The sequence below is a fragment of the Triticum urartu genome, chromosome 5A, assembly GCF_056163025.1.
Source record: "Triticum urartu cultivar PI428250 chromosome 5A, HENAU_Tu73, whole genome shotgun sequence".
Taxonomy (NCBI): Eukaryota; Viridiplantae; Streptophyta; class Magnoliopsida; order Poales; family Poaceae; genus Triticum; species Triticum urartu.
In genome coordinates, this window is record NC_141877.1 from 451,960,152 (window position 1) to 452,104,330 (window position 144,179).

At 44.7% G+C, this 144,179-nt stretch overlaps 2 protein-coding genes, 2 long non-coding RNA genes and 4 pseudogenes across 11 annotated transcripts; 3 read left to right on the top strand and 5 right to left on the bottom strand.

Annotated features, from left to right (window-relative positions):
- Window positions 1-2,175: 2,175 nt before the first annotated feature.
- Window positions 2,176-7,137, bottom strand: LOC147971867 (wall-associated receptor kinase 2-like). The gene is made up of 4 exons (XM_087526390.1): window positions 6,568-7,137; window positions 4,328-4,781; window positions 4,053-4,208; window positions 2,176-3,547 (listed from the first exon to the last, which is right to left on the bottom strand). The coding sequence occupies exons 1-4, from the start codon at window positions 7,081-7,083 to the stop codon at window positions 2,370-2,372; spliced, it is 2,304 nt and encodes a 767-aa protein (XP_087382516.1). The 5' UTR covers window positions 7,084-7,137; the 3' UTR covers window positions 2,176-2,369.
- Window positions 7,138-12,184: 5,047 nt separating this feature from the next.
- On the bottom strand, window positions 12,185-15,983 carry LOC125556200 (putative wall-associated receptor kinase-like 16; annotated as a pseudogene).
- A 6,876-nt stretch (window positions 15,984-22,859) lies between these two features.
- Window positions 22,860-27,492, bottom strand: LOC125556201 (wall-associated receptor kinase 2-like; annotated as a pseudogene). The gene is made up of 4 exons (XR_015604871.1): window positions 26,968-27,492; window positions 25,289-25,736; window positions 25,019-25,165; window positions 22,860-24,243 (listed from the first exon to the last, which is right to left on the bottom strand). The product of XR_015604871.1 is annotated as a wall-associated receptor kinase 2-like (transcript).
- Window positions 27,493-34,655: 7,163 nt separating this feature from the next.
- On the top strand, window positions 34,656-35,580 carry LOC147971868 (indole-3-acetic acid-amido synthetase GH3.8 pseudogene; annotated as a pseudogene).
- On the top strand, window positions 35,315-36,117 carry LOC125507110 (indole-3-acetic acid-amido synthetase GH3.8 pseudogene; annotated as a pseudogene).
- Window positions 36,118-39,530: 3,413 nt separating this feature from the next.
- On the bottom strand, window positions 39,531-43,974 carry LOC125509633 (uncharacterized). Of its 4 annotated transcripts, none has more exons than XR_015604875.1 (5): window positions 43,771-43,974; window positions 43,398-43,682; window positions 42,727-42,828; window positions 41,552-42,361; window positions 39,531-41,439 (listed from the first exon to the last, which is right to left on the bottom strand). It is a non-coding gene; the product is annotated as an uncharacterized LOC125509633 (long non-coding RNA). The 4 variants fall into 4 exon arrangements; XR_015604874.1 differs by having other exon boundaries at window positions 39,531-41,448; XR_015604873.1 differs by having other exon boundaries at window positions 39,531-42,361.
- Window positions 43,975-44,264: 290 nt separating this feature from the next.
- On the top strand, window positions 44,265-50,573 carry LOC125509632 (uncharacterized). Of its 4 annotated transcripts, none has more exons than XR_007284161.2 (4): window positions 44,278-44,492; window positions 44,593-44,648; window positions 49,918-49,992; window positions 50,070-50,573. It is a non-coding gene; the product is annotated as an uncharacterized LOC125509632 (long non-coding RNA). The 4 variants fall into 4 exon arrangements; XR_007284159.2 differs by having other exon boundaries at window positions 50,073-50,573; XR_007284162.2 differs by having other exon boundaries at window positions 50,121-50,573.
- Window positions 45,246-49,570, bottom strand: LOC125509631 (wall-associated receptor kinase 2). The gene is made up of 4 exons (XM_048674648.2): window positions 49,142-49,570; window positions 47,518-47,959; window positions 47,246-47,407; window positions 45,246-46,423 (listed from the first exon to the last, which is right to left on the bottom strand). Exons 1-4 carry the CDS (start codon window positions 49,568-49,570, stop codon window positions 45,246-45,248), a joined length of 2,211 nt encoding a protein of 736 aa, XP_048530605.1.
- Window positions 50,574-144,179: the final 93,606 nt, after the last annotated feature.

Consider the following 144,179-nt stretch of genomic DNA (forward strand, 5'->3'; position numbering starts at 1 on the left):
ATATTGTCTGCCCATTCGGCGTCTTCCCTTCGGAGTAATGTGAGTCGTCTTCCTCACTCTCCTCACCTCTGCTCCGTTCATCACGTGCCGGTTCCGCCGTCGACAACACTGCTAATCGGTGTGATTCGAGCTCGATTCAATGCCGTCTAGTGTTGTTGCTTGCTTAGGGTTCTTGTAGAGCTGTAGAGCTAGGGTCTTGCACGCATATTGGGCGGGCTCATTAGCTTAGGTCGCTTGCTCGCTTCACTAGCTTCAGCTCGCTCGCTTGGTGTCGTACTGATTCGCCCGATTTTTCTTTCATTTTTTAATTTTTTGTTTTCTTTCCTTTACTTTCCGTTTCTTTTATTTCTTTAGTGGTTTTCTTCGGTTTTTTGTTTTTTTTGTTTTTACTGGTTTCTTGGTTTCTTCCATGGTTTTTACTGATTTTCTTCTTTTATTTTTTTATTTCGTTCCTTTTTGGTTTTCACTGGTCTTTTATTTGTTGTCTTTCTTTCTTTGTTTTTCCTCATTGTTCTGTTTCTTTTCTTGATTTTCTTTTTTCTTTGTTCCTTCTCATGTTCATTCTTTTGCATTGTTATCTTTTGAATTTTATTTCCTTTTTGGTTTTAATTGGTTTTCTTCTCTTTCCTGTGCTTTTTGTCAATTTTCATCTGTTTCTTTTTTGTTCAACACATGTTTCTTTTCTGTACAGATTCAGAATTTTCGCTATACAATAGGCACATTTTTCATATACACTTTTAACAGTTTCTCAATGCATGGTTACATTTTCTTTCTATCTTTCAGGGTTTTCCTCGATTTCCTTTTCGTGCACATTGCGTTTTTTCTTCGGGTTTTGTTTCTTTCATGATTTTTCAATGGTTTCTTTTGTTTTCTTTGTTTCTTTTTGCGGTATTCATTTTTCTCCATTCTTTTGCACTTTTTTTTCTGTTTTGTTTTTCATGTTCCTTTTTTATTTGGTTTCCTTTGTTTCGTTTTTGGCTTTTTTGTTTCTTCTGGTTTTTATTCTACATTTTTCATATATATCAAGAGCATTTCTCTAATACTCCATCCGTCCCAAAATAAACGTCTCAATTTTGTACTAGCTCTAGTACAAATTTGTACTAAGCTCAAGACACTTATTTTGGGACGGAGGGAGTACATGTTTAACATTTTTCCAAATAAGTTTAACATTTCTTGAATACATGGTCAATTTTTTTTCTATATACACTTTTAGCATTTTCAAATGGCTGATTAACATTTTTCAAATATAAGATTGACATTTTTTAATACATGGTCAATTTTTTTCTATAGACATTATCATTTTCAATTGCTTGAGTAAAAGATTTCAAATAAAAGATTAATATTTTTCTGATACATGGTCAACATTTTTTCTATACACATTTAACATTTTTGCATTGGTTTTCTTTGGGTTATATTTTATTTTTGGTTTTATTTGTTTTTCTCTTTTGTTTTTTACTGGTTCTCTTCGTATTCATGTGTTTTTTTGTCAATTTTCATCGGTTTCTTTTTTTGTTCAACACATGTTTTTCCCGTACACATTAAACATTTTTTGATACATCAGGAACATTTTCTATATAGAAATTTAACATTTTCCCTATTCATGGTTAAAATATTTGAAAACATATTTTTTTTACGTCTATTCTTTTATTATATATGTTCTGATGTCTATTTTCTTCCCATACACCTTGTACATTTTTTGTATTCATATGAAACATTATTTTTATACATGTTCAAAATTTTAAAAATGGCAACATATCCTATGCATCCGGCGTACTTCATGTATCCATGCATCCGTCCATCCTCAGCGCTCATACCTGATTAACATTTTTAAATGTGTGTTTTGATGTTTACAATTTCTATATACATCAAGTACATTTTTTACATGTTTGACATTTTTTAAAAACAATGATTAATTTTTTTAAAATACATGCTTCGATGTCTGCTTTGTGCCATACACATTTGTACATTTTTCATATACAACTGAAACATTTACCTTGTATACGTTTTACATTTTCCATATATATGCTTAACTTTTTTCAAAACACATGTTTTTGAACAGTGTTGCTTTTTTTCGCGAAAGACTGGTAATATAATACAAAGATTTAGACGACGTATCAAGCATTTACCACACTAAATCAAATTTGAAAAGCGAACTATGCAAAATTGACGAAATAATAACTCACATATATCTGCATTTTTTCAGAAGATACATAACCATATAAACACCCAAACTTGTAAATGTATAATTGGCAAAATGAACAGTGACATAAAGGTACCTATAAACAATTGACTGTTTATTCTATTTTTGAGGCTACTGATTTCTTGCTTTCGAATACAAAATAAACAAAGCAAAGCGATGGTGTGATTACTTAACGACCTGACTGCAGACTATTAACAGCTTCCTTCTCGATGCTGAAATATTCAGTACTTGTTATTGTCGAGCTGACCATTGACGAGGGCTCCCCAAGTAGGCATTCCATCTCTTCAGGGTTCCGATGCACCCATGGATATTGCATCACCTTCCTCAAACTATCAAGCTTCTCCGCAACTTCTTTCATCGATGGCCTATTGTCACCACACATCTCTAAGCAACGCATCGCTAGCTCTGCGATCTCTTCAAGAATCTCTGTGTTATCCCCATCCTTGATCTCAACATCCAAGATCTGGTCGAGCTTATTCTCCTTCATGGCATACATAAACATCATCGATAGGCTCTTCTCGTGGGCAGGGACATCCGGATTGAAATTAAATGGCAATTTGGCCGTGAGTAGCTCCAACAAAACAACCCCAAAGCTGTACACGTCGCTCTTGTCCGTTAGCAGGTTGGTTTGCATGTACTCCGGGTCGAGGTACCCACATGTTCCATGTACCAGTGTGATGAATTGAGACTTATCAATTGGTGCCAAGATGGAGGCACCAAAGTCAGAAACTTTAGCTTGGTAGTCCATGTCAAGAAGAATGTTGGAGGACTTGACATCACCGTGAAGGATCGGTGTCGAAGTTGATGAGTGAAGGTAGGCGAGAGCGTCGGCGGACTCGTGGGCGATCCCCAAGCGAGTAGCCAAGGAGATACGCATGCCATGGTCACCGTGTATGAGCTGGAAGAGGGTGCCGTTTGGGACAAACTCGTATACCAGCATAGGGACTTCCACTTCGAGGCAACACCCGAGGAGCTTCACAATGTTTCTATGGTTGACCTGGGACAAGATTAGCATCTCTTTACCGAATTCTTTCTTTTGTTGCTCATCGATAGTCTTGCATCTTTTCACTGCTACTTCCACATTGCCCTTAAGAAACCCTTTGTACACGGTCCCATAGCCCCCTTGACCTAGTACTTGTTGTTCGGCGAACGTGTTTGTGGCTTGCTGCAATTCTTCTTTCGAGAATATTTTGAATGTAATACCTTGCTTTGACCTCATCTCATCAAATAATATCAGACCACCGTGTTGACGGAAGTATTTGTTTTTCATGTTTTGTAGTTTTCTCTCTTGGATCAAACAGACACATGATACAACAACCACAAAAACGACAAGTCCTACACTTGCACCTGCATCAGGTATTTGTTCATAACAAATTAGTTTCCATATGAGTAATGACCACTTAAAAGTGTTGGGTTGAAGAAAAAGGAAAAAAGAACAACTATGCCTACCAATGACACATGTACTATATATCCTTTTGATTTTTGAACATAGACACAATCTCCAATGCAAAAGTTATTTTTTTGGGATCATTCAATGCAATATTTGATCATCAGTTTCTACAAAAATATATTCTATTAAAAATTCATACCCTTATAAACGTATATTTGATAATGCATCTAGCATGAAGTTTATGTTATCAATGTTTGTAGAAAGTGATGGTCAAACTTTTCAAGGTTTGATGTGCTGGTAAAAGAATGACCACATTTGCTACCAGGAGTAGAAATTTGGCCAAATAGGAATTGCTTAAATCCAGAAAATATATACTCATATATACCGGACTATCATGTTAGTACAAACTTCATATTGTTTTCATGCGCGTCCAATCAACTGTCTACATGAGATGTAACTTACCTACAACAGGCATTGCCGGAAAAAGGAAATGCTTTTGCACACAACCGTCATTCATCATATAATCTCCTGGGTGGCATGAACAACTGTAATGCCCTAACGTGTTCTCGCAGATTCCAGAGCCACAGAGAGTAGCATTTTCAAGGCATTTGTCAATATCTGAAAGAGAAAATTTGTTTTTAGTTCAAGTTGCCAAGGTGTGCGTACAGGTGACTCATGAATTAACAAGATACACGATAGTTCATGTCAAATGTACAAGGCAGCAAAAGGAAAGTCACCTTGGCATCCGTTGGTGATGTATGGGTTGCCTTTGTACCCATCGGAGCAATTGCAACGGTAACCTGGCGCGTTGGTGGTGGAGTTCACGCACACACTGTTGCTGCTAACACAGGCGTAGGAACTGTTCTTCTTAGCTTGCTCGCAACTCAACGATTCTATTTGCCAGTTCAGGACAATAGGAACTCCAGCCTTGTATGTATCACTGAATACTGTGGAGTTGAGATAGCTGGTTTTGAAACTGAAAGCCGCCTTTGCTATGAGTGCCACGTAGCTGCAAGGACTGCCGTCTTTCGATGTTTCTGAGGTGTTATAGTCTTCGTTGAAATAGCCATAATAATTCAGTACGTCTTTGGGGACATCTGCTTGACAGCAGCCGTAACCATTGCATGTGTCATTCTTCAGGGTCGTGTCAGTGTCATAGTACTTACACCAGGACGCGCAGCCTGTTACATACTGCACGAATAAAGTGTATATGAGATGTCTTGAACAAAACTCACAGTACAGGCCATTTTTTGATAAAAGGAATCCTGGTTTTTAATACTATATGTGCTGCATGTCAATTCACAATATTTGAAGCGAAATGTCTCTTCAAAATCAAAATAATCAAGATAATCTTTCCTAAAACTAAAAGTGGAAACGAAAAAAAATTCCTCTATGCTATAGGTAGCTTCAGAGATTGCCAACAAGTTATGTGGAAATTTAAAATACCACATATATAGCATTATGTATTTCCAGTTGACCACCCAAAATATATAGCATTATATATAGCGTTGGATGGCTTCTGCTGTCCGGGCAGCACAGTCCGGACACATGCGGGAGGTTTGCGGGTCAGCATTGAAGATTTCCTTAAGAGATAGTATATGAAATAATATATAGTGTGGGCTCCTATATGTAGTTTCTTTAGTGTATCTCGTAATCTTTATCTTTACCTAATAATAAGGCGGCTATTGTTTCCCGCTCGTGGGGTTTTGCAAAAAAGTTCCTGTATTTTTGGCCAATTAATCTGCACTCCAGATATAAGTTATCAGTACACTAAAAAAACACTCGTTCGCAGGACCGGACGGACGCAACGCCCGGTCTCCGCCTACCCCAATCCAGTTCAGTCATCGCCCCCAACCCACCATGAGGAGGAGGACGCCGAACTCAGACGGCGACGCTGGTCCGGGCCTTCAGGTCGTCGTGGGGATCAGACCGTCCTCCGGCGACATGGGCTTCCTCTTCCTCAACACCTCCATCGCTTGATAGAAAATGGACGGGGTGACCTCTGCTGGCCAGCCTCCAGATCACCGGCGACTGCGAGGTGGTCGACGCACGCCCACTCCCGACGGCCCTCCTCTACATGTCATTGTTCTTTTGAGGTCAGATTTTTTTTCCGTTGCAACGCATGGGTATTTTTTGTTAATTATTAACTATACGACGAGGCCACTCAAGGCCGATCGTGAGACCCTTCTCCGCACGCGACACCTGGCGATTATTACAAATCCTAAAGCAGCAGCCATCTCGTTCTCCATCTCCCTGTTCTCAAATCACGAATATTATCCACTTCGGTCTCTCCTCACCGCCAGTGTGCTTGTCCCCGCGGGCCACCGCGATGCTCCTGGACGCCGCCACTTGTGGCACCGCCGGCGGCTCACTAGGCAGGCTGTACGCACCCCTTGGCTGAAGCCAAGCTTCTCGTGACGGTGTGTTTCCCTCTATATTGTTAGTGCTTCCACGGCCGATCTGCCGGGGCGCCGAGGAAGGGGCTCCTGTGCTTCCGGGACAGAGCGATCAAGGAGTTGCAGTGGCGGCGGCGGCTACGACGATGGGCGAGCGTGGGCGCCGGCGAATGAAAAAGGGATTCTGTAGTCAGGAATAGAAACAGGGTTCACGAACCACGTCGTTTCTCCAGGTTTCAGGCGCTGGAGAGGTCTCACGCTGGCGAGCGTACGACCAGGGTCGTATAAGAACTTTTTCCGTGTATATACAAGCGGCCAAGCGGGTGAGGTAGTAAACTAGTGAGTATCTAATAAAACATCGCGTAAAAAGTTCAGCGGTTTGGTATGTTAGCATACAACGCAATTATCATCATCGGTTATGAAACAAGGGATATGTACTTTGGCTAAAAAACAAGGGATATGTACTTGAACAAAAATAGTTGTTCCGGGCAGGTTTTACTCCCCGGAAGTTAATTGAAACTAAAGCTCGAAGCATTTTCACCTTTATCAAATAAGTATAACAAAGAAGCCGAAGTGCTTACAGAAGAGCTCCGCGTATAACCGAGAGTATCGCACCCGATGACGATGATTGCGTTGTCCACTTCTGATATCCAGAAAGGTGTTAAGTTGAAGACCACCTCTCCATTTTGCTCGGTAATATTGCCAGTGGATGGGTCATAGCACTGAGACGAGATCGTCGTGGCGTTCATCCAGGCCTTGCCGTCAGGCAAAGAGATATTAGTCACCTCGATCATATCACCCGACAATGGAGCACTTACAAAAGGCTTCTCGACGCCACCGGCGATGGTCGTCATGCAGTTGATATTAAAGCCGCTGATATCTAAGCCAGTGTCGCTGGTATCGACACCGGGGTTGAACTTGAACGCGCACTCCTCGCCGATGCCGAACGGGAACGGAATGTCGACGTCGCCGCACTTCGTCCGGCAGCCGGGACGCTGGCCCGCCGGTACATCTGCCGTGGCCATCACCCAAATCGCCGAAAGGCAGATAAGAGCATGGCAAGAAAGAAGAACACGAGAATACCCCAGCTTTATCATTGCGGTGAACGGGTAGGCGTGGGTGTGTGCTGCTGAGCTCCGACCTGACGATAGTGCCACTGTGCGCTATAAATAGATGCTAGCTAATAGTTCTCGTGAATGGCCAACTGGAGGTTGACTACTACTTGACTTGTAGTTATTAGATTTAAATAATAGGGCACTCTCTCCATCCGGGTTTATTACTCTCATATTTTGAGCCAAAATTTGTATATTTATACGTAATACTACATCTGTCCTAATTTACTAGCCTCCTCGTATTTTAGATTATATTTGATCATGATTTTAACTAATTACAAAAATAATATCATTTGAAATTACATTTGAATACAAATCTAACAATTAATTTTTTATGACATGCATTAATACTTTGCAAACGCGTAGTCGCCAGTGGCCGGATGCATCAAATCCGGCGGCGGCGGCAGCTGCAGATATCTCGATTTGCGCCGTGGATGGGGCGAGAGAGGCTCAAATCCAGGGGTTAAGAACCGTGGCGGAGCCTAGGGAACGTCCGCCATGGCGGGCAGTGGCAGGCGTGGGGTGGGCGGGGTGAGGGCGCCAACATAGATGTGGCGTGGGAGTGGGATGAGGGAGGCCGCGGAGGGGAGGAAACTTTTTCTCCAAGCCCGAGCGATGAAGGATTATAAGAAGGTGGAGCACGACTAAGGATAATTTATTCTCCACTAACATCGGTTGGGGATCGGCTATGCATTGATTAGAGCAGTAAAAGTGAATTTTTACTTATTTAACTGATTATAGAAGATCAGTTAGAGTTGTCCTTATGAATATCTTAGTAATTCAGCCGCAGCTTCAAAAAAAAAAAACTTCAAAAAATAGTAACTCAGCTGTCCGTCGCGATCCTGAAGTCGTGAAGACCTGATGCGTGATGCGTTGCTTCGGTCATTACTTCTAAGATAAGATCCCTTGTCGCTTTTCTCCATGGAGAAGATTATTTCTGAGAAATTTCCAACCTACGAGAACAACCCGATGAAAGGGACCGCCCCGACATGCACGTCCAATCCAGTGAACTGGGGCGACCTTGACTCAACGCGTCCGTCCATGGTCGCAACGAAAATACATTTTTTTGTTAGAAAAATACAGAGAATATCTAACGACACTACGTGCGGCGGTGCTTCCGGCTCGCATGAGACATCATCCCAGGTCTCTGCGAGTACTGAACACAGGAGTGCTGTGTGGACAGGACGTGTTACGGAGAACCCACGGCAGTGCGAATCGGTCCATCCCGCCGGTTTTCTCCCGGCGAGCTGCAATCACGGCGGACCAGACGAGTAGAAACCTCGTTCTCAGTCGTAGTAGTACAGCGAGAGCTTCTCAGAAGACGTACGTACTGCCTGTCTCACAGCGACACTCCCTTCATGAGTGGCTCCGCGCATCTTGGAACAGAGTAGCTGATTCAGAGAGCACCAGGATTCCAGATGTCTCTGGACTGGCTAGGGATATCATCAGGCCAACACATCAAACGTTTGAACCTGACGCTAGGCCGTGTCGACTTTTCGACACGGTGCGGCCGTACTACTGCATCGCCCCGGCCATCTCGGGCGTCGCTGAGTGAGAGACCGAGAGTGATCGAGTACCTAATTTTTCTAGAGGATTGGGCCCTTGCCATCCTTCCCGCAGAAGTATCGATGGAAGACGCAGTAGGGATTGAGTCGGATCTGCTTGTCCCCGAAGCTGTCCTCCTTCTCCTTCAGTGGCAATCCGGCCATGTCACGGACCGCCCGATTATGCTCTCGGATTAGGGCGCGTGTGTTCCTCCACTACCGTTTCTTCACAATGTGGGCGCAAATCGCTTCCTCCTCTGCGGCCGCCCACGCCGCCGCATCAGCCGCCTCCACCGCCGCCATTTCCACCGTGATACGGGCCTCGGCGGCCCTTATCTTCTCCTTCCCACGGCGGGCCACCCGTTCTCGGTGGGACTCAGTCTGCCCGGCCGGTGATGTGGACGGAGAGATTTTCCGGCTGCCGGGACCGCGATGATCCAGCCCAAGAGGACTCGAGTGCCCATTGAGCCAACGCCATGGAGTCGCGCCGGACAGATCCGTCCGTCGGCCGACCACTGTCCTCCCAGGAGCGGCGGAGTGCAATGTGGACCGCCATTGCCTCCTCCAACCTGCATGGGATGACACCTCAGTCGACGTTTCCGAACTGGTCGAGTCAGATCCGATGCCCGCCATGCCGAAGACGGTTTGAAATCGCTGGAGGTCAGCTCGGGTGGCGGAGGGAGGGGAGGGGAGACGGTTGTGAAGTGGCTAGGGTTTGGTCCGGCGAGCGGATAAGAACGAATATACGTGGGATCGGATGGGCCAGCGTGGGCCGGGTTCGACGTGACGGACATGCCCAGGCGCCCTCGTATCTGCCCCATATTTGGGCTGGATATGAGAGGTGCCGGTTAGCCCGGGCGTTTAAGGCTCGTTTGAGGAGTTTGTCTGAATCAAAAAATCATGATCGGGTGGCCCGCCCGGGCGTATAAGGCGGGTTTGAGACGCCTGCTTTGATAATTTAGTCCTAAGCAAAACACAATGCGACAGGTGGCGGCCAAGTGGCGAGACCGATCGTCGCATGCACTTTTGCGCAAGCTCCCCTACCATTTTCCCTATTCGACCCATAGGAGAACTCAACTATATTAAATTTGTCTCCTCGCACACATTCCACTTCGTTGCCATCCACGTTCTGTCCCGTCGGGGCCGACAGGAGCTCAGCGGTGATCGCCTACTGATGACATCAACCACCACGACATCGTCGCCGGAGTTAATCGGTGGTGTGAAGGCGCCTCCTCCGCTCATCTCGTCTGCCCATTCGGCATCTTCCCTTCGGAGTACTCTGAGTCGTCTTCCTCACTCTTCTCACCTATGCTCCGTTCGTCACGTGCCGGTTCCGCCGTCGACAACGCCGCTAATCGGTGTGATTCGAGCTTGATTCAATGCCGTCTAGTGTTGTTGCTTGCTTAGGGTTCTTGCAAAGCTGTAGAGGTAGGGTCTTGCACGTATATTGGGCGGGCTCATTAGCTTAGGTCGCTTGCTCGCTTCACTAGCTTCAGCTTGCTCGCTCGGTGTCGTACTGGTTTGCCTGATTTTTCTTTCATTTTTCAAAAAAGAATATATTTCTTTTTCTTTCCGCTTCTTCTATTTCTTTAGTGGTTTCTTTGGTTTTTTGTTTTTTTGTTTTTGCTGGTTTTGTTGGTTTCTTTCATGGTTTTTACTGATTTTCTCCTTTTATTTTTTTATTTCGTTCCTTTTTGGTTTTCACTGGTCTTTTATTTGTTGTCTTTCTTTCTTTGTTTTTCCTCATTGTTCTATTTGTTTTCTTGATTTTCTTTTTTCTTTGTTCCTTCTCATATTCATTCTTTCGCATTGTTATCTTTTGAATTTTATTTCCTTTTTGGTTTTAATTGGTTTTCTTCTCTTTCCTGTGCTTTTTGTCAATTTTCATCTGTTTCTTTTTTGTTCAACACATGTTTCTTTTCTGTACAGATTCAGAATTTTTGCTATATAATAGGCACATTTTTCATATACACTTTTAACAGCTTCTCACTGCATGGTTACATTTTCTTTGTTTCTTTCAGGGTTTTCCTCGATTTCCTTTTCGTACACATTCCCTTTTTTCTTCGGGTTTTGTTTCTTTCATGATTTTTCAATGGTTTCTTTTGCTTTCTTTGTTTCTTTTTGCGGTATTCATTTTTCTCCATTCTTTTGCACTTATTTTTTCTGTTTTGTTTTTCATGTTCCTTTTTTATTTGGTTTCCTTTGTTTCGTTTTTGGCTCTTTTGTTTATTTTGGTTTTTATTCTACATTTTTCATATATATCAAGAGGATTTCTCTAATACTCCCTCCGTCTCAAAATAAGTGTCTCAATTTTGTACTAGCTCTAGTACAAATTTGTACTAAGCTCAAGACACTTATTTTGGTATGGAGGGAGTACATGTTTAATATTTTTCCAAATAAGTTTAACATTTCTTGAATACATGGTCAATTTTTTTCTATATACACTTTTAACATTTTTCAAATGGTTGATTAACATTTTTCAAATATAAGATTGACATTTTTTAATATATGGTCAATTTTTTCTATAGACATTATCATTTTCAAATGCTTGAGTAAAAGATTTCAAATAAAAGATTAATATTTTTCTGATATATGGTCAACATTTTTTCTATACACATTTAACATTTTTGCATTGGTTTTCTTTGGGTTATATTTTATTTTTGGTTTTATTTGTTTTTCTCTTTTGGTTTTTACTGGTTTTCTTCGTATTCATGTGCTTTTTGTCAATTTTCATCGGTTTCTTTTTTTGTTCAATGCATGTTTTTTCGGTACACATTAAACATTTTTTGATACATCAGGAACATTTTCTATATAGAAATTTAACATTTTCCCTATTCATGGTTAAAATATTTGAAAACTTATATTTTTTTACGTCTATTCTTTTATTATATACGTTCTGATGTCTACTTTCTTCTCATACACCTTGTACATTTTTTGTATTCATATGAAACATTATTTTTATACATGTTCAACATTTTTAAAATACCTGATTAACATTTTTTAAATGTGTGTTTTGATGTTTACAATTTCTATATACATCAAGTACATTTTTATACATGTTTGACATTTTTTTTTAAACAATGATTAATTTTTTTAAATACATGCTTCGATGTCTGCTTTGTGCCATACACATTTGTACATTTTTCATATACAACTGAAACATTTACCTTGTATATGTTTTACATTTTCCATATATATGCTTAACTTTTTTCAAAACACATGTTTTTGAACAGTGTTGCTTTTTTTCGCGAAAGACTGGTAATATAATACAAAGATTTAGACAACGTATCAAGCATTTACCACACTAAATCAAATTTGAAAAGCGAACTGTGCAAAATTGATGAAATAATAACTCACATATATATGCATTTTTCCAGAAGATACATAACCATATAAACACCGAAATTTGTATATGTATAATTGGCAAAATGAACAGTAACATAAAGGTACCTATAACAATTGACTGTTTATTCTATTTTTGATGCTACTGATTTCTTGCTTTCGAATACAAAATAAACAAAGCAAAGCGATGGCGTGATTACTTAACGACCTGACTACAGACTATTAACAGCTCCCTTCTCGATGCTGAAATATTCAGCACTGGTTATTGTCGAGCTGACCACCGATGAGGGCTCCGCAAGTAGGCATTCCATCTCTTGAGGGTTCCGCTGCACCCATGGATGTTGCATCACCTTCTTCAGACTATCAAGCTTTTCAGCAACTTCCTTCATCGATGGCCTATTGTCACCACACATCTCTAAGCAACGCATCGCTAGCTCCGCAATCTCTTCAAGAATCTCTGTGTTATCCCCGTCCTTGAGCTCAACATCCAAGATTTTCTCGAGCTTATTCTCCTTCATGGCATACATAAACATCATCGCTAGGCTCTTTTCATGGACAAGGACATCCGGATTGAAATTAAAAGGTAACTTGCCCGTGAGTAGCTCCAAAAGAACAACCCCAAAGCTGTATACGTCACTCTTGTCTGTCAGCAGGTTGGTTTGCATGTACTCCGGGTCGAGGTACCCGCAAGTACCATGTACAAGTGTGATGAATTGTGACTTATCAATCGGTGCCAGGATGGAGGCACCAAAGTCAGCTACTTTGGCTTTGTTGTCCCTATCAAGAAGAATATTGGAGGACTTGACATCACCATGGAGGATCGGTGTCGAAGCCGATGAGTGAAGATAGGAGAGCGCATCGGCCGACTCGTGGGCGATCCCCAAGCGAGTAGCCAAGGAGATACGTAGGGCATGGTTACCGTGTATGAGCTGGAAGAGGGTGCCATTTGGGATGAACTCATATACTAGCATGGGGACTTCCACTTCGAGGCAACACCCAAGGAGCTTCACAATGTTTCTATGGTTGACTTCAGATAAGATTAGCATCTCTTTACCAAATTCTTTCTTTTGTTGCTCGTCGGCGGTCTTGCATCTCTTCACCGCTACTTCCACGTTGCCCTCAAGAATCCCCTTGTACACAGTCCCATAGCCCCCTTGACCAGTACTTGTTGCTCACTAAACCTGTTCGTGGCTTCCTGTAGTTCTTCTTCCGTGAAAATTTTGAATGAAATACCTTGCTTTGACCTCATCTCATCAAATAATATCAGACCACCGTGCTGCCGAAAGTAGTCTCGTTTCATCTTCTGTAGCTTTCTTCTCTCTTGGATCATGCATGCAGATGCTAAAGCAGTCACTAAGGCGACTAGAGTTATATTTATAATACATCTGTTCAATACCAGGGCCGTACCACCAAAATTAGGGCCCCGGTGCGAAATTAAAATTTAGGCCCCATTTTTAAGCCACTTAAAATAGGACATGAATATCCAGCGAATATCAGATTTTAGGCATGTCAAATCGAACATTTTTCATGACAAATTTTGTTCATCTAGGATGACAAGTTTAGTTCGTGAGAAAAAAATTGGCAGGAAATTTCTGTGGTTGCAAACTAAATTATGGCAAGTTTAGGCGGATGCAAACCATGAAGCGGCAAAGCATGGGGCTCCCAACTGCTCTGTGCCACAATCATGGACCAAGCAATGAAACAGAACTCCAATGGTTCAGATTTTATGAAGAGGCTGATTTAATTGAAAATGAGTAGAAAGACACGTAAGAATGCCTCGGTCAGTGGTTTGGTTCCATGGTTGGCTACTATTTTTCTTGTTGGTAAATCACTTAACGAATGCCTAACCAAACTGTGGTGGTGATGCTAGTACACTACGTGAAAAAAGGGGGCCCCAGAATTTTGGGGGCCCTGTGCAGGTGCTCCGGTTGCTCCCGTGGAGATACGGGCCTGTTCAATACTAATGTAATTTTGTTGAGCAGTGACAACTTAAAGTACTCTGTCGAGGAGAAAGAAAAATACTGGTTGATGAGTTTGGTAGGCCAAGATAAAGTTTGCCGAACACGGGTCGTTGTTACTTGTTCAACAACATAATAATAGTGGACTGGACTATAATAATAGTATAAAGTCTGTAAGTTTCCTACAGATGTCCGATTAATCATTCATAAGTAGTATGTATGTTATATATAGTGCTCACAAAGAGAATAACTCACCTACAACAGGCATCACTAGAAAACGGGATTGACAATTGCCATTAGTCTTCGGTTCAAAAAATTGCCATTAGTCCAATTTTTTCCACGTCGACATGAGCAGGTGTAATGCCCTGCCGTGTTCTCACACATTCCAGAGCCGCAGATAGTAGCATTTTGAAGGCACTCGTCAATATCTGCAACAAAACATTTTTTTCCGGATCAACTTCCAAGGTGTGCATACACATGTGACTCATGAATCAAGGTACACGAGCGTTCATGTCAAATGTACAAGACATCAAAAGGGAAAGAACCTTGGCATCCGTTCTGGATATAAGGGTTGCCTTCGTATCCATCGGAGCACCTGCAGCGGTAACCTGGCTTGTCGCCGGTGGTGTTTACACACGCGCTGTGGTCGCTGACGCATGCATAGGAGCTCATGTTCTTCTGAGCTTCGTCGCAACTCAGCGGTCCTGCCCGCCAGTTCAGCACGAGTGGAACTGTCCCATTGTATGCATCATAAAACACCGTGGATTCGACATAGCTAGTGCGGAAGTTGAAAGCCTCCTTTTCCATCAATACCATGTAGCTGCAACGGCTGTAATGCCATATTTCCGTGGTGTTGTAGCTTTGGTCGAAATTACCATTATAAAACCGTACGCCTGTCGGGACATCAAATTGGCAGCAGCCGGCGCCGGAGCATGTGCCATCCATCAAGGTGTCGTCGCACGTTGACTTGCAACCTATTAAATACTGCACCCAAAAAGTGTAGTAGTACATGAGAATATGTGACGTCTTGAACCAAACTATGTATGTTGGTAGAATCTAGGGGCATTTTCAAAAGCAACCCGCAAATTTTCTCTTGCATCCATTCGCGAATAGGAAGGTCCGGTCCGCTGACACAGATGCGGGAGGCCGCCATCCAACCGTAGCCGCATATATTCTCACAACAACTCGAACCAACCGGACGAAATTCATTCAAATAAGTCCAGATTTCATATAAACATGATGAATTTCACGTAAACCAGACGAAAACGTTTACAATTTGGATATATTTTAATTAAAAAGGTAAAACTATGTGTACGTACGGTCGCGTGGAGCTCCACCACAACACATATACACTACGCTAGTAGACGGCCGGCCGCGACTTGTCTTCCCATGTCCGTCAGCCTGCTCACCGGACTGCCAGGATCCCTGGAGGTATATGTTTCAGCGCAAAGAGCGCCTTGCTTCCCTATCGCTCATCAGAGTGGAAGGGGGCGTCTCCGCTTCCCTGGAGCCCAGGCGGTGGGTCGAAGATGGTCTGCGCTGAAGAACCGGGCAAGACACCTGCTGTGTACGCAGGCTTCACCTTGGCGGTGGCTTTCCTGGGACCAACCGGCGATGGCTTCCCGTGTTCTACTCCCCCTCGATGTTGGCGGCGGACGCGGACGCGCCGGCGGCCGACTCATCGATCTCCCCGCAGCCGGCTTCTTTCTCTGCCTGCATTTGCACAGGTACGCGTGCATCGATAGCGGACGACGTGGTCGAAGGAACTGGAGGCGCGGTACGACATGGCGTCGTCAACGACAGCGACGATGGCCATGCCGCTGTGCTCCCCGTCGTGCCGACCTGGAGCAACCCGCCAGTCCTCCGTGAGCTGGCTTGGAGCGACGAGTTGTTGAACCACGCGCCGGCTTGGGGCGGTGACATGCTTCGTCGGGCTAGGTGAGGGGGGTGGAGTAGCAGCGAGCTGCCTCGCTCGTATCCGGCGGGCCACCCACCCGGCTTTTATACCGGAGAATTGGTCTTCCTGCTCGTCGGATACCATCGAAAGGGTGGAGAAAGTGGTGGAATGAGGAGATGGGGAGCGGCGGACTTGGTGGTGCGATTCTTGCCCGGCGTTTGGCCTCATTTAAATAGAGGGCGGACGAAAGGAGCTTGCCCAGTGTTGCATTTAATGTCGGCCCGCTCGTGAACGAACGTGTGGCTTGAGTAGGTTCCTCGGCTTCCACACGGGTTTAATAGAGGCGTTTGAATGCGGCGAGGAGGCGTGTTCAGCCGGGTGTGCAGCAGGCGGCGCCCTTGGTTGGCACACCGCTTCAATGGCGGAGGCAGCGAGAGGCTGCGTCCGCCCTGAGACACCTTCATTGTGGAGCTGCGCGCTCTACAACGGCATGAAAGCGGGCAACTGGTGCCGGGCGGGAAGCGAGCGCGGAAGGGGGGGGTTGGTGTGCCAGGACGGTCAGAAGCGGGCTCGCGATCTGTCCGGACCCCCGCAGAGCACCCCCCACCCCCACCCCCACCCCCCACCCCCCCATTTGTCTCTGGCTTGCGAAAGAAATCGCGTCCGGACCAAGCCGCGGACCGATACAGGTCCGTGTTGGATGGCTTCTGTTGTCCTGACAATGTGGTTCGGACGTATGCGGGAGGTTTACAGGTCTGCGTTGGAGATGCCCTAATGACGTTATTTTCATCTTACAAGTCAAATAAGCTTTTGTATTTTTGTAGCCAACCTGTGACTTATGATTGGATGGTTAGAACTCAACAACTCTCATAAACCTCAAATAACTACCATTTTATGAGAAGTCGAGGCAAAAAAAGCTCTCCAACACCTCTCGTAAATCTTTTGTTTACAGGATCTTGGAAAAGCACCCCCCCTTCCCGCAATTGTACAAAAGATAGCCCTTTCAATATAATTTGGTGCGTAAAAAACTTCCTAAAAGTCCATGATGCACACTTGCACCGCCCCCACTAGGTGGATGAGACGCTCATGTTAAGATTAACAAGTCATCAAAGACGTCTCGTAGTTGACGGAAACGTCTCCTTCAACTGAACGCGCATCGCCAAAAATTCTGAAATAAATCTAGAAATAAATGCGAGCATCAGAACTTAAACCCCGATGGACTGAGGATACTACTATCCACCTAATCATCGAACCACACGAAAAGATTATTCCAACTTAGAGCACAAACCGACGAAGAGATTGGCTCAACTTGCACGTCCAAGTTGACAGCTCGACACGGTTGTGCGTAGCTGCAACGATAATAAGTGTTCTTTTCCTTTTCAAAATATAGGGAAAAAATATTTACGTCTTATTTTACGTGTGGTGCTTACGGCCCGCCTCACTGCATCCAAAGTCTCTACGAGTAACAGGCGCAGTCCGAGGACAAAACGTGTTACGGACTGTGAATTGGTCCACATGCTAGGGCTTTCTTTTTCTGGCGAGCCGCGATCACGGCGGACCAACGAGTGGAACCTCGTTCGTTCGTGCAGCGAGAGCTTCTCAGAAAACGTACTGCCTCCTGGGCCCCGGCCATCTTGGAGCAGAGCGACTGTTTCGAAGAACGCGAAAATCCCACATGTCTCTAGCTGGAATATCAAGGCAACACATCAAAGAGTAATTGTTTGATCGTGATGCTGGGCCGTAGCAACGTTTTGACACCGGCGCCTAGATACCGAAGATGTGATGGATGAGATGGAGCTTGAACAGCGAAAGTGCCTTTCTACACCTGGGAGTACTTTTTTTTTGAAATAAGGCAAAAGATTTGCCATTTTCATTGATTAAGAAGAAGAAATAGAGGTTTTGGCCCAAGGCTGAATTACAAAGCATTACTCTCGCGGCATTACATTACTCAAAAATTTTGCCCCTGCCAGGCACCACATGGAAGCCTCCTCTTTGATTTTAGCAACAATAACCCCCACCGGCACCGCGGTGTTGCGGAAGACACGAGCATTTCTCTCCTTCCAGATTTCCCACGAGATAAGCATCATTAAAGAGATGAGCGCCCTCCAAGATTGCGAGATGCTACAGGCATTGAGTTGCCACCAATCCTTGACGGAACCTACAGCCACCCAATCTGCAGGCTGCACATCAACAAGGCCAAGCCAAGTCTTAATCATCCCCCAAACTCTGACGGTGTAGCGGCATTGGAATAGGAGGTGTGCAGCCGACTCTTGAACTTGCTTACATAGGGGGCAAAGGTGGCAGTTTGGCCATCCCCGGCGATGTAGCCTATCCGCCGTCCAAATCCTGTTATTGATAACGAGCCAGGCGAAGAACTTGCATTTGGGGAGAGCCCAGTTTTTCCACACCATCAAAGGCATTGCTGTGTCGACCAAACCAAGGAACTGAGCTTTGTAGGCCGTCGCCGCCGAATAAAGTACATCCTTAGTGAGCTTCCAGGTAATAGAATCTGGCACATCCGGACGGAGATGAACATGTGAAATCATTCCCCAAAGGTTGACGAACTCAGTAAGATGACTGACGTTGGTGATTTCAGCGGTATTCACCTTGGAGACCCAAAAGTTGTCCTGCAAAGCCTTGTGGACCGAACAGCCCCTTTTCTTCGATATTTCGAAAATATGTGGTGCAATGTCTTTGGGCCTGATCCCATCTAGCCATGCAGATTCCTAGAAAGAGGCACGAAGGCCATCCCCAACGAACACCTTGGTGGCCGCCGCGAAGATATCTTTATCATTTTCATCACATGGGTTTCCCAGATGAACCCAAGGCTTAACCGGATCCACCCACTCTGCCCAAAGCCAGCGGATTCTAAGGGCTGTAGCAAATTTGTCCAGATTCAAAATACTTAGGCCACCATGAGCCTTGGACTTGCACACCTGCTCCCAATTGATCTTGCAATTGCCACCAGTGACGTTATCACATCCAGCCCATAGGAAAGCTCGTCGAAGGGAATCAATCTTTTTCATGACCTGAACTGGAAGATTTAGTGCCGTCATGTAATAAATGGCAATGGCCGTGATGACCGACTTGACCAGTACTGCTCTGCCCGGAGCAGCCATTAGTTTGCCAAGCCAAGGGGTGAGCTGGGTAGCGATCTTATCTTCGAGCGGCTGGAAGTGGATGCGCTTCAGACCTTTAACCGATAGAGGCAAACCAAGGTATTTCATGGGGAATGATGAGCGGCTGGCCGGAAAGGAATGCAGGATATCATCAAGGTCTAAGTTTCCACACCGAATCGGAGCAACCAAACTTTTAGAGCAGTTCGTGGTCAAACCGGTGACCTCTCCAAACCGCGCAAGGGAGTCCGTGAAAAAATCAACGTTAGCTTTAATGGGCGCAAGGAACACGGCAGCATCATCCGCATAAAGCGAGGCACGGATCATCATGGCATTACCGCCAAGCGGGTGTAGGTTGCCTTGCTCAGTGGCCTTTCGAAGTATATGGTGAAGAGGGTCGATGGCGAGCACGAAGAGAAGAGGGGACATTGGATCTCCCTGTCTTAGCCCCTGGCCAAGCGGGATGGGGCAGCCAGGAACACCGTTGAGCAGAACTCGTGACGACGCGGAGGACAGAAGGGCTGAGACCCAACCCCAAAAACGCGGAGGGAATCCCAGGTGGCTTAGCAGCTCAAGGAGGTAGTCTCATCTAACTGAGTCGAAGGCCTTTTTAATGTCAAGCTTGAATAGCAGAGCGGGCGTTCTGTTGCGGTGGAAACGCCTTGCCAGATTGCGCACATACATGAAATTGTCATGAATGCATCTCCTTTTGATGAAGGCACTTTGGGCTTGAGAGACAAGATTATTCATGTGGGGGGCTAATCGGTTGGACATGACTTTAGCTATAATCTTCGCAATGGCATGTATAAGGCTAATGGGGCGAAAGTCTAAAATATCCTCAGCACCATCTTTCTTTGGGATGAGGGCGACATCCGCAGAGTTTAGCCAGTGGAAGTGGGAGGCATGAAGATCAGAGAAGTGTCTAATGGCCATCATAATGTCCCCCTTTATTGTGCTCCAACATGACTTGAAAAAGGCGCCAGTGAAACCATCAGGACCCGGGGCCTTGTCCGCAGGCATGGCAAAGATAGCCTCCTTCACCTCCTCTTCAGAGACATCCACGCCACCAACTGGAAGCTGGACTCCCACTCCGACGTGATCCAAGCCAACTACCATGTCCATCTCTGCATCGAGAGCATCCCTCTGAACTCCTGGTCTGATTCCGTCGCGGCTCAAGTGCTGGGGCTAAACACCTTCGTCCATTACTTCGACGTCGCCACGCTTCGACAGGAAGACGCCTCCTGCCTCAGGCTGTGGGCGTGGTCGGCTGATCCCTCGGCCATCCCCAAGGTGCAGAATGTTACCATCGCCCCGAGGGTTGCCACTGGAGTTGGAGGTGCTCCGTCCTCGGCCATTGGACACAGAGGCTCTCGCCTGGTACTCACATATTTATTGAGGACTAGGTTCGGTGCGTAACCAAGATTAAAAATCCTAGTACTCATACTTAAAAAGACCGTATGCATCCCTAATTCATGCAGAGGCCGGGATGTGAAATTCTTCCCTTTTAAAGGGCAATGAAGACATCAATTACCATCTTCAGCCCACCCCCGCATCGCCCTCCTCTGGCGACACGGGGGGCGACTCATGTACATCGCCAGGGGCTTTCTTCCTTTGATCCTCGACGTCTCGCCGCCGCCGGCAAAGCCCGGGCATATCCAATGATGGCGGCGGCGGGGCGGTTTCCCTGGGCAACCTCCGCTTTCGTTCTCTCGGCCTCGATGGCATGTGGCCGCGGCTCTGCAGCGCACTCCCGATCTGTATGGGTCGGCTGCGGGGTGGAGCGGAGGTCTTCGGCGGGCGTCTGGCAAGGGTCGACGATGACGAGGATGCTCAGGAGCTTGGCGGGGATGGAGCGTTCTTGACGGCCGGGGCTGGTGGTCCAGATCTTGGCGCCGCCGGCCTTCAGATTGCCTTCGTGGCCATCCTCGTCTCGGTGGTGCAGCACTTGCCCCTTGCGGCGGGTGTGGCGGTGGTGGATGGTGCCTCCGGCGGTCTTCCGGTGGTGGTGTCGATCCGGGTGAGGTCTGCACCATCTCGTGGCGGCAATCTCGTGTGGCTTGGATGGGCTTGTGCGGATCGATGCCTCTAGGACGTGGTTGTAGGCTGGCGCGATGGTGCCTGGCGGCGCCGGCTGCTAGGTACTGTGGTGGTGCTGGCCCGACCTAGCGGCGACAGGATGGATCGGGGTGGCGTGGGGCCTGTTGTCGTGATGATTAATGTGGCGGTCCTCGTACTCTTCTCGCATCTGGGCAATGGACTGCGTGATCGCTCCTCCTCGATCTGGCCATCGACGTGTTCCGGGACGGCCGCCGGAATCTTGCTCATGATATTTGGATCGGTTAGATTCCGGTCGTGCACGCCCATATCAGCCTACGAGGTCCTAAGGGTGTGGCACGAAGCTCTATTGATTGATGACACCTTGGGACATGTCGGCTTCGCGATTTCCACGGTGAAGACAGCGGTGAAGAAGGTCATGGTGGCCGAGACCGGAGGATCAGTTAGACGGGCGGAGCCTTGGAGGCAATGGAGTCAGCCAGGTGTCAGATAACTCTCAGGAGAAGCAATGATAAGTGGAGGCGGCAACACTGGCGGATGTCATTTTTGGTGGTACTCCTCGAGTGTCGGGTCGTGACTTTCAGGGTGAAAACCTAAGATCTGACCTTCATTGGTTGTGCCTGCCGATTGCCTTGCTGAAGGAATTGTTTTGAGAGCGCGGACTTTCTTCAGGGTGAAAACCTAAGATCTTCGATCGGGCAATGATGGCATTTGTGCACTATTCCCTTCTTGAAGGCGTTGTTTTTAGAGACCTTTTATGTTTTTCAGGTGTTGTATTAGGTGGTGGTAAATGTGCTGCTGTTGAGAGGAGTCTATTGCTGTGGCAGGATCTTTCTTTTTTTTCCTTTCTTTTTATCTTCTCCTTTGGCTGTGTGCACCTTGGATGTCTTTGTGATATATTGTAGGTGCAGAGGCTGAGTGTAATTGGTATATGCGCGATATTAATATATTCTCCTTTTCGAGGAACAAATGTTTCTAGTGTGAACTGTAGAATAAAAAAAATAAAAAAGTCTGAATTTTTTTGTGACATGCTTTCACAAATGTTTGTCGTGCATGCAAAATTTCATCATGAAATCATATTGGTGGGAGTCATGCAAAAAAAAATCAGAGCTCTAAAATGCTTTTGTAAGTAATATTTTCAAAGCATCGATTTTGTTTTTTTACCACGCCTTCCATTAATGTGATTTTGCGATGAAATTTTGCATGCACAACAAACATTTAAGAAAGTATGTCACAATTTTTTTTCAGATTTTTTTGAATTTGTGTTTTTTTATTTGCATGCTCCTGGGTGTAGAAACTCCACGCCACTTGAACAATCCCTTGGTGATGTAGAACAAACTATGGCTAGAACATCGAAGCAAACACACCGGTGGGCAGGCCATATAAGAAAATCAAAACAAAAAAAACTAAAGGAGGTTCACGATGTACAAACATGTACCGAACTACTAGTACAGATCTTGCGTTGGCTTACACTAAGATACATTTATAGAAGAGGTTCAGAGCACTGTCTCGAATTCGGGTTTATTTTGAAAGTCAGCAAAGTTGGCTTCAGAAATTCCGATTTGGACCATATATGCGCCCCAGATTTTGTACTGTCATCTTACTGGTCATGCATGCATACGACAAGCAGTAGATGAGATCAAGGATTGACATCACCAAACAATGATGGAAACTCCTATCCTTCCAAAGAAAGAATTTTCAGGCTGTGACCAAATATTTCCAGCAGTAAGATCCTGCCTATTTCAGTATAGCAGATGTGCACTATTCAACACGAACACGGTTATCACTGAGAATCTTAATTTATGCCATCTCGAGCTCAATAACTTTACTAGATCATTTGTGTTCTAGTGGATTTTTTTTAGCAACCGGGATGAGCTCTGCCTTCTCATAGAGAAGAAGAGAATTGACCAAAACGATGTACTTGCAACACATTACAAAGTTCATGGTATACACCGTTGTACAACTCAGTTATTGAACCAAAGAAACTACGGAAACAAAATTCAGATGGTAGCAACAGCTCATGCTCCCTGGCTTTGGGTTACTTGAAGTTATTAGATGTCACCGAGGAAAGCTGCTAGAAGATAGTAAAGCTAGTTGTTCAACACTGTTGTGCTTACTGCAATTGATGCCCTCGTCTTGACTAATCTGAAATGAGGCATAATTTTGCTCGTCATTAACCTCGTGTCTTGTGTTATTCTCCGTCCCTAACAACCTTCCAAGTGTCATCTCCACTTGTCTCATGGTCGGCCTCCTCTCGCCATTCAAGCTCAAACATGTCGCTGATAATGCTGCAACCGCTTCAACATCTTGTGCTCCCTCCAAGAGGACTTGCGGGTCTAATATTTCAAACAGTTTATCCTTACCGACGAGTAGGTTGAACTCTGCAATCAAACTTACACGGTCTGATGACCTGAAAGAATTTGGCCTCTTTCTTGTGAGCAACTCCACAAGTATCACACCAAAGCTATAAACATCACTTTTATCGGTTAGTCGGCTTGTTTGATAGTATTCTGGGTCCAAGTAGCCAAATGTTCCCTGAATAGCTGTTGTAACTCCTGCTTGATCAATGGGAATACCTCGAGATGCTCCAAAGTCTGACACTTTTGCTGTTAAGTGATCATCGAGCAATATGTTATCAGACTTGACATCTCTATGGATTATTGACGTCGAGGCCGAAGAATGTAAATAGGCCAGTGAACTTGCAGTCTCAAAAGCGATCCTCAATCGATCTCTCCATGACAAAGACTGGGGTCCTTCAACATGGAGATGGCTAGAGAGTGTCCCATTTGAGATGAACTCATAAATCAATAATGGGACTTCTGTCTCGAGGCAGCATCCAAACATTCTCACGACATTTCGGTGGTTAATTTGCGAAAGGATGGCAAGCTCATTTATGAAATCTTAGATCTCTCTTTGAATTGTATTTTTTGATTTTTTTATGGCAACAACATGTTGAGTTGATAAAATACCCTTGTATACCGTACCATGTCCTCCGCTGCCTAGCTTGCGTGCCTCATCAAACTTGTTTGTGGCCTTCTCAAGTTCTTCCAAGCTGAAGATCATCCTTTCAGCAATATCTTTATCAACCAATTGCTCAAGTAGCAACCCTCTGTTCTGCTCGAAGAATTTTTCTCGCAGTTTCTTGGCTCTGAGTATTTGGAGCTTATGTTTTACAAAGAACACACCAAACACCAGAGATAAGAGAATGATGCCACAGCCAACTCCTAGGCCCACTGTGAAAGTAAGAATAGAGGCAAAATGTCAATTTGAGTGGAAATATTGTAGTCTTATAGCTGCACGAGCTAAACGAACTAAATGCTTAAGCCATGTCAGAATAATCCATCACATGATAGCCAGCTGAGCCATGCTGATATCAAGATCATGAATTCGAAATTAGAGCAGAAAAGTTTGCCGGATAAACATGGACAAGTCGAATACAACATCAGTGCAAGTGTGAAACAGAGACCAATCGGAAATAGGACATGAACTGAAATTCTTAAATCCATGGAGAGGTTCTTCACTGATACTATCAAGCTATTCAGATAAAGCATTCCGCTTGGATGCATGGAGTTCTAGAAAGCATCCAATCAAACATCCCTATTTGCACAACAAATTAATATATTAATACCCAAGAGAGAGGGAGAAACTACTTGTTGACTTGTATTTTCAGTTTCTCACAGTGCAGCCTGAAATTTCGCCAAATACAACTATTTTTTGCCTTAAATATAAAACAGGTACTCCCTTCATTTTCAATTATAAGATGTTTTGGATGTTTCAATATAGATTATATACAGACTGAAATAGGACATGAACTGAAATACTTAAATCCATGGAAGTTCTTCCCTGATACTACCAAGCTATTCATATAAGGCATTCGGCTTGGATGCATTACGTTGAATATAAAGCAGGTCTATCAAATTGCAGTTCAGTTTCATAGTACGGTACAGAAATTTTAGACTGCTGCCCGTGTGTGGCATCAGTGTAGTTCTCGTTGAAGAGAATACTCACCTACAAGCACTGGGGTCTGAGACGTTGGCACGCAAACGCCATTCGTCATATAATATCCTCGGCCGCATGAGCAGGTGTAATGCCCTGCCCTGTTCTCGCAGATTCCAGAGCCGCAGAGAGTAGCATCTTTAAGGCACTCATTAATATCTGGAACAAAACAATTGTTTTCAGTTCAAGTTGCCAAACTGGTGTGCATACAGGTGACCCATGAATTAACTAAGATACACGAGTGTTCATATCAAATGTACAAGGCAGCAAAAGGGAAGAAACCTTGACATCCATCCGTGATGTAAGGGTTGCCCTCGTATCCATCAGAGCACTTGCAGCGATAACCTGGCTCGTCGGTGGTGGAAGTTACGTTTACACACCCACTGTGGTTGCTGACGCATGCGTAGGAGCTCATGTTCTTCTGAGCTACGTCGCAAGTCCACGGTCTTGCTCGCCAGTTCAGGACAAGTGGAACTGTCCCATTGTATATATCATAAAACACCGTGGATTTGACATAGCTAGTGCGGAAGTTGAAAGCCGCCTCTTCCATCAATACCATGTAGCTGCAGCGGCTGTAACGCCATATTTCCGTGGTGTTGTAGTTTTGGTCGAAATTGCCACTATAAAACCGTACGCCTGTCGGGACATCAACTTGGCAGCAGCCGGCGCCGGAGCATGTGCCATTCATCAAGGTGACGTTCTTGCAGGTTGACGAGCAACCTATTACATACTACACCCAAGAAATGTAGTACATGAGAATATGAGATGCCTTGAACCAAACTTACACTGCGTGTACTTGAATCTTGTTTTACTTCTAGTGTTCTTTGTACTATATATATTGATTGATGAATAGATCGTAAGTTTACTTGCAATTTTTTTTCCTGTTTTTGTTTAAAGGTCACCTAAGGCAAATTGCTGACGTGAACATTTCATTTCACCAGACGGCAAAATGGCAGTTTACGGGGGATCAGACCCAAGGAACAGAGATAACAGGGGGCGAAAGCCCAGCACAACACACAAAGCAAGATGAAAACCCGAAAGAGGAAGGGGAGGTTAGCGAGAAGTGAACCTAATTCAGAAAAATGAATCCTTTTTCATTGGGAAACATGTCCCTATCATACGTGAGATACAAGCAAATCGTCAGACCACTCGTGCACCATATATACGTGCTTCATCACACAATCACACGCTGTGTTCACTGGCGGAGCTCCTCGCCCTACCTTGAATTTGAGTAAAAAGAATTGTACAGGTAGTCAGGTACGCATACGCTGTCCTTGGCTGGTTTATGCGTGGAGTCACGGACGCTAGAAAAAAATGAGAAGAACGAAAAACTGGAGGGGCTGGTCGCTCGTGCAGGTTCGATACAGCTTATTTGGGCCCATGAGCTCCTGTTGCTGGGCATCGTTCGACAAAGCGATCGGTACGCACGCACCAGTACACCACGCTCTCTCTCTCTTTCTCAAATAAAAATACTCTTTTTCTCAACAAATAAAAAAACGCGCCCTCTCTAAAAAAAAGTACATCACTCCAAGGGCTATAAATTTCTACATTTTCCTGTTGTGAATTTATGATGTAAATTTGCAGATAATAGCTTCACAATCTTTGATTTATTTAAATATGCCTGCGTTTCCATTGTATTTGAATTAATTTTAAATCACGTAAAATGATGTGTACTATTATTGCATAAAGGCTATTTTGATATTGCATCAAATCATTTATTAGGCTTTAGAGTTCGCCCCACCTTAATTAATTTTTTGTCCTCCGCGCACTGCTCTGTTGTGTTAACTATTAAGATATCATTTGTTTGGTTGTCTGTAATAATGGACAAGTACTGGGGAAAACTGAAAACAGCCGTTTTTACTCCCTGGAAGTTATATTAGAACTATGGAAAATAAAAAACTGGTTTCCAAAACATTTTCACTAGATCAATTTCAGTATAAAAAAGAAGGCGAAGTACTTACAGAAGAACCCATCATATAAGCGAGAGTATTACACCCGATGACAAAGATCTTGTTGTTCACTTCCGATATCCAGAAAGGAGAATTAGTGAAGTTCGCCCATCCGTTGCGGTAGTTCATAGTGTCAGTGACTGGGTCATAGCACTGCCATGAGATCGTCCTGGTGTTCATCCAGGCCTTGCCCTCTGGCACGGAGATCTTGGTCACCTCGATATTCCATTTTAAGGGCTTCATGGTGCCGTTGATGCTCGTGCAGCTGAGTGCAAAGCCGCTGTGAAAAGCGCACTGCTCGCCGATGCCGAACGGGAACGGGATGTCGATGTCCCCGCACTTGGCCGGGCAGCCGGGACGCTGGCCGGACGGTACATCGGCCATGGCCAGCGCCCAAATCGCAGAAAGGCAGAGAAGAACATGGCAAGAAAGAAGAAACCCAGAACACCCCAGCTCCATCTTTGCCGAATGGGTAGGAGTGGATGCGTGCTCCCGAGTTCCTAGCTACGCCGGGGTGTTCAAATATGTCACCCCAGTCCTCTCGCAGTCACGGACTGTGGCACGCTAATTATTTGAAAGGACACGAAGACTTGGACTTGACCAGTCCTTGGAAAACCTTTCAACTCGATTGATTGCCATTCATTTTTAAAACTTATCTTTGTCGCAATCTCGTCCGTCCAGATCCTATTGGGATGCGAGCCTTTCCTGTATTCACGCTTGCTGTCGCCCTGTAGTCTGTAGAGCCTTTCCTGCCCGTGTATTGCGCAGCAGTTGGTTGAGAATCTAGCCAGTATCCAATGCCTACATCAGTGTTCCTTGGCACACATCGTGTCCTCTCACACGTTCTGAGAAAAGTAACTTGGACACTCGTATGGCCAGCGCTACTGTCATGAAAAGACATGTTCAATTAGCTGGCTAACAGACGGAACTGGTTGCATTAGCCACTGATGTGTTTCGACTAAATGTTCCACACGTCGAAGATGTACACGTGTTGCATGTCCATTTATTATAACCACATTGTTAACCCCGAAATGTGCCCAATGTGAGCGTTCTGTTTGGACGTTTTTTCTAATTTGGCGTCTAGTATAACATGAATTAAGATGGGGTTACTAAGGCTGGTCACAATAGGGAGGAATTTAGGAGTAATATCACACACTCCAATACAACTTTGCTTATGTGGCACATATTTAATGAAGAGAGAGGTGCTTGTGGTAACTAGTTAAGTTACCGGAACATCACACACTCCAAAAAACAATGAGTCTATAACCTAATAAATACATTGTTGCATGACACTATATAGATATTCCTACCCACTATGGAGGTAGCAACATAGTCTAGGGAAGTGTGTAAGTTACTAGCTTATGTTCTTGCCCGTTGTGACCAGCCTAATCTGCGTGCTACTAAATCATTAATACTAATGGACAGTATTACCTTTATTGCGTCGGCACAGCACCGTTGTCATGGCGTGTGAACAGTGCCATTGAAAGAATCTGGACCCATCGTGATTATTGAAAGATGCATTGTGTTGTCTTGTCAACTGTCCTCTTTTCTCATCCCATCCAAGACCTGCCCTCCCAATTACCATACCATACCTCAGCCTCAGCCTGTGCATTCAGTTTTTTCGGTTTGATTCGGTTCGGTTTATATGGTTTTGGTTTATACGGTTTTTATACTTGAGTTTATACGATTTTATACATAGATACGGTTCGGTTTCGGTAATAACCATTTGCTTTCGGTTTGGTTTCGGTAATAACCAAAATAACCAAAGTTGACGCGAATTTTTAATCAACATATGGTTTGGCCACATGGAAAAACAAATTTAGTACTTGTCCAATACAACTACAACCTGGTTACCTACTTGAAGAAATTTTGAAACATGAAGAATTTATGTTCCAGTACAACAATCTAGTAGAAGACTACGAGTACAACTACAAGCACTAAGTTAGTACATGTACAGTGAAACCACACGAAATAATTCTGGAAGAAAAACTTGTCCAGTACAAGCACAAGCAGAACTAAACATGCCCAGTACAAGCACACATGAAATTTTGGAATACATCAAAATACAAACTTCAGTACAAAGTGCAAATTCTGGAACAACCAAAGTTCAGCGTAGTACAGTACATGTGCAACACACACACACACACAAACAAAAGGTGCAGATCGAGATAAAATGGCATTTGTTTCATCACTTTAGGGCTTCAGGCAGCAATTTTCCACTCCAGCTCCACGCATGAAGATCAATTAATCGATATTGTCACATTATCAATTAAATGAATGGCACCCACTTCTACAAAAACAACATAAATATTGCATGATCAATTAAATAGCATTGATGTTGCATGATCATTGAAGTAATTGAAATACACATTCATTTAAATACCTTCCTCCAGCCTGGTCAACTCAGCAAGATCAGCTTCAACATTGATACACTTAGAGCGCAACCAATCTTGTGTGCATATCAACGATTGCAGTGTCGCTGGTGTTAAAGAGCTTCTGAAGTCATCGAGAATACGACCACTAGTGCTGAAAGCTGATTCAGAAGCAACTGTAGAGATGGGGATTGCTAGTATATCATGAGCCATTTTTGAAAGGACGGGAAAGCGAGGAGCATTGCACTTCCACCATTCAAGAAGGTCAAATTCAGCAGTCAACTCTTCTGTGTCCTCAGCTAGGTACTTGTCTAATTCAGTTCTGGTATTTGTGCTAGTGTTGCCCTCTCCGCAAACTCTCATTCTTTTCTGGTTGTATCGTGACCTCACTAGAGAACTTTCAGAAGCATTTGAACTAGGACGAGCTTGTGATGCTAATTCCCTAGGAGTACTGGTTCCATATAATTCTCTGTATTCTCCAAAAAGAGAGACAAATTCATTGTGGGAAGATGTCAAGATTCTATTACCTATTATACTGCCATAGGTGTCTTCAATCGTGTCCTTAAAGAAATGAGATTCCTTGGTCCTTGCATAAAGAATTAAGACACGACAAGACAAGTTAGCAGGGCATTAAGAACAACAGCTATATATATGACAAATGAAAAACCAATCAACCATATACCTTGGATCAAGGATGGCAGCAATGAATATATACTTGTTAATCTTTTCAGGATCACCCCAGTACTTCTCATACTTGGTTTTCATCTTGGTAGCCATGCATTTAAATATTTCATCATCACCACAGATCACATGGTCACTCCATTCACTCAACATAAAATGTACATCAGCAATATCTTCCAAGAAGGTGTTGGTTGTAACGTACTTAGTGCCAGAAACCTTATTAGTGAGGAGATAGAAGTGTTGCAGGAATTGTTTGAACTCACGAACATACACCCAATCACTTTGAGTTGGAGGACCCCGCTGATCAGGAGTATCAGGCTTAGGTTCTGGACCAGTTTTTTCTAACTCAGTCTTGTAGTTGGGATCCTGAAGTGCATATTGCTCAAATGCCCTCTCAAATTTCTCAGCAGTCTCTAGCATTATAAATGTGGAGTTCCATCTAGTAACCACATCAACATTAATCAAACCTTTACTCGCTACCTTGCTAAGTTGCACACACTTTTTAAATAAATCCAATCTAGTTGGGGAGGCTCTCACAAACTTGATAGCACTTCGAATTCTATTTATTGGATGGCACATTATCTTTAGCCCATCTTGGACCACTAGATTAACAATATGTGCCACACACCTCATGTGAAGATACTGACTTCTTGCATGTGTACAACCCCTATTAGTCAAAGACCTCTTCATGTAGGCTAAGCAAGTGTCATTAGAACTTGCATTATCAATAGTAATAGTGCACACCCACTCAATGCCCCACTCAATAAGTAATTTTTCTAATGATTTCCCAATGTCATCCCCTTTGTGTCCATCTACCAAGACAAAGTTAATAATTTTTTTCTAAGATTCCACCCAGAATCAATGAAATGTGCAGTAAGGACCATGTAGCTTTGTTGTCTTTTTGATGTCCATGTATCAGTGGTGAGGCAAACAGTTTGACGTGATTCAATGAAATATTTTCTAAGCATAGCTTTCTCAGATTCATAAAGAGCAATGATATCTCTATACATAGTTGTCCTAGATGGTACAGTGAACCTTGGGCAAGCTTTAGACATGAACAACCTAAAACCTTATTTCTCTGTGAATATGAATGGAAGCTCATCTATCACTATCATGCGAGCAAATGCTTCACTAACTTCTTTCTCAATGTATTGCCAAGGAACCACCGAATTACCATCTTCGCTAACTTGGTAGGTAAGCTCGGACTGAGTGCTACATATGTGGGCATGATTCTTTTTGCAAATCTTCAAATGGTTGACTAAAGAAGCAGTACCTGCCGATGCGGATTTGCAACCCAGTACAACATCACAGTAGTTGCAATTAGCATGATCAGGATAATCTTTCTGAATTGTGAAGTGCATCCATGCCTTTGACCTCTTGCGACTCCCCCCCCTCGCCCCCCCCACCCCACACTGCCAGGGGTAACATCAGGATCTATTGAGAGAGGTTGATCAGCAGCAGAACCAGCACCAAGGTTAACTCTAACACTCTCGGACACCTGAAAAAATAAGTCAGGTAATTTTCATTCAGTATCAGTGACCATCAGCAGAACTAATACTAAAAGAGTTGCTGGAAAACTAAATAGGAAACACCCATGTTCAGTAACAAACTAGTGAAACCATGCATCCATCCATGTTCAGTAACTAAATAGGAACTAACACCACACATCCATGTTTAGTAAAAAAACACGCATCCATATTCTGATCCGGGAGATGAGATGCATGTTATTAAGTGTTCTGCTGCTGTATACAGTCTACTGAACAAGGGAAAAACATCCATCCATATTCAGTAACAAACCACGCATGAGATCTGGGAGATGCTTACCATCCGGTCGCGGCGGCTCGCGTCTTCCTCGGGCTCCAACGACGGATGTGACGGAGAGCTTCACCGCTGCAGCGGTTGTGGCGCGGAGCTTCTCCGATGTGGCAGATCTTGTCCTCCTCGGGCTCCCACGGCGGCTGCAGCGCAGAGCTTCCCCCGTGCGGCGGTGCCGGTAGGACGAAGCTTCACCTGCGGCAGGGAGGAGCGGGGCCCGATGGATGCGCGCGCCAGAAGCCCAGAAGAACCTGCGGTCGGGACGAGCTACGAGCTAGGGCGCCGCCGCCATGCTCTGCTCTGTGCCTGACCGCGTGCGTGAGGGACTGCTGGACTGGTCTAGGGTTGAACGGGAATCGGGAATGAAAGGCCAGTTGGGCTGGGCCTGAGGCTGATTGAGGGGGTGTCGGGGGGAACTGGGAACGTGGTGTGTCACCGCTCTGTAGGCTTTTTCGGTTTTCTTTGGTTTAACCGAATTATTTCGGTTTTAAACCGAAAAAACCATATTGAATATGGTTTGCTATTTTGCAAACTGAAACCATAACCAGAACCTGAAAAAACCGTAATTTCAGTTCGGCTTGGTTTTTTCGGTTCGGTTTTTGGTTTTCGGTTCGGTTTTGCACAGGGTGAACCATACCACACCAACCATCGAACCAACTCGTCTTCTTCCTCTCCTCATTTTCTGCCCTCCACCGGAGCTGCTGCAGGGATCTCCATTGCTTCCATCTCCTCCGGCTTCCCGCCATCCATGCGACCACCAGGCCGGGGCAGCAGATCAATCTCCACAAAAGGGTATTCCTACTAGCTCTTTGGGGCAAAACAATGTTTAACCAAGCATAATCTTAGCTCTGCTTGCAAATAAAAATAGATTGTATTCCACCCACCAGCTCTGTGCTTGCAAACACACTCCCAAGTCCAACCATGAACTACCAGGCCCTAAATGTATTATGGAGGCCCAAATTACTAATGAACCGGACTAACCGAGACCGAAACCGAGTACTTCGGTGCTACGTTCGGTTTGCATATGTTAAAAACCGAACTAAGGGGGTGTTTGGTTCCAGAGATTTTTTTGTGTTAGGACTAGAAAAAGTCCTTAGCAAACCAAACAGGCTGGGACTTTTTTAAGACCTTTTGCTAAAAGTCCTCAGAAGCACCTTCTTGTGAGTCTTTTTTAAAAAGTCCTAGGAACTAGAAAAAGTCTTAGGACTAGAGAACCAAACACCATCTAAGTTCGATGAATTCGGGTTTATCCCTCAGGTACCCGAGCAGACCGAAAACCGAGTAAAAGGTCAGGACCTGTGCGCCAGTTGCTAGCTACTCAAGTGCTTTAGGCTGGCCACAGTGGGGGTAACATAACCGGTAACATGCACTTGGGACTAGCAAACATGCTTATGTGGCACATAATTAAAGAAGAGAGAGAGGGTTAGAGTAACATAGGTAGATACCATATCATGTTAAATGCTATGCTACTTTGTGTCATGCATGGCAATAAATGTGATCATCTATGATACTCCCTCCTTCCATCTATATAGGGCCTAATGCGTTTTTTGAGGCTAACTTTGACCAAATGTTAGAGCAATAATATATGACATGCAACTTATACAAAGCACATCATCAAATTCGTATGTGAAAGGAGCTTTCAATGATATAATTTTCACATTATGCATGTCATGTAGTATTAATTTTATCAATAGTCAAAGGTGGTCTTGAAAAACGCATTAGGCCCTATATAGATGGAAGGAGAGAGTACTGGTTTATGTTACTATGCATAATGGAGGTAGTATCATACACTAGTATCATATGCATGATACTAGTATATGTTACTCCCCACTATGACCAGCCTTATATGTGAACATGGACTCTATTTTCAGTACCCACTATCTGCCAAGTGCACGAGCCCCACAGCCGCATCGGGAAGAGGCGAACCTTAACTAGTAAGCTGCCGCCGCTATATAAAAAGAGAAATAATGTGGAGAAGTTCTAGTACTCCCTCCGGTCCTTTTTAGTCTGCATATAATTTTTGTCCAAAGTTAAAGTATCTCTACTTTGACCTAACTTATAGAAAAAAGTATCAATATTCACAATGCCAAATCAGTATTGTTAGATTCATTAAGAAATATAGTTTCATAGTATATATATTTGGTATTGTGGACATTGATATTCTTTTATATAAATTGGTCAAACTTTATAAAATTTGACTTGACACAAATCTAATACGCGAAGTAAAAATAGCCAGAGGGAGTACTAGTACATCCGCTTAAATTTCTTGTTACTACATGGAGTACTTTATCTAGTGAGCCGCCATCGCTAATTGCACAGAGTAATAAAGTTAGGCTAGTCATAGTGGGAGTAACTTAGCTAGTAACATAGCGCACTCCAATTCTTTTACTTATGTGGCAAGTATTTAATGTGAGGTGGTAACATAATATGTTACGGTAACATAGCGCTTCTCAAGACAAGATGAGTCTACAAGCTAATAAATAAAGCCATCTATGACACTACTATCATATTATTTTGCATTATGAAGGTAGTAACTTAGACTAGTGTCATATGCACGAGGGAAGACCTTATCTGCAAATGTGGAGAGGAGTGCGGGTAAATTGTCATAGTTTCCTTCCTATCCGTTAGATAGATCGGACGGCCTATATTGCAGGATGGCACGCACACCATCATCACCAACTATGCTTTTTATAAGGAGTTTAAAGCATCACGAGTCCTATAACTTGTGCCGAATGTGATGGTTTAGTCTTAGAACTTGCATTTTGACCCTACCTAGTCCTTAAACTTGCATCAAATGTGCAAATTTGGTCCTGACCAATCACAGAGCGACAAATGGACGCCTGGGTCCCGGCCCGGTCAGCGCTCGGCATTTTGCAAAGAGGCCCCTACCTTTGGTTCGAATCTACCCGTAGGACATGCCAAAGTTCGCCACGAGGTGCTCCGCGTCGGCGCCGTGTTCGCCTCCGGCCTCCTGCGCGCGATCCGTTTCCTCTAGCTCAACTGGAAGGAGCTCGCCGCCGACATCGAGGCCGGCGCGCTCAGCCCACGCGTCACCGACGCGTGCGTGCGCGAGGCGGTCGCGGGCATCCTCCGGCCGGACCCCGAGCTCGCCCAGTTCGTCCGGGACGAGTGCTGCAACGACGACTGGGCCGGCATCGTCAGGCGCATTTGGCCCAACACGAAGTATCTCGACGTCATCGTCACCGGCGCCATGGCGCAGTACATCGGGACCCTCAAGTACTACAGCGGCGACCTGCCCCTGGCGTGCACGATGTACGCGTCGTCGGAGTGCTACTTCGGGCTCAACCTCCGCCCGCTCTGCGACCCTTCGGAGGTGTCCTACACCATCATGCCCAACATGGGGTACTTCGAGTTCCTCCCCGTGGACGAGGCGACCGGCGCGGCGTCGTGCGTGGACGCGGGCAACCTGGTGGACCTTGCCTGCGTGGAGGCCGGGCGGTAGTACGAGCTGGTGATCACCACCTACGCCGGGCTGAACCGGTACCGCGTCGGCGACGTCCTCCGCGTGACGGGGTTCCACAACGCAGCGCCGCAGTTCCAGTTCGTCCGCCGCAAGAACGTGCTGCTCTCCATCGAGTCCGGCAAGACCGACGAGGCGGAGCTGCAGCGCGCCGTGGAGCGCGCGTCGGCGCTGCTCCGCCCGCACGGCGCGTCCGTGGCGGAGACGCGGAGTACACCAGCCAGGCGTGCACCAAGAGCATCCCCGGCCACTACGTGGTCTACTGGGAGCTGCTGAGCACGGGCGCCGGCGCGACGGCGGTGGACAAGGCCACGCTGGACGCCTGCTGCCTGGAGATGGAGGAGGCGCTGAACACGGTGTACAGGCAGAGCAGGGTGGTGGACGGCTCCATCGGGCCGCTCGAGATCCGGGTCGTCCGGGCCAGCACGTTCGAGGAGCTCATGGACTACGCCGTCTCCCGGGGCGCCAGCATCAACCAGTACAAGGCGCCCCGGTGCGTGACGTTCCCGCCGATCATCGAGCTGCTGGACTCGCGCGTGGTGTCCAGCCACTTCAGCCCCGCGCTGCCGCACTGGACCCCGGCCCGGCGCTCCGTCTAGAGCGCGACGGCGGTCGTCCCACGAAGCACGACGACGGCTCCACCTGAATCGATTCACCCGTTGAAAGTTTTGGCTGTTGCAACGTTGCGGAGGCCGGTCTGCAGGCAGCTCGGTATCACGCCCTCGGTATTTGATTAGCCACCACCGAACACGCTGCCGTATTTCACCGTATTCCTCAGCAGGCCCCAAGTGGATGGACAACACGGTACATGGGCGGAGCAGCATTTATACCTCCAACATGGGCAACTGTGTGTGGGGCGTCTGGGGTACTAGTGATTTGATGGGTTTACAGGTCCCACTAAGAATTATGGAGGAGGTTACATGTAGAACCATCGGCAATGAATATGTGTTATTAGCACCCGAAGTGCCGCACAACATTTTCTAGAGAAATTTCAAGATGGTCCAAAGCAATATAGACAGTTGAATTTTAATTATCTAATGGCTGGTATAACTAGCACTCTCTCCATATCTAAGTCAAACTTTATAAATTTTCAACAAGTTTGTGGAAAAAGTATTAACATATACATCACCGAATCAATACAATGGATTCATAATTGAATATATTTTCACATCATATAGATTTGTCCTTGTAAATGTTCATATGTTTTCTACAAACTTGATCAAACTTCATAAAGTTTGATTACAGTAAAATCTAATATGCACAATAAAAAAATTTGAGGGAGTACCTCTTAGCAGGTAACATGAAGTAATAGATCATTAATCATGGCGTAGTATGGACATTGTTGCGGTATAATTATGGAAATAAATTATTATAATTTATTCCTTTCCTTTTATTGTTTTGCTGGACGTACCTTATCATCATGTATAACAAAGGAAGTAAATGTTTGTCATGTTCTATCATATATGTCTATGGATGTTTTATTTTGTCGTTTGGGACCTAAACAATAGGAAATGCATAGATTTGTTTTTGCAAAACACCAAAAATGGATACTAGTTGACAAAATCATAGCAAAAAGCAGTAAAAATACCATCCTAATTTTCCTGTAAACAAAGCAACCATGTGTAGTAGTGTTCTTGCACATTTTTTTGTTAGATAAGAAATTGTATAACGGAGAATGCTTTGTTTATTTCTCACACAAGAAACAATCATACAGGTTCCTAGCATTACATGTGTACATCTATTTTCTTTACCAGCTCTCTCAGAATGATACGAATACACATACTGAAGATTATTAGGATGGAATCTAGATGAATTATAATAATGCTTTTTGTACTGTGTGTATTATTTTTTATGATCACATGGATATGTATTATATTTTACAACACGAGAATTATTTGTCTTCTTATGGTAGATACAACATATATGTACGAGGCTCGCATCTAAACTTTTATTATATTAAAAGGAGATGTGGGAAATACTTAAGAAATTCTTTTTAAAAAATTAATTGCCATACTATAATTTTTTGTGTTGGTCAAACATTTCCTTGATGAATGGAGGGTTCAAATCAAATATTTCTCTTGCCTCTTAAGGGGTAAGAGGGGCCCATCTTAAGAAAGCTCCTTAAAAAAAGAGGCAGTTAATTGTTTGCTATAAATCAGTAGCTAATTACACACTAATTTGAGTATTAGTTTATATATATAAAAAGAGATGCGTTGACTGTACATGTACAGAAAATTGCCGCATATAAAAATGATACTTTTTAAGCTACTTTTTCGTTGGGCCAGTTGAACAATTATTGCACTGCAACTCTGCACACGCGGCAGGCTTATCTTGTGCCATTTTGAAAACGCGGACATGCACCATCTATTTAACCTGTGCAACTCCCATACGTTTGTACTATTCACGCAGAAGTATATTGGCTAGTATACCTTGGAAATGTCTGACAGGATGGAATCATGAAGTCCAATCCCACGAAGGGGATATCGAGCTACCTGACGCTCGGCCTCTGCAACGCCGCTCTCAGTGAGTGCCCCCTTTGATGCTAGGAATGAGGTTGGAATATGGTTAATGGTTGATGTAACAGTCCGATTACTGCCGAAGTATGATTAATGATTGATGGTTAATGGTTGATGTGCTTGTCTGTCTGTATCTATCTATCGGGAGTTGTATGATTGTTAATTAGTTCACGAAACATGCCTCCAAAACCGTACGAGTTAGTGGTAGTACTGTACTTGCAAGATATATTTCCCCCAATTATTGTTCGCTAGCCGACACCTGCATAGACTAGAGGCCGATGCCGATTGTTCTTTCTTTCTTCATTATCCTGCCTTTGGCCTTTCCATTTTGCCACTGAGAATCCGTTGCTGCTGCTCGTTCGAAAGTGTTACATGGCTCATCGCCGCGGCTCCGCCTCACATGGAAAGTGTTGCAACAGGAGCAGAATTAACCGCGTCACATGGCTCATCGCCGCAATAATTGAGGCGTCCGCGGCTTTTCGCCGTCGATGGACTTGTACTGCTTCAAGGACGGCGGTAATCTGATTGTCGATGATAGCTGTCTAGTCGGAGTTACGTATATGCGTTGTTCGATGTTGACACTTGATTAGACAAGATAGGCTTGATGATCAGGCCATGACAAGCGTTGCCCATTGCTAAATCATGCATGCTGGACCCAAGCACGATCCTGCTGTCTGCGAGGTCGGTCGTCAGGCCGTTCTTTTGTTTGAATGGTCTTCGGGGGTACTGTTGCTAGTAGGAGCGGACCAGCATGCTTTTTTGACTGCACGGTTAGGCCAACTCCACCGTACGACCCCAAACGGATCGTTCACTTTGTCCGTATTTCGTCCGTTTAAGGTGGCAATAGGTAGCAAAACAGACATGAATGTCCGTTTGTTGTTGGAGACGCCCAGCGCAGCGACCGAACCCAAATTATCCGCGTGCCCTTCACCTCCTCGCCCGCTCGCCACCGCGCGCCCGCACCCTGCAGCAGCCAGCTCGCGCTGCTCACCGCGCCAGCCCGCGTGCCCTTCAACTCCTCGCCCGCTCGCCACCGCGCGCCCGCACCCTGCAGCAGCCAGCTCGCGCTGCTCACCGCGCCAGCCCGCTGCAGCACCTGACGCCGCTCGTCCCAGCCTGCCGTCGCTGCGTGCGCCTCCTGCTGCCGCCGCCCCGGTCGCGCCCTGCCCCGCCCCGCGCGCCCGTCGTCGCGCCCCCGCCGCGCCCCGCCACCCCTGAAGCCGCCGCACCCCGGTCGCGCCCAGCCGCGCCCGCGCGGCGCCCGGCCTCGCCACGCCCCGCCCGTGTCGCGCCCCACTTAGCCACGCCGCGCGCGCCCGCTGCCGCGTCTGCCCCGCCCACGCGGCGCCCGGCCTCGCCACGCCCCGCCTCGCCACACCGCGCCAGCCGCCGGCCGCGCCCCGCCACCCCTGCCGCCGCGCCCCGCCCGCGCCGCGCCCCGCCACGCCTCGCCCCGCCCCACCCGCGCCCGCCTCGCACTGCCCGCCCTTGCCTCGCGCCGCGCTCGCCCTCGGGCAGCGGCAGCAGCCGCCCTCGTGTCGTGCTCGCGCGCAGCCGCCGCGCCGCGCCCCGCACGCTCGCCTCGCCCCGCACGCCCCTGCGCGCGCCGGCCTCGCCCCGCTCGCCGCCGTCGCCGCTTGCGCGCCCGCTCGCCGAGCCCGCCCGCCTCGCTTGCTCGCCGGCGCATGCAACAGTGGGTGGGTGGGTGGGTTGGTGGTCCCTTTTTATTTGTATGACATGCGGGCCACACTGCACATGTAAGCGAACCGAGGCGGACGAGGAGTGGCCAGAAAGCGTCCGTCTGTGTCCGCTTTGGCCTTAAAACGAGACCAACTTTGATCCAGAGATGAGGCGAAACGGACACGAAACGGACAAAAAGATAAAATGAGTTCTGCCGCTGGGTCGTCTGGTATATCCGTTTTACCTCAAACGGACACACCCAGACAAAATGGGGTCGTGCGGTGGAGTTGGCCTTAGTGCTGTTGCGTCTCCTCTGCTCGTTTTCCTCTTCTATCGAGTCCAAACTGAGACGATTTCTACTTACATTGATCCCTCCCTTTGTCTTTTTTTCTCGCCAAAAGTTTTGTGTAAAAGGGGGTGACCGCCCTGGTACGTTTGTTTTTCTGCTTCAAATGTTGGATACTACGTGCGCTGTGACCTATACTTTTTGCAAAGTGATGGTGAGGAATCCTTGCTTGGAATGGAACCGTGTCCTGCGGGTAGATTCAAACCAAAGGCAGGGGCCTTTTTGCAAAATGCCACGTGCTGACCGGTCGGCACCAGGCGTCCACTTGTCACTTTGTGATTGGTCAGGACCAAATTTGCACATTTGATGCAAGTTCAAGGACTGGATAGGGTCAAAATGCAAGTTCTTGAACCAAACCATCACATTTGATGCAAGTTGTAGGACTCCCAGTGCTTTTAACTCATGGAATATCAAGGCAACACATCAAAATCGTTTGACTGTGATGCTGGGCAACGTTTTCACGCAGGTGCCTAGATACTGCTAGCTTTGCAGTGGTTCCACCTCCACGCGTCCAGGATCCCTCCTAGTGAATGAGCTGAGTTGCTAAGCGCGTGTCTGGTTGTCATGTCAAATATTACCAGCATTGCATATTTGTCTCAGTTCAGCCTGGCTGAGTAAAAACAGGTTAAAAATCAATATCTGCATGTTGTTTGGTCGTTCATATTGCATCAGTGGTGATTTTAGGGCTAGCTGTTTGGTTGCACACATATGTGCTTCAGAAGTCGGCAGATGCACATCATACCTGTTTGGCTGCGTGCACGTTGGTGTTCTGCTCATCCCTTTTAAATTCGGTGACCTTACCATCACATTTGTAGCACAACAACAAGCATAGCATAAGAACAAACTACCTAATTAACAACACAACAACAGATAAACAACCACTGATAACCATGCATACTAATAGTAGGGTTTAAGGTTTAAGACAACAGGGGCATCCCATGCCCCCTACTTCACATCACGTGTTGATCCTGGCAAAATATAAACAAGTTTGCAGCACTAGTTCACATCATCAACACAAACTACTAACATGTTTATACTTAAGACTTCTAGAGCGCGAGAGAAATGTTGCCAATGCAGTTGTGCCTGTTGCAGCGCACCCCTGCACATGATCGAGTTGTCGTGGTTGTAGATCTGCACCTTGAGGCCAAGCCCGGAGATTCACAAGACGAGGAGGTCGCCGGGGACGATCCTGTGGCGGCGGCAGAAGTACTGCCAGCCTCGGTTAAGGACCATCTGACCCAAGAAGTTCTGGACCTGAACCCAGAACTCGCACCACTTGTTGGCCGACAGTGTAACGACGCGCGGGGCCTTGATCACCAGCCGCTACTTCATCACCTCCGTGAACTTGGGCGGGATGATGAGCATGGTGAGATCCTCCATGTCCTTGATCTGAACGTAGAAACGCAACGGCTCTCATGCCCCCTCTTCGTGGCCGGTGCTCAGAGACCGTCCCCGTGAAGGTGGTTGGCTCATGGCAGCGATCCTGCCAGGCAGGTTCACCCTTTTGAGCAAGCAATTTGTTAGGATCAGGTCCTCGGCGCCCTCGGTGCCAGCCACGGCATGCGCTCCTCCACCGGCTACGTCCCACTCCATCTTCATGATCTTGTCACGTAAGATGACTTGTGTTAGTAACAAAGCATTGGCAACACTCGAATGGGGGTTAAAAAAAACCCTCCACCCACTGGGGTTCTGAACAGCGGTGCACCTGATGTCTCCTCGAGCGGCGCAACCGAACCCAGGACCACCAGGTCCGGATACAGCGGCATAGCCGAAGCAGCCGACACCTCATCAGCCCGATGATGGGGCCTGGTGCAAAAGGGCGACGGAGCGCGGATGGCTGCCATCAGGTCAATGCCTGAATTCACGAGGCCGGCCACCCACCGGTCTTGGATATTGTTGTTTCCGGCGATGATGGGGTCAGCGGGCGGCGCGGCGGCGGGCGAGCCATCGGAGGAGAGTAAGGAGCGGTGAGGAGAGTGAGAGAGTGGTGTGAATGGAGGAGTGGACGGTGACACGAGAGAGGGAAGGGAGTTATGAGACATCCGGTCCGTCTCCCGCGCTCTCCGAAGCGTGCAGCGAAGAGGCACGCGTGGCTCTAGCGAGTCTGGCTCGCAAATAAAACTACCGATTCGCAGCCGTGTCACCTTCCTCACATGCAGTTACCGATGGCAGCCGCTCATCCAGGAGGAGTGCGGGGCCGCCGGCATTGCCTTCCTCGCTTGCGGTGGCCAGTGGCGGCGAGGAGAGGCGCAACGGTAGGTGGCAGATTATTCGTGCGCTACACCCTCCTTGCCCAAATATGTTTCTACACAATTCTTTTCCCTCCCTTTAGTAACTTCAGAAACAAGTACCGGATGCAACATCTATTGCCAACTTTTGGAATTGTTTCCTCTAGTCAGCTCTATCTCCGTGCTTTTTTTTTAGAACCTATCTCTGTGCTATTGCTATTGCTATTGCTATTGGATGCCTAATCTTCCCATTTCTTGATCAACCATTTAGCATAGTTTGTCACCATCTGCATTTAAGATCAACCTTTAACTATATATAAGCAGTAGATTTTTTAAGGAAGGGGTACAAGGCTTTGGATTTGGAACTGAATCTCACACTGCTTTTACTAGTTCCTATATCTGCAGTATGAAGTAGACACTATAAGGTGGGCATACAAACTAAATTTTCCCTTAGCAAGAACAACTACAGCCAACCACATTAAAAGACAAATACATTTTACTCTTAAGAGCTAATTTCTCTTATTTCGTTCTGAGTCAACAGAAAGTAATTCAAAAATTATGAAAACATTCATGATTTTCAGCATATGCATATTGGAAGATTTAAATTTTAAAAAATATACACAACTTTAATAGGCAGACACGTGATGAAAACCTGCAAGTCTTTTCTCTTGGTAGTTGATGTGAATTCCCCCCTTCCTAACATCTTTCACCTATGCTTTGATCCTTGGGACCCCGCTTTTACTAAGTTCTGCAACTGAGCTCATCATCAAGAGCGAGCTCATCATCAAGAGCATGCAAATAAGAAATGTATGGAATTACTATGGAAACAAGTGAAAGATGCAGATGCATATCCATGCTAAATTTGAGTAAACTAATGTATGGAACTTCATGACTGCTCGGAGATTGATTAATAGAGAATGTAAAGTTTAAACAGTTGGCAGACAACACATTTGATAGCATGACTGGTAAGAGAATGTCCAATCCTAAAGTGTAAAATTAGAAGAAGGTACATCAGCTCTGTGGCATCTACGACTTTACAAAATGGCATCATGGTTTGAACATATTACATATGGACGCAAATAATCATGGCATGATGGCAAAAAAGAAAAAATGGCCATTCAGATCTCAACCACAAAAATCCTTTTGTAACCCTTCACTATCTTCTAACCTCTACGACCTAAAGGGTAGAAAAACTGAATCAACACAAATATATGACTCTATAATCTGTAGTTTACTGCGTACATATATTTTTCCGTGAGTTTGCGGGCATAAATAAATGAATTTATTTTCATTACTGTATTGGAGACATGCAAGAAAGCTTACATTCTTTTCCAAGCCCTTGTTCCAGACTTTGAGCTCCTGGGTTTGCGTGTTCAAGCATTTCATCTCCTTGGGCTTGAGACTTTGAGAGTCAGTTTAACTCCCAACTTCAATTTTCCAGTAGTGTAGTTGTTTCACCTTGTCATCCAGCTGAAACCTCAGGCTCTCGATTTCCCCTGAAATCGCGCAAGAATCGTCCTCAGAGACCATCGAAAACTTTCATTATCACTAGCTTTCTTCTTCCCACTCGCAGCTGATTCTGGCCAAAAAAGCTCTGCATTCCGACAGCTGCAGAGAATCATTTGTGCATTCAGCAAGTAAAATGTAACAAAAATGAAACATGCATGAGATATGACGCAAATATTTTCAACTATACTTGCTCATAAGGGCGTTGTGCACTTCTAGTTTTATCAACCAACTAGCATGGCAAGATGATGGTGAGTGGTCTGATGTTCATTCTTGAACAAAATTCTGCTATTGGCCGCCGGAGACGTTCCGATGCGCGATCCCCCACACGCCTCCTCCTCCCACGGTGGCCGCCGGCGCCCTCACTACCGTCGGTGGCGGGATGGGATTAGACGGGAGGCGGAGAAAGGCGCCTCATCTCCGTGGAAGGTCACGGCGGCGAGGATGCTGCGGTCCGGAGAGGGATTTGGGGGAGAGAAGCTGCAGATCGGCGGGGGAGTGCAGAAGAGGAATGGCTCGACCGACAGACTCCAGTGCCCATCTGTCGCCCACATACACAGTCGCGTGGTTGGGCCCACGGGATGCAAGCCCAGGCCCTCTCAAAAACCGGCCCAGATTGTGGATAGCGCCGATCGGAAAGCGGATAATGAAGTGTACGTCTTCGCTTCCCGTGTGTGCCCGTCTCTTATCTCCAACAGTCCTAAAAAAAAAGTCTCTTATCTCCAACGGTCCGAAGCGGAACACGACGGCCGCCACGATCCTCGCCGCCACGGCCGGGGAGAATCGAGGATGTGCGGGCCGCAGGCGAGCGGCGCCACGGCTTCGTGAGTGGTGGGGGCGGATGGACACGGACGAGCACCTCTACCTGCTGGGCTCCTGACGCTCCCCGTCTCCCGCTTCGACGCCGACAAGGTCGATGCGCTCAAGCGCCTTCTCGCCCTCTTCCCATAGGTTCGGTTCCTCCCGTCCTCTGACGTCATGGAAATTTGAAACGATTTGCGTGCGTGCGCAGGTAGGCAAGAACGTGTGGCGGCGATCTCATTCCACCTCTTCACGCAGATCACGCAGGTTGGGTTCGGCTCGCGCCTCCTCCCCTCGTCCCATCTCAGGGCTTGGATCTCGACGGGATTTCGAATTTTCGATTGGTATAATATTGCATTGATAACAATATTTGACCTATCTTGATAAAAACTCGGTACTCGTAATGCAAAAATATTTAGTTCCTTTACATTGAATTTAAAAGGTAAGTCAAACATTTACCATCCGTCTCCATGATAATATACGATGATATTACGATCGACAGTTTATGAGAAACAGATAATAAAGATAGACAGACTGATTGATTATATTACAATAAGATCACTCGCACTGCATAATATATATCACAGTGCATGATACTACTTTAGTTACTGTATTCACACTGCATAGCATCATATTATCATTTCATTTATCCATTTGTAGAATCCAATTCCAAACATAAAGTTGTGGATATGATCTATTTCTTATAAATTTTTCTCGTTTAATGTGTTATACTGTTCCACAATATGATGCTACAATCTTCTCTCACATTCTTAATTGCAATGCCGCATCATCGTTTTCCTTAGGTGGCACTGCATTGATACCCTTTATGATACTTGCACCAGGACAGGTCTAAGGTACGATTACTCATCGGCCAGATCCCAGACTCGTCACTGCTTCCTTCTCGATGCTAAAATATTCAGCACTAACAACCGTCGAGTTGACCATTGCCGATCGCTGCCCAAGTAAACTTTCATTCTCTTCAGGGTCTTGCTGCAGTTGCACCCAGGGATGTTGCATCACCTTCCTCAACCTATCAAGCTTCTCCGCAACTTCCTTCATTGATGGCCTATTCGTACCACACATCTCCAAGCATTGCTTCGCTAGCTCCGCGATCTCTTCAAGAACCTCCATGTTGTCTTGCTTGATCCCATCATCCAAGATCTCCTGAAGCTTATTCTCCTTCACTGCAGACATAAACATCATTGATAGGCTCTTCTCTTGGTCAGAGGCATCAAGACTAAAGGGCTTCTTCCCCGTGAGCAGCTCCAGAAGAACGACACCAAAGCTGTACACGTCACTCTTGTCTGTCAACTGGCATGTTTGCATGTACTCCGGGTCAAGGTACCCGCACGTCCCTTGTACAAGTGTGACAAATTGTGACTCATCGGTTGGTGCCAGGATAGAGGCACCGAAGTCGGAGACTTTAGCCTTGTAGTCGCCATCAAGGAGGATATTGGAGGACTTGACATCACCATGAAGGATTGGTGTCGAAGTGGATGAGTGAAGGTAGGAGAGCGCGTCCGCGGACTCATGAGCGATCCCCAAGCGAGTGGCTAAGGGGATACGTCGGCCATGGTTGCCGTGGATGAGATGGAAAAGAGTGCCGTTTGGGACGAACTCATAAACCAACATGGGGACTTCCACTTCGAGGCAGCATCCCAGAAGTTTCACAATGTTTTTGTGGTTGATTTGGGATAGGATTAGCATCTCCTTACCGAACTCCTTCTTGTGTTGCTCGTTGATGGTCATGCATCTCTTGACCGCCACCTCCACGTTGCGGTTGAAAAGTCCCTTATACACAGTCCCATGCCCCCCATGACCTAAGACTTGTTGTTCACTGAACTTGTTCGTGGCTTGTTGCAGTTCTTCCTCTGAGAAGATTTTGAATGTAAGGCCTTGCTTCGACTTCATCTCTTCAAATAGTATGAGGCCACCATGCTGCCGGAAGTAGTTCTGTTTCATGTTCTGTAGCTTCCGTCTCTCTTGGATGAAGCATGCAAAGGCAATAACAATCACAATGATGACGAGCCCAACACTTGCACCTGCATGATTATCAATCCAAATATAGTTATGAGTACCTTTTCAAACTAAATTTCGGCGACTAGTGTCTTGTTTTGTTCTTTTGAAATCAAACACAGTGGCCCACTGAAATCTAGTACTGTTGTTGGAGTTATGTTTTATGCCATGGTCCAAACTCCAAACTAAGAATTTCTTGGTCGTTCAAACTATTTATTTGATTCACTTTCCCTTTAAAACTATCATTGGATCAGTTTCTCCTTCAAACGATAGTGGCTAGTTCATTTCACTACTGAGACCAGTTTTGGACGACATCGGTCTTGACAACCTGGATGGTTGTTCTGCCAGTGTGACATCCATGTCATCCAAATACTGCACACACAAAATGACATGTGGCAGCAGCAGACACCGCTTTTCGTTGCCTGATGCACAATCACCTATCAATACCTGACCACTCCGGGGTCAACCTCATTTTTGAAAAAAAAAATCAGTACCTGACCACTGATGGCGGGGCGCAAGCTCAGTGAGCTAGACAACCACTGCCACCACCATGGTCTTCGATGAAGAACAAGCGTCGGAGGCAGTCGTAACCAATATCCGATCTTCCTAGAACTTGGATAATGCCTTGCGGGCAAAACCATTGTCAAAGTCATGAAATCCAACATCCAAGAAAGGTAGGGGGTAAAGACATAAATATAAGTAGTATAGCTTTGGAGGGGAATATTGAACATATTTGAGAAAAAAACTGCCAAATCAATAGTCATTTTGGGTGGGTGGTTGGGGGGGTTGAGCTTTCCCTTTTTAGTAGTGATGATGTCTATGCTCACTCAGCAAAGAGAAGAACACACCTATGACTGGCACCGCAGGAAAATGGGGAGACTTTGGAATTGGTACGCAGACACCATTTGCCATATAGTTCCCAGGGTGGCATGAGCAACTGTATTTCCCCTGCGTATTCTTGCAGATCCCTGGGCCGCAAGGATTAGATTTTTCACGGCACTCGTCAATATCTGGGAAAGAAATGTTTTTAGTTCAAGTAGTTATACAATGTGTATACTCATGATCTACATGAGATGGTGAAAAATGTAAGTGAGGTAGAAGGCAGGAAAACGGGAGGTACCTTGGCATCCAGCCGTGATGTAAGGGTTGCCTTTGTACCCATTGGAGCACTTGCAATGGTAACCTGGATCGTTGGTGGTGGAATCAACACACGCACTATGGCTGCTGAGGCACGCATAGGTACTCATGTTCTTTTTAGCTGCCTTGCAAGTCCACGGTCTTATTACCCAGTTCGCGACAAGAGGGACTCCCCCCTTGTATGTCTCATAGAACACTTTGGATTTGACATAGCTGGTGTTGAAACTGAAAGCTGCCTTATCCATCAGTGCCATGTAATTGCAAGGATTGGCTTGCCATATTTGAGTAGTGTTGTAGTTTTCGTTGAAATAGCCACGATAATACTGTATGCCCTTTGGGACATCGGCTTGACAACAGCCAGCGCCAGAGCATTTGCCATTCTCGAGGGTGACATTCGTGCATGTGGAATAGCAACCTATTACGTACTGCACACAAAACAAACCAAACAAAACTTATATGAGATGTCCTTTTTCTCTGTGTGTGTGTGTTGGGGGGGAGGGGGTTTATATGGGATGTCTTTAACCAGAGTAACGATTTAAATGAGGAAATTACATGATTTTTATTTTAAGGAGATATTATTTTATAACCTATTATTTGTAGAAAAGTCTTGCAGATCTGTTCACACTGGTTAATGGTAAGAGTTTTTTTCTACGACAAATCAACTTCCTCTATGCACCCTACCAACAAAAAAAGACTTTCTCTATGCTATTTGGAAACTTAAGATAGCACCTAGAACTCACACATTTCTGTGTCAGATCCTCAAAATAATTATATGGAACCTAGCGGATTTATTCAATGCAATGCTCACAGCGCATGAATCGTAACAATATCTTCTCTACTGTGTTGTGGCCAAACTTCAACTTGTATGGGAGGAATCAGCACCAATTCTGAAGGTTAGAAAGTTGGTTATTTCTGAATCTTTGCAAAGTTTTTGGGAAGGTGCCATTAATACTGTAACTTGTAACTAATGCAACGATGTGAGGATTATGGAATAGCAGGAACGAAATTGTGTGAACAAAAAAGTGTGGGTTAATATGGAACAGTTTGTCCCCTCGAAAGAATAGTGATAATAATAATAATATGGAACAGTTTGGGACATGATCATGGCCTACATAGGGAACTGGAAGGTCCCTTGCAAAGAGGCATATAGATAGACTTGCTGGAAAAAGTTGGGGCTCTGTTTGTAAGGAGGGTGAGAGAATTTAACCTCTAGCACTACCAGGGGCTGGGGGGTAGAAGTGCAAGCTGAAAATTAAAGGTATCTTTCAAGCCGAATCCAGCAGAGCTTTGATGTCATAGAAAGCTCAGAAGAATGCACTGGTGGGAAGAGGTAGGAAGAATGCATACATGCTCACAAGATTAACTATTAACTATCAGACGACAACGCGTGACTGGTTCATCATTTTGTTATGTAGCATGTCCTTTGCCTGGTTCTCTGTAATTAATAACGAGATGTGTACTGAACTGAAAAACAGATGTAGGTTTCATCTTCATAATGAAAATGGAGGCGAAGAGGTTTTACTGGCCGAAAATTTATAGAAGGAACGGTTTTTCTTCCCAAATACTTTCACATGGATCAGTATAATAAAAATGCTGAAATTACTCACAGTAGAGCTCCTCATATAAGCGACAGCATTGCACCCGATGACGATAATTTTGTTATCCACTTCTGATATCGAGAAGGGCGAGTTGGTGAAGCTCAACCATGAATCAGAGTAATTCGTCGTGCGAGTGGCCGGGAAATAGCACTGCCAGGACATCCTCGTCGTCATCCAGACCTTGCTGCTGGGTATGGAGATCTTGGTCACCTCGATGTTCCATTTAAAGGGCTTCATGGTGCCGTTGATGCTCGTGCAGTTGAGGTTAAAGCCGTTGTGCAACGCGCAGTGCTTGCCGATGCCAAACGGGAACGGGATTGCGACGTCGCCGCACTTGGCCGGGCAGCCGGGACGCTGGCCTGCCGGTACATCGGCCGTGGCCAGCGCCCATATCGCCGAAAGGCAGATAAAAAGAAGCCGAGAACAACCCGGCTTCATCCTTGCGTGAACTAGTGGGTGTGTGGCTGTTTGCCCCTGAGCTCCTTGCTGTACCATGGCGCTACCGTGGGCTATAAATAGATGAATGAACAAAGCAACAGTAGTTCTTTCTCGTTATTGGCTGCCTGATTGACTACCACCTCTTATTTCCTTTTCCTTTTTCTTTTTCTTTTTGCGTGGAGACTAGAGAGCAACTATACCAGTTGACTATGGTTAAGTGATGAAGTGACACAGGCAAAGCGTAATAGCTGCATTATCACCCCTGCCTAATATGGCCATCTTACTTCCTGGCATATTTGAGACATCAATCCATGTCTGAGTCTGATTTGGCCTTCCTCATCCGGTAGGGCCTTCAGCAAGCAGCTTCCATGACCGCTTGTGTGGTTGAAGATGGAAACGAGCCTGAACCGGAACCTGATTAGGTATGTAATCTGTTGTTATTGCCATTTTCCTGTATGTTTGTAACCTCCGTTCTTTTCTCCTCTGGATTCGGCAACAGCAGTGACGTGTTGTGTGGTCACCCTCTTGGGGACGTTGTCGGGGAGCTCAGGTTCCTTCCGGTTACGGCACGGCGACGTCTTCGGGAGGCTTGGATCATTGTTTGAAGCATCTTCGTGTGTGGCAGTCTCATCGCCAGTATTTTGGGATCTTTCTGCTCGCTGACATGGTCGACGCTCCACGTCATGGAGCAAGAGGGCGGAGAGCCTCTTCGGTAACAGTTTGGCGTGGGCAGTGCGGCGAAGTCCGGTGGTTCCTCTACGAGACGCGAGTTCATTCTTGGTTGGCTTCCGTGGTGCTTTTTTTTTTGTGTGTGGTTCAGCCCCTCCAGTGCTCATCCTCCCGGATGGTGGCGTCCAATAGTGCATCTCTTGCTCATTGTTTTCCGTTGCTTTCTTTGTTTATCGGTTTTTATTTTGATCGGCTTTGTAAGAGGTTTTTTCAACACATTGTATCATTCAGCCATGTGGCTTTATATATAAAGCAGGACGAAACCATATTTCAAGGGTTGCATGACGAGATATATTCTTTTTACAATGACAATATAGGTTTCGTTGACATGCTAGATTGTTGATGAATATGTTTGCTAATCTACTAATTAGCCACACTTCCAAGTATATTGTTATTATGCAATTTGGACAGCTTGGCGCCCGTGGATTTCTCCAAGCACACAAAATAGTGTTCAGCGAAATGCTTGTGAGACTGTGAAGAATAGCTTTTTGTTTTTGGTCGTTTTCACTATGCCGTCGTACCCACGGTAGTGTTGAAGTCTGTCTTTGTATCTTTCAGCAACTCTGCTACATTTAAATTTTAAGGCCACCTTGTAAATGAGCATAATAATAATAATAAAAAAAAAGCTTTTTAAAGGGAAAATGATCATCGAAAGTACTAATATCCAGTTTGTTCTCCAACGAAAACAGTTTTGATCACTAGTGGCGCAAACAAAACGATTCACTTCCTGTTAAAAAGACATTTCTCGGTCAGTTCAAATAGTTGACGACCCCAGACCTTCTAACACGTTTAGTACACTCATTGTTTGGAGGGACAAGAAGACTTGGGACTTGGCTGTCTTCGTGGGACCCTTGGAATTCCGATGATAGTACATTTTTTTTGAACTGGGCATTACCCCTTTCCATTAATCGAATAACGGAAATATAGCAGTCATTAGGACACTAGAACAGGAGACGGGAAAGGGAAAAGCGAGTTCAAAGCATCGCCGGGAAACCCACCACAGGAACTCGCCTACGAGATACCTGCTGTGGGGCGAAAACCCGACGACACCTACAGTTCTCAACAACCAACGCACACTGGCAGAATACTATGCAAAATACACGACCCATCAGGGCCATATCCTCGCGCAGGAGTAAAGCACAAAAGCAGCCCTGTCCTCCTGGACCAGGGGAGAAAAGCAGGGAGTTGGAGACGCGATTCATCAAGTTGTCGCCGAATCTTCTGTCGCAGCGGCGCAGATCATCATCATATTGCTTGTACTGCTCCTCAGCATCTGCGACCCACGCTCCATCGCCTCACGGTCTGCCCCCTTCAAAAGACCTGCCCAGTAGGTGATGAAGACACAAGCAGAGAACACAATCTCAAAAGGAGTTTTAGGAAGCTTAAACTCAAAGGTTGCTCTGTTTCGATAGTTCCACACTGCCCAGCAGATGGCAGCAAGGCCGAAGGTATAGAATTTAGCACCATCAGGGAGATATATATAGCACCAAGTGTAATATTGCCAAATGTTATTGGGGCATAATTTAGTGCCCAGGACTGCTCCCACCGATCGCCAGATCACCCTGGCAACTGGGCAAAGGAAGAAGAGATGTTGCACCGTCTCACGGGCAGCACAAAACGAACACTTCTCATTACCAGGCCAATTTCGACGTTTCATAACATCCCTCGTCAGGACCGCGTCCTGAAACAGCTGCCACATAAAAATTTTGATCTTAAGGGGGATTTTGGCTTTCCAAATCCACTGGTAATCACACCATGCCAGGTTGCTTTCAAGCAACTTGTACATGGTTTTAGTAGTAAAGCGGTGTTTAGGTCCAGGAGCCCAGCCAACCTGGTCTGGTTTAGTTGAAGAGATAGCATTCAGCACAGTTGTGCGCATCTCATTCCACATGTTTTCGAGCGGGGGGTTTAGCCTCCTGCGAAACATATCACCAGCCTCCACTCCTCCCAGCTCGCCAACCGTAATCTTAGGCATTTTACAAATGCTAAACAGCTGTGGATACTGAACACACATAGGGGGCATTCCATTCAAAGAGTCCTCCCAGACTTGGGCTATATTCCCCGAGTTGATCTGGACTATTCTCCCCCGCATATAGTAATCTTTCACTTTCGTAATATCTTTCCAGATGGGAGAATCATTGAACTTGCTTTTCACCGTAGCAACCGTATCCCTTTTCAGGTATTTGGCCTTAACGATATCCTGCCAAAGTCCATTTTGAGTATCCAGTTTCCACCACCATTTCACTAGGAGGCTGATATTCTGTTTACGTAAATCCTTCACACCCAAACCACCCTTGTCCTTGGAGCGACACACTCTGCTCCAACGAACCAGGTGGTATCTTTTTCGTCCCTCCCAACTTTGCTAGAAAAACCGACGTCTCCTCTTGTCAAGTTTTTCAATGAGGGTTTTAGGGAGAAGGAACATAGCCATATAGTAAAAGACTATACTAGACAAGGAGGAATTTAGCAGTGTAAGCCTGCCACCTGATGAAGCAGCATTGCCTATCCAGGCTTCACAACATTTGTCAAATTTCTCATCAACAAAGATCCACTCAAGGCATCTAAGGGACGAGAAACTAACTGGCACTCCTAAGTAACGCACAGGAAAGTGACCAATTTGGCAATTAAAAAGATCCGCATAGTAAGAAAGGATACTATTGTCACCCCCCACACAGGATTTCACTTTTGAGATAGTTAATTTTCAGACCTGACATGAGTTCAAACATATAAAGGAGCAGTTTGAGATTTATTGCAGCAGAGGTGTCATGTTCAAAACATAACACTGTGTCATCTGCATATTGCAAAACGGCAACACCCCCATCAATAAGGTCTGGGGCTAAGCCAGTGATCATTTTCTCTTTTTGAGCATTGAAAATCATCTTCGAGAGACACTCAACCGCTAAGTTAAACAGGAAGGGCGAGTGGGGATCGCCCTGGCGAACCACTTTTCGGCTCACAAAGTAAGGCCCAGTCTCATTATTCAATTTGATGCTCACCGTGCCATTATTCAGAATATTTTTAATCCAACCGCACCATTTATCGTTAAATCCCCTCATCCTATGACATTCCAAAAGGAAATCCCAATTGATTTTGTCATAAGCTTTTTCGAAATCAAGCTTTAAAACCACTCCAATATTCTTTTTGCTGTGCGTATGATGCAACACCTCATGCAAGGACAAGGTCCCATCCATGATGTTTCTGTTTTTAATGAAGGCATTTTGGTGTCTGTTGATCAGCTTATCTGCATAGATAGCTACCCGATTATCTAATACCTTTGTAATTAGTTTATAGGGGCAACGAAGAAGGCAGATGGGGCGGAATTGCTGGATTTTCTTAGCCCCTGTCATTTTGGGAATCAGTGTAATCACACCATAATTCAGCCAGGCAACGTCCAAAGTTCCGTTATGGAAGGCCTCAAAAATGCGCATGATATCTATCTTAACAAAATCCCAGCAAGCTTTATAGAACTCAGCTGGTATGTTATCACGCCCAGGATCTCTATTGCTCTCCATACCAAATAAAGCTGTCTTGACCTCTTCCTCAGAAAAGGGGCGGATCAGATTTTATTATCTTGATCATTCAATTTTTCATGCTCACCCCAGGTATCAGGAGAGAGGTGGAAAAGATTGCCTGGGGCGTCCCCAAACAACTCCTTATAGTATGAGGTAGCATGGTCAAGTAAATCTTTTGTGCCCTCGATCACATTATCCCCATCAATGAATGACTGGATAGTGTTCTTACGTTTTCTACCATTCGCAATGCGATGATAGTACGCAGTGTTTTGGTCCCCTTTCAAAAGCCATCTCTCTCTAGATTGTTGGAGTCTAAACAACTCCTCATTAGTTAGGATGCTATTGAGCTCAGCCAAGAGCGAAGCTCTTCGGCAGCAATTTTTTGCATTAATAATTCCATCTTCCTCTAACTTTTCGATCTCTTCAAGCTCTATGGGAATCTCTTTCTTCCTTTTTCTCTCGTGACCAAAAACATGGGATCCCCATCCTTTAAAATATTTTTTGAACCGTTTCAACTTGATATTAAGGATGTCAATGGGGTCATTCGATTCAACAGGCTGCTCCCAAATTTCTCTGGCCTTAGGCAGAAACAATTCATTGCTCAGCCAAATAAGATCAAAGCGAAACTCTTTTTTCCTAGGGGGTTCTGGTTTACCATCTTTCAAGGAGAGAAGAAGGGGATTGTGATCAGAAATGTCTCTGACTAGTTTTCGAACCGATACCAAGGGGAATAAATCTTCCCAGGAATAGCTCATAAGAACCCTGTCTAGCTTCTCAAGGGTAGGGTGAGCCTGGTGGTTTGACCAGGTGTATTTGCCCCCAGATAAGTGGATCTCTCTAAGGCTAAATGCATTAATCACCGAGTTGAACTTATCAATATAGGAACTATATCTCATGTTTTTATTCTTGTCATCACCTCCCCTCAAGATATTGAAATCACCACCTATTATATACGGGATATCAATATGAGAATAGAAGGAAGCCATCTCAACCAGGAAATCCTCCTTCAATTCATCTCGGGCCGCTCCATAAACAACCACAAGCGCCCAAATCATATCTCTCTCTACATCGTGCATAGTGGCTTGTAAGATAAACTTACCCACTTTCCAGGAAACAACCTCATATTTTTCCTTTTTAACACCGCAAAGGATACCTCCGGATTTGCCTATCGAGGGAACCCAGCACCAATCAAACAGGTCACAGGGGTCAATCTTTCTAAAGTAACTTTTATGGAAATTCTTTTTAATCGTTTCTTGCAACGCCAGGAAGTCAAGGGAGTAGTCCTTAATAAGATCTGAGAGGCAGGTGGACATTCCCTTTTTCCTTGCCCCCCTACAATTCCAAAATATCCCACTCATTTAACAACCATAGTATTTTTTCCCCTGGTAACCTTGTTAGGAAGCTGGACAAGGTTACCCACTTTGGCCAATGGCATATCCCTATTTTTCTGACTTCTAGTGACCGGTCTATTAACATTCACCACCGGTCTCCTGCATTTTTTCTTCCTGGATCTCACCAAGGTAAAATCGTTTGTATCAGAGTCAGGATTCCTCTCATCCCCCATTCCATACATAAAGGAGTTTTGTCCCCTTTGGCATTAACTAAGAAAAGACTGTTGCTCTTGTTATCCTCTTGGACATTTTCATTATTAGTGTTCAAAGCATTAACTCTAGATTTCTCCAGTTCACGAAGGATATCTATATTCGCAAAATCTGTGTCAGGAATATCAACGCCCATTTTGACAGCCCGTAAAATTAGTTCTGGATCAGAAAGAACTTCAAAGGTATTACTAGTGTTATTATTACCTTCCAAATTGCGCTTCTTGGCCACCGCTGCTGCCTTTTCATCAATTCGCATCAGGTTAGTCTGGGCGTTGCGCAAACTGAAGCGTAGATTCTCTTCCGTAACAAGGGGTGGGGTGGGGATCACCTCATTCTCGTTGCCCATCGACGATCAGGGGACTGTACAATGTATTTGCTCGGCCCCTCCCCCTCAAGGACTCCACACTCCTGCAGGGGTTTCATGAGGGCACCGCATTTAACCATGTCAGCATAAGATTTATTCATACTACATAAAGCTGCACAACTTTCAGGAGACTCTATCGATTTTACCAGGGGGGAAGTGCTTACATTTTCACAAAAAGCCTGTTTGCCAAAGGGTAGATCACTTTTTCCTTTCTTTCTTTCTGCCTCGTCGTGTTCCATGGCCAGAGTGTCAATCAGGAGAGTGTTATCAAGCGACTCGTCCGAGCCCTCGTCTTCAGGAGAGTCTTGCTGTTTTCCCTGGCCTTTACACTGAGAACCAATGACTGTACCAGCAGCATTGGAGGAAGATCCCACCTCATTTTTCCCATTGGAAGCTTGCATTTTCATCTTCTTAAACATATGATTTCCAGACTCAGGAGGAACTGTCACAGTTGCTTTCCCACGATCTGGGTCCCTGACCAACACCTGATCCAACTCATAATAAAAATCGAAGAAGTGGTCACCCAGCACTGCCTCGGCGACATGTGGGATCTCATCCACATTCCTGCATCCAATTTTCACACGCACATATTCAGGATGATGAATCGTAGCCCCATCAATTTCCAAGGGAACACCAACCAGAGAGGAGACATATGCCAAGTTTCTTTCATTCCTTTTCTCCAAGGGGACATTACTGACTTTAATACAGGCTTTCTCCATAACCCCTTTGGCTCCAAGAGCCGAGGTCCAAGGATCAATTTTCACCACAGTACCCGTGGATTTCAAGGTCATTCTACCAGTATAGAAAGCTTTGGAAACATCCCGACGATTAGGAAATCTAACAATAAAAACTCCAGGTCCAATAGATCTAGCAGTACATCTCCAACCAGTAGCAATGTATTGAGACAGATCAAATTCCATATCCTTAGTAGAAGTGTGCCCCTCAACAATAGTGATCACCACACTAGTTTCACGCTCTTTCATCTGCCTAGCAGTACACGAATCATGAATGTAATAAAACCCTTGCCCCTTGGCAGAAAAGGCACACATCGGCGCAATGCAGTCCCAAGGAAGAAATTCAGCACAAACAGAAGCAAGGTGACCTAATTTACTGCATCTCTCACAATATGCTTGCGGGCATCTGGCAGGGATATGCTCAGGAGATTTGCAAATTAGACAAGCATTAGGGTTCATGGGTGGGTTCACTTGGGTGTTTTGGTTGCCCAGCACGCGGCGCTGCGGCATCTCCCCCAACTGCTTGTCGGTGTTGTCCCCTCCTCCAGATCCAGACGTGGCCTTGGGCTTCTCCACCCAAACCCCACCGGATCTGGGCTCTTGGCGACCAGCCGCAGCCGCTTCCCATCGATCAGCAGCACCCGAAGAGTGAACAGTGTTGGAGGAGGCATGGTCGGCCTCGCCGTACTATGCCGAGAGATGTTTTGCATGTGCACGACGTACACGCTCCGTTCCATGCTCACTTGTCATTGTCGAGTATTTTGGTTGTTCATAGATACTTAGCCACTCGATGTTTCCAGAGCAAGCCAAGCATTTAACCTCAAGTTGAGCTCTGGCACATATGCTCCCAAGAATGAAACTGTCAAAAATCATGAAAAACACCAAACTTCCATATTGGATTTTTGTTTCTCCCACTGAGTTTGGTGCAAACACATGTATTCTTGTGTCATGTGAAAAAGAACAAATAAACTGTGCAGAAAATGCAAGCTGAGCGTAGCTAGATGGTTAGGTTTCATGTGCTGGAACCGGCCCACTAGGCTTCAAGTCATACATTTGGCATTGATGCTTCACTTTTTTGAATTTATTTTAGACTTTCCCGCAATGTTTGTTCAATGAGAGGAGACGTTCCCACCGACTACAAAGGCGCCTCAAATTCGCTTTGAAATGTATGCGGACACAATTGGATGGCCTGTGATATGAGAGTCATATCACTATTCATGGAAGTGTATGGATGCATCGGCAGACAAATACCGTGTCCATTTTAGGGGTTTGCGTTGGAGATGCTCTTACTTTGCTTTAATTTTGTTTGTTTGTTTTGAGGTTGCTTACCACATACATCATGTGGTGCCCTTAGAGCATCTACAGTCGGACTTGACAAATCCGGCCCCTCAAACGCCTGCAGACGCGACCGAGCGTGTCGCGTACAGTGACCGGTCACGACTCAAATTAGCTCCACTACATTCGAATCTCTCATATTTGAACCTCTAGATCCATACAAAGCATGCAAAATAAATTCTACGTACTACATACTACATACTATCCTACCTAATCTTCGTCGTCAGAGATGTCCACGACGTCGGTGCCGGGCGCCAGGTGGACGGGCGCGTAGGAGGGCTCCTGCTCCTGCTCCTCCTCCTCCTACTCGACCTCATCCATGTAGGCGAACATATTCTCCTCCTCCGCGGTGTGTTGCACGTCCATCTCCTGCCGGCGACGGCGTCTCGCCTCCGCATCCGACTCCGAGTAGTGGAATCGAGGATGGCCTGCTGCTCCGCCTGCAGATCCGCATCCCCGACGTCCCCCACATCCTCCCCTGGCTCATTCTCCTCCTCCTCCTCCCAATCCACTGCATTCAGAGGTAGCCCATTGGCTATCCGGGCTTCGCGCATTGCCCGGATCTGCTCAAGGAGCTGCAGCTAGCGCTCTGACATTAGAAATGGGTGGCCCCTTATCCGACGACGTGGGGGCATTGAAGGAAATATGCCCTAGAGGCAATAATAAAGTTGTTTTTTATATTTCCTTATTCATAATAAATGTTTATTATTCATGCTAGAATTGTATTGATCGAAAACCTAAATACATGTGTGAATGCATAGACAAATACTGTGTCCGTAGTGAGCCTCTACTTGACTAGCTCATTGATCAAAGATGGTTAAGGTTTCCTAACCATGGACATGAGTTGTCATTTGATAACAGGATCACATCATTAGGAGAATGATGTGATGGACAAGACCCATCCGTTAGCTTAGCGTATTGATCGTTCAGTTTTATTGTTATTGCTTTCTTCATGTCAAATACATATTCCTTCGACTATGAGGTTATGCAACTCCCGGATACCGAAGGAATACCTTGTGTGCTATCAAATGTCACAATGTAACTAGGTGATTATAAAGATTCTCTACAGGTATCTCCGAAGGTGTTTGTTGGGTTGGCATAGATCGAGATAAGAATTTGTCACTCCAAGTATTGGAGAGGTATCTCTGGGTCCTCTCGGTAATACACATCATAAGAAGCCTTGCCAGCAAAGTGACTAATGAGTTATTTGCGGGATGATGTATTACAGAACGAGTAAAGAGACTTGCCGGTAATGAGATTGAACTAGGTATGAAGATAGCGACGATCGAATCTCGGGCAAGTAACATACCGATAGACAAAGGGAATTATGTATGTTATCATAACGGTTCGACCGATAAAGATCTTTGTAGAATATGTAGGAGCCAATATGAGCATCCAGGTTCCACTATTGGTTATTGACCGGAGAGGTGTCTCGGTCATGTCTACATAGTTCTCGAATCTGTAGGGTCCACACGATTAACGTTCGATGACGATTTTGTATTATATGAGTTATGTGATTTGGTGACCGAATGTTGTTCGGAGTCCCGGATGAGATTACAGACATGACGAGGAGTCCCGAAATGGTCGAGAGGTAAAGATTGATATATAGGACGACAGTATTCATACACCGGAAGTGTTCCGGAGGGTACCGGGTACATATCGGGTCACCGGAAGGAGTTCCGGGCACCCCCGGCAAAAAGATATGGGCCTAATGGGCCAAGAGGGGAAACGCAGCAGCCAGCAGGGGCTGATGCGCCCCCCATATGGGCCGAACCAAAGGAGGAAGTATAGATGGGAAGAGAGAAGGAAGGGAAGGGATTCGGCCTCCCCCTTCCTTCCCTCCTCCCTCCTCCTTCCTCGCCCCTCCGGAAAATATGGTAAGGTGGGGGGCGGCAAATTGGACTAGGCCCCCAAGTAGGATTCCTCCTACTTGGGGTGCCTCAAGGCTGTTCCCCTCCCCCTCCCACCTATATATACATGGGGAGGGGGCGCCTAGAACACACAACAACATCTGTTAGTCGTGTGCGGCGCCCCCTCCACATATTACACCCTCGGTCATATTCTCGCGGTGCTTAGGTGAAGCCCTCACTACTAGGAAAAGGCCTATTAATGGCGCACCAGTTTTGCCTACTAATGGCACATCACTGGTGTGCCATTAGTATCATGCCACTAGTATTTATTACTAATGGCGCACCACTGGTGCGCCATTAGTATACCAGTGCGCCATTAGTATATAACACCATGCGCCATTAGTATGCCTCCCAGGGGCCATATTTAACCATGTGCTTTGGCACACTAATGGCGCACTCTGTAGTGATGCGCCATTAGTATGAATATTAGGTTTTCTTTTACTTTTCTGATTTTTGCACAGGTTACAAAATATATTGTTTGACAGAATATAGACAGTAGCACACATCAACAACAGATTCATCGAATACAATAGAAGATTAGTCTCCGAATACAATTCATCATATTAGTCTCCGAATTCAAAAGACCGAACAAAGATAAAACATTACAAGTCTCGAGACCGCGAGTATCGAGTTTGTCTTCACATTACAAGTCAATATCGATCATCTAAACTACCATCACATAGAAGAGAGTTGCGGTCATCACGATGAGCATCATCGCGATGAAACTGGTCTTCATCTGGTTCCTCCAACGCTCCCTCCTCTCTCCCGCTAGATAGCGGGCGTATCTAGATTCCGCCTCCGCCCTAGTGGTGTACCCTTTGTAACTGTTACCGCTGAAACGGTGAACCTGTCTCCGACACTCCTCCCAGTCGTCGTAGACTCCGGGAACCTTACCCTTGTACACGACATACGACGACATCTCTATGCACAAGCCAAACAACAGACAATACATACATAAGCAATATATAAGTATGCAACAAAAGGATCGGAAGAGAAAAGCAAGACATTAATAGCACGATTCATGGTCCTACTAATAAATAGCATCGATTACATCTAAGTTGAACGACTGTCCAAACCAAAGAGACATACAATTCATTAAAGTTTAATTACAACATGAGCCAATCAATGTTTCAGAACTACACATCACTACTTTCGACTCGACTCATGGACATGAGCATGGATGAAGCCGCCGTCTGTCGTGATGGTCATGAAATCGCGGGCGTTGTCAGCCTGCATTTGTAGCATTCCATCTATCTCAATGTTGGACGGTTGATATCTGAGGAAGAACGGCCCCGAGGTATGAAGGACATCTTGATGGATGATGTCCGCAAACTCCGACTGGATGCGAAAGAATTCTTGTCTGATGTCCGCGTCCTGGATTGCCGACAAGCTCGCGGCCCAATATTTGAGATTATTTGGTAGCAGAAGGTGATGATGGTCCCTTACGATCGCCCGCATGTGATGGAGGGCGTAGTAGGCATCCTTTTGACCGCCAGGCGGCTGCTTGACGCAGCAGAACGTCGTATTGTGGGTGAACACGTGCTTGCCGTACTTACGAACTGCCCTGGTGAAGGTGCCTCCAGATTTGGCGTAGCCGGGGAGAACATCATCAAGAACTTTCTTGATATTTGTGTAGTCTATCTTGGAGTTACGGTTCGGGTCAAAATACGTGGCCATGGAATATTTCGGGCTTAAGAGGATGAGTGTGCAATGTGTGTCACTGCACAAAACACGGAATGTTAGAAAAAGAAGAACGATCGAAATCTAAGAAATCATATGTTACGGGGCGGTTAAGGGATGACTTACTCGGGAAAGTAAGCCACAAGGAAGTTATCCTTATCTGGGTTTGCCAGAATGACGTCTTCGAGGTGTGAACTCGCGACTTGGCGGTCCCCAGCGCTTCTCAAGAGCTTGGCACGCATGTAGAAGGGGTCGACGATCACGATGTCTGGGGTCTTGTCTCTAATGATCCGCATCTCCATACTCAGCGAAAACAGCCGAACGAAGGTGTAGTGCAGCGGGTGAAGGTTAAACATAGCAAAGATGTCATCAAACCGCAGGACGATCGTACCCCTGATGTCGCCATCCACAAAGCCCTTGCCCTCTGGCACCTTGGCCACGAAAACCGGGTATGCCACATCATTCTCTCTGAGACGCCGCTTCTCCAAAGAAAGAACACTGTTGTGCAGACTCCGCATAGCACCGGTTGCAGCATTGAGCATATTTGTTGGTAGCATCGCCCTACCCGCCACATGCACCCTCCTCAAGATATCCTTAGGTGAAGGTGGCCCGTCCTGAGCACGGATCGTACTCGGTGCCGGCTGGCTCGCACTGCCGCCCTTTTTAGTCTGCCGTTTCCGGCCCTTCTTCTTGATCTGCTGTAATGGGACCGAGTTCTGCTCACAGACCGCCTTCTTGAGCGTGTTGGGGCTGATAATATTTGGCACCTCCGCTATCTGAGGCTCAGTGAAGGCGGCAGCTGGAGGCGTCTCCTGAGAACTGAACGCCAGACGGCGCCTATTGCAATTGGGTTTCTCCGCCGTACCAGCTAGATCGCGGTCGTCTTGTTTGGGTTCTTGAGAAGGAGGCCCGCAGAACTCGTCACCGTACCCATGTTCGGCAAAGTACTTATCGACGTTGGTAAATGTACCATCGTCGTTGTCGTCATCGTCCGGATCCTGTGCCATATGCATGTCCGGATCCTGTGCCATAGGAATGTCCGGCATGTCCGGTAGTGTTGCGGCGTTCTTGCCATGGCTTGGCGCCGACACGACTGGCGGTCTTGTCTGTGGGGTGGTGTCCCCCGCCCCCAAACGAATTTGGCTCTTCGGCCAAAGCAGGGGCCAGCTTACGCAGGCGCTGAGGGTCATCTCATCTTCTTCATCGGCCCCAGCGGGTCGAATCGGAGGTAACAGCTTGTCGCAGCCTGGCAGCACCCGAACCACTTCAACCCTATACATTGTGGGTGGCATCGGATTACCGTGGAACACGGGGTTGCCCGGTTGAACGATTCTGCCCTTGGCGACATCGACCAACTCGCCGCCCACGAAGTGCAGGAGAGTGCAAGGAACATCGGTGGCGCCCTGCGAAAACATGTAGGGCGTCAGGGATGCCCAGTCAAAGGCAAGGAGATGAAGTCCTCGGCCGAGAGGCTTAGTTACCGTGATGCCGTCGAGCTCGGCTAATGTCGAGGCACTGCCAACGGCGGGCGTGCAACTGACGGAGGGGCCGCTTGCTGGCGAGGTGTCGGCCAGCGTACACCCGGGTGCATTAAGCTCCAATGCCGGTGTCGGAGACACCAATACCGCCACCGCCGGAGACACCAATGGCGCCGCCGCCGTAGACACCAATACCCCCGCCGCCGGAGACACCAATGGCGCTGCCTACGCGTTGTGCGAGTTGCTGGCCGTGAAGCTGGGAATCGGGGGCGGCCCCTGTTGGCCACCCGCAATCCACGTCGTTATCCCATGAATCAAGGTAGGCATAATGCCGGTGAGCGTCGATCCCAGTTGTTGTTGCACTTGCTCTTGGACCATCTCCGGAATCCGCGCCACTTGCGCCTTGAGTGCTTCAACCTCGCGTGACTGGCTTTCCGAGCTGGTCTTTTTCTCCTTTCGCCCACCACCGATATAGTATGACGACCATTTTGTGTACAAGCCTTTGCCGGCCACACGACCAGCTGACGTTGGCTTACTGAGCGGATCCTTGTTTTTCATTACATTCAACGCCCTATTCAAAGGGGTGTCGAAAGGGGAGCTCTGAGACGACCCTGCGCTACTGCTTTCTTTGTCCTGCGGAAGGAACGTGAACCATTTAGAAATATTGGGGATTAATTAGAATGCAACCATATGGAGCTAATTACGCGGGGGTGTATTCCTTACCAGAACAAGCTCAAGCGCCTTGGTCTTCGGATCCGTGGTAAGCTCCTTTGTTACCGGGTCCTCCTTGTACCGGGCCCTGAGAAAGTTCCTGGTCTGCTTGTCACGGTATTTCTCGAAGCGGGCGGTATGCCTTGCTCGACACGCTCCGCGTCCTCCTTGTCCCATATAGGCTCCGCCACTCTGTAACCGCCGGGACCGAGTTGGTGGACCCCTAAGTTCAACTGCCGCATATCTTTCCCCCACTGACTTGATTCAGAGGTTGCGGGGCTCTTACACTTGATCTTGAACTCCTTGTAGTCATCTTCGCTAATCAAAGGATATTTTGCCTTGATCTTCTCATAACAATCACCTTTGTCAATCATTGCCTTCACCGTGCTTTTCCAAGTAGACAGGGCCATGCTCATCCTCGTGAGGGCGGCACCGTTCACTTTATTCCCCGAGAGGCGTGTGTTTGTGAACTCATCGGGGAACTTGTATCGTTCGTGCAGCTTCGTGAAGAGGAGGCTACGCAAATTCTCTCGGTCCTTATGCCTTAGGTTCTCGGTGTTGATCGAGGCGGTGCTCCGGAGAATGCACCCGAGCTGAACCGAGTACCCCTTGACTACGTGTTTGGGTGCCGTCGGATGCCCGTCGGAGTTCACTTCAGTAAATTCCTCCCTGACGGTGCCGAGCACGTTCGGGCGCCGGTCCTTCCATTGCCTCTTCGGTTGGCTGCCATCTGTGCGTGCGCCGCCATCATCAGTGGTGGCATCCGCGGAGCCATCATCAGTGGTGTCATCCCCGACGCCACTAGGGGTTGTGTAGTCAGGATCGGTGTCTTCCGCGGCGTCCTCATAGCGGTGAGGTTCTTCCTCCAACTCCTGGGACAGCTCCCAGAATTTCTTGCCGCCTGAACCGCCGACCTCATCGTTGTGGGCCATGTTTCGCTCTAAATAGGAAAAAAGTTTGGTCAAAAAGTTGGTTATTGTCAAGGAACAAGATCATGGTCTCATCATTTAGGGTTTGTCGACACCGAGGCATCCTAAAAGCTAAGCTTTTATCATTTAGGGTTTGTCGACGCCGAGGCACCCTAAAAGCCTAAGCGTACATCATTTAGGTTCTCATCGACACCGAGGCACCCTATAGAAGCCAAGTTAAGTTTTCATCATTTAGGGTTTATCGATGCCGAGGCACCCTAGGTTGGGCCTAATCACTTGGCACTAACCACTTGGCTCTATTGCCACCTATGTTGGGTTTATCATCTAGGGTTTATCGATGCTAAGGACAATTCTAAGTTGGGCCTAATCACTTGGCTCTATTGCCACCTATGGTTTAATGCAGCAAGAATGGCGGGGCAGTTGATCCTACTTAACTAAGTACTAAGATACCCCGGCCCATCCATTAGTCGCAAGTACCCCATATGTCCTATTTTTAGCAAAGTCATGCTAAAATTCACGGAAAATTTCGGCATGACCTTTGCTGAAAATAGGACATATGGAGTACCCGAATTTGCCGGAGTGGAAGTTAATCGACATTCCGGCAAACTCAAGGGCCTCTCGGGGTACTTGCAAATTCATTACCCCACCCCCACCCAGTTGCAACCCCACAACACCCCACAATATCATCACGACACGATGGTCGGAGACAAAACCCCCCAATATCATCAAAATACTCCAATTATGAAGTAAAATTCCTGAAGTGTTCTAGGAGTAGAACCTGAAGTGTAGTCAGTGGCTTCACCTATGTGCATAAAAATCATAAAAATTCAAAATCATTTGAAACCTGATCACTAGTCATAAAAATTCAAAATCATTCAAAATCAAAATCTACTAATTAGTTCTTGTGCTCATCCAGTAGCGACATCTTTCATACATGATCAGTAGTCATGTACCAAATTTTTATTTAAACTGAATTTGCAAATCAACAAGAGCTCTACTAGTTTCAGACTAGATTTACACTAAATACACTAGAGTATTTGACCAGTAGTCATGTGAACTCTTTGAATTTGTAAACACTTCCAGACTTGAGCATTGAGAGTTCACAATTGCAAAAAATGTCCCTTGTTCCTGAACTTGTATTGTACTCCATTCATTCAAGCAGAAAGAAACAATTATTGTTGATACTCATGTGCTTCTTTCCAAATAATTTTATTTATTCAGAGTTTGAGAAATTTTGAACAAAAAAAGAACACAAGATACAGACTGAATTTGATGTTCAAAAATAACTGATAGTAGCATGCTATGGTACAGATAAAGTTGGGTCATAGTAACACACAGTAACATTTCTGGAATCCAAATTGAAACAATAAATCACATGTAGCTAGCAACTGAAAATCAAATTGGCACTTTCTCCAAACTCATACATGTCTTCTATTTTTGTAGCATCAGTGCTCACCTCGACGGATTAACTGGATTTTCTACAAACACCAAGTACTAGGGCACACAAAAGTTCTGAAATTTGTGTGCCTAACTGAATTAACTGAATTTTCAGTAACCGAATAAACTGAATTTTCAAAACTGACAAATATTAATAGGTTGACTATAGCAAATCCAATTTGCATGCTTCACTACATATAATTTACAATAATCCGAGGGGACAAATACATCACTGGAAAAGTCAATTCAGGTTTATCTGAATTGGCAGCTACAGTGATGCCATTAAAGCTAGCTAGAGGGAAAAGCCATTTAAAAAAAATCCTCTCATCTCATATGAGGAGTGTTAATCGTAAGACTAATAGTTTGTTGTGCAGTACAGCTACAATGATGCCCTGTCCATTTTGTCCCTCCCCGACTAGATACTAGAGTAGCACTGTTGATGCCCTGTTCTTGCTGAACTTTATGACAGTATATACAACAACTTATCCTCTTAAGCCAAAACAACTTTCTAAAAGCCAGATGCAACTTGTTGAGCTAATTTTGAGCAGAACTCCTTGAGGAACTAGCAGCAAAAGGTACTGAACTAGCAGCAAGCTTGTGTTATTTCTTACTAAGGTACTGAACTAGCAGCAAAAGGTACTGAACTAGCAGCAAGCTTGTGTTATTTCTTACTAAGGTACTGAACTGATCAGAACTTCAGAACAGTGAGCTTTACATACTAATTTCAGAGGGATTTGAACCTAATTTGACCTAAATTCGAGAGGGATTTGACCTTATTTTGCATCTACACTAGCCCCTAATCCATGGCTAGAGCTAGTAGTAGGAACACATGGTAGAGTAATTAGGTAGCCTTGAGGAACCCAAATCCATGGCTGCTAGATCGAATGAAACAAGGAGGGGAGAGGGGACGGAGGGGAGTTGGGGGCACCTTCACCTTGGGTGGATGAACGATGGCGCCGTGGATTTAGAGGTCTAGGTGGAAGAAGCCCTTGATTGCGGCGACTGTGGTGGCTGGGTGCGCCCCTCCTGCTCCTCCTCCTCGAGCAGGACAAGGTCGGCGGCTACACGGTGAGGAGAAGGCCCTCCTCTCCTCTCCGGGCATCGTCCTGGTCGCTTGCCGGCGCGGTCTACCTGTAGAGACGAGACAAGAAGGGGTCAGGGGTTTGGAGTGGAGGGGGGCTTACGGGCGGAGGAGGACGGGCGGAGGAGGAGGGTGGCTTACGGGCGGAGGAGGACGGGCGGCGGCGCAGTAGGGGCGGCGGAGGGAGGCGATGCTGGGCTCCTGTGCCGGCTGCGGGGCAGCAGAGGCTTCGGATGGCTGGGTGCGCCGCGGCGTCGGGCTAGCAGTCGTGGCGGCAGGTGGGGGAGCCGAAGCGGGTGTGGAGCGGGCGCGGGGGTCGTTGGAGCGGGCCGGGGGTCGTCGGAGCGGGCGTGGCGGGGGAGGGAAGCGGGATCTGGCGAGGGAGAGGGAAGGGGGGATCGGGCGAAGGGGTATCCAGCTAGACACTATAGCAATGGCGCACCACCCTCTGGTGCGCCATTAGTAGTTTTTTTTTTTCTGATAGCAATGGCGCACCCTCCACTGGTGCGCCATTAGTAACTTTTGTTCTGACAGCAATGGCGCACCCTCCTCTGGTGTGCCATTAGTAACATTTTTTTTCATTATTTCTTGTTGCATCTAATAATTTGTTTTTTATCAAATTTGTTATTTTCATGAGGACTAGAACAGAAAATATCATCAAATATCATCAATTTTTTTTGAAAATATCATCAAATTTGTTTTTTATTTTTAATTGAAAATATCATCAAATAATTTTTATACTAATGGCGCACTGTGGCATAGTGCGCCATTGCTAGTTTAAACTAGTAATGGCGCACTATTCAACGGTGCGCCATTAGTAGTTTTGCAAAAAAGTAAAAAAATACAGTAGTGGTGCACTCTACGGCTGGTGCGCCATTAGTAGTTCTAACTACTAATGGCGCGCCATTAGTATGTTTGAAAAAATGAAAAAAACATTTTGTTACTAGTGGCGCACCATGTGACAGGTGCGCCATTAGTGTCTTCCACACTAATGGCGCACCAGCACATGGTGCGCCACTACTATATAGTAGTGGCGCACCACATGACAGGTGCGCCATTAGTGTCCATTCCATCTATAGCCCTTTTCCTAGTAGTGCCTGCACAGATCACTTCACCATCACCGTCACCACGTCATCGTGCTGTCAGAACTCATCTACTTCCTCGACACTTTGCTGGATCAAGAATTCGAGGGACGTCATCGAGCTGAATGTGTGCAGAACTTGGAGGTGCCGTAAGTTCGGTGCTTGATTGGTCGGAACGATAAGAAGTTTAACTACATCAACTGCGTTGTCAAACGCTTCTGCTTTCGGTCTACGAGGGTACATAGACACACTCTCCCCCTCTCGTTGCTATGCATCTCCTAGATAGATCTTGCGTGAGCGTAGGATTTTTTTTGAAATTGCATGCTACATTCCCCAATAGTGGCATCTGAGCCAGGTCTATGCGTAGATGATATGCACGAGTACAACACAAGGAGTTGTGGGCAGTGATCGTCATACTTCTTACCTGTTGGGGAACGTAGCGTAATTTCAAAAAAATTCATACGATCATGCAAGATCTACGTAGGAGATTTATAGCAACGAGAGGGGGAGAGTGTGTCCACGTACCCTTGTAGACCGAAAGCGGAAGTGTTAGTTTAACGCAGTTGATGTAGTCTAACGTCTTCTTGATTCAACCGATCAAGTACCGAATGTACGACACCTCCGAGTTCTGCACACGTTCAGCTCGATGACGTTCCTTGAACTCTTGATCCAACAAAGTGTTGAGGGAGAGTTTCGTTAGCACCATGGCGTGGTGACGGTGATGGTGAAGTGATCTGCGCAGGGCTTCGCCTAAGCACTACGACGATATGACCGGAGGAGTAAACAATGGAGGAGGGCGCCGCACATGGCTAGGAACAATTGTTGTGTGTTGGAGGATCCCCCCTCCCCCGTACACAAAGGAGGGAGAGGGGAGGAGGCCGGCCTAGGGGCGCCCCAAGTGGGAGGAGTCCCACTTGGGCTCCTAGTCCAATTTGGCCCCCTTCCTTTTATCGGAGGGGGAAATGGGGAAGGGGAGGGAGAAGGAGAAGGAAAGGGGGGCCACGCCCCCTCCCTTAGTCCAATTCGGACTCCTCCCTTGGGGGGGGGGGCGCCACCCTTATGGGCTGGCTTGCCTCCCTCCTATGGCCCATGTGGCCCATATCTTCCCCCGGGGGGTTCCGGTAACCTACCGATACTTCGATACGTACCCGATACATTTCGAAACACTTCCGGTGTCCGAATACTATCGTTCAATATATCAATCTTTACCTCTCGACCATTTCGAGACTCCTCATCATGTACGTGATCTCATCCGGGACTCCAAACAATCTTTGGTCACCAAAACATGTAACTCTTAATACAAATCGTCATCAAACGTTAAGAGTGCGGACCCTACGGGTTCGAGAACTATGTAGACATGACCGAGACACCTGTCCGGTCAATAACCAACAGCAGAACCTGGATGCTCATATTGGTTCCTACATATTATATGAAGATCTTTATCGGTCAAACCGTAATGACAACATACGTCATTCCCTTTGTCATCAGAATGTTACTTGCCCGAGATTCGATCGTCGGTATCTTCATACCTAGTTGAATCTCGTTACCGGCAAGTCGCTTTACTCATTCCGTAATGCATCATCCTGTAATTAACTGATTAGTCACATTGCTTGCAAGGCTTATCATGATGTGCTTGATACGTCTCCGTCGTATCTACTTTTCCAAACACTTTTGCCCTTGTTTTGGACTCTAACTTGCATGATTTGAATGGAACTAACCCGGACTGACGCTGTTTTCAGCAGAATTGCCATGGTGTTATTTTGTGCAGAAATAAAAGTTCTCGGAATGACCTGAAAATCAACAGAGATTATTTTTGGAATATAAAAAATACTGGAAGAAAGATCCATGTCAGGGGGCCCACACCCTGTCCACGAGGGTGGGGGCGCGCCCCCTGCCTCGTGGGCCCCCTGATGCTCCACCGACCTCAACCTTGACTCCATACATTCATTTCGGGGAGAAAAAAATCAGAGAGAAGGATTCATCACGTTTTACGATACAGAGCCGCCGCCATGTCCTAAACTCTCTCGGGAGGGCTAATCTGGAGTCCGTTCGGGGCTCCGGAGAGGGGAATCCGTCGCCATCGTCATCATCAATCTTCCTCCATCACCAATTTCATGATGCTCACCGCCGTGCGTGAGTAATTCCATCGTAGGCTTGCTGGGCGGTGATGGGTTGGATGAGATTTATCATGTAATCGAGTTAGTTTTGTTAGGGTTTGATCCCTAGTATCCACTATGTTCTGAGATTGATGTTGTTATGACTTTGCTATGCTTAATGCTTGTCACTAGGGCCCGAGTGCCATGATTCCAGATCTGAACCTATTATGTTTTCATGAATATATCTAAGTTCTTGATCCCATCTTGCAAGTCTATAGTCACATACTATGTGTTATGATCCGGCAACCCCGAAGTGACAATAATCGGGACCACTCCCGGTGATGAACGTAGTTTGAGGAGTTCATGTATTCACTATGTGTTAATGCTTTGGTCCGGTATTCTATTAAAAGGAGGCCTTAATATCCCTTAGTTTCCAATAGGACCCCGCTGCCACGGGAGGGTAGGACAAAAGGTGTCATGCATGTTCTTTTCCATAAGCACGTATGACTATATTCGGAATACATGCCTACATTACATTGATGAACTGGAGCTAGTTCTGTGTCACCCTAGGTTATGACTGTTACATGATCGATCGCATCCAGCATAATTCTCTATCACCGATCCATTGCCTACGAGCTTTCCATATATTGTTCTTTGCTTATTTACTTTTCCGTTGCTATTGTTACAATCATTATAAAACACCAAAAATATTACTTTTGCTACCGTTACCACTACTATCATATTACCTTGCTACTAAATACTTTGCTGTAGATATTAAGTTATCCAGGTGTGGTTGAATTGACAACTCAACTGCTAATACTTGAGAATATTCTTTGGCTCCCCTTGTGTCGAATCAATAAATTTGGATTGAATACTCTACTCTCGAAAACTGTTGCGATCCCCTATGCTTGTGGGTTATCAAGACTATTTTCTGGCGCCGTTGCCGGGGAGCATAGCTCTATTCTTTGAGTCACTTGGGATTTATATCTGCTTATCATTATGAAGAACTTGAAATATCAAAGAACCAAGATTTTTCCCTCAACTACGAGGGGAGGTAAGGAACTGCCATCTAGCTATGCACTTGATTCACCTTCTGTTTTGAGTAAGCTCGCGACACCTAAACCTGCTTCTGCTATTAATTCTGATATGTCACATGTTATTGATGATGCCACTTCTGCTATGCATGATACTTATGATGAAACTACTTCTATGCTTGATACTACTATGCCACTAGGTGAATTTCTTGATGAACAACTTGCTAGGGCTAGAGAGAATGAAATTATTGAAACTGATAATATTGATGAAAGTGATGATGAAGATTCTCCCCCTAGATATGAATTGCCTGTTGTTCCTGAGGGTTATGTTATGGATGAAGAAACTACTAGAGACTTTCTTGCCTGCAATGATAGATCTGATCTTAAGAAATTATTAGCTAAGCTTAAAGAAAAATCTCTGAATGCTAGAATGAAATATGATCCTGCTTATGCTACTTCACCTATCTTTGTTACTGATAAGGATTATGATTTCTCTGTTGATCCTGAGTTAATTACTTTGGTTGAATCTGATCCTTTTTATGGCTATGAATCTGAAATTGTTGTGGCACATCTTACTAAATTAAATGATATAGCTACTCTGTTGATTAATGATGAGAAAACTCGCTACTATTATATCCTTAAATTATTCCTGTTCTCATTAAAGGATGATGCTAAGATATGGTTTAATTCTCTTTGTCCTGGTTATGTGTGTAGTCCCCAGGATATGATTTATTACTTATCTACTAAATATTTCCCCGATCATAAGAAACAAGCTGCTTTAAAGGAAATATAAAATTTTGTGCAAATTGAAGAAGAGAGTCTCCCACAAGCTTGGGGGAGGCTTCTCCGATTACTTAATGCTTTGCCTGATCATCCTCTCAAGAAAAATGAAATACTTGATATCTTCTATAATGGACTAATCGATGCTTCCAGAGATTACCTGGATAGTTGTGCTGGTTGTGTTTTCAGGGAAAGAACTATTGATCAAGCTGAAATTCTATTGAATAATATGCTGACTAATGAAAATAATTGGACACTTCTTGAACCAACTCCTAAGCCAACTCCGAAGAAAAGGGGTATTCTATTTCTTAGTCCTGAAGATATGCAAGAGGCAAAGAAATCTATGAAAGAAAAATGTATTAAAGCTGAAGATGTTAAGAATTTACCACCTATTGAAGAAATACACAGTCTTAATTTGCCGCCTATTGAAGAAACACATGGCCTTGATAACCCGAGTAGGTAGTAAAGGTAAATTCTCTCTATAGATATGATAAAGCTGAAATCCCTCCTACTAAGTTTGCTAGCCAATGCTTAGATGAGTTTGATAATTTTATGGTTAAACAAGAAGACTTCAATGCTTATGTTGGGAGACAATTGAAACACAATGCTTATATGATTGAACACTTGAGTGATTATATGGCTAGTGTTAAAGGTGAACTTAAACTTATTAGATAACATGCTTCTATGGTTACCACTCAAGTAGAACAAGTACTTAAAGCTCAAAATGACTTGCTCAATGAATTAAATAGTAAGAAAAATAATAATGTTGTTAGAGTTGTGACTAGAGGTGGTAAAATGACTCGGGAACCCTTGTATCCTGAGGGCCATCCTAAGAGAATTGAGCAAGATTCTCAGAGAACTAATATAGATGCATCTAGTCCTTCTAAAAGGAAGAAAAAGAAAAATGATAGGACTTGGCATGCTTCTAGTGAACCTGTTATTGACACACCTGAGAATCCCAATGATATTTCTATTCCCGATGCTGAAACACAACCTGGTAATGAACATGAACCTAGTGATAATGTTAATGATGATGTTCATGTTGATGCTCAACCTAGTAATGATAATGATGTAGAGATTGAACCTGCTATTGATCTTGATAACCCACAATCAAAGAATCAATGTTATGATAAGAGAGACTTTGCTGCTAGGAAGCATGGTAAAGAAAGAGAACCATGGGTTCAGAAACCCATGCCTTTTCCTCCTAAGCCATCCAAGAAAAAGGATGATGAGGATTTTGAGCGCTTTGCTGAAATGATTAGACCTATGTTTTTGCGTATGCGTTTGACTGATATTCTTAAAATGAATCCTTATGCTAAGTATATGAAGGATATTGTTACTAATAAAAGAAAGATACCGAAAGCTGAAATTTCCACCATGCTTGCTAATTATACTTTTAAGGGTGGAATACCAAAGAAACTTGGAGATCCAGGAGTACCAACTATACCATGCTCCATTAAAAGAAACTATGTTAAAACTGCTTTATGTGATCTTGGAGCCGGTGTTAGTGTTATGCCTCTCTCTTTATATCGTAGACTTGGTTTGAATAAGTTGACACCTACTAAAATATCTTTGCAAATGGCTGACAAATCAACTGCTATACCTATCGGTATTTGTGAGGATGTGCATGTTGTGGTTGTAAATGTTACTATTTTAACAGACTTTGTTATTCTTGATATTCCCGAGGACGATAGTATGTCTATTATTCTTGGAAGACCCTTTTTGAATACTGCAGGGGCTGTTATTGATTGCACCAAAGGCAATGTCACTTTTCATGTTAATGGTAATGAGCATATGGTACACTTTCCGAGGAAACAACCTCAAGTCCACAGTATCAATTCTATTGGAAAAATTCCAACTGTTACTATTGGAGGTTTTGAATTTCCTCTTCCTACTATCAAGAAGAAATATGATATTCTTATTGTTGGGGACATGCCCCCGTTGAGGTAACATAGTGTTATTCGAAATTTCTTCGGTTCCATGTTATTCGGAATGAGTTTGTTAACAAGACTTGAACAACCTTGTTAGTGGATTCCTTTTGATGAGCATGAGATGGATGAAGTTAGGAAACACAACTCTTTGTACCCTCTTTTTAATTTTTGTTATTTTATATTAAATAAAGCAAAAATAGTATTTTCTGTCTGTTTTCTGAATTATCCATGCAATGAAAAATACCCCAAAAATAGAAGTTCTCCAAATGCCCTGAAATTTAAATATGTTTTTTCAAGAATATTTGAGAATATCTCGCACTGAAAACATAGCAGGGGGAGCAGCCATGTGTCCACGAGGGTGGAGGGTGCTCCCCCTGCCTCATGGACCCCACGTGGGTCCCCTCCACTTATTCCAGCCACCACACACTCCTTCTTCCTCCCAAAAAAATCACTAGCCAGCTCAAACCCGAGTTCTTGCTCATCTTGCTGCCATTTTCGATCTCCTTGCTCAAAGCTCCATTCACAAAACTGCTTTGGGGGATTGTTCTTTGGTATGTGACTCCTCCAATGGTCCAACTAGTTTTTGTTCTAGTGCTTTATTTATTACAAATTTTTGCTGCCTAGGTGACTCTGTTCTTGAGCTTGCATGTCAAATTTATTTGGTCCCAAGTAGTTCTAATGCATGATATAGTCTCTAGGCACTTGTGGGAGTAGTTGCTATCAATTTTGTTGAGTTTGGTTCACTTTTATTTTGAAGTTACTAGAAATTTCTGAAATTTTCAGAAAAAGATGAAGAGATTTTTGAGGGGCTCCTCGAGCCGAAGCTCGAAGGATAAGCAAAGTGAGGAGGATAAGAGGCGCAAATATAATCTCCCTCGCACCGCGGAAGTGAAGGAAATATGCCCTAGAGGCAATAATAAAGTTATTATTTATTTCCTTATATCATGATAAATGTTTATTATTCATGCTAGAATTGTATTAACCGGAAACATAATACATGTGTGAATACATAGACAAACAGAGTGCCACTAGTATGCCTCTACTTGACTAGCTCGTTGATCAAAGATGGTTATGTTTCCTAACCATAGACATGAGTTGTCATTTGATTAACAGGATCACATCATTAGGAGAATGATGTGATTGACTTGACCCATTCCGTTAGCTTAACACTTGATCGTTTAGTTTGTTGCTATTGCTTTCTTCATGACTTATACATGTTCCTATGACTATGAGATTATGCAACTCCCGTTTACCGGAGGAACACTTTGTGTGCCACCAAACGTCACAACGTAACTGGGTGATTATAAAGGTGCTATACAGGTGTCTCCGAAGGTACTTGTTGGGTTGGCGTATTTTGAGATTAGGATTTGTCACTCCTATTGTCGGAGAGGTATCTCTGGGCCCACTCGGTAATGCACATCACTATAAGCCTTACAAGCATTGCAACTAATGAGTTAGTTGCGGGATGATGTATTACGGAATGATTAAAGAGACTTGCCGGTAATGAGATTGAGGGCCAGTTCTTTTGGGTGGCTTAAAAAATAAGCTGCCTCTCCCCAGCTTAAAAAATAAGCCGCTCCCAAAATTCATGGAGGCTTCTAGATTAGTAATCCCATAACTAGTTCAGAAGCCCCAATAAATAAGGGAGGGGGCTTATGACAAAAGCTAGGGAGGCGGCGGCTTATTTTTTAAGCCGCCAAAAGAACTGGCCCTGAACTAGGTATTGAGATACCGATGATCGAATCTCGGGCAAGTAACATACCTATGACAAAGGGAACAACGTATGTTGTTATGCGGTTTGACCGATAAAGATCTTCGTAGAATATGTAGGAGCCAATATGAGCATCCAGGTTCCGCTAATGGTTATTGACCGGAGACGTGTCTCGGGCATGTCTACATAGTTCTCGAACCCGTAGGGTCCGCATGCTTAAAGTTCGATGACGGTTATATTATGAGTTTATGTGTTTTGATGTACCGAAGGAGTTCGGAGTCCTGGATGAGATCGAGGACATGACGAGGAGTCTCGAAATGGTCGAGACGTAAAGATCGATATATTGGACGACTATATTCGGACATCGGAAAGGTTCCGAGTGATTTGGGTATTTTCGGGAGTACTAGGGAGTTGCGGGAATTCGTATTGGGCCTTAATGGGCCATACGGGAAATGAGAGAAAGGCCTCAAAGGTTGGCCGCACCCCTCCCCATGGGCTGGTCCGAATTGGACTAGGGAGGGAGGGCGTACCCTTCCTTCCTTCTCCCTTTCCCTTCCCTTTCCTTCCCTCCTACTCCTACTACTTGGAAGGGCTCCTAGTTCTACTAGGAAAGGGGGAATCCTACTCCCGGTGGGAGTAGGACTCCCCTAGGGCGCGCCATAGAGAGGGCCGGCCCTCCCCCTCCTCCACTCCTTTATATACGGGGGCAGGTGGCACCCCAAAGACACAACAATTGATCTCTTGATCTCTTAGCCGTGTGCGTTGCCCCCCTCCACCATAATCCACCTCGATCATATCGTAGTGGTGCTTAGGCGAAGCCCTGCGTCGGTAGAACATCATCATCGTCACTACGCCGTCGTACTGACGAAACTCTCCCTCAACACCCGGCTGGATCGGAGTTCGATGGACGTCATCGAGTTGAACGTGTGCAGAACTCGGAGGTGCCGTGCGTTCGGTACTTGATCGGTCGGATCATGAAGACGTACGACTACATCAACTGCGTTGTGCTAACGCTTCCGCTTTCGGTCTACGAGGGTACGTGGACAACACTCTCCCCTCTTGTTGCTATGTATCACCATGATTTGATTAGATGAACTTAATTATCATGAACTTAGTCTAAAATCTTTACACTATGTCTTGTAGATCAAATGGCCCACACTAATGTTGCCCTCAACTTCAACGCGTTCCTAGAGAAAACCAAGCTGAAAGATGATGGCAGCAACTATATGGACTGGGTCCGGAACCTGAGGATCATCCTCATAGCTGCCAAGAAAGATTATGTCCTAGAAGCACCGCTAGGTGACGCACCCATCCCAGAGAACCAAGACGTTATGAACGCTTGGCAATCACGTCCTGATGATTACTCCCTCGTTCAGTGCGGCATGCTTTACAACTTAGAACCAGGGCTCCAAAAGCGTTTTGAGCGACACGGAGCATATGAGATGTTCGAAGAGCTGAAAATGGTTTTCCAAGCTCATGCCCGGGTCGAGAGATATGAAGTCTCCGACAAGTTCTTCAGTTGTAAGATGGAGGAAAACAGTTCTGTCAGTGAGCACATACTCAAAATGTCTGGGTTGCATAACCGCTTGACTCAGCTGGGAGTTAATCTCCTGGATGACGCGGTCATTGACAGAATCCTTCAGTCGCTTCCATCGAGCTACAAGAGCTTTGTGATGAACTTCAATATGCAGGGGATGGAAAAGACCATTCCTGAGGTATATTCAATGCTGAAATCAGCAGAGGTGTAAATCAAAAAGGAACATCAAGTGTTGATGGTGAATAAAACCACTAAGTTCAAGAAAGGCAAGGGTAAAAAGAACTTCAAGAAGGACGGCAAGGGAGTTGCCGTGCCCGGTAAGCAAGCTGCCGGGAAGAAGGCAAAGAATGGACCCAAGCCTGAGACTGAGTGTTTTTATTGCAAGGGAAGTGGTCACTGGAAGCGAAACTGCCCCAAATACTTAGCGGACAAGAAGGCCGGCAACACTAAAGGTATATGTGATATACATGTAATTGATGTGTACCTTACCAGTACTCGTAGTAGCTCCTGGGTATTTGATACCGGTGCGGTTGCTCACATTTGTACCACAAAGCAGGAGCTGCGGAATAAGCGGAGACTGGCGATGGATGAGGTGACGATGCGCGTCGGGAATGGTTCCAAGGTCGATGTGATCGCCGTCGGCACGCTACCTCTACATTTACCTACGGGATTAGTTTTAAACCTCAATAATTGTTATTTAGTGCCAGCTTTGAGCATGAACATTGTATCAGGATCTCGCTTAATTCGAGATGGCTACTCATTTAAATATGAGAATAATGGTTGTTCTATTTATATGAGAGATATGTTTTATGGTCATGCTCCGCTGGTGAATGGTTTATTCTTAATGAATCTCGAGCGTAATGTTACACATATACATAGTGTGAATACCAAAAGATGTAAGGTTGATAATGATAGTCCCACATACTTGTGGCATTGCCGCCTTGGTCACATAGGTGTCAAACGCATGAAGAAGCTCCATGCAGATGGACTTTTGGAGTCTCTTGATTACGAATCATTTGACACGTGCGAACCATGCCTCATGGGTAAAATGACCAAGACTCCGTTCTCAGGAACAATGGAGCGAGCAACCAACTTATTGGAAATCATACATACTGATGTGTGCGGTCCAATGAGTGTTGAGGCTCGCGGTGGCTATCGTTATGTTCTCACCCTCACTGATGACTTGAGTAGATATGGGTATGTCTACTTAATGAAACACAAGTATGAGACCTTTGAAAAGTTCAAGGAATTTCAGAGTGAGGTTGAGAATCAACGTGACAGAAAAATCAAGTTCTTGCGATCAGATCGTGGGGGAGAATACTTGAGTCATGAATTTGGCACACACTTAAGGAAATGTGGAATAGTTTCACAACTCACGCCGCCTGGAACACCTCCGCGTAATGGTGTGTCCGAACGTCGTAGTCGCACTCTATTGGATATGGTGCAATCTATGATGTCTCTTACTGATCTACCGCTGTCATTTTGGGGCTATGCTTTAGAGACCGCCGCATTCACTTTAAATAGGGCTCCGTCGAAATCCGTTGAGATGACACCGTATGAATTATGGTTTGGGAAGAAACCTAAGCTGTCGTTTCTAAAAGTTTGGGGATGTGATGCTTATGTCAAGAAACTTCAACCTGAAAATCTCGAACCCAAGTCGGAAAAATGCGTCTTCATAGGATACCCTAAAGAAACAATTGGGTATACCTTCTACCTCAGATCCGAAGGCAAGATCTTTGTTGCCAAGAATGGATCCTTTCTAGAGAAGAGTTTCTCTCAAAAGAAGTAAGTGGGAGGAAATTAGAACTCGATGAAGTATTACCTCTTGAACCAGTAAGTGGCGCAGCTCAAGAAAATGTTCCTGAGGTGCCTGCACCGACTAGAGAGGAAGTTAATGATGATGATCATGAAACTTCAGATAAAGTTGCTACTGAACTTCGTAGGTCCACCAGGACACGTTCCGCACCAGAGTGGTACGGCAACCCTGTCCTGGAAACCATGTTGTTAGACAATGGTGAACCTTCGAACTATGAGGAAGCAATGGCGGGCCCAGATTCCGACAAATGGCTGGAAGCCATGGAATCTGAGATAGGATCCATGTATGAAAACGAAGTATGGACTTTGACTGACTTGCCCGATGATCAGCGATCCATAGAAAATAAATGGATCTTTAAGAAGAAGACAGACGCGGATGGTAATGTAACCATCTATAAAGCTTGGCTTGTCTCTAAGGGTTATCGACAAGTTCAAGGGGTTGACTACGATGAGACTTTCTCACCCGTAGCGAAGCTGAAGTCCGTTCAAATCATGTTAGCAATTGCCGCATTCTATGATTATGAGATATGGCAAATGGACGTCAAAACAGCATTCCTTAATGGTTTCCTTAAGGAAGAATTGTATATGATGCAGCCGGAAGGTTTTGTCGATCCTAAGAATGCTGACAAGGTGTGCAAGCTCCAACGCTCGATCTATGGGCTGGTGCAAGCATCTCGGAGTTGGAACATTCGTTTCGATGAGATGATCAAAGCATTTGGGTTTACGCAGACTTATGGAGAAGCCTGCATTTACAAGAAAGTGAGTGGGAGCTCTGTAGCATTTCTCATATTGTATGTGGATGACATATTGTTGATGGGAAATGATATAGAATTCTTGGAAAGCATAAAGGCCTACTTGAACAAGTGTTTTTCAATGAAGGATCTTGGAGAAGCTGCTTACATATTAGGCATCAAGATCTATAGAGATAGATCAAGACGCCTCATTGGTCTTTCACAGAGTACGTACCTTGACAAGATATTGAAGAAGTTCAATATGGATCAGTCAAAGAAGGGGTTCTTGCTTGTGTTGCAAGGTACGAGATTGAGCACGGCTCAATGCCCGACCACGGCAGAAGATAGAGAAAAGATGAGTGTCGTCCCCTATGCCTCGGCCATAGGGTCTATCATGTATGCTATGCTGTGTACCAGACCTGATGTAAACCTTGCCGTAAGTTTGGTAGGAAGGTACCAAAGTAATCCTGGCATGGAACACTGGACAGCGGTCAAGAATATCCTGAAGTACCTGAAGAGGACTAAGGATATGTTTCTCGTTTATGGAGGTGACGAAGAGCTTGTCGTAAAGGGTTACGTCGATGCTAGCTTCGACACAGATCTGGATGACTCTAAGTCACAAACCGGATACGTGTATATTTTGAATGGTGGGGCAGTAAGCTGGTGCAGTTGCAACCGAAGCATTGTGGCGGGATCTACATGTGAAGCGGAGTACATGGCAGCCTTGGAGGCAGCACAAGAAGCAATCTGGGTGAAGGAGTTCATTACCGACCTAGGAGTCATTCCCAATGCGTCGGGCCCGATGACTCTCTTCTGTGACAACACTGGAGCTATTGCCCTTGCCAAGGAGCCCAGGTTTCACAGGAAGACCATGCATAGCAAGCGTCGCTTCAACTCCATTCGTGAAAGTGTTCAAAATGGAGACATAGATATTTGTAAAGTACATACGGACCTGAATGTGGCAGATCCGTTGACTAAACCTCTCCCTAGAGCAAAACATGATCAACACCAGAACTCTATGGGTGTTCGATTCATCACAATGTAACTAGACTATTGACTCTAGTGCAAGTGGGAGACTATTGGAAATATGCCCTAGAGGCAATAATAAAATGGTTATTATTATATTTCTTTGTTCATGATAATTGTCTATTGTTCATGCTATAATTGTGTTATCCGGAAATCGTAATACATGTGTGAATACATAGACCACAACACGTCCCTAGTGAGCCTCTAGTTGACTAGCTCGTTGATCAAAAGATAGTCATGGTTTCCCGACTATGGACATTGGATGTCATTGATAACGGGATCACATCATTAGGAGAATGATGTGATGGACAAGACCCAATCCTAAGCATAGCTCAAAGATCGTGTAGTTCGTTTGCTATAGCTTTTCTGAATGTCAAGTAACATTTCCTTAGACCATGAGATTGTGCAACTCCCGGATACCGTAGGAGTGCTTTGGGTGTGCCAAACGTCACAACGTAATTGGGTGACTATAAAGGTACACTACGGGTATCTCCGAAAGTGTTTGTTGGGTTGGCACGAATCGAGACTGGGATTTGTCACTCCGTATGACAGAGAGGTATCTCTGGGCCCACTCGGTAATGCATCATCATAATGAGCTCAATGTGACCAAGTGGTTGATCACGGGATCATGCATTACGGTACGAGTAAAGTGACTTGCCGGTAACGAGATTGAACGAGGTATTGGGATACCGACGATCGAGTCTCGGGCAAGTAACATACCGATTGACAAAGGGAATTGTATACGGGATTGATTGAATCCTCGACATCGTGGTTCATCCGATGAGATCATCGAGGAGCATGTGGGAGCCAACATGGGTATCCAGATCCCGTTGTTGGTTATTGACCGGAGAGTCATCTCGGCCATGTCTGCGTGTCTCCCGAACCCGTAGGGTCTACACACTTAAGGTTCGGTGACGCTAGGGTTGTTGAGATATTAGTATACGGTAACCCGAAAGTTGTTCGGAGTCCCGGATGAGATTCCGGACGTCATGAGGAGTTCCGGAATGGTCTAGAGGTGAAGATTTATATATAGGAAGTCAAGTTTCGGCCATCGGGAAAGTTTCGGGGGTAATCGGTATTGTACCGGGACCACTGGAAGGGTCCCGGGGGTCCACCGGGTGGGGCCACCTATCCCGGAGGGCCCATGGGCTTAAGTGGGAGGGGAACCAGCCCCTAGTGGGCTGGTGCACCCCCCATGGGCCTCCCCCTGCGCCTAGGGTTGGAAACCCTAGGGGTGGGGGGCGCCCCACTTGGCTTGGGGGGCACTCCACCCCCTTGGCCGCCGCCCCCCTTGGAGATTGCATCTCCTAGGGCCGGCCCCCCCTAGGGGTCCTATATATAGTGGGGGGAGGGAGGGCAGCCGCACCCTAGCCCCTGGCGCCTCCCTCTCCCTCTCGTGACACTTCTCCCTCTCCCTGAGCTTGGCGAAGCCCTGCCGAGATCACCGTTGCTTCCACCACCACACCGTCGTGCTGCTGGATCTCCATCAACCTCTCCTTCCCCCTTGCTGGATCAAGTTGGAGGAGACGTCTTCCCAATCGTATGTGTGTTGAATGCGGAGGTGTCGTCCGTTCGGCGCTAGGTCATCGGTGATTTGGATCACGACGAGTACGACTCCATCAACCTCGTTCTCTTGAACGCTTCCGCTCGCGATCTACAAGGGTATGTAGATGCACTCCCCTCTCCCTCATTGCTAGATGACTCCATAGATTGATCTTGGTGATGCGTAGAAAATTTTAAAATTCTGCTACGTTCCCCAACAACTCTCCCCTCTCGTTGCTATGCATCGCCATGATCTTGCGTGTGCGTAGGAAATTTTTGAAATTACTATGTTACCCAATAGTGGCATCCGAGCCAGGTTTTATGCGTTGATGTTATATGCACGAGTAGAACACAAGTGAGTTGTGGGTGATATAAGTCATATTGCTTACCAGCATGTCATACTTTGGTTCGGCGGTATTGTTGGATGAAGCGGCCCGGACCGACATTACACGTACGCTTACGCGAGACTGGTTCTACCGACGTGCTTTGCACACAGGTGGCTGGCGGGTGTCAGTTTCTCCAACTTTAGTTGAACCGAGTGTGGCTACGCCTGGTCCTTGCGAAGGTTAAAACAGCACCAACTTGACAAACTATCGTTGTGGTTTTGATGCGTAGGTAAGAACGGTTTTTGCTCAGCCCGTAGCAGCCACGTAAAACTTGCAACAACAAAGTAGAGGACATCTAACTTGTTTTTGCAGGGCATGTTGTGATGTGATATGGTCAGGACGTGATGAGATATAAGTTGTTGTATAAGATTATCATGTTTTTGTTGAAGTTATCGGCAACTGGCAGAAGCCTTATGGTTGTTTCTTTATTGCATAAGATGCAAGAGCCAAATAATTGCTTTACTTTATCATTATGCGATAGCAATAGTTGCAAGAGCAATAGTTGGCGAGACGGCCATGTGACGACACATTGATATAGATCAAGATGATGGAGATCATGGTGTCATGCCGGTGACGATGGAAATCATGACGATGCTTTGGAGATGGAGATCAAAGGCACAAGATGATGATGGCCATATCATGTCACATATTTTGATTGCATGTGATTTTTATCTTTTATACATCTTATTTTGCTTAGTTCGGCGGTAGCATTATAAGATGATCTCTCACTAAATTTCAAGATAAAAGTGTTCTCCCTGAGTATGCACCGTTGCCAAAGTTCGTCGTGCCTAGACACCACGTGATGATCGGGTGTGATAAGCTCTACGTCCATCTACAATGGGTGCAAGCCAGTTTTGCACACGCAGAATACTCAGGTTAAACTTGACGAGCCTAGCATATGCATATATGGCCTTGGAACACTAAGACCGAAAGGTCGAGCGTGAATCATATAGTAGATATGATCAACATAATGATGTTCACCATTGAAAGCTACTCCATTTCACGTGATGATCCATTATGGTTTAGTTGATTTGGATCACGTCATCACTTAGATGATTAGAGGGATGTCTATCTAAGTGGGAGTTCTTAAGTAATATGATTAATTGAACTTTAATTTATCATGAACTTAGTCTTGATAGTATTTGCATATCTATGTTGTAGTTCAATAGCTCGCGTTATTGCTTCCCTATGTTTTATATGTGTTCCTAGAGAAAACTAAGTTGAAAGATGATAGTAGCAATGATGCGGACTGGGTCCATGATCTGAGGTTTATCCTCATTTTTGCACAGAAGAATTATGTCCTTGATGCACCGCTAGGTGACTGACCTATTGCAGGAGCAGATGCAGACGTTATGAACGTTTGGCTAGCTCAATATGATGACTACTTGATAGTTTAGTGCACCATGCTTAACGTCTTAGAATCGGGGCTTCAAAGACGTTTTGAACGCCATGGAGCATATAAGATGTTCCACGAGTTGAAATTGGTATTTCATACTCATGCCCGTGTCAAGAGGTATGAGACCTCTGACAGTACTTTGCCTACAAGATGGAGGAGAATAGCTCAACCAGTGAGCATGTGCTCAGATTATCTGAGTACTACAATTGCTTGAATCAAGTGGGAGTTAATATTCCAGATAAGAGAGTAATTGACAAAGTTCTCTAGTCACTATCACTGAGTTACTAGAACTTAGTGATGAACTATAATATGCAAGGGATGACAAAAGTAATTCCCAAGCTTTTCATGATGCTGAAATCGACGAAGGTAGAAATCAAGAAAAGCATCAAGTGTTGATGGTTGACAAAGACCACTAGTTTCAAAAAGGGAAAAGGGAAGAAAGGGAACTTCAAGAAGAACGGCAAGCAAGTTGCTACTCAAGTGAAGAAGCCCAAGTCTGGACCTAAGCCTGAGACTGAGTGCTTCTACTGCAAAGGGACTGGCCACTAGAAGCGGAACTGCCCCAAGTATTTGGCGGATAAGAAGGATGGCGAGGTGAACAAAGGTATATTGGATATACATGTTATTGATGTGTACTTCACTAGTGTTTATAGCAACCCCTCGGTATTTGATACTAGTTCAGTTGCTAAGAGTAGTAACTTGAAACAAGAGTTGCAGAATGAACAGAGACTAGTTAAGGGTGAAGTGACGATGTGTGTTGGAAGTAGTTCCAAGAATGATATGATCATCATCGCACACTCCCTATACTTTCGGGATTAGTGTTGAACCTAAATAAGTGTTATTTGGTGTTTGCATTGAGCATGAATATGATTTGATCATGTTTTTTTGCAATACGGTTATTCATTTAAGTTAAGAATAATTGTTATTCTATTTACATGAATAAAACCTTCTATGGTTATACACCCAATGAAAATGGTTTGTTGAATCTCGATCGTAGTGATACACATATTCATAATATTGAAGCCAAAAGATGCAAAGTTAATAATGATAGTGCAACTTATTTGTGGCACTGCCGTTTAGGTCATATTGGTGTAAAGCGCATGAAGAAAATCCATGCTGATGGGCTTTTGGAATCACTTGATTATGAATCAGTTGATGCTTGCGAACCATGCCTCATGGGCAAAGATGACTAAGACTCTGTTCTCTAGAACAATGGAGCGAGCAACTGACTTATTGGATATAATACATACTGATGTATGAGGTCCGATGAGTGTTGAGGCTCGCAGCGGGTATCGTTATTTTCTGACCTTCACAGATGATTTGAGCAGATATGGGTATATCTACTTAAAGAAACATAAGTCTGAAACATTTGAAAAGTTCAAATAATTTCAGAGTGAAGTGGAAAATCATCATAACAAGAAAATAAAGTTTCTACGATCTGATCGCAGAGGTGAATATTTGATTTACGAGTTTGGTCTTCAATTAAAACAATGTGGAATAGTTTCACACACTCATGCCACCTGGAACACCACAACGTAATGGTATGTTCGAACGTCATAACCGTACTTTATTTGATATAGTGCAATCTATGATGTATCTTACCGATTTACCTCTATCATTTTGGGGTTATGCATTAGAGACACCTACATTCACGTTAAATAGGGCACCATCGAAATCTGTTGAGACGACGCCTTATGAACTGTGGTTTGGCAAGAAACCAAAGTTGTCGTTTCTTAAAGTTTGGGGCGGCGATGCTTATGTTAAAAAGTTTCAAACTGATAAGCTTGAAACCAAATCGGAGAAATGCATCTTCATAGGATACCCAAATGAAATTGTTGGGTACACCTTCTATCACAGATCCGAAGGCAAATTTGTTGCTGAGAATAGATCCTTTCTAGAGAAGGAGTTTCTCTCGAAAGAAGTGAGTGGGAGGAAAGTAGAACTTGATGAGGTAACTGTACCTGCTCTCTTATTGGAAAGTAGTTCATCACAGAAATCTGTTCCTGTGACTACTACACCAATTAGTGAGGAAGCTAATGATGATGATCATGTAAATTCAGATCAAGTTACTATCAAACCTCGTAGGTCAACCAGAGTGAGATCCGTACCAGAGTGGTACGGTAATCCTGTTCTGGAGGTCATGACCATGACGAACCTACGAACTATGAGGAAGCGATGATGAGCCCAGATTCCGCGAAATGGCTTGAGGCCATAAAATCTAAGATGGGATCCATGTATGAGAACAAAGTGTGGACTTTGGTTGACTTGACTGTTGATCAGCAAGCCATAGAAAATAAATGGATCTTCAAGAGGAAGACGGACGCTGATAGTAGTGTTACTATCTACAAAGCTATAGAATTGTCGCAAAAGGTTTTCGACAAGTTCAAGGTGTTGACTACGATGAGAGTTTCTCACTCGTATCTATGCTTAAGTCTGTCCGAATCATGTTAGCAATTACCGCATTTTATGAAATCTGGCAAATGGATAAACAAAACTGCATTCCTTAATGGATTTATTAAAGGAGAGTTGTATATGATGCAACCAGAAGGTTTTGTCAATCCTAAAGGTGCTAACAAAATATGCAAGCTCCAGCGATCCATCTATGGACTGGTGCAAGCATCTCGGAGTTGGAATATACACTTTGATAAGTTGATCAAAGCATATAGTTTTATACAGACTTGCGGTGAAGCCTGTATTTACAAGAAAGTGAGTGGGAGTACTACAACATTTCTGATAAGTATATGTGAATGACATATTGTTGATCGGAAATAATATAGAATTATTCCGCAAAGCATAAAGGAGTGTTTGAAAGGAGTTTTTTAAAGAAAGACCTCGATGAAGCTGCTTACATATTGAGCATCATTAGGAAATATGCCATAGAGGCAATAACAAAGTTATTATTTATTTCCTTAAATCATGATAAATGTTTATTATTCATGCTAGAATTGTATTAACCGGAAACATAATACATGTGTGAATACATAGACAAACAGAGTGTCACTATTATGCCTCTACTTGACTAGCTCGTTGATCAAAGATGGTTATGTTTCCTAACCATAGACATGAGTTGTCATTTGATTAACGGGATCACATCATTAGGAGAATGATGTAATTGACTTGACCCATTCCATTAGCTTAGCACTTGATCGTTTAGTTTGTTGCTATTGCTTTCTTCATGACTTATACATGTTCCTATGACTATGAGATTATGCAACTCCCGTTTACCGGAGGAACACTTTGTGTGCCACCAAACGTCACAACGTAACTGGGTGATTATAAAGGTGCTCTACAGGTGTCTCTGAAGGTACTTGTTGGGTTGGCGTATTTCGAGATTAGGATTTGTCACTCCGATTGTCGGAGAGGTATCTCTGGGCCCACTCGGTAATGCACATCACTATAAGCCTTACAAGCATTGCAACTAATGAGTTAGTTGCGGGATGATGTATTATGGACCGAGTAAAGAGACTTGCCGGTAATGAGATTGAACTAGGTATTGAGATACCGACGATCGAATCTCGGGCAAGTAACATACCTATGACAAAGGGAACAACGTATGTTGTTATGCGGTTTGACCGATAAAGATCTTCGTAGAATATGTAGGAGCCAATATGAGCATCCAGGTTCCGCTATTGGTTATTGATTGGAGACGTGTCTCGGTCATGTCTACATAGTTCTCGAACCCGTAGGGTCCGCACGCTTAAAGTTCGATGATGGTTATATTATGAGTTTATGTGTTTTGATGTACCGAAGGTGTTCGGAGTCCCAGATGAGATCGGGGACATGACGAGGAGTCTCGAAATGGTCGAGACGTAAAGATTGATATATTGGACGACTATATTCGGACATCGGAAAGGTTCCGAGTGATTCGGGTATTTTCGGGAGTACCTGGGAGTTACGGGAATTCGTATTGGGCCTTAATGGGCCATACGGGAAATGAGAGAAAGTCCTCAAAGGTTGGCCGCACCCCTCCCCATGGGCTGGTCCGAATTGGACTAGGGAGGGGGGCGTACCCTTCCTTCCTTCTCCTTTTCCCTTCCCTTTCCTTCCCTCCTACTCCTACTACTTGGAAGGGCTCCTAGTTCTACTAGGAAAGGGGGAATCCTACTCCCGGTGGGAGTAGGACTCCCCTAGGGCATGCCATAGAGAGGGACGGCCCTCCCCCTCCTCCACTCCTTTATATACGGGGGCAGGGGGCACCCCAAAGACACAACAATTGATCTCTTAATCTCTTAGCCGTGTGCGGTGCCCCCTCCACCATAATCCACCTCGATCATATCGTAACGGTGCTTAGGCGAAGCCCCGCGTCGGTAGAACACCATCATCGTCACCATGCCGTCGTGCTGACGAAACTCTCCCTCAACACTCGGCTAGATCGGAGTTCGAGGGATGTCATCGAGTTGAACGTGTGCAGAACTCAGAGGTGCCGTGCGTTCGGTACTTGATCGGTCGGATCGTGAAGACGTATGAATACATCAACCGCGTTGTGCTAACGCTTCCACTTTCGGTCTACGAGGGTACGTGGACAACACTCTCTCCTCTCGTTGCTATGTATCACCATGATCTTTCGTGTGCGTAGGAAATTTTTGAAATTACTACATTACCCAACAGGAAGTTCGGCCGTGTGAATGGCCTTGTGATGATTTCTTGAGAGCAGCCGGGATTTATGATGATTTTTATGAGTTGGATGAGATAATGAAAGATTCCCACTAGTATATGAAAGTGACAAAACAAAAGACTCTATCATGAAGATCATGGTGCTACTTTGAAGCACATGTGTGGCAAAGGATAGTAACATTGTCCCTTCTCTCTTTTTTGGGGCCTTCTCTTTTTTTATGGCCTTTCTCTTTTCTCCTCTTTTTTTAATGACTCACTTGGGACAATGCTCTAGAAAATGATGATCATCACACTTCTATTTACAACTCAATGATTACAACTCGATGCTAGAACAAAATATGACTCTATATGAATGCCTCCGGCGGTGTACTGGGATATGCAATGAACCAAGAGTGACATGTATGAAAGCATTATGAACGGTGGCTTTTGCCACAAATACTATGTCAACTTCATGATCATGATAAGAAATATGACAATGATGAATGCGTGTCATAATAAACGGAACGGTGGAAAGTTGCATGGCAATATATCTCGGAATGGCTATGGAAATGCCATAATAGGTAGGTACGATGGCTGTTTTGAGGAAGATATTAGGAGGTTTATGTGTGAAAGAGCGTATCATATCACGGGGTTTGGACGCACCGGCGAAGTTTGCACCAACTCTCAATGTGAGAAAGGGCAATGTGCGGTACCGAAGAGGCTAGCAATGATGGAAGGGTGAGAGTGCATATAATCCATGGACTCATAATTAGTCATAAAGAACTCACATACTTATTGCAAAAATCTACCAGTCATCAAAAACCTCGGCACTACGCGCATGCTCCTAGGGGGATAGATTGGTAGGAAAAGACCATCGCTCGTCCCCGACCGCCACTCATAAGGAAGACAATCAAAAAACACCTCATGTTTCAAATTTGTTACATAACGTTTACCATACGTGCATGATACGGGACTTGCAAACTTCAACACAAGCACTTCCCAAATTCACAACTACTCAACTAGCACGACTTTGATATTATTACCTCCATATCTCAAAACAATCATCAAGCATCAAAACTTCTCTTAGTATTCAAAACACTCATAGGAAATTTTTTACTAATCTTGAATACCTAGCATATTAGGATTATTTAAGCAAATTACCATGATATTTAAGACTCTCAAAATAATATAAGTGAAGCATGAGAGTTCATTAATTTCTAAAAAATACAATCACCACTGTGCTCTAAAAGATATAAGTGAAGCACTAGAGCAAATGACAAACTACTCTGAATGATATAAGTGAAGATCAATGAGTAGTCGAACAATTATGCAACTATATGAAGACTCTCTGAGATTTAATACTTTAAGATCTTGGTATTTTATTCAATCAGCAAGCAAAACTAAATAAAATAAAATGACTCTCCAAGCAAAACACATATCATGTGGTGAATAAAAATATAGCTCCAAATAAAGTTACCGATGAACGAAGACGAAAGAGGGGATGCCTTCCGGGGCATCCCCAAGCTTAGGCTCTTGGTTGTCCTTGAATATTTCCTTGGGGTGCCTTGGGCATCCCCAAGCTTAGTCTCTTGCCACTCCTTATTCCATAGTCCATCGAATCTTCACCCAAAACTTGAGAACTTCACAACACAAAACTTAAAGTAGAAAACTCATGAGCTCCGTTAGCGAAAGAAAACAAAACACCACTTCAAGGTACTGTAATGAACTCATTCTTTATTTATATTGGTGTTAAACCTACTGTATTCCAACTTCTCTATGGGTTATAAACTCTTTTACTAGCCATAGATTCATTAAAATAAGCAAACAACACACGAAAAACAGAATCTGTCAAAAACAGAACAGTCTGTAATAATCTGTAACTAACGCAAACTTATGGAATCCCAAAAATTCTAAAATAAATTAATGGACGTGAGGAATTTACCTATTAATCATCTTCAAAAATAATTAACTAAATATTACTCTCCAATAAAAACTGGCAGCAATTCTCGTGAGCGCTAAAGTTTCTGTTTTTTACAGCATGATCGCAGAGACTTTCCCCAAGTCTTGCCAAAGGTTCTACTTGGCACAAACACTAATTAAACACAAAAACACAACCATAAAAGAGGCTATATGAAATATTTATTACTAAACAGTAACAAAAAGCAAGGAACAAAAATAAAGTTGGGTTGCCTCCCAACAAGCGCTATCGTTTAACGCCCCTAGCTAGGCATGATGATTTCAATGATGCTCACATAAAAGATAAGAATTAAAACATAAGGAGAGCATCATGAAGAATATGACTTAGCACATTTAAGTCTAACCCACTTCCTATGCATAGGGATTTTGTAAGCAAACAACTTATGGGAACAATAATCCACTAGCATAGGAAGGCAAAACAAGCATAACTTTAAAACTTTAAGCACATAGAGAGGAAACTTGATATTATTGCAATTCCTACAAGCATATGTTCCCCCCTCATAATAATTTTCAGTAGCATCATGAATGAATTCAACAATATAACCATCACCTAAAGCATTCTTTTCATGATCTACAAGCATAGAAAATTTACTACTCTCCGCATAAGCAAATTTCTTCTCATGAATAATAGTGGGAGCAAACTCAACAAAATAATTATCATGTGAGGCATAATCCAATTGAAAACTAAAATCATGATGACAAGTTTCATGGATATCATTATTCTTTATAGCATACAAGTCATCACAATAATCATCATAGATAGCAACTTTGTTCTCATAATCAATTGGAACCTCTTCCAGAATAGTGGATTCATCACAAAATAAAGTCATGACCTCTCCAAATCCACTTTCATCAATATAATTATCATAAATAGGAGGCATGCTTTCATCATAATAAATTTGCTCATCAAAACTTGGGGGACAAAAAATATCATCTTCATTAAACATAGCTTCCCCAAGCTTGTGGCTTTGCATATCATTAGCATCATTGATATTCATAGAATTCATACTAACAACATTGCAATCATGCTCATCATTCAAAGATTTAGTGCCAAACATTCTAATGCATTCTTCTTCTAGCATTTGAGCACAATTTTCCTTTCCATCATACTCACGAAAGATATTAAAAAGATGAAGCGTATGAGGCAAACTTAATTCCATATTTTTTTGTAGTTTTCTTTTATAAACTAAACTAGTGATAAAACAAGAAACTAAAAGACTCGATTGCAAGATCTAAAGATATACCTTCAAGCGCTAACCTCCCCGGCAACGACGCCAGAAAAGAGCTTGATGTCTACTACACAACCTTCTTCTTGTAGACGTTGTTGGGCCTCCAAGTGCAGAGGTTTGTAGGACATTAGCAAATTTCCCTCAAGTGGATGACCTAAGGTTTATCAATCCGTAGGAGGCGTAGGATGAAGATATTCTCTCTCAAGCAACCCTACAACCAAATAACAAAGAGTTTCTTGTGTCCCCAACACACCCAATACAATGGTAAATTGTATAGGTGCACTAGTTCGGCGAAGAGATGGTGATACAAGTGGTATATGGATAGTAGATAATAGTTTTTGTAATCTGAAAATATAAAAACAGCAAGGTAACTAATGATAAAAGTGAGCATAGACGGTATTCCAATGCTAGGAAATAAGGCCTAGGGCTCATAATTTCACTAGTGCAAGTTCTCTCAACAATAATGACATAACTGGATCATATAACTATCCCTCAACATGCAACAAAGAGTCACTCCAAAGTCACTAATAGCGGAGAACAAACGAAGAGATTATGGTAGGGTACGAAACCACCTCAAAGTTATTCTTTCCAATCAATCCGTTGGGCTATGATAACCCACAAGTATAGGGGATCGCAACAGTTTTCGAGGGTAGAGTATTCAACCCAAATTTATTGTTTTGACACAAGGGGAGCCAAAGAATATTCTCAAGTATTAGCAGCTGAGCTATCATGCATACATAGTTTCATCATAAGTATCATGCATAGCAGAAGTGGCATCATCAATAACATGCGACATATCAGAACGAATAGCAGAAGCAAGTGTAGGTGTCGCAAACTTACTCATAACAGAAGGTGAATCAAGTGCAGAGCTAGATGGCAGTTCCTTACCTCCCCTCGTAGTTGAGGGATAGATCTTGGTTTTTGGATCTCTCAAGTTCTTCATAATGATAAGCAGATATATATCCCAAGTGACTCAAAGAATAGAGCTATGCTCCCCGGCAACGGTGCCAGAAAAAGGTCTTGATAACCCACAAGTACAGGGGATCACAACAGTTTTCGAGGGTAGAGTATTCAACCCAAATTTATTGATTAGACACAAGGGGAGCCAAAGAATATTCTCAAGTATTAGCAGCTGAGTTGTCAATTCAACCACACCTGGAAACTTAATATCTGCAGCAAAGTGTTTAGTAGCAAAGTAATATGATAGTAGTGATAACGGTAGCAAAATGTAACATCAGTAAAAGTAATGTTTTTGGTATTTTGTAGTGATGATAGCAATAGCAACGGAAAAGTAAATAAGCGAAGAACAATATATGGAAAGCTCGTAGGCAATGGATCGGTGATGGAGAATTATGCCGGATGTGGTTCATCATGTAACAGTCATAACCTAGGGTGACACAGAACTAGCTCCAGTTCATTGATATAATGTAGGTATGTATTCCGAACATAGTCATACGTGCTTATGGAAAAGAACTTGCATGACATCTTTTGTCCTACCCTCCCGTGGCAGCGGGGTCCTTACGGAAACTAAGGGATATTAAGGCCTCCTTTTAATAGAGAACCGAAACAAAGCATTAACACATAGTGAATACATGAACTCCTCAAACTACGGTCATCACCGGTAAGTATCCCAATTATTGTCACTTCGGGGTTAACGGATCATAACACATAATAGGTGACTATAGACTTGCAAGATAGGATCAAGAACACTCATATATTGATGAAAACATAATAGGTTCAGATCTGAAATCATGGCACTCGGGCCCTAGTGACAAGCATTAAGCATAGCAAATTCATAGCAACATCAATCTCAAAACATAGTGGACACTAGGGATCAAACCCTAACAAAACTAACTCGATTACATGATAGATCCCATCCAACCCATCACCGTCCAGCAAGCCTACGATGGAATTACTCACGCACGGCGGTGAGCATCATGAAATTGGTGATGGAGGATGGTTGATGATGATGATGGCGATGGATTCCCCTCTCCGGAGCCCCGAACGGACTCCATATCAGCCCTCCCGAGAGGTTTTAGGGCTTGGCAGTGGTTCAGTATCGTAAAACGCGATGAAGACTTCTCCCTGATTTTTTTCTCATTGAAACTCAAAATATGGAGGTGGAGTTGGAGTCGGAGACGCAATTGGGGGCCCACGAGGTAGGGGGCGCCCCCCACCCTCGTGGAAAGACGGTGGGCCCCCTGGCCTTCATCTTTGGTAGGTATTTTTCTTATTTTCTGAAAAGTCTCTCCGTGAAGTTTCAGGTCATTCCGAGAACGTTTGCTCCTGCACATAAATAACACCATGGTAATTCTGCTGAAAACAGCGTCAGTCCGGGTTAGTTCCATTCAAATCATGCAAGTTAGAGTCCAAAACAAGGGCAAAAGTGTTTGGAAAAGTAGATACTTTGGAGACGTATCAACTCCCCCAAGCTTAAACCTTTGCTTGTCCTCAAGCAATTCAGTTGACAAACTGAAAGTGATAAAGAAAAACTTTTACAAACTCTGTTTGCTCTTGTTGTTGTAAATATGTAAAGCCAACATTCAAGTTTTCAACAAAGATTAGAACTAACCACATTTGCAATAACGCATAGGTCTCAAGTTTACTCATATCAATAGCATAATCAACTAGCGAGCCATAATAATAAAACTCGGATGACAACACTTTCTCAAAACAATCATAATATTATATAACAGGATGGTATCTCGCTAGCCCTTTCTGAGGCCGCAAAACATAAATGCAGAGCACCTTTAAAGACCAAGGACTGACTAGACATTTTAATTCATGGTAAAAGAGATCCAGTCAAGTCATACTCAATGTAAACTAACAGTAATGAATGCAAATAACAGCGGTGCTCTCCAACTAGTGCTTTTTAATAAGAGGATGATGACTCAGCATAAAAGTAAATAGATAGGCCCTTCGCAGAGGGAAGCAGGGATTTGTAGAGGTGCCAGAGCTCGGTTTTGAAATAGAGGTGAATAGTATTTTGAGAGGTATACTTTCATTGTCAACATAACAACCAAGAGATGGCAATATCTTCCATGCTACACACATTATAGGTGGTTCCCAAACAGAATGGTAAAGTTTATACTCCCCCTTCCACCAACAAGCATCAATCCATGGCTTGCTCGAAACAACGAGTGCCTCCAACTAACAAGAGTCCCGGGGGGAGTTTTGTTTGCAATTATTTTGATTTAGTTTGCATAAAGCATGGGACTGGGCATCCCGGTGACCAGCCATTTATCTCATGAGTGAGGAGCGGAGTCCACTCCTCTTGAGAATAACCCGCCTAACATGGAAGATACAGACAGCCCTAGTTGATACATGAGCTATTCGAGCATACAAAACAGGATATTTATTTGAACGTTTAGAGTTTGGCACATACAAATTTACTTGGAACGGCAGGTAGATACCGTATATAGGTAGGTATAGTGGACTCATGTGGAATAACTTTGGGGTTTAAGGGATTGGATGCACAAGCAGTATTCCCGCTTAGTACAGGTGAAGGCTAGCAAAAGACTGGGAAGCGACCAGCTAGAGAGCGACAACAGTCGTGAACATGCATTAAAATTAATCAACACCGAATGCAAGCATGAGTAGGATATAATCCACCATGAACATAAATATCGTGAAGGCTATGTTGATTTTGTTTCAACTACATGCGTGAACATGTGCCAAGTCAAGTCACTTAAATCATTCAGAGGAGGATACCACCCTATCATACCACATCATAACCATTTTAATAGCATGTTGGCATGCAAGGTAAACTATTATAACTCATAGCTAATCAAGCATGGCACAAGAAACTATGATCTCTAGTTGTCATTGCAAACATGTTTATTCATAATAGGCTGAATCAGGAACGATGAACTAATCATATTTACAAAAACAAAAGAGGTCGAGTTCATACCAGCTTTTCTCATCTCAGCCAGTCCATCATATATCATCATAATTGCCTTTCACTTGCACGACCGAATAGTGTGAATAATAATAATAGTGCACGTGCATTGGACTAAGATGGAATCTGCAATCATTCGATAAACAGGAGAAGACAAGGAAATATGGGCTATTTTGTCAGATAAACAATAATGCATATAGGAGACACTTCAACAATTTAATCATGGTCTTCTCCTATCGACCCCCAAAGAAAAGAAAATAAATAAAACTATTTACACGGGAAAGCTCCCAACAAGCTAAAGAAGAACATGAAATATTTTTGGGTTTTGTTTTTAATTACTACTACAAGCATGAAAAGTAAATTAATTAAAATCTACAACTAATTTTTTTCTTAAGGTTTATTAAACACATAAGAAGAAAGCATAAAAAAGGAAATAAAATAGCATGGATGATACAATGAAAAAGTATGAGCACCGACATCTAGCAATGAGTGTGTGAACATAAATGTAATGTTGGTGGGAAATACGTACTCCCCCAAGCTTAGGCTTTTGGCCTAAGTTGGTCTATGGTCACGGCTGGCCTGGCGGATATCCATAATAGTAGCTGGGGTCATACTGTGATGCAGCAGCTATCGCCTGCTGAGCTGCAGCGTGGCGATGAGCGGCCTCCTCTCTCCTCTCGTACTCATCTGCCTCCTCTCTGGTAATAGTATATCCTACTCTTGCCTGATAATGAAAGAAAGCAGGAGCGGGGAGAGTAATACGGACAGCACGGCGTCTATCAAAGATTAGTCGATACTGGAGAGGTGATTCGTTCCTCTCGACAAACTGGTGGTGAACCATAGCATTAAAATCTAGATATGCAGGAGGTAATTCAATATCATCTTCGCGCACATCTATACCAAGAAAATTAGCTACGCGGGTTGCATAAATTCCACCAAAGAAATCTCCATTACGTCTATTAAGATGCAAACTACGTGCAACAATGGCTCCCAAATTATATGATTTGTCTCCTAACACAGCACTCCTAAGAATACTGAGGTCAGGGACACACATGTGACATGCCTCATCTTTACCATTTATGCATCTACCTATAAATAGAGCAAAATAATGTATTGCAGGAAAGTGAATGCTCCCTATGGTAGCTTGTGTAATATCTCTAGATTCTCCCACAGTTATGTTAGCAAGAAAATCTCTAAATTCAGATTTACGAGGATCCCTTATACTACCCCATTGCGGAAGTTTGCATGTAGTGGTAAAATCCTCTAAGTCCATGGTATAAGATTTATCATAAAGATCAAACAGGACAGTTGGAGAATTTTTATTTTCGAGGTATTTTTATATTGCACGGATAATCAGATACCAGACAGGAAAATATTTATTTTTATTTTATTTAATATAAATAGCAGAAAGTAAAAGTGGGGTACAGAAGGTTGTGCCTTCTAGTTTCATCCATCTCATGATCATCAAAAGGAATCAACTAACAAGGTTGATCAAGTCTTGTTAACGAACTCATTCTGAATGACATGGAACCGGAGAAATTTCGAATAACACTATGTTACCTCAACGGGGATATGCACATCCCCAATTATAAGAATATCATATTTCTTCTTGATAGTAGGAAGAGGAAATTCAAAACCTCCAAATATAATCGATGGAATCTTTCCAATTGAGTTGATACTATGAACTTGAGGTTGTTTCCTCGGAAAGTGTACCGTATGCTCATTACCATTAACATGAAAAGTGACATTGCCTTTAGTGCAATCAACAACAGCCCTTGCAGTATTCAAAAAGGGTCTTCCAAGAATAATAGACATACTATCGTCCTTGGGAATATCAAGAATAACAAAGTCCGTTAAAATAGTAACGTGTGCAACTACAACAGGCGCATCCTCACAAATACCGACAGGTATAGCAGTTGATTTATCAGCCATTTGCAAAGATATTTCAGTGGGTGTCAACTTATTCAAATCAAGTCTACGATATAAAGAGAGAGGCATAACACTAACACCGGCTCCAAGATCACATAAAGCAGTTTTAACATAGTTTCTTTTAATGGAGCATGGTATAGTGGGTACTCCTGGATCTCCAAGTTTCTTTGGTATTCCACCCTTAAAAGTATAATTAGCAAGCATGGTGGAAATTTCAGCTTCCGGTATCTTTCTTTTATTTGTAATAATATCTTTCATATACTTAGCATAATGATTGGTTTTGAGCATATCAGTTAATCGCATACGCAAAAAGACAGGTCTAATCATTTCAGCAAAGCGCTCAAAATCCTCATCATCCTTTTTCTTGGATGGTTTGGGAGGAAAAGGCATGGGTTTCTGAACCCATGGTTCTCTTTCTTTACCATGTTTCCTAGCAACAAAGTCTTTTTTATCATAATGTTGATTCTTTGATTGTGGGTTATCAAGATCAACAGCAGATTCAATTTCTATGTCATTATCATTACTAGGTTGGGCATCATCATGAACATTATCATTAACATTATCATTAGTTTCAGGTTCATTACCAGATTGAGTTTCAGCATGAGAAATAGAAGTAGCATTTGGATTCTTAGGTGGTTGAGCAATAGGATCACTAGAAGCATGCAAAGTCTTATCATTTTTCTTTTTCTTCTTTTAGAAGAACTAGGTACCTCTATATTATTTCTCTGAGAATCTTGCTCAATTCTTTTAGGATGGCCTTTAGGATACAAAGGTTCCTGAGTCATTCTACCACCTCTAGTCATAACCCTAATAGCATTATCATTATCTTACTGTTCAATTCATTGAGCAAATCATTCTGAGCTTTAAGTACTTGTTCTACTTGAGTGGTAACCATACAAGCATGTTTACTAATAAGTTTAAGTTCACCTTTAACATTAGCCATATAATCACCAAAGTGTCCAAGCATATTTGAGTTGTATTTTAATTGTCTACCAAAATAAGCATTAAAATCTTCTTGCTTAGCCATAAATCTATCAAACTCATCTAAGCATGGGCTAGCAATTTTAGTAAATGGGATTACAACTTTATCATATCTATAGAGAGAATTTAGCTTTACTACCTGTGTCGGGTTATCAAGACCATGAGTTTCTTCAATAGGTAAAGGATTAAGATTATATGTTTCTTCAACAGGCGGTAAATTAAGACCATGTATTTCTTCAATAGGAGGTAAATGCTTAACATCTTCAGCTTTAATACCCTTTTCTTTCATAGATTTCTTTGCCTCTTGCATATCTTCAGGACTGAGAAATAGAATACCCCTCTTCTTCGGAGTTGGTTTAGGAATAGGCTCCGGAGGTGTCCAATTATTTTCATTTGCCAACATATTATTCAATAGAATTTCAGCTTCATCCGGTGTTCTTTCCCTGAAAACAGAACCAGCACAACTATCCACGTAATCTCTGGAGGCATCGATTAGTCCATTATAAAAGATATCAAGTATTTCATTTTTCTTAAGAGGATGATCAGGCAAAGCATTAAGTAATTGGAGAAGCCTCCCCCAAGCTTGCGGGAGACTCTCTTCTTCAATTTGCGCAAAATTATATATATCCCTTAAAGCAGCTTGTTTCTTATGAGCAGGGAAATATTTAGCAGAGAAGTAATAAATCATATCCTGGGGACTACGCACACAACCAGGATCAAGAGAATTAAACCATATCTTTGCATCACCCTTTAATGAGAACGGAAATATTTTGAGGATGTAAAAGTAGCGAGTTCTCTCATCTTTAGGAAACAGGGTAGCTATATCATTCAATTTAGTAAGATGTGCCACTACAGTTTCAGATTCATAACCATGAAAAGGATCAGATTCAACCAAAGTAATTATATTAGGATCAACAGATAATTCATAATCCTTATCCGTAACAAAGATAGGTGAAGTAACAATAGCAGGGTTAGGTTTCATTCTATCATTTAGGGATTGCTTACTCCATTTAGCTAATAATTTTTTAAGTTCAGTTCTATTTCTGCAAGCTAAAATGGCTAAAGAAGCATCTTGATCAAATACATAACCCTTAGGAATAGCAAGTGGTTCTTCATCATCACTTTCATCAGTATCATCAGATTCAATATTTTCAATTTCTCTAGCCCTAGCAAGTTGTTCATCAAGAAAATCACTAAGTGGCATAGTAGTATCAGGCATACATGTAGTTTCATCATAAGTATCATGCATAGCAGAAGTGGCATCATCAATAACATGCGACATATCAGAACGAATAGCAGAAGCAGGTGTAGGTGTCGCAAACTTACTCATAACAGAAGGTGAATCAAGTGCAGAGCTAGATGGCAGTTCCTTACCTCCCCTCGTAGTTGAGGGATAGATCTTGGTTTTTGGATCTCTCAAGTTCTTCATAATGATAAGCAGATATATATCCCAAGTGACTCAAAGAATAGAGCTATGCTCCCCGGCAACGGCGCCAGAAAAAGGTCTTGATAACCCACAAGTACAGGGGATCACAACAGTTTTCGAGGGTAGAGTATTCAACCCAAATTTATTGATTAGACACAAGGGGAGCCAAAGAATATTCTCAAGTATTAGCAGCTGAGTTGTCAATTCAACCACACCTGGAAACTTAATATCTGCAGCAAAGTGTTTAGTAGCAAAGTAATATGATAGTAGTGATAACGGTAGCAAAATGTAACATCAGTAAAAGTAATGTTTTTGGTATTTTGTAGTGATGATAGCAATAGCAACGGAAAAGTAAATAAGTGAAGAACAATATATGGAAAGCTCGTAGGCAATGGATCGGTGATGGATAATTATGCCGGATGTGGTTCATCATGTAACAGTCATAACCTAGGGTGACACGGAACTAGCTCCAGTTCATTGATATAATGTAGGTATGTATTCCGAACATAGTCATACGTGCTTATGGAAAAGAACTTGCATGACATCTTTTGTCCTACCCTCCCATGGCAGCGGGGTCCTTACGGAAACTAAGGGATATTAAGGCCTCCTTTTAATAGAGAACCGAAACAAAGCATTAACACATAGTGAATACATGAACTCCTCAAACTACGGTCATCACCGGTAAGTATCCCGATTATTGTCACTTCGGGGTTAACGGATCATAACACATAATAGGTGACTATAGACTTGCAAGATAGGATCAAGAACACTCATATATTGATGAAAACATAATAGGTTCAGATCTGAAATCATGGCACTCGGGCCCTAGTGACAAGCATTAAGCATAGCAAAGTCATAGCAACATCAATCTCAAAACATAGTGGACACTAGGGATCAAACCCTAACAAAACTAACTCGATTACATGATAGATCCCATCCAACCCATCACCGTCCAGCAAGCCTACGATGGAATTACTCACGGACGGCGGTGAGCATCATGAAATTGGTGATGGAGGATGGTTGATGATGACGATGGCGACGGATTCCCCTCTCCAGAGCCCCGAACAGACTCCATATCAGCCCTCCCAAGAGGTTTTAGGGCTTGGCGGCGGCACCGTATCGTAAAACACGATGAATTCTTCTCCCTAATTTTTTTCTCATCAAAACTCAAAATATGGAGGTGGAGTTGGAGTCGGAGACGCAACAGGGGGTCCTCGAGGTAGGGGGTGCACCCTAGGGGGGCAGGCGCCCCCCACCCTCGTGGCAAGATGGTGGGCGCCCTGGCCTTCATCTTTGGCAGGTATTTTTCTTATTTTCTGAAAAGTGTCTTCGTGAAGTTTCAGGTCATTCCAAGAACGTTTGCTCCTGCACATAAATAACACCATGGTAATTCTGCTGAAAACAACGTCAGTCCGGGTTAGTTCCATTCAAATCATGCAAGTTAGAGTCCAAAACAAGGGCAAAAGTGTTTGGAAAAGTACATACGTTGGAGACATATCAGGCTATTCCTATAAGTGTCACAAACAGCCCTAGAGTTCATACTAGAATAACACCTTAAGACACAGATCAACCAAAACCCTAATGTCACCTAGATACTCCAATGTCACCTCCAGTATCTGTGGGTATGATTATACGATATGCATCACACAATCTCAGATTCATATATTCAACCAACACATAGAACCTCAAAGAGTGCCCCAAAGTTTCTACCAGAGAATCAGGACGAAAACGTGTGCCAACCCCTATGCATAGGTTCATGGGCGGAACCCGCAAGTTGATCACCAAAACATACATCAAGTGAATCACGTGATGTCCCATTGTCACCACAGAGACGCACGGCAAGACATACATCAAGTGTTCTCAAATCTTTAAAGACTCAATCCGATAAGATAAATTCAAAGGGAAAACTCAATCCATTACAAGAGAGTAGAGGGGGGAAGAAACATCATAGGATCCAAATATAATAGCAAAGCTCGCGATACATCAAGATCGTATCACCTCAAGAACACGAGAGAGAGAGAGAGAGATCAAACACATAACTACTGGTACATACCCTCAGCCCCGAGGGAGAACTACTCCCTCCTCGTCATGGAGAGCACCGGGATGATGAAGATGGCCACCGGAGAGGGATTCCCCCTCCGGCAGGGTGCCGGAACGGGTCTAGATTGGCTTTCGGTGGCTACGAAGGCTTCTGGCGGCGTAACTCCCGATCTATTGTGCTCCCCGATCATTTTAGGGTATATGGAGATATATAGGCGGAAGAAGTACGTCAGGGGAGCCATGAGGGGCCCACGAGGGTGGAGGGCGCGCCCCCCTGCCTCGTGGCTTCCTTGTTGCTTCCCTTACGTGGACTCCAAGTCTCCTGGGTTGCTTTCCTTCCAAAAATAAGTTCCGTGAAGTTTCAGGTCAATTGGACTCCGTTTGATTTCCCTTTTCTGCGATACTCTAAAACAAGGAAAAAACAAAAGCCGGCACTGGGCTCTGGGTTAATAGGTTAGTCCCAAAAATAATATAAAAGTGTATAATAAAGCCCATAAACATCCAAAGTTGATAATATAATAGCATGGAGCAGTCAAAAATTATAGATACGTTGGAGACGTATCAATCACCAAGTCTTGTGGAATTTTCCTTGCGTATGTCATCGGCTGTCTGAACTGGCCCATGAGTATTCGGCCCTGGGGTCCTCGGCCCAAATCAACTGATCGGGAGATGACGTGGTGAGTACCCCCTATTCCAGGACACCGTCAGTAGCCCCCTGAACCGGTCTTCAAGTTGGGGACGCTCGTCGATTCTTCCGAACTGTTCTTCATCTTCAATCGTCGGTCTTGATAATTGGTTCAACAAATCCTCTCATCTTCGATCATGAGGATCGCTGAAGTGAATCCAGAAAGTTTACACGTCGGGTATCCGAGGAGCCCCTTTTAAGTTCTCGGCCTTTATCAATGCCTTGTTATATTTTACGCCACACCTTGGGTTTAAAGTGTTTCCCGTGCGGCGGTGTCTTCTCACATCCGAGCTCCAACGCCGGACTGTATTTGAGGTATCTTTCGCAGCCGAGCACACACACGTCGGACCGCTTCTGAGCTCCAACGCCTGACTGTATCCAAGCCCCCACACCGGACTATTTCCAAGCTCCAACGCCGGACCGTATCCGAGCTCCAACGCCGGACTATATCCGAGGTGTCATAGAACATCCCGGTTCAAAAGAATTGAAGGAGTTTAGCCGAGCTTAATGCCGGCCATGCCCTCTATGGAGTCAGCCATTCAAATCCGAGCTTTATGCCGAACTACCTCCAATGTGGTGCATCACCTCGGGCTTGGGCTGATTGTTTACGGATTTTATTTCTGATGCGTGTAAATTTATTCACTGTCAACATGTATAACTAGTAGCCCTCAAGGTGTGTGTCAGTCTAAAACCCGAGATGCACCTGAAGGAAAACATGAAACCGCTGATCCTAGTATCCCCTGAGACTCAGGTCGATGCGCGAAATCGACCTGAGGATCAATTCCCAGCTTAGTAGCACATGTAGGAATAGAAACGCAGTGTAATATATTAGAGATAATAGTGATCGGCGAACGGGCCCTTGAGAGAGGGTCTTGAAAAGTTACCATCATATATTTAGCTTGACGCCGGATAGGTCCAAATAGTACCTATTGTTATCCGAAGACACATTTTCCCATAGTTCGGTCAAGCCGAACACTTGGCAGTTGGAATTTTCTGCATTGCAATAGGCAATGCAGTAGCCCCCGAGACACTGGCCGGGTGGCAACACCAGATCTGGGGATCGATGTGCCCCTTTTAATATTTATAAATAATGAGCATGAAGCCCAGCAACCATCGAGCCTTAATGTGGGCACTGGTGGCCGAATTAAGGATCGATATCCATTTGAAAAAAATTGCTTGTGTGTAACACAAACTTCTCGGAAAGAGAATAAAGATCTCATAAAGGAGTTAGAGCTAACGAAAGCTGAGCTCGCCAAGGTAGGCCTCAAGGGGCTCAAAAGAAAGGAAATTAATGCCAATAAGGAACTATGAGAGCGTTATGTCAGCCGCTCGGGCGTCTCAAAGAGACTCTGCCATTGACTCTTTAAAAGATTGGCTGAGAAAAAATTGATTTTTGCTCACAATTTATGTGTAATGATTCTATGTACCCAAGTACTTTACATCATTAATGCGCGGATCCGCATTGTACAAAACTTTGTTGACTGACCATCGGCTTCAACCTCTTCGGCCAGTAGCCGAGGAGTGTTTTCCTACTTTATATAGCCGTGATAAGGGCGAAGATTTATGGAAAACAAGGTGTAAGTGCATCTAGTGCCACCCCTAGTTGGTTTTGGAGTATTGATGACAAACCTAGTTGAGGGACTAATGTGTTTGTGAGAATTGCAGGATAACACAGGTAGAAGTCCCTCATTGATTCGGTTTTCCTACTAGAGATGACCCCTAAAAATGTATGAAGACATTGAAGTCAAAGGTGGTATATGAAGATATTCACATTGAAGACTATGACAAGAGAAGACACCACATGAAGCCTATGGAGCTCGAAGACTTAGATCTTTTGTAGTTCTCTTTCTTCTGTGTTGATTCATAGGAACCACCGTACTGTTAAGTGGGGTCCAAGAGAACCAGTCAGAATGACTGAAGTGATGCTTAAACAAAACCTATGTCTTCGAGTGAAGACTTTGAGAGCGAATCTTGTCTAGAGTCAGGCAAGTCAGCTTTGCTTGAAGCCCAAGTAAAGTTGCCATGTGAGTTTGAAATCTGACCGTTGGAACACGTGTCAGTTCCTTAGTGACCCAGGGTCATTTCGGACAAATCAGGTCAGGTTGCCAAGTGGCTATAAATAGCCCACCCCCTACAACCATAAACGGTTGGCTGCTCAGATTCAGAGTACGGCTTTTGTCGTTTGAGAGCAACCCCCCTCGAAGCCTTTGAGAGAGAATTCCTTGCGAGGATAAATCCCTAACCACCCAGAGCCAAAGAGAATCAGGCATCACTTAAGTCTTCTTGTCTGTGTGATCTGAAGACTTATTACACTTGAGGACTGTGCATCCTCCAGCCGGTTAGGCGTCGCGTTCTGAGCATCCAAGAGACATTGTGGATTGCCGGTGAACAAAGTCTGTGAAGGTTTGGGAGTCTACCTTGAAGACTTAACAGAGTGATTGGGAGAGGTCTGTGTGACCTTAGCTCAAGGGGAATACGGTGAGGACTGGGTGTCCTGAGCTGCGTGTTCAGGACTGGGTGTCCGGTACTGTGTGTCCTAAGGTTTAAATACCTAGCCGCCCTAACCAGACGTACAGTTGTCACAGCAACTGGAACTGGTCCAACAAATCATTGTCTTCAGCGAGTCACTGGTTTCATCTTCCCTTCCCTTTACTTACTGTTACTCCTTGTGAAGTCATTGTATGTTCGCACTATCTTTTGTCTTCACTGAGTGACTGCGTGTTCTGTGTGGCTTCACAATATCTTCCTACCTGATCCTTACTACATTGCTGCTATTAGTCATTGTGCTTTCACTCTATTGAATACTTGACTATGGCTTGCCTAGTGTAGTCTACCTTCCGCTGTAGGGTAATAGGTTTATTTCTATCGTTTGTCTTCATAACTTCCACGTTTTGAAGACTTTCATAAAAATCGCCTATTCACCCCCCCTCTCTAGTCGATATAACGCACTTTCACAAGGCAATCCAGCCATACGGTTTTATAAACAAAGGTACGCAGAGAGATATGTTATATTACTTTTTAACGTAAGAAACATCTTCCAAAGAAAATAGTCCCGCTATCGGTTCCTTTCTTTGGGTTGTCATGCCGACCATGATCATGAAACCTCACCTCCGATCAATGCGGGAGGAAAATATTGAGGATTTAGTTAGGGGAAAGTTCCCGAACTCTATGGTATTAATAAACCAAAATTTTCACTTCCGTCGTTGCCGACCAATGTGATCCTTTAAGATTGCTAGCTTTCGGCTTCACCCAGTCTGAGGTACTTACTCGGATGACCCGGTAGTAACAATCATAGAGGTGCTCCCTTTACCACCTAGCCGAACAATCGGGAACGTAGGGGTAAGCACAGGAGCCAGGCAACCCAGCTTGGCCAAAATCTTAAGTCAAATTGATGCATATTTATTGATTTATAACGATAATTATAGAAGGCAACGCTTGTATACTGAATACAAATACTGGTGGTATATGTTTATTTTATGTATAATGATTGTATGTACAAAAGTACTCATATCATATCTGTGTTCGCCCGAACTTTAAACGCGTCTTAACCGACCGTCGGCTTCTCCCTCTTCGGTCAAGGGCCGAAGAGTGTTATGTACTCCACCTGTCGAGGATATCGGCAGTGTTTTCGATAACCAGGCAACCAGGCCATAAGGCTGTAACAGACAAAGCGCACTCAGGGAACTTATGCTATATTACATACGAAGTGTAAGAAGCATCTTCGAAGAAAATAGTACCCCCACCAATACCTTTCTTCGGTGCTCATTATTACTATGAGACTTGTGCAATAGATTTTTTGTACTCATGAGTTCCGTAAGTTTAGCACTAAATATGGACTTGACTCTAAGATAGTAGCTTCTTTCTGTGAATCTGTTGCTACTTATGTTGATCTCCCTAAGGAGAAGTGGTTTAAATATCATCCTCCCATAGAAGTAAAAGTAGCTGCACCTATTAAAGTTGAAGAAAAGACTGTCACTTATAATGATCCTATTGTTCCTACTTCTTATATTGAGAAACCACCTTTCCCTGTTAGAATAAAGGATCATGCTAAAGCTTCAACTGTTTTTCATAAAAGCAATATTAGAACTTATACACCTCCTGAGCAAGTTAAAGTGGAACCTAATATTGCTATTGTTAAAGATCTCTTGTCTGGTAATATTGATGGGCATGTTATTCAGTTCCAAGGTGAAACTGCTAGAATTGCTAAACCTTGTGATAAGGATAAACATAGACCTGTGGTAGGCGTGCCTGTTATTTCTGTTAAAATAGGAGATCATTGTTATCATGGCTTATGTGATATGGGTGCTAGTGCTAGTGTTATACCTCATGACCTATACAAAGAGATTATGCATGATATTGCACCTGTTGAGTTAGAAGATATTGATGTCACAATTAAACTTGCTAATAGAGATACTATTGCACCAATTGGAATTGTTAGAGATGTTGAAGTCTTGTGTGGGAAAACTAAATATCCTGCTGATTTTCTTGTTCTTACTTCTCCGCAAGATAGCTTTTGTCCCATTATATTTGGTAGACCCTTCTTAAATACTTCAATGCTACCATAGATTGCACAAAGAATGTTGTTACTGTTGGCTTGGACGATATGGTTCATGAGTTTAATTTCTCTAAATTTAGTAAACTACATAGTGAGGAAGAATTACCTAGTAAGGATGAAATTATTGGTCTTGCTTCTATTGTTGTACCTCCTAGTGATCCTTTAGAACACTATTTGCTAGACCATGAAAATGATATGTTCATGAATGAAAGAAGGGAAATAGATGAAGTATTCTTTAAACAAGAACCTATTCTGCAACACAATTTGCCTGTTGAAATTTTAGGGGATCCTCCTCCACCCAAGGGTGATCCCGTGTTTGAGCTTAAACCTTTGCCTGATAATCTTAAATATGCTTATCTTGATGAAAATAAGATATATCCTGTTATTATTAGTGCTAACCTTTCAGAGCATGAAGAAGAAAGATTATTGAAAACTCTGAAGAAGCATCGTGCTGCTATTGGATATACTCTTGATGATCTTAAGGGCATTAGTCCCACTCTATGTCAACATAAAATAAATTTGGAAGCAGATGCCAAACCAGTTCGTGATCCTCAACGACGTCTGAATCCTAAAATGAGAGAAGTGGTAAGAAAAGAAATACTAAAGCTTCTGGAGGCAGGTATAATCTATCTCGTTGCTGATAGTGAGTGGGTAAGTCATGTCCATTGTGTCCCTAAGAAGGGAGGTATTACTGTTGTTCCTAATGATAAAGATGAATTGATTCCATAAAGAATTATCACAGGTTATAGGATGGTAATTGATTTCCGCAAATTAAATAAAGCTACTAAGAAAGATCATTACCCTTACCTTTTATTGATCAAATGCTAGAAATATTATGCAAACATACACACTATTGCTTTCTAGATTGTTACTCTGGTTTCTCTCAAATACCTGTGTCGGCTAGAGATCAATCAAAGACTACTTTTACATGCCCTTTTGGTACTTTTGCTTATAGACGTATGCCTTTTGGTTTATGTAATGCACTTGCTACCTTTCAAAGATGCATGATGGCTATATTCTCTGACTTTTGTGAAAAGATTTGTGAGGTTTTCATGGACGACTTTTCCGTCTATGGTACCTCTTTTGATGATTGCTTGAGCAATCTTGATCGAGTTTTGCAGAGATGTGAAGAAACTAATCTTGTCTTGAATTGGGAAAAGTGCCACTTTATGGTTAATGAAGGTATTGTCTTGGGGCACAAAGTTTCTGAAAGAGGTATTGAAGTTGATAAAGCCAAGGTTGATGCTATTGAAAAGATGTCGTGTCCCAAGGACATCAAAGGTATAAGAAGTTTCCTTGGTCACGCCGGATTTTACAGGAGGTTCATTAAGGACTTCTCAAAAATTTCTCGGCCTCTGACTAATTTATTGCAAAAAGATATACCATTTGTCTTTGATGATGATTGTGTAGAAGCATTTGAAATACTTAAGAAATCATTAGTCACTGCGCCTGTTGTTCAGCCACCTGATTGGAATCTACCCTTTGAAATTATGTGTGATGCTAGTGATTATGCTGTAGGTGCTGTTCTAGGGCAAAGAGTTGATAAGAAATTAAATGTTATTCATTATGCTAGTAAGACTCTAGAAAATGCTCAAAGAAACTATGCTACTACTGAAAAAGAACTTTTAGCAGTTGTATTTGCTTGTGATAAGTTCAGATCTTATATTGGTGATTCTAAAGTAACTATTCAAACTGATCATGCTGCTATTAAATATCTTATGGAAAAGAAAGATGCTAAACCTAGACTTATTAGATGGGTTCTCTTGCTACAAGAATTTGATTTGCATATTGTTGATAGAAAGGGAGCTGAGAACCCCATTGCAGACAACTTATCTAGGTTAGAAAATATTCTTGATGACCCACTACCTATTAATGATAGCTTTCCTGATGAACAATCAAATGTTATAAGTACTTCTCGTAGTACTCCATGGTATGCTGATTATGCTAATTATTTTGTTGCTAAATTTATACCACCTAGCTTCACATACCAACAAAAGAAAAAGTTCTTCTATGATTTGATACATTACTTTTGGGATGACCCACATCTTTATAAAGAAGGAGTAGATGGTGTTATTAGACGTTGTGTACCTGAGCATGAACAGGAACATATCCTACGCAAGTGTCACTCCGAGTCTTATGGAGGACACCACGCTGGAGACAGAACTGCACATAAGGTATTGCAATCTGGTTTTTATTGGCCTACTCTCTTCAAGGATGCCCATAAGTTTGTCTTTTCTTGTGATGAATGTCAAAGAATTGGTAATATTGGTAGACTCAAGAAATGCTTATGAATTATTCTCTTGTTATTGAACCATTTGATGTTTGGGGCTTTGATTATATGGGACCTTTTCCTGCTTCTAATGGATACACACATATTTTAGTTGCTGTTGATTACGTTAGTATGTGGGTAGAAGCTATTCCAACTAGTAGTGCTGATCATAACACTTCTATTAAAATGCTTAAGGAAGTTATTTTCCCGAGGTTTGGAGTCCCTAGATATTTAATGACTGATGGTGGTTCACACTTTATTCATGGTGCTTTTCGTAAAATGCTTGCTAAATATGATGCTAATCATAGAATTGCATCTCCTTATCACCCACAGTCTAGTGGTCAAGTAGAGTTGAGCAATAGAGAGCTCAAATTAATTTTGCAAAAGACTGTTAATAGGTCTACAAAGAATTGGTCTAAGAAACTGGATGATGCATTATGGGCTTATAGAACTGCATAAAAAATCCTATGGGTATGTCTCCGTATAAAATGGTCTATGGAAAAGCATGTCACTTACCTCTCGAACTAGAACATAAGGCGTATTGGGCTATTAAAGAGCTCAACTATGATTTTACACTTGCCGGTGAGAAGAGGTTATTTGATATTAGCTCACTTGATGAATGGAGAACCCAAGCTTATGAAAATGCCAAGTTGTTTAAAGAAAAAGTCAAAAGATGGCATGACAAAAGGATACAGAAGCGTGAGTTTAATGTAGGTGATTATGTATTGCTATACAACTCTCGTTTAAGATTTTTTGCAAGAAAACTTCTCTCTAAATGGGAAGGCCCCTATGTTATCGAAGAGGTCTATCGTTCTGGTGCCATAAAAATCAACAACTTCGAAGGCACAAATCCGAAGGTGGTAAACGGTCAGAGAATCAAACATTATATCTCAGGTAATCCCATAAATGTTGAAACCAATGTTATTGAAACCGTAACCCCAGAGGAATACATAAGGGACACTTTCCGGAATGTTTCAGACTCCGAAAAGGAATAGGTATGTGGTACGGTAAGCAAACCGACTCCAAAACAATTTTTAAGGCAATATTTCTCCGTTTTGGAATATTTAGAAAAATAGAAAAATAAGTAGCAGTCCGGGAAGGACACGAGGGCCCCACGAGGGTGGTGGGCGCGCCCTACCCCCCTGGGCACGCCCCTACCTCGTGAGCACCTCGTGTGCCTTCCGGACTCCGTTTTCTTGCACGTTACGTATTTTGGTCGGTAAAAATTCATTATATAATCTCCCGGAGGTTTTGACTCCCGTATCACGCAAACCTCCTTTGTTCTTGTTTCGGGCTGTTTTCTGTCAGGGTTTTCCAGGCTAGGCATCATGTCGTCTCCCTCCTCCAACAATGGTGACAACGATGCTTGGCTAATGAAGATAGATCTGAAGAGGGAAGAACCCACGAGGGTTAACAAGGATGAAAGGATCAAGAAGACCACGGAGGATCAAGCTCCAGCAGCAAAAGACACCCTTCAAATTGATCATAACCTTCTTACCCCAACTAAGATCGAATCTTTCAAGATGATTGAGTTAGCTCGTGTTCAAAACAAGTATCTCACACAAGAAAATATTTTGTTGAAGGAGCATATTGTCGCACTCAAGGGCATTATTCGCAAGCTGGAGGACCTCTTACGCTCGATGTGCGATTATCCGTCACCTCCACCTTCTTCACCGACAAAAGAGATATAATCACATGGGTATGGGCACTCCCCTTGGCAACTGCCAAGCTTGGGGGAGGTGCCCCGGTATCGTATCACAATCACAACTCCTATCTTTACCGTTTTTAGTTCGATCCTATAAGTAGTATCTTGATCTAGTAGAATAAAGTTTATGGCATGATCTAGTTTTGAGTTTTGCTTTATGACCTCTCTATGTAATCGAGTCCGTGAGCTATATATATTTAAGATTAGTGTTGAGTCAAGGGCTTGATTATTTTGCCATGATCTTGGGTGAATAAAAGAATAGAGAAAAAGAAACAAAAAGAAACAAAAAGTTCATATTGATCTTATTGAGAGTAATGACTTCACATAGAAAGAGTATGATGATTAAAAGTTGTTGGGAGTTGGCAGACATAGCTTTGGTCATTGTTGCAATTAATAGGAAGTAATAAGGAAAGAGAGGTTTTCACATATAGATATATTATCATTGACATCTTTTATGATTGGGAGCACTCATTAAAATATGACATGCCAAAGAGTGGATGTTGGACAAGGAAGACAACGTAATGAGTTATGTCTTTCTTATATCTGAGATAAAGTATGTTGTCATGGATCCTCTAACTTGTTGAGCTTGCCTTTCCCCCTCATGCTAGCCAAATTCTCAGCACTAAGTAGAAATACTACTTGTGCTTACAAAATCCCTAAACCAGTTTTGCCATGAGAGTCCACCATATCTACCTATGGATTGAGTAAGATCCTTCAAGTAAGTTGTCATCGGTGCAAAGCAATAAATATTGCTCTAAATATGTATGATTGATTGGTGTGGGAGAAATAAGCTTTATACGATCTTGTGATGTGGAAGTAATAAAAGCGACGGACTGCATAATAAAGGTTCACATCACAAGGGGCAATATAAAGTGACGTTCTTTCGCATTGAGATTTTATATATATCCAACCATAAAAGCGCATGGCAACCTCTCCTTCCCTCTGCAAAGGGCCTATCCTTTATTATTATCCTCTACCTTATGCAAGAGTCATGGTGATCTTCACCTTTTCTTTTTCATTTTATCCTTTGGCAAGCTCAGCATGTTGGAAAGAACATGATATATATATATATATATATATATATATATATATATATATATATAATTGGATGTAGGGGAGCATGAACCATTATTGTTGACACTACCCTTGAGGTAAAAGGTTGTGGGGCAAAACCATAAGCCCCTATCTTTCTCTGTGTCCGATTAAAACTCCGTAACCACAAGTATCGCGTGAGTGTTAGCAATTATGGAGGACTAAATGATAGTTGAGTATGTGGACTTGCTTTTTAGCTCTGACATAGACTCTTTCCGATGTTATGATAAATTGCAATTGCTTCAATGAGTGAGATTATAGTTTGTTGGAGCCCAATAAGGTTTATGATTTATACTTTTGCATTGTGAAGAGATCATCACTTGAACATAAGTAATCATATGACAAAATCTATATATGTTGCTGTATGAGAATAATCATGATGCCTTCATGTCCGTATTTTATTTTTATCGACGCCTCTACTTCTAAACATGAGGACATATTTATTGTTATCGGCTTTTCGCTTGAGGACAAGCGAGGTCTAAGCTTGGGGGAGTTGATACGTCCATTTTGCATCATGCTTTTATATCAATATTTATTGCATTATGGGATGTTATTTCACTTTATGTTACAATACTTATGGCTATTCTCTCTTATTTTACAAGGTTTACATAAGGAGGGAGAATGCCGGCAGCTAGAATTCTGGGCTGGAAAAGGAGCAAATATTAGAGACCTATTCTGCGCAACTCCAAAAGTCCTGAAACTCCACGGAACGTCTTAAAATAAATAAAGAAAAATCCTCGCCAAAGATGAAGGCCAGGGGGGCCACGCCCTGCTCACGAGGGTGGGGGGCGCCCCCCCTAGGGCGCGCCCCCCTACCTCATGGCCCCCCTGGTGGCTCTCCGACGTCCATCTTCTCCTATATGAGGTCTTTCGATGAGAAAAAAATGAGAAGGAACTTTTTGGGACGAGACTCCGCCGCCACGAGGCGGAACCTTGGCGGATCCAATCTAGAGCTCCGGCAGAGCTGTTCCGCCGGGGAAACTTCCCCCCGGCAGGGGGAAATCATCACCATCGTCATCACCAACGCTCCTCTCATCGGGAGAGGGCAATCTCCATCAACATCTTCACCAGCACCATCTCATCTCCAAACCCTAGTTCATCTCTTGTATCCAATTCTTGTCTCAAAGTCCGGGATTGGTGCTAGTAGGTTGCTAGTAGTGTTGATTACTCCTTGTAGTTGATGCTAGTTGGTTTATTTGGTGGAAGATCATATGTTCAGATCCTATATGCATATTATTACCCCTCTGATTATGAACATGAATATGCTTTGTGAGTAATTACGTTCATTCCTGAGGACAAGGGAGAAGTCTTGCTATGAGTAGTCATGTGAATTTGGTATTCGTTTGATATTTTGATAAGATGTATGTTGTCTAGTGAGGGAGTCCTGGATTAGGGGACGGCCGGACTATACCTTCAGCCGGACTCCTGGATTATGAATATACAAGATTGAAGACTTCGTCCCATGTCCGGAAGGGACTTTCCTTGGCGTGGAAGGCAAGCTTGGAGATACGGATATGCAGATCTCCTACCATTGTAACCAACTTTGTGTAACCCTAACCCTCTCCGGTGTCTATATAAACCGGAGGGTTTTAGTCCGTAGGACAACATATACAACAACAATCATACCATAGGCTAGCTTCTAGGGTTTAGCCTCTCTGATCTCGTGGTAGATCTACTCTTGTATTACCCATATCATCAATATTAATCAAGCAGGACGTAGGGTTTTACCTCCATCGAGAGGGCCCGAACCTGGGTAAAACTTCGTGTCCCTTGCCTCCTGTTACCATCCAGCCTAGACGCACAGTTCGGGACCCCCTACCCGAGATCCGCCGGTTTTGACACCGACATTGGTGCTTTCATTGAGACTTCCTCTGTGTCGTCGCCGTCAGGCTCGATGGCTCCTACGATCATCAATAGCGATGCAGTCCAGGGTGAGACCTTCCTACCCGGACAGATCTTCGTCTTCGGCGGCTTCGCACTGCGGGCCAATTCACTTGGCCATCTGGAGCAGATCAAAAGCTACGCCCCTGGCCGTCAGGTCAGATTTGGAAGTTTAAACTACACGGCTGACATCCACGGGGACTTGATCTTCGACGGATTCGAGCCACTGCCGAGCGCGCCGCACTGTCACGACGAGCATGATCTAGCTCTGCCGTCGAACAGTGCCCTGGAGGTCGCACCTGCATCAGCTTCGACCTTTAATTCGGAGCCAACTGCGCCGATCGAGGATGGGTGGTTGGACGCCACCTCGAGGGCTGCGATTCCAACGGCGATCGAGCCGAACACCAGCCCCGCACTCCGCGAGACTCGTGACTCCAAGAAGCCGGACTCCTCTCCGAACTCCGAACCATTCGCGCCCCTGCCAATCGAATCCGATTGGGCGCCGATCATGGAGTTTACGGCGTACATCTTTCAGCACTCGCCTTTTGGCGATATTATGAAACTACTAAAGTCTCTCTCTTTATCAGGAGAGCCCTGGCCGGACTGCGGTCAGCGAGGTTGGGATACGGACGATGAAGAAATTCAAAACCCACCCACCACCCACTTTGTAGCCACTGTCGACGATTTAACCGACATGCTCGACTTCGACTCCGAAGACATCAACGGTATGGACGCCGTTGAAGGAGACAATGAAGAACCAGCGCCTATTGGGCCCCCAAACACCACCTCGTCACATGATGTATACATGGTGGACGCACCAAAAGATGACGACAAGGAGCGGAAGGACGCACCGAAGGCTTGTTCCCTCGAAAAGCAGTCAAAGCGGCGACGCAAGCGCCGCCCCAAATCCCGCCTCGACAGAAATAGTGATCACACAGACCCAGCGCTGGAGCAGGGCGAACTGCTGCCAGACAACGGCAATCCGGATAACCAAACCGAACAAACAAATTCTATCAAGGATAATGGTCCGGACGACATAACGCCGGACAGGCACCCAGAGCAGCAGAATGCCCGTAAAAGGCTTGTTGCCACCGCAAGGAGTCTAAAAAAGCAGAAGCAAAGGCTCAAGGCTGCACAAGACACACTCCAAATCAGATGGAGTAAAATACTCAACACAGCAGCGATGTACGGCGACAATCACCCCTCCAAGAGCTACCCAAAGCAGAAGCTGCTACCTGAATTCGATGAGGAGGCCTCAGACCCCCCACAACCAAATATCAAAGCAGCCACCTGGTCGGATAGACGACCCCTCTATCAACACAGAGTGGCATACAACGCCACTCACAATACAACATGCGACCCATGCGAGGGCTCGCACCCAAAGGACGGCGCAACAAGATCCATCTATGGACCAGGCAAGCGCGCCCCAGCATATAATGCAACACAACAAACATCCGAACAACGCGGTATACCCAGCTACAGGGGCGCCGCACACCCCCTATGTTTCACCGATGAGGTGCTGGACCATGAATTTCCATAGGGATTCAAACCCGTAAACATAGAGACATATGACGGAACAACAGACCCTGGGGTCTGGATTGAGGACTATATCCTTCATATCCATATGGCTCGAGGAGATGATCTCCACGCCATCAAGTACTTACCCCGAAAGCTTTGGAACATGTTTCTTACTAAAAAGAACCAAATTGTCGACTGTCCGGACGCCGAAGCCTTGGCAGCTTTCAAGCATAGCATCCGTGACGAATGGCTCGCCAGACACCTCGGCCAAAATAAACCGAGAATGATGGCCGCATTAACAAACCTCATGACCCGCTTTTGCGCGGGTGAGGACAGCTGGCTAGCCAGATGCAGCACCAGCGACCCCAGTACATCTGAAGTTAGAGATGGAAACGGGAAATCACGGCACAACAGCAATAACAAACGCCAGAATAAAGAAAGACAGCACGAAGGGCACGACAGTAAATGCCAGATTCAAAAGCTCTCGGCCAGGTCAAAAGCCACCCACTAAAGGCACCAGGGATGAACTGTCCAGCCTCAACAAAATTCTGGACCAAATATGTCATATCCATAGTACCCCTGGTAAACCTGCTAACCATACCCACAGAGAATGTTGGGTCTTCAAGCAGTCCGGCAAGCTCAATGCCGTACACAAGGGGGAGGATACACCAAGTGAAGACGAGGACGAGCCTCCCAAGCAAGACACAGGGGAACAAAAGAAATTTCCACCAGAAGTCAAAACAGTAAATGTGTTACACGTGATCAAGGGAAAAAACAATGCGGCACCCCCAGGAAAATATACCCAAGTGCCTGTCACCGCGAAGTCCTGCCACTGGTCGTCTCAACCGATCACTTTCGACCATCTCGATTACTCAGCAAGTATCTGACACGCAGGATGGGCTGCCCTGGTATTAGACCCAGTAATTGGCGGATATCACTTCACACGAGTCTTGATGGACGGCGACAGCAGCCTAAACCTAATATATCAGGATACAATCCACGGGATGGGGTTGGACCCAACACAAATTTGCCATAGCAATACTACCTTTAAAGGAGTAACGCCAGGCCCAGGGGCTCGTTGTACGGGCTGCCTCCTACTACAAGTTATATTCGGCTCCCCCGATAACTTCCGTCGTGAGCATTTAGCCTTCCACATCGCTCCGTTTCAAAGTGGCTATCAAGCACTGCTCGGACGCGAAGCTTTGCTCGCTTTAATGCAATACCACACTACGCCTCCCACACACTCAAGATGCCCGGTCCACGTGGCATCATTTCAGTGCACGGAAATATCAAGCGATCTCAGCGCGCCGAAGAGAGTGAGGCTGCCTTGGCAGCCGCACACTAAAGGCGCCCGGACTAGCGAAAGCATCCAATAGGTCGTCAAGACCTCAGACACAACTAATCAAGTCCGGCGCCGCTACTTATACCAAATAAATGGTCACACCCCTATTTGTCAATACAAGGGGCTCAACGCGCGCAGACAAGTGGCAATTTCTTCTCATCTTGAATTATACATGGTTTCTTTAAAAAACTATCTTTTTGCACGACAACCTTTTTCACCTAAATTCCTCTCTTTTACAGACGATCACCGTGCCACACCCGTCCAGGATACAGCACAACGGAGACACAGGCGCAGACGTGCAGCAGGGACCCGCTCCAAGGATTCTTTTTAGATTAAGACCCTGCGTAAACCTTTTTGACTGTCTCTTGTTGATACACATCCACCGTTGAGAAGGATGCTGACGTCTTGGCATGTGGCCACTGTCAAACTCCTATGGCTAAGTGAAAGTGCTAAAGCATTATAGTCCGGTTGCCTCGCTCGCTCCGCTATCACCTCCTTAATAGGACCAAGACTTTGGGTTAAGTGTGAACGCGTGTTTTTGCAAGCACCTCCGAATTATATGCGTGGGGGTTGAAGCCGACGACTGCAATCTTTCAGGTTATACACATGTATACATAAACGGCCGCCCAGGAGGCATCATATTACTTTCAGGCAAAAGTATAAAAATAGCCTTATAAAAATCTATAAAAGCATGTCGCTTAGAATGAGATTACATATCACTCAAACATAATATTTTTTGAGCACTGGGTCTCTATCAAACGAGCACCCTCAAGAACTTCTTCAAAGTAGTGCTCAGCAGCCCTTCGACCTATGGCCGAATCCCGCGCTGCAACAGTGGTAGCATCCATCTCCGCCCAGTATGCTTTAACACGGGCAAAGGCCATCTGTGCGCCCTCTATGCACGCCGACCTCTTCATCGCATTAATGCGCGGCACCACGTCAAGGAACTGCTGCACCAAGCTGAAATAGTTGTTCGGTTTTGGCCTTTCCGGCCATAGCTGATCCACAACAGACCTCATGGAGAGTCCGGTCAACCTATTTAGTTCGGCCCATTCGGCTAATTGGTCAGACAATGAAAGCGGACGCTCGGGAGAATGGAATTGTCTCCAAAACAGCTGGTCTACATCATGGTCCGTCTGACCCTGGAAGTACTTGGCCGCATCGGCAGCGCTTGCTGCCAAATCCATATACACATCCTCCGAACTCCACAGCCGATCCAGAGGGGCATACCGTGGATCTCCGAACTTCCTCCACAACATAAAGGATTTCCCAGCTACAATATCACCGGCTTCCCGCAGCTCCTCCTTCTTTGCCCTCATAGCAGAGCGGAGGTCTTTTCCCGTCGCAGCAGCCTTCTCAAGGTCCGATGCTTTCGCCTAGTTTTCCTTTTCAAGAACCCGGCAACGGTCGGTGGCGGCTCTTAATTCTATGGCCATCTTGGCCATCTTATCTCGGCTCTCGCCATGCGCGGCCTTTTCGGCTTGCAACTCTTCGGCCGCCTTCAAAGCAGCTGCATTACCCAACCTCGCTTGTTCCTTGGCTCGGGCAAGTTCTTCCCGCAAGGCTTCAACAGTGGCAGCTCCATCTGCAGTCACAACATATTAAAGATACTGGCATCATGCTACTCTTCCTATGTGGCGTTTACCAGATAATGACACTTACCCTGTGCCTCGTCAAGCCTTTTGTTAACAAGCTCGATGTCGGCGTCTGCCGCATCCAACTGCCGTTCTAAATGGGCAAACTCACTAGTCCGGCTAGCCACCGGAGCTTCCATCACCTGCACATAAAGGAAGTATGGTTATTACCTGGGAATATGATCCTCTGTTCGTCGTCGTTTCCAACGACGACCAGAGTCTCAGGTGCTACTATCTACACAGGGCACACCTAGCATGTGCAGGACTATCATACATTATTTTACGTACCTCAAAGCCTGTCAGTAGACTCATAAAAGCTTTATGCAATCCGCTTTCGGCGGACGAGATTCTCTCCATCACCGTATTCATCAGCACACGGTGTTTATCTGAGATGGCCGCTCGCCCCACCAACTCCCTCAGAACATCTGATCGCACACTAGACGGTGCCAGACTCTTTTGTCTGCTCTCTTCGGGAACCAGACACTGGGAGCTTCGAGTGTCAATGGGATTATCTTCTGGCCTCGCCGGATTCGGAGAGGCCCTCCGCGACGACACTTCAGGGTCGCCCGCTTCCGGAGCGGAGGAGTCCGGAGGAGGCGTTTCGCTCTCCATCATCTCTGGAAGAAGATCCCTCGAAGATGAGCTCATTTGAGAGGGGCTAAGACCCGAACTGCAAAGATATATGCGGTGGTTATTTTCTCAGAAGAAAAAGATGGCATATCTGTACTATTAAAGTATTTCGGGTCACTTACGACTCGTGGGAGAATTGATCCCCCTGTGGACTTTGTGCGGCAACAGCACCCCCCAAGGTAGGACCCTCTGTGGGAGACTTCTTCTCCTGTTTGGAAGCTTCGGCTTCCGAATCCCCGGGCGCAGTCCTTTTCCACCTCCGGTCGTCTTCCTTCATGGAGACGCTCGCTCCCTCGGCTAGAATGGGCAACGCTGGGGGCCCGCGTCTGCCCATATTATCCTCCCCGGTATCTTCCTTCAAGGGCTCCGGGCAGGGTACGACCTGGAGCATCTTTTCCAGTACCGGATTTTCCAAACCCTCAGGGAGGGGGGCCGAACACCGAATCAACTTCGCCTTCATTAGCCAGTCCTGGTCAAAAAGCAAACTCTCAGAGATAACTTCGTGACAAATGAGAGATAGTATGTTCGGCCGGAAGATTCCTTACCTGTTCGGCGGCGCGGTTACTGCTCAGGCCCACGTCCTCGGTGATTTCCGGACACTCTACCTGAGGTCCGAAGAATAACTTGTACGTCTCCTCGTGCGTCAGGCCGAGGAAATTTTGAACGACACGCGGTCCCTCGGGATTGAACTCCCACAAGCGAAGGGGCCGGCGTTTGCAAGGCTGGACTTGACGGACCAGCATAACTTGTATTACCGGAACCAAACTGAAATCTCCATTAAAGAGATCTCGAATGCAGCTTTGCAGCATAGGCACGTCCTTGGCTGGACCCCAGCTCAGTCCTCTACTAATCCATGACATTAGTTGTGGTGGAGGGCCCGAGCGGAAAACGGGGGCGGCCGCCTACTTGGCACTTCTAGGAGCCGTGATGTAGAACCACTCATGTTGCCACAATTCAGACACCTCTGGAAGGGAACCTTTGGGCCATGGAGCTCCCGTCATCTTGCGTATCGAGGCACCTCCACATGCCGCATGTTGCCCCTCGATCATCTTCGGCTTTACTTCAAAGGTCTTGAGCCACAGGCCAAAGTGAGGGGTAACCCGGAGAAAGGCCTCACACACGACAATAAATGTCGTGATATGAAGAAAGGAGTCCAGAGCTAGATCATGGAAATCTAGCCCGTAATAAAACATCAAGCCCCTGACGAAAGGATCCAGAGCAAGGCCTAGACCTCAGAGGAAGTGAGAGACGAACACGACGATCTCGTTGGGTTCGGGGGAGGGGACGGCCTGCCCTCGGGCAGGCAGCCAATGCGGAATCTCGGCGGTCAGGTATTTGGCCCCCCTCAACTTTTTGATGTCTTCTTCCGTGACGGAGGAAGGCATCCATCAGCCTTGAAGGCTAGATCCGGACATGACTGAAGGTTCGGAGCACTTGACCTGAACTCTGGGCGCTTGAGCTTGAGGTGGGGGAAGGATTCGATTGAGCGCGGGAGGGAAAAATAAAAGCCTTGACCCTTTATAAAGAGGGTGAATATCAAGCGTCCTCTCCGTGTCCGTTTGGGCTTGCCTATAATCAAGGAGTCCTAGAAGTGGTTGGGTTACCCACGCCCGTATTGATGAGAATCCCGGAATAAGGGGACACGATCTCTGACTTAACAAGACGTGCCAAGGAAACCGCCTCGCATGACGCGCTGAGGTGGGGTAATAAAATGACTCGGATAAAGGCTTGGCCGTGGTGTGTCGCACTACGGAATACGTCAGCAGATTAGATTTGTGTAAATATTATTCTCTCTATGGCAATATGTGGAAACTTATTTTGCAGAGCTGGACACTATCTTTGTGTTCAAAATCTTCTATGAAGTACTTGGAGGAGGAACCCGCCTTGCAATGCCGAAGACAATCCGCGCGCCGGACTCATCGTCATTGAAGCCTGGTTCAGGGGCTACTGAGGGAGTCCTGGATTAGGGGGTGTCCGGATGGCCAGACTATACCTTCATCCGGACTCCTAGATTATGAAGATACAAGATTGAAGACTTCGTCCCGTGTCCGGAAGGGACTTTCCTTGGCGTGGAAGGCAAGCTTGGCGATACGGATATGCAGATCTCCTACCATTGTAACCGACTTTGTGTAACCCTAACCCTCTCCGGTGTCTATATAAACCGGAGGGTTTTAGTCCGTAGGACAACATATACAACAACAATCATACCATAGGCTAGCTTCTAGGGTTTAGCCTCTCTGATCTCGTGGTAGATCTACTCTTGTACTACCCATATCATCGATATTAATCAAGCAGGACGTAGGGTTTTACCTCCATCGAGAGGGCCCGAACCTGGGTAAAACTTTGTGTCCCTTGCCTCCTGTTACCATCCGGCCTAGACGCACAGTTCAGGACCCCCTACCCGACATCCGCCGGTTTTGACACCGACATCTAGCCTCTAGTGGTGTTATGTGAACGTCGACTACATAACACTTCACCATTATTTGGTCTTAGAGGAAGGCATTGGGAAGTAATAAGTAGATGATGGGTTGCTAGAGTGACAGAAGCTTAAACCCTAGTTTATGCGTTGCTTCGTAAGGGGATGATTTGGATCCATATGTTTCATGCTATGGTTAGGTTTACCTTAATACTTTTGTTGTAGTTGCGGATGCTTGTAATAGAGGTTAATCATAAGTGGGATGCTTGTTCAAGTAATAACAGCACCCAAGCACCGGTCCACCCACATATCAAATTATCAAAGTATCGAACGCGAATCATATGAACTGATGAAAACTAGCTTGACGATATTCCCATGTGTCCTCGGGAGCGCTTTTCCTATTATAAGAGTTTGTTCCGGCTTGTCCTTTGCTACAAAAGGATTGGGCCACCTTGCTGTACTTTATTTACTTTTGTTACTTGCTGCTCGTTACAACCTATCTTATCACAAAACTATCTGTTACCACTTATTTCAGTACTTGCAGAGAATACCTTGCTGAAAACCGCTTATCATTTCCTTCTGCTCCTTGTTGGGTTCGACACTCTTACTTATCAAAAGGACTACGATAGATCCCCTATACTTGTGGGTCATCAACCATACTTACTTTCATAGTTGTTTCATTATGTAGCATCACTGCACATGTTAGCCTTGTTATTGTCCATTTGGTGGACATTATAAGATCCGTATGGACTCTTACATAAATTTGGTGGACATGTTAGCCTTGTTATCGTCCAGTGCTTTTGAAGAGGTTTAGCTCTGCAGTCCTCTTGTAAGGACTGAACGTCGTCTATCATTGTACTTACCCCTATCTTGTAAGCCCATTGCTCTTGTCAGTACATCTTGTCCTATAACGCTTGTACTTCCAAGGATTGGTAGTTGATTATGTAGCATCAATCTACATCTTATCTTCATTATCCTCTATTCCTTCCAGTATTATCATATCTATAATTACTCTCTACAAAATGTTGCTTATGAAGAAGATTCTGTGCTAAAATTCTTGAGTTATCCTTCCCTTGACATGGAGAAGGGCATTATAAAGCCAGTGTTAACTATTAATGTAAGTCAGTCCTTCCAAAGCCTTTATCCTCAACTGATGTTTAATTTTCTCATACTCCCTATCGTTTACTGCTGTTTAGTTTGCTGTTTCTATCAAAATGCATGTTCGCAACAACCGTAAGTTCCAAGTTTTACTTGTAAAACCAAATTCCTTATTCATATCATGCACATTACTCAATACTCCCTATATGTATGCTTGTTTTTGTGGATCTATAATCCAGTGTGTGGTGAAGCAGCTCATGTTTGGACCTTGTCATCTCCTATTTTATCTTACTGATGTGGCTGATGATATGAACAACATGCCATGCACATTAACCAAAATAGATACAATGATTGTCTTTGCCCTTCATCTATGCTTGTTATGTTGACATGGTAATCCAGTAGTGTGGTGAAGCTCCCCGCATTATGAACAATGCCAAATTATGCTATTGATATTTTGAACTTACTCTTTATTTTTTAATTTGAAATTGGATGGAATTGACATCATAGTTATCATCTTCCTTTATACTCGCGCAAAACCTGTCATCTCTCTGCTTGTTTCAGGGTGATATACCTGATGGAATGCACAAGTCTGCTGAAGGCTGGGAGACAAACCCAACATATATTGCAGCAAAGAAGGCAAAACATCTTGAAGATAGCGAGACAATCGCAAAGTCTTGTCTTGATGCAGTGTTCAAGTTACTTGAGACTAGCAGTTAGACAAGCTCACAGAATTCGCTGTCTGAATCACTTCGACTTCTTCAGTCCAAAGTTCTAGCAGAAAGGCATTCTACAACTCAACATCGACTTGAAGTCCTATCTCTAAGAAAGATTGCATAGAACACCAATGAGAACCTCACTACTAAACAGCTACACCTGGAAGCTATGATTGACATGCTAGGTCGTTCTCACAGCCTTGCTCAGCAGCTTGTGCAGCAGTTCCTGCGCAAGGCTAACCTTTCTTGAACTGTCTTGGAAGTGGTCTCGGTTCAATATTATTTTTTACACTGCAATGGTGCCCACTTTTTGTAATCTGCTTCTTCGTTGCGCTTTATGATCACTGGTGGCGAACTTCGATGCACAGTGAATGTAATATAACATAAATACTTTATTGTATAGTGTAGGTTTATTCTAAGTTACTATACCATAATTTCTTTATTGTATAGAGTAGGTTTGTTCTTAATTCCTACTATTTACTACCATCATTCGCTATCAGAAAAAAAATCTGATGTAGTCGACCTGGCTGAAACATTCGCCTGTAACGGGCCTGGTTTTTAGCAGGCCACAATTGGGTCGAGTTGCATCTTTCTTGGGCCCGAATGGCCATTGGGGCCTTCACACTTTGCGCTAGGCCCACAACTTACTCCGGCCTATATTCGGCCCAAATATTAGTTGGGCCTTTTGTGGACCATCGCTTAGGTTGTCCCATGTAGCGTTGGGCCATTAATAGGCTGAATATTCTGCCGGCCTGTTACGGCCCAGAAGAAACCATGGGCCTTTAGCAGGCCGAAATTCATGCTGGGCCTTAATTTTCACTAGTCGTCGACGAGCCTTTAGTAGGCTGAAATGTAGACCGGGCCTTTTTTGCCCAGTTATATGACGGGCCGTTACCAGACCGAAACATATCTCGGGCCTTAGTTGGCCCACTGATATCATGGGCCTTTAAGAGGCCGAAAGCTTAGTACATGCATCAATGGGCTGAATTATACGACTGGCCTTTAATAGGCCCAAAGTCATGTTGGGATGAACTGTCGCCACCTTTATCATGGGACGTTAGTGGGTCGGATGTCACGTCGGACCATATATGGCCTGAGGGAGTCCTGGATTAGGGGGTGTCCGGATAGCCGGACAATACCTTCGGCCGGACTCCTGGACTATGAAGATACAAGATTGAAGACTTCGTCCCGTGTCCAGAAGGGACTTTCCTTGGCGTGGAAGGCAAGCTTGGCGATACGGATAAGTAGATCTCCTACCATTGTAACCGACTCTGTGTAACCCTAGCCCTCTCCGGTGTCTATATAAACCGGAGGGTTTTAGTCCGTAGGACGAGCAACAATCATACCATAGGCTAGCTTCTAGGGTTTAGCCTCTCTGATCTCGTGGTAGATCTACTCTTGTACTACCCATATCATCAATATTAATCAAGCAGGACGTAGGGTTTTACCTCCATCAAGAGGGCCCGAACCTGGGTAAAACATTGTGTCCCCTGCCTCCTGTTACCATCCGCCTAGACGCACAGTTCGGGACCCCCTACCCGAGATCCGCCGGTTTTGACACCGACATTGGTGCTTTCATTGAGAGTTCCTTTGTGTCGTCACTTTTAGGCCCGATGGCTCCTCCGATCATCAACGATGATGCGATCCAGGGTGACACTTTTCTCCCCGGACAGATCTTCGTATTTGGCGGCTTTGCACTGCGGGCCAATCCGCTTGGCCATCTGGAGCAGATCGAAAGCTACGCCCCTAGCCATCAGGTCAGATTTGGAAGTTTGAACTACACGGCCGACCTCTCGGAGACTTGATCTTCGACGGGTTTGAGCCGCAACCGAGCGCGCCGCACTGTCACGATGGGCATGATCTAGCTCTGCCGCCGAACAGTGCCCTGGAGGCCGCACCCGCATCAGCTCCGACCCTTAATTCAGAGCCAACTGCGCCAATCGAGGATGGGTGGTTGGACACCACCTCGGGGGCTGCAATCTCTACGGCGATCGAGCCGAACGCCATCCCTATTCTCTACGAAGCTCGTGACTCCAAGGAGCCGGACTCCTCTCCAAACTCCGAGCCCTTCGCGCCCCTACCGATCGAACCCGATTGGGCGCCGATCATGGAGTTCACCGCCGCAGACATCTTCCAGCACTCGCCCTTCGGCGATATTCTGAATTCACTAAAGTCTCTCTCTTTATCAGGAGAGCCCTGGCCGGACTATGGTCAGCAAAGTTGGGATGCGGATGATGAAGAAATTCAAAGCCCACCCACCACCCACTTCGTAGCCACTGTCGATGATTTAACCGACATGCTCGACTTTGACTCCGAAGACATCGACGGTATGGACGCCGATGCAGGAGACGATCAAGAACCAGCGCCTATAGGGCACTGGAAAGCCACCTCGTCGTATGATATATACATGGTGGACACCCCAAAGAAGGCAATGGTGATGGAACAGCGGAGGATGACCCCTCCAAGAAGCAGCCTAAGCGCCGGCGTCAGCGGCGCCGCTCTAAATCCCACCAAAGCCAAAACGGTGATTCCGGCATGGGAGATAATAACACCCCGGACAGTGCCGAAGACAACCACCTCCAGCAAGATTCAGCACAGGAGGATGGAGAAGCCAGCCCTCATGAGAGAGCGGCAGACAGAGAGGTCAAGGACGATAATTATATGCCTCCCTCCGAAGATGAGGCAAGCCTCGACGACGACGAATTTGCCATGCTGGAGGATCCCGTCGAACAAGAGCGTTTCAAACGCAGGCTTATGGCCACGGCGAGCAGCCTCAAGAAAAAACAGCAACAGCTTAGAGCTGATCAAGATTTGCTAGCCGACAGATGGACTGAGGTCCTCGCGGCCGAAGAGTATGAACTCGAACGCCCCTCCAAAAGCTACCCAAAGCGTAGGCTGCTACCCCGATTAGAGGAGGAAGCACCTAAACCTACATCACCAGCGCATGATGCGGCCGACCGGCCACCCCGTGGCCGCGATAGAGAGGCCTCTTGGCCCTCCACTCAAGCCGCACCCCGGCGCCGCTCAAAAAATACCAAGGCACGGGAAAATGCGCCAGACCTGTGAGATATATTGGAGGACAAGGCAAGGAAAACAAGATCGATCTACGGATCGCGTGGGCGCCCCACGGCACGAGACGGTAATCGTCACTCCGGATACAGTCAATCCGGCCGGGCCGAACACAGTAGACAAAGCTCGTTTGAGCTGCGTCATGATATAGCCCAATACAGAGGCGCCGCACACCCACTATGCTTCACAGATGAAGTAATGGATCATCAAATCCCTGAGGGTTTCAAACCCGTGAACATCGAATCATATGATGGCACAACAGATCCTGTGGTATGGATCGAGGACTATCTCCTTCATATCCACATGGCCCGCGGTAATGACCTACACGCCATCAAATACCTCCCACTCAAGCTTAAAGGACCAGCTCGGCATTGGCTTAACAACTTGCCAGCAGAATCAATTGGTTGTTGGGAGGACCTGGAAGCCGCATTCCTCGACAATTTCCAGGGCACTTATGTGCGACCACCAGACGCCGATGACCTTAGCCACATAATTCAGCAGCTAGAGGAATCGGCCAGACAATTCTGGACACGGTTCCTAACCAAGAAAAATCAAATCGTCGACTGTCCGGACGCAGAGGCCCTAGCAGCCTTCAAGCATAACATCCACGACGAGTGGCTTGCACGGCACCTAGGACAGGAAAAGCCGAAATCCATGGCAGCCCTCACGACACTTATGACCCGCTTTTGCGCGGGAGAAGACAGCTGGCTAGCTCGCAGCAATAACATGACCAAGAGCCCTGGTAATTTGGATACCAAGGACAGCAGTGGCAGGTTGCATCGCAACAAGCAAAAGCACCGCATTAACGGTGACAATGCTGAGGATACGATAGTTAATGCCAGATTCAGAGTCTCTAAACCCGGTCAGGGGAAAAAGTCATTCAAAAGAAATACTCCGGGCTCGACCGCTCATGCCAGATACATGGCACCCCCAAAAAACCAGCCAATCACACCAACAGGGATTGTTGGGTGTTCAAGCAGGCAGGCAAGTTAAATGTCGAAAGCAGAGACAAGGGGCTGCATAGCGATGACGAGGAGCCCCGGCCGCCGAACAACAGTGGACAGAAAGGTTTTCCCCCACAAGTGCAGACGGTGAACATGATATACGCAACCCACGTCCCCAAGAGGGAGCGGAAGCGTGCGCTAAGGGACGTATACGCGATGGAGCCAGTCGCCCCAAAGTTCAACCCATGGTCTTCCTGCCCGGTCACTTTTGATCGAAGGGACCACCCCACTAGCACCTGTTATGGTGGATTCGCCGCATTGGTTCTAGACTCAATTATTGACGGATTTCACCTCACTAGAGTCCTTATGGACGGCGGCAGCAGCCTGAACCTGCTTTACCAGGATACAGTGCAGAAAATGGGCATCAATCCCTCGAGGATTAAACCCACTAAAACGACCTTTAAAGGCATCATACCAGGTGTAGAGGCCAACTGTACAGGCTCAGTTACACTTGAAGTGGTCTTCGGATCTCTGGATAATTTCCGAAGCGAGGAGTTAATCTTCGACATAGTCCCGTTCCGCAATGGCTATCACGCACTGCTCGGGCGAACCGCATTTGCCAAGTTCAATGCGGTGCCACACTACGCATAACTCAAGCTCAAAATGCCAGGCCCTCGAGGAGTCATTACGGTCAATGGAAACACCGAACGCTCTCTCCGAACGGAGGAGCATACGGCGGCTATCACAGCGGAAGTACAAAGCAGCCTCTCAAGGCAATTCTCTAGTTCGGCCATTAAACGTCTGGACACCGTCAAGCGTGCCCGGAGTAACCTACAACAAGACCGCCGGGCATGTTCCGAGCAAGCGTAGCAATGCGGCCCCAACCCCAGCCCTCGCGAACTTGCGAAACTAGTGTTGCGCATACATAACTACGCTCTGGAAATACCATGGGCAAAAGGGGAGGGGCACAATCACGGCACGCCCGAAACACGGCTTAAACCGCACTAGGGGCTGCCGATTTCTTCATTTTCTCTTACTTTCAGGACTCCACTCTTCGGAAGGCTTGTCCGGCAGTACAATTGCCGCACAAACGATACAACAACCAGGGGAGCAGAAAGCTACGCCGCACTACGGAACTCTAAGGTGGTCTCTATAACAAGCAGTATACCTGTTCCGCATAACATTCCGCAGCTCGCCCCTGGAAAGGACATATTTGATAGTCCCATCTTTTGCTTATCGCACTATTTGTATTGTTCTACTTTGATCGCAGCCTTTTTAAATAAACAACGCATAGCTTCCGTCTATTATTGCATTACTATTTTTTACGAATATATGTTCATTAATGACATGTTGCACCCGTACACTTTGGTACGGCCAATACGCCAGGGGCTTAAGTACCCCACAATACGGTGTGAGAAGTCTGAACACTTTCACAAGTGCGGCACCCCGAACTTATAGCATTATATGCATCGGCTCCGAATCATGTCTTGGGTCAATAGTTGGGTTTGCACGGCTCCTATGTTTTGGTACCTTACATTCCGTTATATCGGCTAAGGTAGCACTAGGAGAACTACTGCGATTGTGCCCCAGTTGTGCTGGGCTAAGCACCTCAGTAGAGAAAGCTAAAACTGACCATCATGATGAGGCGAGAGCTGGTCGCTGTTCGAGAGGTTTTCGAGTCCCTAAAGACTTATGCCGCTTAGAGAGAGGAGTCGGCTTTGTCCGGCCTAGGCATGGATAGCGCCCTGAACTCGGTCTTCCGAACACTAGGGGCTTCGCCGAAATTTAAAATTATAGAATTCTATGGCTAAGTGAGAGTGTTCAAGCATTATAGTTCGATTGCCTTGTTCGTTGTGTTGAGAGCCTCCCTCGAAGGACCCAAGAATGGGAAAAAGAGCGCTCATGTTTATCCCGAACACCCCAGCACTCGTGCCATGGGGGCAGAAGCCAACGACACGCCATCTCTCAAATTTGATAAACGGCCGCATAGAAGGTAATATTTTAAATTCAAAAAGCATTGCTTAGCGCACATGAACAAGTTTTCAGCGCACAGGACAAAACGAGCGAGTTTACTGAAAAATTACATCCATGGAACATTCATCCGCCACAAGGCGGGCACCCTTCAGAACACCCTCATAATACATCTCGGGCTTGTGATGCTCCTTGCCCGGCGGTGGCCCGTCCTTCACAAGCTTCTCAGCATCCAGCTTGCCCCAGTGCACCTTCGCACGGGCAAGCGCCCTACGGGCACCCTCGATGCATACGGAGCGCTTGATGACTTCGAGCCTTGGACAGGCCTCCACCAGCCGCCTCACCAGCCCGAAGTAGCTCCCAGTCATGGCCTCTCCAGGCCACAGCCGGACTATGAGGCCCTTCATGGCCTGTTCGGCCACCTTATGGAGCTCGACCAGTTGTTTCAGCTGGTCGCTTAAGGGCACCGGGTGTTCGGCCTCGGCATACTGAGACCAGAACACCTTCTCCGTCGAGCTCCCCTCCTCGGCTCGGTAGAAGGCGGTGGCATCCGACACGCTACGGGGCAAGTCTGCGAATGCTCCTGGAGAGCTCCGGATTCGGGTAAGTAACAAGTAATTCACTTTTACGTGCTTGCCTTGCATAAAGAATGCCTTACCCGCCGCTATCTTTTTTATTGCCTCAACCTCCTGGAGGGCCTTCTGGGCTTCGGTCTTGGCAGACTTGGCATCTTCAATGGCCGCCGCGAGCTCAGACTCTTGCGTCTTCGAGTCAAGCTCCAAACTCTCATGTTTTTTCATGAGAGCCTGGAGCTCTTGCCGCACCTCGCCAACCTGCGTCTCATGCTTCTCCCGCTCGGTGCGCTCCGTGGCCGCCCTCTTCTCGGCTCGGACAGCGCTTGCTTAAGGGTCGCCACCTTAGTTGTGGCCCCTACAATAGCCGCATTAATCCTGTCACTTTTTGAAATTGCACCTTTCACATATTTCAATAAGGTATTTCTTACCTTCCGTCTCCTCGAGTTGCCTCTTGGCATGGGCGAGCTCGTTCTCGGACCGCTCGAGGTTCTGCTTCAGCGTGCCCACCTCCGTAGTTAGTGCGGCGGATGCTAGCGGTGAAGCTTGCATACGCATATTGACTTACTTTTGTTAGACTCCTGCGAACGTTATTAGATCCTCTATTTGTCTTTTCTTTCCGAACGCCAAACAGAGCATCAGGGGCTACTGTCTATGCGGTAATATTTTTTACATATCTTTTACTTACCTCAAAGCCTGTTAGAAGGATGGCACATGCTTCAGTCAGTTCGCTCTTGGCGGACTGAACCTTCTGGATCACCACACTCATAACAGTGCGGTGCTCCTCATCGATGGAGGCGCTGTTAAGCACCTCCAGCAAATTGTCTGGTGCCTCCGGTTGGACGGAGGTCACCGGCTCGGTAGGCTTGCTCCTCTTGGAAGGAGGCTGCCTACCGGAGTCCGGAACCGTTGAAGGTTCCGGCGCGGTGTCCGACTCAAAGCCGGACTTAGAGCCCTTGGGGGTTCTATCCCCTTCACGCCTGGAGTCCGGGAGGTCGCCTTGCGGCGCCTCCAGGACAACCTCCTCCTGGCTTCGAACCTGTTGGGACGCCACCTCGGCGCCGTCCGTAGGGTGGGGGGAGGTAGCCGCCGGAAGCGAATTCACATCCGGCGAATCCAGGGAGCCGCTCGACGACTCGTCGAGCCCGGCCTTGGGCGGACTGCATAGACATGTTCGATGTAAGGAAAAGCTGTGCAATGGGGGAATACTATGAATCACTCTGGTATCTAGATACTTACGATCTCGCCAGGGGCTTGGCCCTGTGCGGCCACTCCTCTTCGCCGTCGTCGGCGTTGGTGGAGTAGTCCGGAGGAGGGGTCTTCCCCTTCTTGGACCCTTTGGCCTCCTCAGTTGGGGCGGCCTTCCTTTTCTTCCCTCCCCCCACTGGAGGGGGAGAGGTCTCTTCTTCCTCCTCCTCGTCTTCATGGGAGGAGTGTGCCTTGGAGTCGTCGGATGATGAATCCGACACCTCCTGGCGCCGGGCACTCTTTTGAGTCCCCGTGGCCTTCTTCTTGGCCTTCTTCTCCGGCACCACATAGGGTGCCGGAACCAGCAGCTTCGCCAAGCAAGCGTCCGCTGGGCCTTCGGGCAAAGGAGCCAGACAGTTGATCTGTCCGGACGTCTCCTGCCAATCTTGTCAAAGGTAAGGGAGCTTAGATCCCGCATGGAGTCAAACTATGAAAAACTAATACCCTGTAAAAGGTAAAAAAAGCTTACCGCACGAGCGTGACGCTGCGTGCTGAATCCGCGATCCTCGGTAGCGGATGCGGGGGCCTTGGCGCCCTTGAAAAGCACCTTCCAGGCATCTTCGTACGTCGTGTTGAAGAGCCTGCTAAGAGTTCGGTGCCGCGCCGGGTCGAACTCCCACAGGTTGAAAGCCCGTTGTTGACACGGGAGGATCCGGCGGATGAGCATAACCTGGACTACGTTGACAAGTTTGAGCTTCTTGTCCACCAGGGTTTGGACGCATGTTTGGAGTCTGGTCAGCTCTCCTTTTTTACCCCACGACAGGCCCGTCTCTTTCCAGGAGGCGAGCCGCGTAGGGGGTCCATATCGGAACTCGGGGGCTGCGACCCATTCAGGGTCGCGCGGCTCGGTGATGTAAAACCACCCCGATTGCCACCCCTTTAGGGACTCCACAAAGGAGCCCTCGAGCCATAGGACGTTGGGCATCTTGCCCACCATGGCACCTCCGCACTCCGCCTGGGTGCCGCGCACCACCTTCGGCTTGACATTGAAAGTCTTGAGCCATAGGCCGAAATGGGGGCGGATGCGGAAGAAAGCCTCGCACACGACGATGAACGCCGAGATGTTGAGGACAAAGTTCGGGGCCAGATCGTGGAAATCCAGGCCATAGTAGAACATGAGCCCCCGGACAAATGGGTGGAGAGGGAAGCCCAGTCCGCGGAGGAAATGAGGGAGGAACACCACCCTCTCATGGGGCCTAGGGGTGGGGATGAGCTGCCCCTCTTCGGGAAGCCGGTGCGCGATGTCGTTAGACAAGTATCCGGCCTTCCTCAGTCTTTTGATGTGTCCCTCCGTGACGGAGGAGACCATCCACTTGCCTCTCGCTCCGGACATGGCTGGAGAAGGTTGAGGTGGGGTGTGCGGACTTGGGCGCTGGAGCTCGAGTGCGCGGAAATGGATAGGCAAAGGAGGAAGAAGGCGTGGATGAAAAGGTGGATCCTTATCCTCTTATATGGGTGGACGCGACTATGCGTCCCCACCAGCTTGGTAAAACTCGCTTATCTCCCAAGCGTCGTAATCAATGGCGCGGTTGGGTTACCCACGCCCGTATTGATGAGAATCCCGGAATAAGGGGACACGATCTCTGCTTTGACAAGACGTGCCAAGGAAACCACCTCGCTAAACGCGCTGAGGTGGAACAGTAAAATGATTTGAATAAAGACTTGGCCATGGTGTGATGTCACGCTACGGAATACGTCAGCAGATTAGATTTGTGTAAATATCATTCTCTCTATGGCAATATGTGGAAACTTATTTTGCAGAGCCGGACACTACCTTTGTGTTCAAAATCTTCTATGAAGTACTTGGAGGAGGAACCCGCCTTGCAATGCCGAAGACAATCTGTGTGCTGGACTCGTCGTCATTGAAGCCTGGTTCAGGGGCTACTGAGGGAGTCCTGGATTAGCCGAACAATACCTTCGGCTGGACTCCTGGACTATGAAGATACAAGATTGAAGACTTCGTCCCGTGTCTGGAAGGGACTTTCCTTGGCGTGGAAGGCAAGCTTGGTGATACGGATATGTAGATCTCCTACCATTGTAACCGACTCTGTGTAACCCTAGCCCTCTCCGGTGTCTATATAAACTGGAGGGTTTTAGTCCGTAGGACGAACAACAATCATACCATAGGCTAGCTTCTAGGGTTTAGCCTGTCTGATCTCGTGGTAGATCTACTCTTGTACTACCCATATCATCAATATTAATCAAGCAGGACGTAGGGTTTTACCTCCATCAAGAGGGCCTGAACCTGGGTAAAACATTGTGTCCCCTGCCTCCTGTTACCATCCGCCTAGATGCACAGTTCGGGATCCCCTACCTGAGACCGCCGGTTTTGACACCGACATGGCCCATGGGCAGCACGGGCCATTCCCAAGCCGAAAGACACACCGGGCTGAAATGGGCCCATGTCTACATCGGGCATTTAACAGATCGAAAGTCACTGGGCCATAATTGGGCCCAAATATTCAGCGAACAATTAATGGGCCAGATCTAGCCTCGGGCCATAAATGGGCCTTTATTAAACAAGCTGTTATTGGGCTGGCCCACTAGTACATGAGTAAGTACTACGGGCCTTTGACTGGGCCGGGCTTTTTAACCTATATGGGCCTTTTTTGGGCCCCGCCACTTGTCGACGTATCATAAGCATGTCTCCTCCAATGGACGGATGACATCTGGCTCACCGAGGAGCAAACACGTGTTTCCTCTGGCCAATGAGAATTTTACACGTCTAAAATCCCCATTGGTCTGGGCTGTTAACGGGTTATCGGATCCAAAACCGGACCCGATAGCTTAACGGCGACCCGTTACGGTCGATGCCATGTGTCGGTCACCCTTGAGGAAAGCACTTCTATGACGCGTGATTTATCTTCATGGAAATGGACACTTCCGTGATGATAATTTTGGTAATGTCATGGAACACTTCTACGACAACACAAGTAAGACTATCTTGATTCTGTCATAAAATCACCATGGATGTGCATGCATGATAGAAAACGTGACCTATTGTGACAAACACGTATCATCGCGGAAGTGTATTTTTTTGTAGTGCTTGTTAACCATCAACACTTGATGCTCCTTCTTGATTTCTATCTCCGCAGCTTTAAGCATAGCGAAGAGCTCAGGAATCGTCTTATCCATCCCTTGCATATTATAGTTCATAACGAAGCCTTTGTAGCTTGGTGGCAGTGATTGAAGAATTCTGTCAATAACACTATCATCCAAAAGATTAACTCCCAACTCAGTCAAGTGCTTATGGTACCCGGACATTCTGAGTATGTGTTCACTGACAGAACTGTTCTCCTCCATCTTGTAGCTATAGAACTTGTTGGAGACTTCATATCTCTCAACTCGGGCATTTGCTTGAAATATTAACTTCAACTCCTGGAACATCTCATATGGTCCATGACGTTCAAAACGGCTTTGAAGTCCCGATTCTAAGCCATAAAGCATGGCACACTAAACTATTGAGTAGTCATTAGATCGAGCTCGCCAGACGTTCATAACATCAGCATCTGCTCCTACAGCAGGCCTTTCACCTAGCGGTGCATCAAGGAAATAATTCTTCTATGCAGCAATGAGGATAATCCTCAAGTTACGGACCTAGTCTGTGTAGTTGCTACCATCATCTTTCTACTTAGCTTTCTCTAGGAACGCATTAAAATTCAAGGGAACGATAGCACGGGCCATTGATCTACAACATAGATATGCAAAAACTATCAGGACTAAGTTCATGATAATTAAGTTCAATTAATCATATTACTTAAGAACTCCCACTTAGATAGACATCCCTCGAGTCATCTAAATGATCACATGATCCATATCAACTAAACCATGTCCGATCATCATGTGAGATGGAGTAGTTTTCAACGGTGAACATCTTTATGTTGATCATATCTACTATATGATTCACGTTCGACATTTCGGTCTCCAGTGTTCTGAGGCCATGTCTGTACATGCTAGGCTCGTCAAGTTTAACCCAAGGATTCCGCATGTGCAAAACTGTCTTGCACCCATTGTATGTGAACGTAGAGCTTATCACACCCGATCATCACGTGGTGTCTCGGCACGACGAACTGTCGCAACCGTGCATACTCAGGGAAAACACTTATACCCTGAAATTTTAGTGAGGGATCATCTTACAATGCTACCTCCGTACTAAGCAAAATAAGATGCATAAAAGATAAACATCACATGCAATCAAAATATGTGACATGATATGGTCATCATCATCTTGTGCCTTTGATCTCCATCTCCAAAGCACCATCATGATCTCCATCGTCACTGGCTTGACACCTTGATCTCCATCATAGTGTCATGGTCGTCTCGCCAACTATTGCTTCTACAACTATCACTAACGCATAGTGATAAAGTAAAGCAATTACATGGCGTTTGCATTTCATACAATAAAGCGACAACCATAAGGCTCCTGCCAGTTGCCGATAACTTTTACAAAACATGATCATCTCATACAATAACGTATATCACATCATGTCTTGACCATATCACATCACAACATGCCCTGCAAAAACAAGTTAGACGTCCTCTACTTTGTTGTTGCAAGTTTTACGTGGCTGCTACGGGCTTCTAGCAAAACCGTTCTTACCTACGCATCAAAACCACAACGGTCATTTATCAATTTTATTGTTTTAACCTCCAACAAGGACTGGCCATAGTCAAATTCGATTCAAACTTATTTTGATTCGGCGGTATTGTTGGATGAAGCAGCCCGGACCAACCTTACATGACCACGTTCATGAGACCGGTTCCACCGACAGACATGCAACTAGTTTTGAATAAAGGTGGCTGGCAGGTGTCTGTTTCTCCCACTTTAGTTGAATCAAATTTGACTGTGGACGGTCCTTGTTGAAGGTTAAAACAACAAACTTGATAAATCACCATTGTGGTTTTGATGCATAGGTAAGAACGGTTCTTGCTAGAAGCCCATAGCAGCCACCTAAAACTTGCAACAACAAAGTAGAGGACGTCTAACTTGTTTTTGCAGGGCGTGTTGTGATGTGATATGGTCAAGATATGATGTGATATACGTTATTGTATGAGATGATCGTGTTTTGTAAAAGTTACTGCCAACCGGCAGGAACCTTATGGTTGTCTCTTTATTGTATGAAATGCAAATGCCATGTAATTGCTTTATTTTATCACTATGCATTAGCGATAGTTGTAGAAGCAATAGTTGGCAAGACGACCACGACGCTACACTAGAGATCAAGGTGTCAAGCCAGTGACGATGGAGATCATGACGATGCTTTGGAGATGGAGATCAAAAGCACAAGATGATGATAGCCATAACATGTCACATATTTTGATTGCATGTGATGTTTATCTTTTATGCATCTTATTTTTCTTAGTACAGCGGTAGCATTATAAGATGATCCCTTAACAAAATTTTAAGTTATAAGTGTTCTCCTCGAGTATGCACTGTTGCGATAGTTCATCGTGTTGAGACACCACGTGATGATCGGGTGTGATAGACTCTACATTCACATACAACGAGTGCAAGATAGTTTTGCACATGCAGAATACTCAGGTTAAACTTGACGAGCCTGACATGTACAGACATGGCATCAAAACAGTGGAGACTGAAAGGTCGAACGTGAATGATAGAGTAGATATGATCAACATAGAGATGTTCACCATTGATGACACTACTCCATCTCACGTGATGATCGGACATGGTTTAGTTGATTTGGATCACGTATCATTTAGATGACTTGAGGGATAAGTGAGAATTCTTTAGTAATTTGATTAATTGAACTTAATTTATCATGAATTTAGTCCTGATAGTATTTGCAAATCTATGTTGTAGATCAATAGCTCGCGATATAGCTCCCTTATATTTTTATGTTCCTAGAGAAAAATAAGTAGAAATATGATAGTAGCAATGATGCGGACTAGGTCCGTGATCTGAGGATTATCCTCATTGCTGATGATGTCGCTTGAAGCTATGTCGGTATTTCCCCAAAGAGGAAGGGATGATGCAGCACAGCGGCGGTAGGTATTTCCCTCAGATATGAAACCAAGGTTATCGAACCAGTAGGAGAACCAAGCAACACAACGTAAACAGCCCCTGCACACAAATAACAAATACTCGCAACCCGACGTGTCAAAGGAGTTTTCAATCCCTTTCGGGTAACGGTGCCAGAAATTGGCGCGTTGACGGGAGAAAGTTGTAAATATTGATAGATAGAATGCCAAATAAAATAATTTGCAGCAAGGTATTTTTGGGTTTTTGGTTTAGTAGATCTAAAAATAAAAGCAAATAAAAATAGATCGCAAAGGCAAATATATGAGGAAGAAGACCCGGGGGCTGTAGGTTTCACTAGTAGCTTCTCTCGAGAAAAATAGCAAATGGTTGGTAAACAAATTACTATTGGGAAATTGATAGAACTTCAAATAATTATGATGATATCCAGGCAATGATCATTACATAGGCATCACGTCCAAGATTAGTAGACCGACTCCTGCCTGCATCTACTACTATTACTCCACACGTCGACCGCTATCCAGCATGCATCTAGTGTATTAAGTTCATGGAGAAATGGAGTAATGCAATAAGAATGATGTCATGATGTAGACAAGATCTATCTATGTAGAGATATACCCCATCATTTTATCCTTAGTAGCAATGATACATACGTGTCGTTTCCCTTTCTTTCACTAGGATCAAGCACCGTAAGATCGAACCCACTACAAAGCACCTCTTCCCATTGCAAGATAAATAGATCAAGTTGTCCAAACAAAACCCAAATATCGGAGAAGAAATATGAGGCTATAAGCAATCATGCAAATAAGAGATCAAAGAAACTCAAATAACTTTCATGGATATGAAAAGAGTGATCAAAAACTCAAAGTTCATCGGATCCCAACAAACACACCGCAAAAGAGTTACGTTACATGGATCTCCAAGAGACCATTGTATTGTGAACCAAGAGAGAGATGAATCCATCTAGCTACAATCTACGAACCCGAAGGTCTAGAAAGAACTACTCACGCATCATCGGAGAGACACCAATGGAGGTGGTGAACCCCATCCGAGATGGTGTCTAGATTGGATCTGGTGGTTCTGGACCTGCGGCGGCTGGATGAATATTTCGTCAACTCCCCTAGAGTTCTGGGATTTTTGGGGTATTTATAGAGCAAAGAGGCAGTCTGGGGGCACCCGAGGTGGGCACAACCCACCAGGGTGCGCCTGGGCCTCCTGGAGCGCCTTGGTGGGTTGTGCCCCCCTCAGGGCACCCCGCATGCGCAGCCAGGGCCTGTTGTGTTCCTTTTGGCCCATAAAAATTCTCCGTAAAGTTTCGTGGAATTTGGACTCCCTCTAATATTGATTTTCTACGATGTAAAAAACACGGAAAAAACAGGAACTGGCACTTGGCACTATGTCAATAGGTTAGTACCAAAAAATGATATAAAATGATTATAAAACATCCAAGATTGATAATATAACAGCATGGAACAATCAAATATTATAGATATGTTGGAGACATATCAGCATCCCCAAGCTTAACTCCTACTCGTCCTCGAGTAGGTAAGTGATAAAAACAGAATTTTTGATGTGGAATGCTGCCTATCATGTCATATCATATTCTTTTCTTTATAGCATGGACATTTGGACTTTTAGTTGTTCAAAGCAATAGTCTAGTTTTGACATGATAATTTAGATACTCAAGCATATCAACAAGCAACCATGTCTTTCAAAATATCAATGCTAAAATAAGTTATCCCTAGCCCATCATGCTCAAACATTGATCCATTCATGAAACACACTCGAATATTAGCTATACCCAATACTTAAGTACGATCATATTGCCTCCTAGTTGGTGATTTTATAAGAGAAGATGGAGACTCAAAAAATAAAAAAATTGCATAAAATAAAAGAAAGGCCCTTCGCAGAGGGAAGTAGGGATTTGTAGAGGTGCCTGAGCTCAAAGCGAAAAACTTAGAGATAAAAACATTTTGGGAGGTGTATCCATCCCACCAACGGAAATGACTTAGAGTTCCCAAAACTTTCCATGCATATATATATATATATATCATAGGCGGTTCCTAAACAGAAAATAAAGTTTATTCCTTTTCCACCATACTTTCTCTTTCCATGGCTAGCCATATCCACGATTGCCCTCCATACCAACGCTTTCCAAGGAATTTATTATTTGATTACATAAAGTAAATTCACTTTTTGTATTTTGGGACTGGGCATCCCTAATACCTTTGCCTTACTCTCATGCAATGACAAGTGAATAAACACTCATCTTGAGAATACCACATCTAGCATGGAAAATATTAGCCACCCCTCACCGCTCCGCGAGCGAAACAAACACACAAAAGAGAAGTTTATTTTGAAAATTAGAGGTGGCACATGAAAATTTGCTTAGAACGGCAAAAGAATACCGCATATAGGTAGATATAGTGGACTCATGTGGCAAAACTGGTTTAAGGATTTTGGATGCACAAGTAGTGATCATACTTAGTGCAAAATAAAGGCTAGCAAAAGATTGGGAAGCGGCCAACTAAGAAGCAGATAATCTCATAAGCAAGCATTAAGCATAATTAACACCAAATAATGCACCATAAGTAGTATATAATTTCATTGCATGACTATTGACTTTCATACTTGCATAGGGAATCACAAACCTTAACACCAATATTCTTACTAAAGCATAATTACCCACCAACATAACTCACATATCACAACATCATATCTCAGAACTATTACTAAGAATCAAGTTTATTTTGTCCGATCTTCATGAAAGTTTTTATTATATCCTTCTTGGATATCTATCACTTTGGGACTAATTTTCGTGTATTGCTTTTGACAAGCTCCAACTAATATAAGTGAAGATCATGAGCATAATAAATTTTTCTTTCTCTCAAATTAATTTAAGTGAAGCAAGAGAGAATTTCTTTAAAAAATTACTAACTCTCAAATAAATATAAGTGAAGCAAGAGAGCATTTCTTCAAAAATACTAAAGCACGCCATGCTCAAAAGATATAAGTGAAGCACTAGAGCAAGTCCATAGCTCATAAAAATTTAAGTGAAGCATACAGAGCAATTGTAACAAGTCATGACATAATTTTGGCTCTCTCAAATAGGTGTGTCCAGCAAGGAATGATGACTTAAAACACAAAATAAAACAAGCAAAGACTCATATCATACAAGACGCTCCAAGCAAAACACATATCATGTGACAAATAAAAATATAGTTTCGAGTAAAATACCGATGGTCGTTGGAAGAAAGCGGGGATGCCACTCGGGGGCATCCCCAAGCTTAGTTGGTTGCTCATTTTTGAATAATAGCTTGGGATGACGGGGCATCCCCAAGCTTAGGCTCTTCTATCCTTCCTTCATCCATCGTAAGATAACCCAAAACTTGAAAACTTTAATCACACAAAACTCAACAAAACGAGATCCGTTAGCATAAGAATAATAAATCACTACTATAAATGTTGTATTAAACCAATTCATATTTTGTTTTTGTATTATTTCCACTGTATTCCAACTTTTCTATGGCAAAAACTCATCAAAGAAAACCATAGAGCCATCAAAATAAGCACACAACACAAAGAAAACAGAATCTATCAAAAACAGAACAGTCTGTAACAATCTGACTATTTCAAATACTTCTAATACTCCAAAAATTCTGAAAAAATTAGGACGGCCTGAGCAATTTGTATATTGATCTACTGCCAGTGGAATGTGTATTTTATCGCTCTCTAGTAAAAAACAAAAATAAATTTCGTGAGCGTAAAAGTTTCTGTTTTTTCAGCAAGATCAAACAACTATCACCCAAGAAGATCCTAAAGGCTTTACTTGGCACAAACACTAATTAAAAGATAAAAAACAGAATCACAATAGTAGCATAATTGTGCTAACACACAAAATAGGAATCAAAAATCAAAAATAAAATTTATTCATTGGGTTACCTCCCAACAAGCGCTATAGTTTTACGCCCTTAGCTAGGCATAAAGCAAGGATCTAAGTTTTGTCATCTTTGTCCAACTCTTCAATCAAACACTTAGGATCCTTCAGAGATTTAGCATAAAGATCTTCAATAACAATACTCCTAGGAATAAATTAAAAGATTTCATTCTTGCAAAAAGCATCTCTTATCACTTCAACAAAATCCGGGTGAACACTAATCATCTTAAGATCTACATTATTACTATTACTAGAAGTTGCACCCTTGTTCTTGGATATACCCCTCCTTACGGGAGTTTTTTGATAGTTTTATCAGAAGCGAAAGCCGTGCTTAAATTACTAAAGATTTCTTCTAATTTAACAATCCGAGACAGACTTTCTTCTATTCTTTCATGGATTAAGGTACCCTTCTCTTTTAACAACTTAAGAACATCTCCCACTTTTGACCCAATATTGGTAGAAAAATTATGAATCTTTTTATCTATAATTTCGATATGATCTTCGGTGAGCATTTTCTTTTCAATAGCATCTAGTCTTTCCATAACATGCTCAAGAGTCAAAATTGTTTCATTAATCATAAGTGGTGACGAGCCCACTAAATTTCCCATAGCATTAAAGGCATCAAGAGAAGGACACATCAAGAAATTTCCACCGGTAACTGTATCAAGGACGAATCTATACCAAGTGGTGATGCCAACATAAAAACAACGAAGAAGAACAACGGTGGATTGCTTATGGGTAGATCTATTATGAGCATTGCAAATCCTATACCAAGCATCTTTTAAATTTTCTCCTCCCCTTTGTTTAAAATTGAGAACCTCGTTCTCAGGAGTGCAAGAAATAGAGGAAGAACTATCCATAATGATAATAACAGCAAATAAAATTGCACACAAAAACAGATCCAGCAAGAAAATGGTGAAAGGAAAAGAGGGGCGAATAAAACAGCAAATTTTTGTGAAGTGGGGGAGAGGAAAACGAGAGGAAAATGGCAAATAATGTAAATTGCGAGGAGATGAGATTTGTGATTAGGAACCTGTTATATGTTGAAGATCCTCCCCGGCAACGGCGCCAGAAATTCCTTTTGATGTCGCTTGAAGCTACGTTGGTATTTCCCCAAAGAGGAAGGGATGATGCATCATAGTGGCGGTAGGTATTTCCCACAGATATGAAACCAAGGTTATCAAACCATTAGGAGAACCAAGCAACACAACGTAAACAAACCCTACACACAAATAACAAATACTCGCAACCCGACGTGTTAAAGGGGTTGTCAATCTCTTTCGGGTAACGGTGCCAGAAATTGGTGTGTTGACGGGAGAAAGTTGTAAATATTGAGAGATCAAACGCCAAATAAAATAAATTACAACAAGGTATTTTTGGGTTTTTTTAGTAGATATAAAAATAAAAGCAAACAAAAATAGATCGCAAAGGCAAATATATGAGAAAGAAGACCCGGGGGCCGTAGGTTTCACTAGTGGCTTCTCTCGAGAAAAATAGCAAACGGTGGGTAAACAAATTACTGTTGGGCAATTGATAGAACTTCAAATAATTATGATGATATTCAGGCAATGATCATTACATAGGCATCACTTCCAAGATTAGTAGACCGACTCCTGCCTGCATCTACTACTATTACTCCACACATCGACCGCTATCTAGCATGCATCTAGTGTATTAAGTTCATGTAGAAACGAAGTAATGCAATAAGAACAATGACATGATGTAGACAAGATCTATCTATGTAGAGATAGACCCCATCGTTTTAACCTTAGTAGCAATGATACATATGTGTCGTTTCCCTTTCTTTCACTGGGATCAAGCACTGTAAGATCGGACCCACTACAAAACACATCTTCCCATTGCAAGATAAATAGATCAAGTTGGCCAACAAAACCCAAATATCGGAGAAGAAATACAAGGATGGTGTCTATATTGGATCTGGTGGTTCTGGACCTGTGGCGGCTGGATGAATATTTCGTCGACTCCCCTAGAGTTCTGGGATTTGGGGGTATTTATAGAGTAAAGAGGCGGTTCGGGGGGCACCCGAGGTGGGCACAACCCACCAGGGCACGCCTGGGCCTCCTGGCGTGCCCTGGTGGGTTGTGCCCCCCTCGGGGCACCCCCCCCCCCCCAGGCATGGCCAGGGTCTGTTGTGTTCCTTTTGGCCCATAAAAATTCTTCGTAAAGTTTCGTGGCATTTGGACTTCGTCTGATATTAATTTTCTGCGATGTAAAAAACACGAAAAAATAGGAACTGGCACTTGGCACTATGTCAATAGGTTAGTACCAAAAAATGATATAAAATGACTATAAAATGATTATAAAACATCCAAGATTGATAATATAACAACATGGAACAATCAAAAATTATAGATACATTGGAGACGTATCAGTTGCATAGAAGAATTATGTCCTTGATGCACCACTAGGTGATGAATCTGTTGCAGGAGCAGATGGAGACGTTATGAGCGTTCTGCAAGCTCGATATGATGACTACTTGATAGTTTAGTGTGCCATGCTTTACGGCTTATTAAAACCGGGACTTAAAAACGTTTTGAACACCACGGAGCATATGAGATGTTCGAAGAGATGAAATTGGTATTTCAGACTCATGCCCGTGTCGAGAGGTATGAGACCTCTGGCAAGTACTTTGCCTACAAGATGGAGGAAAATAGCCCAACCAGTGAGCAT

Bases quoted from the DNA above. Each gene is read 5' to 3' on its own strand.
- LOC125509631 (XM_048674648.2), bottom strand. From the start codon at position 49,570: ATGAAGCCGGGTTGTTCTCGGCTTCTTTTTATCTGCCTTTCGGCGATA. The intron at 47,408-47,517 runs GTACCTCCCGTT...TTTCTTTCCCAG, and splicing joins CATCACGGCTGGATGCCAAG to ATATTGACGAGTGCCGTGAA. The intron at 46,424-47,245 runs GTGTGTTCTTCT...ATAATCATGCAG, and splicing joins TCCTGCGGTGCCAGTCATAG to GTGCAAGTGTTGGGCTCGTC.
- LOC147971867 (XM_087526390.1), bottom strand. From the start codon at position 7,083: ATGATAAAGCTGGGGTATTCTCGTGTTCTTCTTTCTTGCCATGCTCTT. The intron at 4,782-6,567 runs GTAAGCACTTCG...TTATTCGTGCAG, and splicing joins GTTATACGCGGAGCTCTTCT to TATGTAACAGGCTGCGCGTC. The intron at 3,548-4,052 runs GTAAGTTACATC...TACCTGATGCAG, and splicing joins TCCGGCAATGCCTGTTGTAG to GTGCAAGTGTAGGACTTGTC.